Source organism: Peromyscus californicus, unplaced genomic scaffold (genome assembly GCF_007827085.1).
Source record: "Peromyscus californicus insignis strain IS unplaced genomic scaffold, ASM782708v3 Scaffold_7__1_contigs__length_154581171, whole genome shotgun sequence".
Taxonomy (NCBI): domain Eukaryota; kingdom Metazoa; phylum Chordata; class Mammalia; order Rodentia; family Cricetidae; genus Peromyscus; species Peromyscus californicus.
Window position 1 is genome coordinate 64,245,357 of NW_026294595.1, and position 144,179 is coordinate 64,389,535.

General features: G+C 36.4%; 11 protein-coding genes across 11 annotated transcripts; 4 read left to right on the forward strand and 7 right to left on the reverse strand.

Annotated features, from left to right (window-relative positions):
* Window positions 1-1,053: 1,053 nt before the first annotated feature.
* On the reverse strand, window positions 1,054-4,252 carry LOC128100914 (olfactory receptor 5D13-like). The gene is made up of 2 exons (XM_052723653.1): window positions 4,224-4,252; window positions 1,054-1,981 (listed from the first exon to the last, which is right to left on the reverse strand). Exons 1-2 carry the CDS (start codon window positions 4,250-4,252, stop codon window positions 1,054-1,056), a joined length of 957 nt encoding a protein of 318 aa, XP_052579613.1.
* Window positions 4,253-6,841: 2,589 nt separating this feature from the next.
* Window positions 6,842-7,801, reverse strand: LOC128100915 (olfactory receptor 5D13-like). The gene has a single exon (XM_052723654.1). The coding sequence runs from the start codon at window positions 7,799-7,801 to the stop codon at window positions 6,842-6,844; it is 960 nt and encodes a 319-aa protein (XP_052579614.1).
* A 16,521-nt stretch (window positions 7,802-24,322) lies between these two features.
* On the forward strand, window positions 24,323-25,303 carry LOC128102046 (olfactory receptor 1165-like). Its single transcript, XM_052725551.1, has one exon. It carries the CDS (start codon window positions 24,323-24,325, stop codon window positions 25,301-25,303), a length of 981 nt encoding a protein of 326 aa, XP_052581511.1.
* Window positions 25,304-32,163: 6,860 nt separating this feature from the next.
* Window positions 32,164-33,129, forward strand: LOC128102183 (olfactory receptor 1165-like). The gene has a single exon (XM_052725737.1). It carries the CDS (start codon window positions 32,185-32,187, stop codon window positions 33,127-33,129), a length of 945 nt encoding a protein of 314 aa, XP_052581697.1. The 5' UTR covers window positions 32,164-32,184.
* A 3,078-nt stretch (window positions 33,130-36,207) lies between these two features.
* LOC128100916 (olfactory receptor 5D13-like) lies at window positions 36,208-59,711 on the reverse strand. The gene is given in 3 exon segments (XM_052723655.1): window positions 36,208-37,067; window positions 37,070-37,113; window positions 59,644-59,711. Coding segments are annotated over 3 exon segments (972 nt in total).
* A 1,221-nt stretch (window positions 59,712-60,932) lies between these two features.
* On the forward strand, window positions 60,933-61,904 carry LOC128102067 (olfactory receptor 4P4-like). Its single transcript, XM_052725569.1, has one exon. It carries the CDS (start codon window positions 60,933-60,935, stop codon window positions 61,902-61,904), a length of 972 nt encoding a protein of 323 aa, XP_052581529.1.
* Window positions 61,905-64,737: 2,833 nt separating this feature from the next.
* Window positions 64,738-74,112, reverse strand: LOC128100917 (olfactory receptor 4P4-like). The gene is made up of 2 exons (XM_052723657.1): window positions 73,220-74,112; window positions 64,738-64,786 (listed from the first exon to the last, which is right to left on the reverse strand). The coding sequence occupies exons 1-2, from the start codon at window positions 74,110-74,112 to the stop codon at window positions 64,738-64,740; spliced, it is 942 nt and encodes a 313-aa protein (XP_052579617.1).
* Window positions 74,113-94,222: 20,110 nt separating this feature from the next.
* LOC128102204 (olfactory receptor 4P4-like) lies at window positions 94,223-95,172 on the reverse strand. The gene is given in 2 exon segments (XM_052725769.1): window positions 94,223-94,260; window positions 94,263-95,172. Coding segments are annotated over 2 exon segments (948 nt in total).
* Window positions 95,173-104,865: 9,693 nt separating this feature from the next.
* On the reverse strand, window positions 104,866-105,795 carry LOC128102244 (olfactory receptor 4P4-like). Its single transcript, XM_052725821.1, has one exon. The coding sequence runs from the start codon at window positions 105,793-105,795 to the stop codon at window positions 104,866-104,868; it is 930 nt and encodes a 309-aa protein (XP_052581781.1).
* Window positions 105,796-116,998: 11,203 nt separating this feature from the next.
* LOC128102129 (olfactory receptor 4P4-like) lies at window positions 116,999-117,907 on the reverse strand. Its single transcript, XM_052725668.1, has one exon. The coding sequence runs from the start codon at window positions 117,905-117,907 to the stop codon at window positions 116,999-117,001; it is 909 nt and encodes a 302-aa protein (XP_052581628.1).
* A 21,444-nt stretch (window positions 117,908-139,351) lies between these two features.
* Window positions 139,352-140,287, forward strand: LOC128102160 (olfactory receptor 4P4-like). Its single transcript, XM_052725711.1, has one exon. The coding sequence runs from the start codon at window positions 139,352-139,354 to the stop codon at window positions 140,285-140,287; it is 936 nt and encodes a 311-aa protein (XP_052581671.1).
* The last annotated feature ends 3,892 nt before the right edge of the window (window positions 140,288-144,179 follow it).

The window sequence follows — 144,179 nt, forward strand, 5'->3', positions numbered from 1 at the left end:
CACGACAATTAGGGTGTTTGGCCATCCCATCACCAGAGTAGGTCAGTTCGGGCTGTCTCTCAACCATTGCCATCAGTCTGTTGTGGGGGTATCTTTGTGGATTTCTGTGGGCCTCTCTAGCACTTTGCTTCTTCCTGTTCTCATGTGGTCTTAAAGGAAGAGGAGGAAGTGAGAAGAAATGGGGCTTGGAAATGAGTAAACAAGAAACAAATATACAGGTGTGAAAGATGGAGGAAGTCAGAGCCAGGATCATGCTGGCTGGCTTCAGATTGATATGGTAAAATGAACAGAAAGGGATGTGAAAACTGAAAAGGTTTTAAGAGAACATACATAATAGGAAATAGTCTCCAGGTCTGCAAAACTTCAGACAAGATGCAGACTCTGAACATGATTTTTAACTAATTTACTATCCATGGAAATGACTGAACTGAGATACTCTTCCCCAGAATCAGAATCAGGGCCACAGAACAGTGAATAGGACTTGTTTCAGAGAGCCCACCCACCAGGGACTCTCTTAACTGTAGTCCTTCACTATGTCAGCCAAATAAGATGACAGAGGAGAGGTTTGGGCAGGGACAAGTGTGGCTTTGAGACCCTTCCTCTCCTAAAGAAATGTCTTTTAACTTGGATTATTTCTATTATTACTTTGGATTATTTCTATGGGCTTACTAACGCTGTGTGTGTGTGCAACTATACAGAAGTAGGAATTTTTAATTAATCACAGAAAATTACTCACTGCTGTTATGAGCCTTGTTGTTAAATGATATTTATAAGCACTTATACATGTTTATGATTAAATTATCATGTAAAAACACCAAAAATACTAAAATAATACTGAGTACCTATATTTAAACAATCTCATGAAAATGAATCCATGACATTTTAATTTAAATAGTAAAAGTATCAATTTAAAATAATATTTACAGTTTACAATTTATGATACTAAATATGGGAGTGAGCTGTCATTGAATTGACTTATGAAAAGAAAATAAGAAATAAGTCTTTCTGTTGTTCAGAAAGAAAGCCTACTTGCTCAGGAACCACATTTTATGATTACAAATGAGAGCTCATTAGTTTCCTAACTGCATCCTTCACATCCTTGTTCCTCAGACTGTATATCAATGGGTTCAGCAAGGGGATGATGACTGTGTAGAATACTGAAGCCACCTTGACCAGAAGCCAGGAACTTTTGGTAGTGGGAACACAGTAGAGGCAGATAATAATGCTATGAAAAATGGTGATGGTAGTGAGGTGGGAGGCACAGGTGGAGAAGACTTTGTAGCGTCCCCCTGTTGCAGGCATTTTCATGACAGTGATAACAATGAAGACATAAGAGGTGAGAATTATCATCAGACTGCTTAGCTCATTGAAAGTCGCAAAGATGAAAATGACCTTCTGGCTAATGTAGGGGTCAGAGCAGGCTACAGCAACAATGGCATCATGCTCACACACAAAGTTATTTATGAACTTGGTCCCACAGAAGAATAAGGTCAACATAAAGTGTATGAATACAAAGGAACAGGTTATACCCCAGGAGTATGATGCAGCGACCAGTGAGCAACAGAGCTTTGGAGACATAGCCACTGTGTAGAGGAGGGGGTTGCACACTGCCACAAACCTGTCATAGGCCATCACTGCCAACATGAAGGTTTCTGTCACCACAAATATGCATGCAAAGAAGAATTGCATGACACAACCTGTGAAGGATATCCTTCTGTCTTCCACAATCAAGTTTTCTAAGAGTTTGGGAGTCACGACAGTAGAGTAACAGAAATCTACAAAGGACAGGTGACTAAGAAAAAAGTACATGGGGGTGTGGAGCTTGGGGTTGAGCCTGATGATGGCAATCATGCCCAGATTTCCCAGCACAGTGACTGTGTATATAGTCAGGAAGAGGAGGAACAGGGGGATCTGGAGGTCTGGGAATTCTGAGAAGCCCACGAGGATGAAGGTCACTACAGAAGTCTCATTTTTAAGAATACTATAGAAAAAAGAGGAAAGGTTCATCTGTCAATTTAAGAACTAGTATTTGTAATAGAGAAGAATAAGAAAAATTACAGAACAATTTTATGATTACTACATAATATGACTAAAAATACAACAGTTTTTAAATTTTTTTCAATATTTTACTTATACACCAAATGCAATGAACAATTTTTCAGTTTAGTGCATTGTAAAGATAATTAAGGCAGTAATAAATATTTCTAAATTTTCCAAGCTGTATTTTAATAAAAAAAATGCCACTTTTATTATAGACATCTGTATTCCTGAGAATGGCCCCTCTAACCACTATTATGAATTTGAAAGCAGAACACAATCCTTTGGTAGTAAATAGACATTACCATTGTCCACAGTTTACTTACTGTTGTACTACCCCCATTAATTCAAAGCTTAAAGTAAAAACATGAAAGTGGTTTTCTGGGAATTCAGTGCAAGAGCTTACAAAAGCCCCAGGATCATAAGTGGGTGTCTAGCCTGGGCTACATATGACCATATCTGAGAAAAGTAAAGAACACAGAAAAGTAAATGTTAACCTTTTTTCACGATATTCTAAATTTGTAATTGGAGTCTTTTTCTATATTTAGAATTTCAATCTATTTTGAATAATTTCAAGTAACATAATTTCAAAACATATAATTTTACTGTTCTCTGGCAATGTTTAATACAGTTCTATTCATGTTAAATTTATCTGAATATGAAAGGTTTATTCTTAGATTAATGTTATCCATTATAATGTGATCAAAGAAAATTGTATGCTGGGCATGTGGTGGGAAAATGATTAAAAGTAATAGTGAATGAACAGACTCATGGCTTCTCAAGATGCTAGAATAATGTACTGCTGAATGCTGAGTTTTAAACATTTTATTGAGGTAGCACATCCTGTGGGGATCAGAAAAGTTTTTGGAATAAGAAACAGAAAGACTGTAAGAGTTCAAAGACAGGTAAAAGGGGTGGGAATGCTATCTTCTGGGCATGACACTGCTGTGTCAAGCATAGCTAAAGTTATTTGTTCTGGCTCTGCACAAACTGAAGCTGTCAATAAGCCTGGGTCAGAGGAGAGTTCATACGGCTAAACTCCCTGCAAAATTATAAACAAATGTTGGATTCTGGGGTAGAAATAATCAGTTTGGTAACAAATAATGAGCCCATCAGACTCCAATGCATAGTTCCAAACTCATTGCTATACAAAATGTCTTAAAACCAGAGGGGCAGAAAACAAAATAAGTCAAAACATTAGAATGGGGACAAGAACTTGTACAAAGAGGGTAATAAGAGGGATGAAACTGATATCAGAAAGTCAGGGTTGTGGGAGTAAACAGAATGCACTACACATGTATGATATTGTCAAAGAACAACCTTAGCCATTCAAAATTGTTTATGTGACATTTTGAGAGTAACGTACATGATCATGCTGGCCTGACTGTCATTACTTTAAGGACTTCAAATGTTTTAGGAATGAGACATGAAATCTACATTGTTATGACTTCCTGAAACCACCAAACTCCACATATTGAATTATGTTACAACTGGCACAATCTTCTCAAACCTCGGAATATTTGACAACAAGTTATAATGTACATATTCATCTGAGGAAATTTAGATTTCTCTTCTGTTCTCAATATTCTCATGCATTATTTAATCACTCTCTGTGATAGGTATTATCCAGTGCATTCATCTCCTCCATACATAGTCAAGAAAAAGGTTGCTATTTTTCCATTATTAAAAATTATTGACTTTTGATTTCTTTTAGTTTTTCTTAGACCATATCTCATGTAGCTCTGTCTGGCCACAGCTGCTGCAACTTCCAGCATAGTTAAAGATGGCTTTGTAATCCTGATCTTCCAGCCTCCACCCTCTGAATGCTGAGAGTATCAGGCCCTGCTAACATAGAATCCTTGAAATCTTCTTTTAAAAGGGTAGGATGTGTATTGTTGCTCTTACTTGCCTCCAGAGAGTTATTATAAATTACATTTTATTTATTTTTACTAGTATGTTATAATTAGTATTTTATTTATGTTTTTACCAGTATGGTTTTTTTCCTTGACTGATGCACAGAAAATATCCACTAGAAAACCATGAAGGAATCAATCAAGAGTACTAAGGATTTTTTCTTAGGGAAGAAATTTGGATTTAAAGTTTTGAGATCCACAAATATGGATTTCCCTTGTAAAGATAACTAAGGTTCCTCATTCAAATAAAATAACAGAACTGAGTCAACTCACCTAAATACAGAGGGCCCCGAGTGATGCATTTATTTAAGAATTATTTGTTGCGATTAATGAGCTACAAAATTCTTCTTGAGTACTAGTTAATACATAGAAACCGTCCTGAAAGAATTTCTTTCAGCAGTATATTTTAGTGAGTGTTTTAAATGAAGTTTAGCCACTCTCTTAGACAAACTCAAATATACAAGACCAAACACTGTATCTAAAAATTAAATACTGGTTCCAAACTTTGGAACAAATATATGTCATCAAGACCTTGAGGATCAGGACACTAGGGAATTTCACTGAAAAATTGCCCAGGAGGCTACAGTTTGAACAATTAGATGTAACACTGTCCCATGTGATTGTGTGTTCATCTCCAAAGCCCTGGGGAATTTGTACTATCAACTGTACTTTGTAATTATAATGAATATGTATTGACTTTAATGGATATAAAATGCAGAAAAGCACAGGGAAGAAAAGCTAGTAACCACAGTCCAGCAAATCATTTATATATGTACACGTACATATATATAAGTATTATATACATTATATACACACATGTATGTAGTATATCATATATATAACAATACACGTGTATTATATATAATACACATAACATATAATATATAATGTCACTAATATATATAAAATTTTATATATAACTAAAATATTATATATAAGTAATATATGTCTACATGTAATATATAATAACACACATATATATATATATACACACACACAAACCCTATGACCCTTAGCTGTCTTGGACATGTGCTTTTTTGACTTCGGGGATTATTTTACCAAACTCTCTCACAAATACGTAGATAATATTAGGGCCCATCAAATGTCAAATTTTAAAGACATAATCTTGTTCCTTTTTAAAATTGTATTTATTTGTTTATTTTATGTGTATTAATGTTTTGTCTGCATGTTTGCCTGTGCACAGTATGTATAGCTGGTACCCAAGGAGGTCAAAGTAAAGCTTGATATACCTTGGCATAGGTTTGACAGGTGATTGTGAACTGTCATGTGGGCTCTGGGAATTTAACCTGGGTCCTCAGCAAGAGCAGTAGTGTTCTTAAACACTGAGCTATCTCTCAAACCTTCCCCCTACTCTTTTGTGTATGTATAAGTGTGTGTGAGAGCAAGGGAAGTTACATGCATATGAGTTCCAGTGCCCTCATAGATCAGGGTGTCTTATGCTAGAATTCTAGATACAGATAGACAATATTGGGTCTTTTGGAAGGGTAAGATGTGTGATTAACCAATGAGCCATCTTTCTTGCCACATAATCTGATTTTTACATCTCATCAAGTTATATTCTGATGGATATGTTTGATATATAAAGAAATATAGGTAATAAAGGCCATGAACAGATGGAGAAACCTATCAAAACACTTGTACTATAATGATCCAAATAATTCTATACATATTAAATGATATCATAAAGATTTGTACACATTGATGAATTTTAAATAATAAGGCAATTTTAAGTCCCTAACAGAAATATGTATCCCATTTTATAAAATGTTTGAATTTGATTTTTACTAGTATTTCTGCATTTATGTAGATAAAAACCACAGGCTATAATAACTGAAATGCAAAGAAAAATCATGTCTGGAATATTCCTATCTCAGATTCACATGTTTAAGGCTTTTAAACTTACTATCTTGAATATGTATGTCAATAAATGAGTAGATCAAAGCCATAATGACCTAACATCTCTCTACAGTAAATATGCACATAATAGACAAAAATATACCAAAGCTAAAGAAAATGTATAGATTTGTATAAGTACACAACTTTTGTGAAAGTATCAGCATTCTAAAGAAACAAAGTAGACTAGTGATAAATGCATATGCATCTATTGTATTCAAATAACAATTTCAAGAAATAACTACAGATATGCAACTACTTTACAATAAATGACATTATAGCTTTGTGAATATATTCAAAGATATTTTCGATATCTTTAAATGTAAAATGTGAGCAGAAGTGATTACTCAGTGGCTAAGACATAAACACACACACACACAGCACAGCACACATACATCTAATTAAAAATACAACAAAAATCCTTTTAAAAGAAACACAATGTATAATACCAAGTAAAATATAAATCTACTAATTCAAATATTGTAAGGATTATTTATGAGATTTATATTGTGCATTTGTGTTAAGCAAAATGTCTGGTATAAAAATATCCCTCGAAGAATAAATGTAAGCGTTTTCTTTATTTTCATCACTGTTTATTGAATAGCTCTAAATATTTGCATCCAAATTATCATACAAACTTCCTTGATGAGTGTTTCAGATCTTCTAAAAAGTCCTATGTTTGCAATATATAACTTGAGTTAAACATTTTCCTGGGCAGCATTATATTAAACTATACAAACATGGAAACATACAAGAAAGCATTGTTCTTAAAATACCTGAATAAAATATTTAGGGATAATAATCTAAGCTTCATTCTCTAATAATATTTACAGTTTGAAGGTTGTTGTAATGTATATTTTTATGAATTGAAATTGGAATGATTTATAGAAAGAAACTGAACGTGTAGATTCTTATTGATTTTTGTACCAGACCATAAGACTTTAACATTAAAAACCTCATCTTCCTAGAACCGTACTTTACAATGACAAATGAGAGCTAATAAGTTTCTTTACTGCTTCCTTCACATCCTTGTTCCTGAGACTGTATATCAGTGGGTTCAGCATGGGGATGATGACAGTGTAGAAGACCGAGGCCACCTTGACCAGAAGCCAGGAACTTTTGTTGGTAGGAACACAGTAGAGAAAAAGGATGGTACCATGAAAAATGCTGATGGCAATGAGATGGGAGGCACAGGTAGAGAAGACTTTGTAGCGTCCCCCTGTTGCAGGCATTTTCATGACAGTGATGACAATGAAAACATAAGAGGTGAGAATGATCATCAGGCTGCTTAGCTCATTGAAAGTGGCAAAGATGAAAATGATCTGCTGGCTAATGTAGGGGTCAGAACAGGATACAGCAACAATGGCAGCATGCTCACACACAAAGTTATTTATGAACTTGGTCCCACAGAAGAACAAGGACAGAAGAAAGTATATGAATATAAAAGAACAGAGTATAGCCCATGAGTATGATGCAGCGACCAGTGAGCAACAGAGTTTTGAAGACATAGCCACTGTGTAGAGGAGAGGGTTGCACACTGCCACAAACCTGTCATAGGCCATCACTGCCAACATGAAGGTTTCTGTCACCACAAATATGCATGCAAAGAAGAATTGCATGACACAGCCTGTAAAGGATATCCTTCTGTCTTCCACAATCAAGTTTTCTAAGAGTTTGGGAGTCACGACAGTAGAGTAACAGAAATCTACAAAGGACAGGTGACTAAGAAAAAAGTACATGGGGGTGTGGAGCTTGGGGCTGAGCCTGATGATGGCAATCATGCCCAGATTTCCCAGCACAGTGACTGTGTATATAGTCAGGAAGAGGAGGAACAGGGGGATCTGGAGGTCTGGGTATTCTGAGAAGCCCACGAGGATGAAGGTCACTGCAGAAGTCTCGTTTTCAGGAATACTATAGAAAAAAGAGGAAAGGTCCATCTGTCAAGTTAAGAACTATTATTTATAATAGAGAAGAAGAAGAAAACAATTACTGAACAGTTTGACAGGTACTATAGAAAATGGCTGAAAATACCAGTGCTTCATCTAATTTTAATACCCTGTTGCATAATTTATATTCCATAAACTGATACTATTTTCTGATTTAATTTATTGGAAAGAAAGTGTCTTGATGAAAGGAGATATTTGCTAACTATATTTATAGAAAGTGAGCCAGCACTATCACCTACAGTTAGCCTCCTGAAAAGGTTTATTCTAACCACTTCCATTAATTTAACCAAAAATGAGGTAGGACATGTACTGGAGGGAATATACATCATAAATTCCAAAACTTTTCATGTCTTTAATTACTACCATTATTTTAGTGTTATAGAAAATACTATATGCTATGATTTTTGGTAGTTGGGATTTAAGAAAAAAATGAGATACTTTTGAAGCTAGCTTATGGTATAAAGTCGACACTGTTTCAAAAAAACTAAGCAAAGAACTTTCTTATTATATGCTAACTTTAGTATAATATAAGTCTTTTTAAATTTGCTTTTCAATGTTATTTTTACTCTTTGAAACATTATTTAAGCATATTATGAATATATACTATGGCAATATATAAAATATTTAAATTCTTGTTGAATTTGAATTCATTGTGTTTTGTGTAGAGCCAAATACAGGCTTTGTCTATCATAACATAACAGTTAAAAAGAAAGAGTGAATATAATGCTGTTTTTTTTCTCAGTTTGGTATGTTTCTGAAGACAGGAAATTCAGAAACAATAACCACTGAGATACATTAGACATGCAAACATATTTTAAGACATTGAAGAAAATACATTCTTGAATTTTAAAGATTTATCAAAATAACTATTGAAACAGATCTAATATTCCTGGATGCTTTCAGTTGCATTCTCAACAGTAAGAGGAGGATGCTACTAATATGAAATGAGATTCATGATGACATACAGGTTATAAAATACACCATGATGGAGAGCAGATACACATCACTGAGTTTATCAAACTTTGAGTCATTTTTTTGTTGTTTTATTTTTAATGAATTACACAGTTCTCAGAATCAGGCCCACACATGGACAGCTGTCAGTAGTGGCCACCTTTGGGAATCGAATATACAAAAGCCTCTCTTCCTGAAACTGTGCACCTGATACTACAGAAGCTCATCTGGGAACCTAGTCAAGGAATTCATGTCTTCCTAGCCTCTTGTACTCTTGTTTGTCCTTTCTCTGGTTCCTCTAGGCTTCTACTTGTGGTAATAGTATCTGCCAAAAGAAAATACCAAACAATTCCTAGATAACACTCATCAGTATTAACTACAACATTTCTAGATTCTGGTCATATTTCTCACACATCTCTACGAGTGTGAGAACAGTCTATGCAACACTGTGAGGATAATTTACATCATCACTCCAACCTGATGGTGATGATTTTATGCATTTATCTGTTTTATTTTTGAAACTTAAAATCTACAATCTCCTGACTTTTCTAATACTATCCAGGTAAACAGTTTCAATCTCGGTATCATCAATACAGACTTCTATTACTCTTATGGATTTATCAACCTGATGTATTACACATATCCATATCAAATGTTAACTTTTCCATCACATTCTCAATACTATGATACATTACTGCACCATGATCCATGGCAAACTGCCTCTTCTCTGTATGTAGGCAAACAATAAGGTTTTTAGCTCTCAATTACACAACGTATGTTCTATTTCTTTTCTTTTTCACTTCTATTCTGATACAAGGTCTCATAAATTTCAGGCTGACCTTAAACTCTCTTCATAGTCAAAACTGACCTCACATTCACAATTTAGTTGAGGGAGGCCTTGAAATGTGGAAGGTGGCCTTGAAATTCTAATCCTCTCCTGTACCTTCTGCATCCTGGGATCAAAGACCTGAGGCACTATATATTACTCAATGACTCTTTTAGTATATGTGTTTTTAGACTAGACTGTTACTTTCCATTACCTCCTCAGAGATTGCAGTAATTTAAAGGTGCATTGAATAATTTACTGATATTTAAAATGTTGATTCCATTGATTAATACATAGCAGATATGAAAGCAGAAAACTAAGAAAGATCAGGATATAGTATAGCTTTTTGTTAGTGACAGTTTCCTTAGTTCATTTGAGGGTGTTAGGGTCTATTGTTTTTCCCTGAAAATGTAGCATTGGAATGAAACAGCAGAACAGAATCAACTCACCCAAACCTGTGGGCCTCTGAGTAATACATTTACTGAAGATGACTTTGCTAAGAGTTGTGAAAGCCTGAAATGTTCTAGCTTAGTAGTTAATATAAATAGCCAAGAAACAGTGGAATCCACTGGGTATATCAATGAGCATTTCACGTGACTTTGGCCTACAGTATCAGGAAAATTTAGAAATACCAGAGCAAACATTGCATCTATGAATTATATAGGAGTACCAAGTTGCATCACATATATATGTCATCAAGGCATCAGGGACCTGAAAACTAGGTAGTTTCAGAAAAATTGCCAGGCAGGGTGCAATTTGAGCAATTAGGAGCATTGTCCCATGTGATATCTTGATTGTATGTTACATTTCTAAATCCCTGTGCTATTTCTATAATCAACTTCACTAATTCATAATCATAGTAAATGCACATTGTCTCTCAAGGATGTGAAATGTAGAAATACTCGGGGAAAATGAGTTATTTAAAAATAGCTCAGAGAGATGTTATTAATTAAAACCTTAACAAATATATATCATTATATTCTAATTATCAATTTGCCCCAAATTTAAATTCAATTGTCATTTTCATTGTAATTTATAAATATGTGGCAAAATACATTTCCTATTCATGTAATTATTCATCTTATATATAATATATAATAGTTCATTATATATGAAAATAAATATAAAATCATATACATAAAGACTACCAATGTCTTAGCAATAAAATTTAAATTCTTGCCTCGGACTGGGTCTCAGTAGGGCCACCAGACGGAGGGAGAACAGGATGAAGGTGCTCAGGATAATTGGAATTTGGTGATGACAGACAGACACAGACACCAGAGTATGCTGTGAAACTGCTGCAATTTTACTGAACATCAGGTTGAGATTTTATACAATCTGAACAAGGAACTAAGCCCAGGAAAGTAATAGATGCAATCTTTTGTGGTCACACAATGTGGTTTTCAGAATGATTAATCCTTTCAGACAGAGACATGCTGTGGCCTGAACCCTAAGAGCCAGATTACGCATTCAATAACTGGTAATCCATTTCTAGTAATTTATTAAAGACAGTTACAAAGTCCTCGCCAAGAGCCTTAGCCCACCTCTTTAGCACAGGTGCTATACCCCTCAATATAGCTGACCTTGTCTGCCTATCATATGTACACCATACCTTTCTGCTTCTAACCAGCCTTTCCATAAAAGGCAACTGATTCCACAACATTCTTTTTCCCCCATGATTTACCCAACCGATTCCCTTCATAGTCATAAGCCCCTGTAAAAGGGGGTGGATCTAAGTAATTTCTACTTCTGGGATTCCAACGAGGGGGTGTCCACCATTTCCCATTAATACGGTATTGAATGTACTTTCCAACCATTCTTGTTTGAGTTGCCAGTTTCCTAAGTTCTCTTTCTTGTGAGTTTGCATGAGCTGAGTGAGGGTTACCTAACAATCTTTTTACTTTTACATTTTCTTCCTCAGAATCTGTGGGAACCTGAATCATTAGCTCTTTCTGTTCTAATCCATCCATGAGTGCCCCCACTGAAGTAGGGGTTTTTTGTGCTATCTGCCCAAGGGCTTGAATCACTGGGGGCGGTGCTGGTGTAACAGTTGAGGACCGCCGGCAGTCCAGGCACAGAGAGGTTGTTATTGTCAGGAAAGAAGAAAGAAGCAGGAATCCTGCCAACCATCCACGGAAGGCTGGTCTTTAGGGAACAATGTATCCAGGAACCATTGCTCGGGCTGATTGCCAGGGGACCGCGGGGGGGGGGGGGGGGGGGGGGGGGGTCTAGCCTGGAGAGACACGTGCCCTCCTTCCTCGTGAGACCACCAGATCGGCATTTGTCACACGGGCGACACCGTCGCGGGTGTGGCAAATTCTCATTAGTGTGTATTGCACAATGTGGGCAGCGATCATACCTGCACTGATAACAGGGGTCCAGTTTCTTTTTTACCTTCTTTTAATCATAATGCACTTGATTTCATGGTTTCTTTTTTTTTTTTCTTTGATTATTCAAGACAGATTTTCTCTGTGTATCTTTGACTGTCCTGAAACTCATTCTGTAGACGAGGCTGGCCTCAAACTCACAGAGATCTGACTGCCTCTGCCTCCTGAGTGTTGGGATTAAAGGTGTGCGCCTCCACTGCCCAACGATTTTATGGTTTCTTTGTCATGAATGTTTTAGAATACAGATGTACAACTGTAGTTTCTTTAGTGACAGCAAATGACCTTCCCAAAATAAATATATAATTTTACTTATTTCTTTAATTTTTAGAAGACTTTTATAAGAATTGTTAAGAATATTTAAATGTTTAGACCTATTTGAAGGGAGTCAAACTAGACTTTAAAAAAATTCTCTTATTTTTGAGATTATAATATGATTGCACCATTTCCCTTTTCCCTCTTCCCTCTCCTCACTTCAAACCCTCTCATATATACATCCTTACTCTCTTTCAAATTCATGGCCTCTTTTTTTCATTAATTGTTGTTTTATGCATATATGTGTATACAAATATATTTCTAAATATGACTGTCTCAGGCTATATAACCTTAGTCATATGTATGTTCCCAGGGCTTACCATTTGATATTAATAACCAACTGATGATTTCTGCTGACGTTAGTTTTTGTATTACCAGTATCTTCTATCTCTTTGTAACTTATTCATGAAAGTACAGTTTACAAACATTCATCTTTTTCTTATACTTTATAGAATTTGTTGGATTCTGTGAGTTTTCTGTGAGTCACTTCATGTTCTTTTTAATTTCTCTGGCATCAGATTATGTGACTACTCTTTTGTTTCTAATTTTTGAGTCTTCTCTATTTTTTCTTACTTTGTATATATCTTGACCAACTAATTTTGTTGTTTAAAAAATAACAGGAATTCAGAAAAATTTTACATTGTTTATCTCTTTATACCTTATTTATATAAGTTCAAATATTTTTCTTTCTTCAATATTTTTCTTAATTTTTATTTTTATTTTGCAATACAATTCAGTTCCACATATCAGCCATGGATTCCCTTGTTCTCTCCCCTATGGCCCCCCTCACCTTCCCCCCAGCCCACCCCCCATTCCTACCTCCTCCAGGGCAAAGCCTCCTCCTCGGACTGAGATCAACCTGGCAGACTCAGTCCAGGCAGGTCCAGTCCCCTCCTCCCAGACCAAGCCAAGCGATCCTGCATAGGCCCCAGGTTTCAAACAGCCAACTCATGCAATGAGCACAGGACCTGGTCCCACTGCCTGGATGCCTCCCAAACAGATCAAGCCAATCAACTGTCTCACCCATTCAGAGGGCCTGATCCAGTTGGTGACCCCTCAGCCATTGGTTCATAGTTCATGTGTTTCCATTTGTTTGGCTATTTGTCCCTGTGCTTTATCCAACCTTGGTCTCAACAATTCTCACTCATATCAACCCTCCTCATTCTCGCTAATTGGACTCCCAGAGCTCCACCGGGCCCTAGCCATGGGTCTCTGCATCCAAATCCCTCAGTAGTTGGATGGGGTTTCTAGCACGACAATTAGGGTGTTTGGCCATCCCATCACCAGAGTAGGTCAGTTCGGACTGTCTCTCAACCATTGCCAGCAGTCTGTTGTGGGGGTATCTTTGTGGATTTCTGTGGGCCTCTCTAGCACTTTGCTTCTTCCTATTCTCATGTGACTTATAAAGGCAAACCCATCAGAATAACACCCAATTTCTCTTTCTTCAATTTTAAATTTGTGCTTTATGTGTATCTTAGTCAGAGTTCTATTGCGTGAAGAGACATCATGACCATGGATGTATTTATAAAGGAAAACATTAATGGAGGCTGGTTTACAGTTTCAGAAATTCAGTCTATTGTCATCATATTGGGGAGCATGGTAACAATGGGTTACCCAGAGTCTGGGGAAGATACTATGTCCAGTGTGGGATATATGAGGGGAAAATATCTATGTATACTATACTCTTATGTCTGTTAATTTTATTCCTCTAAGACAAAATTCTATCTTTACAGCTACAGCTCCATCAGGCATTCAGGGTAGGAATAAATCCAGATACACCAAGCTCTTTATCCATCTACTATATTTCTCTGAGATGAAATCCTGTCTACATAGCTTTAGTTCCATCCTGACACTCAGTTCCTCTTTGTCCCCTCATTTACTGCCCTCTCATAGTCCTGCTAACAACTAAGCCCTTATGCTTTCAGCCTCATCTTTGTCCTCTGTTTCTTTGCCCTCCATTTCTACTTCTGGCTCTGATGAACTCTATAAGAGTTCTGCCTTACCATCTACAAAAGCTCTGTGTTCTTCCCTTCTCCCTGGTCATGCCATTCTGTCTGCCTCTACAGAAAACACCTGTTTCTTCTTCCCCTGGCCACATGGTTCTCTGCCTCCTCAGGAATGTTGCTCTACCTTCCACCTCAATATGTAAAAACCTCTTTTGTTCTCAGTCAGTTGTTCTGGAGAGCCACTAGTCCTCAAGGCAAGAGGATGGTCTGAGCTTCATTTCCACAAGAAACAAAGCTGTACATATACTGACTGATTGGCTTTGCCTACATGACCTTATCCAAGTACTGGCCTGAGCAGGAAGTTCACACACACACACACACACACACACACACACACACACACACACACACACACACACATTTTATGGGAATTGTGAGCACAAGAAATTCACAATAAGGCACAGCTGAATATTAAACTGTGTAACACCAAATAGTCCATGCTAGATGGCTTCTCACTTGACTGACCCTTGGCCTGGTCAAGGTATAGCTTTAATATACAGCTGAACTCCTTATAACATAGTCTTGTGGCTTACCACAGGCAACATGCAGGCAGACATGGTGTTTGAGAAGTAGCTGAGAATTCTACATCTGTATCAGCAAGCAGCAGGAAGAAAAAGACACTGAGCCTGGCTTAGGCCCTTGAAAACTTAAAGCCTGCTCCCAGTGATACACTTTCTTCAACAAGGCCATACTTCCTAATCCTTTCAGATAGTACCAGTCTCTAGTGACCAAGTATTCAAATCTATGAGCCTTTGCGAACCATTCTTACTCAAGCCATCATAACAGATAGTTGTACGGAAGGCTTTTATTTTTATTTTTGATTGGCTCATACCAGCTGTTCGTATTTAAATTTCACAATATGATATTTCAAAGCATGTGTATTGTTGTATGGACTTGTTCTGAAAAGACATGAACAAAGTATCTTCTCATTCAAGATAGGGTACCAAGAGCAGAAGCAATTTCAGTCAAGTATAGCTTGAACTACTGAGTTTAATCAGGGTTTCTTATAAGAGACAGAATAAGCTGTTCCTTACTAAAGCATGGGCATCTACACCAGTGAAGAAGAAAATCTCTCTCTAGCAATGTTTAACTGTACAGATTTGGGGTAGGGGACAGCCTCACTAGCCCCTTCCCACGGCAACAATCAATTCCTTTTAAATCTTAGGACTGCTATTGTAAGTTCTCTTCCCTATTAACCACTTTTTAGGTAATTTAAAAAGTATTTTTTTTTGTTTTCCAAGGAATTATAATTTTCTACAGTGACTATTGATCATACTCATTGATAACCATCTCCCTCCAAATTCTCCCAAGATCTCCCATCCCACTCCTTCCCAATTTTATTTTCTATCTCTCTTTTTATTTGACTTATTTGTTTACTTAATATGGCTTGCTATTTCCTCTGATCTCCAGGCAAACTTTATTAAAGCATAAATAAAATATTACCATATTTCCTCTTTTTTGTGTAATAAAAATAAAAAGTAAAAAAGTTAATTTATTATTTAATATAAGTAAAACTATATACAATAAGTACAATAACTATATACAGTATATACAAGCAATAAATATATCAACAATGCCTAACCATTTGCATTTGACAAATTCAGAGAAAATATTCCATTATCTATCCTATGGCCATGGCCATAGTTTAAAAATAATATAAGCCTGTGTGTGTTTATTTGGGTCCAAGTCGCTGCAGAACTGACAGGTGAGAGAGATTTGTCCTGACCTTGGGCAGTCTGGGACACTGGAAATCTTCCAACCACATGAGGTGAATGCTAAAAGATCAGAGAGACAAAGGAACAAGCCACTTCTTACCTCTAACACTCATCAGGCTAAAAAGCTTTCCCTAGCCAAGCAGAACCACAGGGCTCAGCTGGACCAGAGAAACCTTCCAGCTACAGGTCAGACCTAATAAAGAAAACAGGAAAGCTGAATCAGGAGTTCTTGCACAAGCTATGGTTCTTCCAAACAAATTTATTAAGAAGTATAGCATCTTATATATGGTTTTCAGAAGAAAATGGAACAGAGTCAGCAGAATGCTCGTATATAATGGGACTGAGTCAATAAGAAGCTAATCAAGCAAAGTTGCAAAAAGAAAACACAGAACATTTCAAGCACAACACAGACCTAGTTATCAGAGATCTTGCAACTGATAACCATATCCCTTTGGGGAGAAGAGTTTCATTCAACAGATCTGATATGAATGCTCTCCCCAGGTACTGGACCCAAGCCATTACTGGCTTTTCCAAGTAGAGTAGTTTGAAAGAAAATGGCTCTCAAAGAGAGCAGCAGTATTATGAGGTGTGGCTTTGTTGGGGTAGGTATGGCCTTGCTGGAGGAAGTGTGTCACTGTGGAGGTGAGTTTTGAGGTATGTTCAAGTCCAGTGTTTAGGCCACTTCTTGTTGTCTATGCAAGATGTACAACTCTCAGCTGCTCTTCTGGCACCATGCCTACACACTGCCATGTCCCACTAGGATGAAAATGGACTGAACCTCTGAACTGTAAAGTACCCAATTAAATGTTTTCCTTTATAAGAGTAGTCATGGTCATGGTGTCTCTTCATAGCAATAAAAACCCTATTTCACCTTTTCAGAAAGCTCCGTGCATCCCCCCTTGGGCCCTCCCTCTTACCTAGCCTCTTTGGATCTGTGGGTGGTAGCATGGTTACCCTTAACTTTATATTTAATATCTACCTATGAGTGAGTACATACCATGTTTGTCTTTCTGAATCTGGGTACTTCACTCGGAGATGACTGTAAAAATGGCAGCGGGATTAGGGGGGCATTTCAAGGTCAAGTAGAAACCTGGTATGAGAGAAACTCCCTGGAATCTACAAGGATGACCTCAGGGAAGACACCTGAACTGGCCATCTCCTGTGATCAGACTGGTGACTACCCAGTTGTCATCATAGAGCCTTAATCCAGTAACTGATGGAAACTGATGCAGAGACCCATAGCCAAACATTAGGCTGAGTTTGAGGAATCCTGTTGAAGAGAGGGGACAGGGATTGTAGGATCCAGAGGGGTTGAGGACAACACAAGAAAACCCACAGAAATAACTAACCTGAGTTTATAGGAATTCACAGAGTCTGAAACAACCAGGGAGCCTACACGGGGCTGACCTAGGTCCTCTACATATATGTGACAATTATGTAGCTTGGTCTACTTGTGGGACTCCTAACAGTGGCATCAGGAGCTGTCACTAACACTTTGGCTGGCTCTTGAGAACCTATTCCTTATACTGGATTGCCTTGCCCAACCTTAATACAAGGGAGGTGCTTAGTTTTACTGAAACATGATATGCCATGCTCTGTTGTAGATGCTTCATCTGGGTGGCACAGCACAGTGGTCCTCTGTAGGTAGAAATTTTTATCCCATAAGAGGCTCCCAATTAACTACACAGAGGCTCAATATCAATTGTAAATGATCAGCCAATAGCTCAGGCTTGTTATTAGCTAACTCTTACATTTAAATTAATCCATATCTTATCTATCCTTTGTCATGTGTCTTGGTACCTTGTCTCAGTACAGCATGTCCATCTTGCTTCTCTCTGCTTCTGCTTGAGACTCCTCAGACTCTCTCCTTCCTTCCCCCAGCATTCTCAGTTTGGTTCTCCCACCTAACCTTATCCTGTTCAGCTATTGGCTAGTCAGCTTCTTTATTAAGCCAATCATGGTGACATATATTCACATAGTATAAAGGAATATTCCACAGTCCTCCAGATCCCTCAGGCTGCTCTTTAAGTTGACATTCTGGTTTCTCAGAGTCAAGGTCAGTTTCCAAAGCCTGGAAGGTAAATTTTATTTTTGTGAGTCTAGTCTCAGACTCTCAGATCTAGGCTGACTCATGTTCTCTCCTCAGTCAGTTGGACCAGTACTTGGTCCAGTTCATCTCATTTCATCTGAGGCAGCTCCTTTTACTGGGCATGGATGTTTACCATGATCAGATTTTGAGATTTTGAGGTATCCTCTTATGTGGTCAACCCAGAGGCAATCTGGGCTTTAGACTTTACACTTCCTTCTCAGGATTCGTTTTCCTACTTGTGGGTTTCATTTAGGTCTCAAGCTACAGCCTCAAGATACTGGTGTCATCAATAACCTTTAGATGTCCATGGGTGTCACTCAACACAGTCTGGCACATTGCCAGTTCTATCTCATTCTTGACTCTAAAATCAGCAGCAGCAAGATGAGCATTATTCATCTACAGAATGATCTAGGCTTTGTCCACAGAATTTGCAAAGACCTGAGCCCTCAGCCCCTCCATGGTCTTGAAATAGTGCCCCATTCCCTTTTTCCCAGGACTCATTCCCCTCCAAATGTTCCTGGATTCTGCTCTGCAGCCTCTTTTGGTCATTTTCCAGGCTCTTCACTGGGTCCAGAGAATAGTCTAAGCCATCCCTTAGGTCTTGCAATGTCACCCTCATGGTCTTTATGTCACACATTCCCTCCATAAGCAGCCCCAGATGCTTATATCTCTAACATCTTCACTTCTCCAAGGCAATCCAGGCTTCAACTTCACAGTTTCATGCAACAACCACTCCAGGCCTCCATTCAGGGACACTTCTGACACATGCCTGACCCCAGTGGCTTCTTTAGTCACAGAGCAAATTCCCTAGCCCTTTTCTTGTATCCTTAAGTTCAGAACCACATGGCCCAAGTAGCCAATTTCTGGTTATTACTGGGGCTAGAATCTGACCTCATGTTCAATTACATCTTTAGCATCTTTCTATTTTTAATGATTACCTTTACTGCCTAAGCTTGGCTCTTCTGAAATTTGCTCTGTAGACAAGGCTGGCCTCAAACTCAGAAATCCACCAGTCTCTGCCTTTTGGGTGTTGTTATTAAAGGCTTTCACAACCACCCCCAACTCTAAGCTTTAGCTCCTTTTCACAAGTTGGGAAGTTAGCAAGGTAGGATGGAATTTGCCCTGAGGTTACTGAAAGACCTGCACCAAAGGCCCAGACACAGTTCCCCCAGAAACCCAAAAGAGCTGAGGGAAGAGATATCTTAAAAATAAACAGAACTGAGTCAGTTCCCCCTTCCTGGAGAGGGTGAAGTCAAGTGTTTTCAAAAGAACAAAGTCAGGATGTCTGGTGATGACCCATTAACCACGAGATGCCCCTCTCTGGAGGTAACATGAGCACACCCCGGAAATGGGTTGTAAAATTCCTGACAGGGCAAACAGATAAGCTAGAATAAGACAAAGTCCAGGACCGGGAAGAACTGGACCAATCAAGGATGGACCTGTACTAACCTCCTCCCCCCTATTTTGTGGTTTTTGCCTATAAAAACTGACTTCCCCAAGAAAGAGAAACTCTCCTCCCTGCCTCGCAGTGTCGGGCGTGGTGAACAAGGGTTCCCTGCTAGCACTGAATCAAATAAACCTTGCTATTGTATTCTGGACATCTTTGGTCTCCAATGGTCTCTTTGGGTGTTCTAATCTGGGCAGAACAGTTACCACTCCCTTTATTACATTTATCTCCTTGAACAAAGGCTTTTTGTGTATTCTACTTTCTGGTGCTTCTTTTCTCCATAAATACTTTTCCTTCCTCGGCTTGCTCCTTTTCATTATATATCTTCATTAGAGTTTTAACTAGTAACCACACAACAGAGTCTATACTAGGCTGTTTTCAAATTTCCTCTGCCAAAGGAATTAACCCAGAACTATTTACTTTAGTCTTAGGCAAACTTTTTGGACAAAGGCAAAAGGCAGCTAAATTCTTCACCAAAATATCACAAGAACAATTTCTAGGCAACATATTAAATTCTTTTCCTTTGAAACCTCTTGAGCCAGCCTCCTACACTTCAGATCATCCTCAACACCATTATCTGCCATGCTTCTATGACTATGTCCCATTAAACAATACTTAAAGCTTTCCATTTCTTTCCTAACCTGAAGTACCTAAGGCCAAATTCCTCCAAACAAAAGACATGGTTAGGTCTATCAGAAAAATATACTAGTCCCTGATACAAACTTCTGTTTCAGTTAGGGTTTCTATTGCTGTGAAGAGACACCATGACCAAGGCACTCTTACACAAGAAAACATATGACTGAGGTGGGAACTCACAGTTTCAGAGGTTTAGTCCATTATCATCATGGCAGGGAGCATGGTGGCTGGAGTATGGAGCTGTGCAGGCTGACATGGTGCTGGAGAATTTTATATTTTGGTCCTGAGGCAACAGGAAATGAACTATCTCACTGGGTATGGCTTGAGCATATATGAGATCTCAAAGCCCACCTCCATAGTGATAAACGTCCTCCAACAAGGCCACACCTACTCTAGCAAGGCCATACCTCCTAATGGTGCCCCTCCATTTGGGGGCCATTTTCTTTCAAACCATGACACCTCCTATTTCCATTTAAAAATAAAAGTAAAAATTTGAGATTTATTGGGAAATGGGCACTCAGTTTTGCAAAATAACTACCCATAAGTGAACATATACAAAAATGAAATAAGGCCACATATAAAGAGATAACAGCAATATATTGAATGCCTCTCATTTCAGTGAGTGAAAGAAAGCCAATTACATCACAAAAGCACAAACTGTAACTTTAACATCAATTTACTAAAACATTTCCCTAGTCAACTGTAAATGTTTCAAAATCTTTTCATTTGCTCCTAAATGGATTCAATTAAGAAACTTGAACTTGACTGAAACAGGCAAGCTCAGTGAAGAAAGACAACAGTGGTATTGCCTCTCTTGCTAAGGAAAATGAGTCAGTTTGTAGTACATGAGAAAGAGCAGTGGTTACCAAGGACAGGGAGTTCAAAATGGAGGATGGAAATCATTTTAAAAAGTCATGTCACTCCATAGATTTAAGTTGAGGATGAGAACATTATTTATAAAACCAAACCAAACAGATAAACTCCATTCCTATGTGTAAAAAGAGCACAATATTTGTTGAATTTATTCCAAAAGCTTTATGGTCTCATAATGAAAACAAGATGCTAATAATGCCTGGATGGTTTTTCTTGACAAAGTTTATTTTCCTAAGGCCAGATTATTAGTGGGTTGAATTTCCTCATATGACTTAATATCTTAAAAGTAATTATTGACTAAATTAGGATGAGGAGACTTGGTTTAATTCTCTTGTTTTCAGTTCATATGTACATCCCAAATACCCAGGGGTTTCATTCCCTCCTGACCATGCAGTTAGTTGTAAAACACACAACATAGCACTTAAATTTGTCCTCTGAGTCTGGCTTCCTTTCAAAGACACTCTGTGCAGCCCAAGGCTTTCTTTTATAATGGGAAGAAATCAAAATTCTTAGCTTTCTTAGAGCCTAGTAATTTGCAAAAAACTTTCACTGACAAGTTAAAAAGGACCAAACTGAAAAAAATTATATATCAAGAATAATTTAATAATTTACTTAATAGAATAAAAAAGCCATCAGTAAGTAAACCTGTGAGTTTGTTTAACTTTGGCTAGTTTCTGATGAATTATTAGTCAAAGATTATATATTATTTTATTTTTATTTTATGTGGAAGCTTTGAAAATATTGTATTTTTGTCATAGAAATATTGTTATGAGAGTACTATCTGCTGTATCCATCTCACCAAGTAGAAAATAAAGCAGGGTATTAAACTATTTCTTATAAGCTTAAAATATTTGAGTGAGTTTCTATTCTGATCCCATTTATTACTTTAATAGCATCTAATAATTATTTTAGAAAAGTTATTTTTTAATTCTGAATTTTTAAATATATTTAGGAAATATTTCATTAATGTCTAAAGCAATAAAAAATTTTAATGGACTTCATGGAATTGGATTTTTCTAACTTGTACTAGAAGCAGTTTATCATTGATGTCTGTATTAATCCCTGATGTTTACAAGAAGGTTGTTCTGGGGTTGGACAGAAAAGTGATAGTGTTCATATATGACAGAAAAATAAACACATAATTACAGGTGTGAGAAGCAGACAAACAGCAGAAAATGCTTGCTGCCTGGGAGACTGCTGTGTCACATGGAAGACAGACTGACAGTAAAGTGGATGCACAGACACAGTACCTAGAGTGGGTGGGCAGAAAGCCTTAAAGCACAGGAGTTTTGTTTAAAAAGTCATGGGAGGATATGAAGGGAGGAAGAGATAAATATTGTAATAAAATTATATTCTCAATAATTTTTAAAGTTATACTACAGTTGTGTGCATATTTGTACTGTACCAAGACAACTTTAAAGACAGTTGATGAATCTTAAGGAAATGCACAGACTATGTTGATATCTACTGTTTCCTGAATGAGAAGTGTTGTAAAGTAGAAAAAAAAGGCAGAGGTACATTTTGAAAATCTTTTATTTCACCCTAATCTGTGTTTCTTGGAGCCAGAATTGTGTGTGTGTGTGTTTGTGTGTGTGTGTGTGTGTGTGTGTGTGTGTGTGTGTGTACACAAATACATAAGCACAAGTTGTTCAGTCTATTTTTGTTCTGTATGTGTGTTTTCAGGGGTGACCATTCTGCATAGACAACCAATAATGAAATAATAGCCATAATGTCAACATGAACAAAATAAGGCACATAGAAGAAATCAAAACAAAACATAAATAAAATCAAGGGTCACTGTGCACCTGTTCACAGCTACTTCAACTGCTGGAGATGTGCTAAGTTCTACTATATCCTCAATTTTAGTATCTCATGATGAACTTCATCTGTTGTTCTGACAGATTGTTTTAGCTGTCTGTGTAGTAATAGTGCTTTATATATCATAACCTGTAACATTTTCCAGTTGAAGCAACTTAAATTCTGCCCTTTACAGAGGGCTCTTTAGTTCATCTCTGGTGTATGGCAGCAGATGTTTGCACATGAGCTCCAACCAATGACCTTGCTATTGGCCTGGAGTAATTTATCAGGAAGATCCTCTGAAATGTGCTTTCTTACATAACTGTTTTACCTATAAAGAGTTTATACAATGTTCAGTATTTCAGTTAATATTCAAAGCTGACTTGGATTTCAACTAAGCTTGCAAGTTAAAATTAAATGTGGTAGAAATATTAATATTTTGTGAGACCATACTAATTTCTGAAGCTTGGTAAGTCTTAGGTGTTATAATATAGTAATATAATATCCTTCAAGGACTATTACCAACATCATGATAAATGGTTGTCATTACAAATCTCTGTTTTCTTAATATTTGTATATTTTATGCTTCATAATTCCAGATGATTATAATTTTATTGTCCCTTATAAGATGCATTTTTTTTGATAGACAGGAAAGTAGTTAGCCACAGAGACAGATAGATGCAAAGACTTACATCCATGTGCTTCATCAACACAATCAAGATCATAAAACTAAAAACTCAGCAAAATGTCTGATACTCTTTGTTAGGAGCCATGATGTAGAGACTTCTGTATGCTTTCTGGATGGCATAATATTAAAAAAAAAGTTGAAAACTAAAGATCAATTTTATTAGAAAATATGAAGTTATGTGTGGGCTTGTCCATATGAAGAATTTTATGCAGTGTTGAGTACAGGAAGGATATTAGTAGAGTGCCTAATTATAGTAATTATGAGTATTTGGAATGACTTTTCAGTCAACACATAACAGAACTGTGCTGCAGCAATTGTTTTCTTATAGTATAAAAAATAAGAAATTCCTATGTGAGACACTCTCAGTGTTTTTAACTTCAGGCCCAATGGTATAATATATTCTGTTGCTGGGAATTCCAGTATCACCCCATTTTTATTTTATTTTTCCTATTCTTCTTCAACCTTATTTAAACTTTGTGTTACTTCAGAGAGATTTAAAGAGAGTCAAAAACAAGTTTATCATTTAGCTTTTACATACGTATATAATGCAAGTATATAATTTGCAAATTAAATAATTTCATTTCTTTTTCTATAGCTGAGGAAATGAATATCTAAAACATATGGGAGCATTACAGCAAGTGTGCAAAGATTTCAAGTCACACAAAGGAGACACCAAAGCTGAGAACAACAATACTCACTTGCTACTGCATATTGGATAGAGCAATCTTGGCAGCCTGCCTGTATCTGTTCATAGACACTCTCTTGACTCTATACAACTACTCAGGATGAATTCTCTGATTTCTTCCAACAGGAGCCTGATGCAAGATGAGAGAAACCACAGTGCCAGAGTGATTTTTATTTTGTTGGGCTTCCCCGAATATCCAAACCTTCAGATGCCTTTGTTTCTGGTGTTCTTGACCATCTACACCATTTCTGTGTTAGAAAATCTGGGTCTGATTTTAATCATCAGGATTAATCCCAAACTGCACAATCCCATGTACTTTTTTGTCAGCCACCTATCCTTTGTAGACTTTTGTTATACTTGTGTAAATACCCCAAAACTCCTAGAAATCATGCTTACAGAAGACAAGACGATCTCCAAGGAAGGATGCCTAACACAGTTTTTCTTTGGATGTACCTTTGTGGTAGCACAAACATTTATGTTGGCAGTGATGGCCTATGACAGGTTTGTGGCTGTCTGTAACCCTCTGCTCTACACAACATCCATGTCTCCTAAGCTCTGTGCTCTCCTGGTAGCTGGAAGTTACCTCTGGGGTGGACTTTGTTCCTCCACTCTCACGCATTTTCTTTCACAACACTCCTACTGTGGGCCTAACATTATAAATCACTTCTGCTGTGAGCACTCGGCCATTCTCTCCATATCCTGTTCTGATACTACAATTAGCCAGTTTGCATGCTTAATCATATGCACATTCAATGAGGCTTTCAGCCTCCTGATCATCATCGTCTCCTACGTTGTCATCTTTGTCACTGTCATCAAGATTCCTACCAAAGGAGCACTCCAAAAAGCCTTCTCCACCTGTGCCCCCCACCTGACGGCCATCTCCTTCTGTCACGGTGTCATTCTCCTTCTGTACTGTGTCCTCAAGTCTAAAAGCTCACTGCTCCTGGTTAAGACAGCCACTGTGTTTTACAGCATGGTCATCCCCATGCTGAACCCTCTTATTTACAGCCTAAGAAATAAGGATGTGAAGGACACCATCAAGAAATTGATTCAGATGAAACTGGTATCTCATTCAGTATAGACACACACATGCACACACACACACACACACACACACACACACACACACACACACAGCTTTCCTAATCATATTCATAAATATGTTTATTGCATTGAAACAGCAGCACAGATTTTTGATTTTCATTCTAAGTATCTTGTAAAATATTCAGAGAATTGAGAATTGTTTTGATAATGTTAATACATTCACATTGACTTAACTGCAATTTGCCTTAAAATTGTTTGGTGATGCATATGTGTATCCAGACATTCTTTGATGCACAGTGCTATGAATAATATTAATGTTTAACTGTACCATAAAAGATTGAAGTAATTGTTATTTTGAACATAAATTTAAAATCTGTTTGATAAATAAATGAATTAATTTTTTAGTTATTTTTTAATATATTTTAATTACATTTTCCCTCCCCAACTGCTCTCAGGTCCTTGCCACCTTGACCTATTCAGCTTCCATTTTACTATGGCTGTAGCTAAAGTAAAGTATCATGCATATTGTCTATCTAGGCTCATTTTGAGACAGTTTGTCAGTTTTCTCCAGCAATGTCATTCAATGTCATGTTGTTACTTAGGTGTTTTTTAAGCTCGTCTGGAGAACGTTTGACTACAATTTGTCTTTTTTAATCTAAGACATTGAGTGACTCTTCACAGATCATTTGACAGTTTGCTATTCTGTTTTGATTAGCACTGCTATAGAATATTTGCCCTTTTCTCTGTTGGATTTTACTTGGTATTATTCATTTTAGAATTTGCCTTTAATTATGGCAATAAGTTGTTTGTCTGATATGTGTTTTATAAGCATCTTTTCCTTTGGCATTGTTTGCTTTATACTTGATTGAACAATGTCTTTGATGAAAAGAAATTTAATATTAGCTATACAGATTATAATTAATTTAAATAATCTTTCAGAAAAAAAGGGAATTTCCACATACAAATTAGTAAGCGAGTACAGCAAGCCAATTGCTTTTTAGAGGTATTGTAGTGGTACAGACAAGCACAATGGTACTCTGCAGAGACATTGCCACTCCTTCTTCCTCTATTAGACTATTGAAGGAAAACACCACAAGGAATAGGAAGCTCCTCCAGGAGTCTCATGCTGGCAAAAGCTAACAGCTGACTCTTTGGCTAGCAGGGGATGGGGGAAAGTTTATCTTCTAGAAAGAGATAAAGCACTTATCAGACCTGCTCCCAGGAGATGCTGGAGACAAGGGAATGACAAGTCAATAATGGCTGGGACCACACCTTAAACAGGATGCTTAATTTGGCATACTATTGAAAGCTACACCTCATGCTAGTATTCTGAAGGTGGACTTGGGGCTGAGCCACTGGATCTCTTCTCACTCTTCCAATGTAACCCTGTTGAATAAATCTCCTTTGAATGGTCTCACTGCCATGTATTTCTTTCACTTTATGTGCTTGATGGACTCATTAGGGGAGGATGGTTGAAACTTGTTTATGGGGGCTGTCATGACGAAGGTCTGACCCTTAGGAACTCCAGTCACAGTGTTCACATTTACCTAAGGACTGTACGCATGTAACACTTTTTAAAAAATACTTTCAGATATGTTTTACACTTCCTCTCTGAATGTTTTGTACTTCCCCTTCCCCTCTCTCTCTGCTCTCCTCTCCTATCCTCCTTCTCCTTTGTCCCTTCTCTCTTTCTCCATTCTTCATTCTCCAAGGAAAAGCCTAAATATTACCATATTTTCAAAGTCCTCACTTGTACATCAACCCTTTTGGAAGGAATGTGTCTTCACATAATGAACTCCATGGCAAAAAAAAAAAAAAATCTCTCCATGGATAGAAGACACTGGACCTTAATGCTCAAGAAGCTAATGCAAGTCATAAGACTTCGGTATCCCACGTAGCAGGATACTCAGGAAGACAATGAAAATAAAGAGGTTCAGTCATCTTAAGAAGTTTGACAATCCCCTTTCCAAGGTTATGTAACTCATAGAAATTTCTGAAAAAGACAAAACTCTCCACGGGGAGCTGCCTGGCAGTTCATTAGGTAGCGCCAAGAAAGCAGGTTTTGTGAACCATAATCAGTTCTCAAGTGAGGCTTCTGGTTATGATTTCAAGCCACCCATTCCCCACAAACTTTCTTTTAAGTAAGGACTGTAAATTCATTGGCCCACCAACCTAGACATGAGTGGAATTTTTTTCTTTTTTTTTTTCTGTTGTCAGGGACAAATCTGGGCTGAATAGACACTATTGACCTCTTCCCAGGAAATTTTACTTAGCAGCTACATATTTAAAAATCCATGATGCCATAAATAATATCATATATTAAAAATAAATCCCAACACTAAAATCTGTACTAAGTATATGTCATAAAGACTTTAGGGACTTGAAAATTAAAGATGATTACTGAAATCTAATCTTGAAAGATATAGTTTAAACAATTAAATGTGAAACTATTGCACGTGATTTTTGGTTGTATATAATTATTAAAAAACCCTAAAACATTTTATTAGCATCTCTATTGAATCTTGATAATGAATATATCATATTTTAAGAATGTAGAATATATAGATATTCAATAAGAAAATCAAGTTTTAGAAAAGAAATAATTGTCCAATGGACCTCTAGTATAGTTAGATATGTAGAGTCTACCTGAACATCCTTCATTTCACTTTTCAGAATACAATAGATATTGTAGAGAGTGACCAAATAGGAAAAAAGAAAATGCAAAGAGTCAATTAAAATTGCTTTTGAATCGTAAACATGATTGACAAATCCTTAAAAAAAATAACTAAAAGAGACAACAATATTATTAAAGCTAGAGATGAAAAACGAAATATTGCAAAATATCTGAATGAAATCCAGAGACTTGTTAGGGAATAATTGGAAACCTATGTTTAAGTAAAATTAAAGTAACAGATACATTTCTCAGTGTTTATAATCTTCCAAATGTAAAACAAAATGAATTCAGCCTTGATATGAGGGTTTTTGCCTTGTCTTACTATGTCTTGTTTAGTCTTGTTTGGCTGTTGTTCTCTTGGAGGCCTGCTCTTTCCTGAAGAGGGAAGGAGGAGGAGTGGATCTAGGCGTAAGGGGAGACTCCACCAAAAATAGGAAAAGGGGAAGGCACTGGGAGGAGAGAGGAGGAAGGGGAAACTGTGGGCACAATGTAAAATAAAGAAGTAAATAATTAATAAATAAATAAATAAGAAAGAAAAAAAGACTCCACCAGAAATCTTACATAACTGAATGCCACATTAAATGGAGCAAAATAAATGAAAAAATATCCTTCAAGTATATGATAAATTGATGTACAATTTTCTTCATTTTGGCAAAATTAGTACATAGGTAATAGAAATCTTCCCTTCAGTCTGCTGAAATTTCTTAACTTCAAGTTGTAATTCTGGTAAAAGTGCAATACAGGACACAAAGTATGGTAATATTTTAATAAAATAAGATTTGGGATATTATGTCTAAAATATATTATAAATAACAACAAACTTTAAGTATATACACTTAAATTTTCTTCTAGTGTTTCTGTAATACCACTCAGCATAACCCCCAAATATTATTTTTTCAACACATCTAACAATTGACAAATAAATATGTATGTACATAATCAGCTTTCTTATAAGATGAACAATTAGCTTGAAATGACAATTTAAAAGACAATGCTACAGAAAGTTTGTCATTAACTTATTTAAAAAAATAAAGCAAGCTGATAAACAAGATGTAATTTTTTGGAGACGTCATATTTTTAACAATGAATTTATTTTGTTTTGAACTGCACATTGGTTGCTGTGAGTTGGTTGTATTTTTCTACTAAAGATTATCAACCTATTTAAGCGTCCCATATGAGTTGGTGATTTGCATTAATTATGCTCATAATTGGGAAGCTTTTTTCTTAGTCATCTTGTTTCTAGCTCGTGGTAAATATTTGCTCAAGATTTCTATGTTTTGGTTCCCTGGGGCCATGCTTTGAGACTTTAAACACATTCTGATCTCCCAATTTGGTTTCAGTCTTACTCACATTGTGAGAGATTTTATGCTCACAATTATTCTTTTAATAATGAATAAATATTTTTGCTCTTTTAGTGACATATTTTAAAAATGAAATGATTATGGCTTAATTCCAAATTAGATTCATGTAATTAGTCAAACTTTTTTATTTTTTATAATTTACTGAATTGATCAAAGAAACCTTTAATAAATGACCCTATAGAGGGTGCTGGGTTTTGGGTGGATGGTTAAATAATGCATCATATCATAATCCAGACATGAAAGAATGTAAGTTGCAAGTGTATTTTTATTAGGGAAGGAGATCTATGAACCTAGTGGCAGTGACAACATATGATTCACCCAAGATTCATAATACAAGGTACTGAACCACTTATTACATTAGTTGAAATCTTGACTTGGTTTTGTCTTTGAGGTTTACTAGTGTACCAAATGTATAATAAACCTGGTGGAATTAAAATAACATTAAGTATTTTCGATTTTAAAAATAATTTGGCTGCATATACATATAAAGGCTTCTCACTGAACCATTGTTAACTTGACAAGTTTGACAATTTGATAAGGCTGTGAAGCTAGAATCCACATATGAGGGCAAGCTGAGTAATTACTCTATTTCATCTTAACTGGAACAAAAAGAGAAGATGAAAACAATTTGTGCCAGTTTAAGATACTCCAGGAACCTGTAGCTGAAAGCTTAGGAGTAATCATAGCAAGATCAAGGAAGAGCATTGCTGCTAGTGTGTCTCTGCCAGTGTTTCCATTTATAGTTTATTTGCACCAATCATAATTATAAAATAATAACTGCTATTAATTCTATATTTGTTTCTCATGTATTATAAATTCTAAGTAAACTCAAGAAAACATGACAGAGAAAAAACAGCCTTAGTTTTGTGGGCATGCACTGAAATATGTAATACTGTATTTTTTGTTCTAAAATTAACTTATTTAAAACAGATGATAACATTATAACAGTGACACCAATACCATTGAATTAATAATTACTCATTATATTTTCATGCACAAGGAAATGGACAACAGACCTTAAACAACTTACTGGAGTCATGTATGAATAGTTTACTTAAGCAGAATTTCAACCTGTGCTGACTCAATCCAGTCGACAATCTTCCCGAAGTCCCATCTGTACTTTCAAAAAGACTCAGTAAGTGGACTATTATTAAGACTTGAGTAGTTTGCCATGTCCTGTACAGTACTGGGACATGGTTATTGGATGGGAGGATGTTAGGTCTAGAACAAGTCAATTAAATTGTCAAATTAGTGCAGAGAGAAAGGAGAGACAGTTAAGATGTTTGTAAAGACAAAAGTGTATTGCATCTGAAACAGGAATGAGGGTAAAGCACATATTGAAAAAGTATATTGTGTACTACTGAAAATGTAGGGTTTTTTTTTACCCAAGTTTCAGTTATCAGAAGTATAAAGAAAAGCTTATATATGGCAGAGAACAGAACACTACTGTGTCTTATACTTCTATAAGGAAATATACATTTACTTCTGAATGTCAAATTCCAAACAAAACACTGTAAACTTTTGAGATTTTAAAGCCAATCAAGTAGAGTCAGTAGCCTAATTTTAGAAATTTAGGCTTGCTAGGAAATGTTCAATAATCTAAGGATTCTCAGATTACCAATGACTGGACAATAAGAATTTGTGCTTGAAGATAAAACACTGTATGAGGTAGCACAGTCAGGGGTGAATCTTTGTTTCAGGAGTCTCAACAGAGAGAATCCAGACCAAGTAGAATCTTGCAGAAGGGAATTTAAACCTAAGATACGAGGAATGGAAAAACCACTGCAGATGGCTTGGTATAGAAAAGATAAAACAAGAACCTCTGGTTTTCATTATAAAAAAGGGTGGTTTATATTATACCTCTGTCTTACAAAACAGCAAGTTTTCCCTAAATACTATAAATTAAATTTCTATATTTAAAACCAATATTTTGTTCAAGGAGACAAGCAATGTAGAGACATGAAACATGGCTCTCGTGGCTCTCTATCCTTTGTATTCATGTGTTATGGGCAAGATGAGTGAGTTCTGGGAAAGGACTAACCTTACAACTTGTCTTACAGAAGATTCCATGGAGTGTTCACTACTATAGTGTAGGATAAATTGTTTCTATGTTTCATGTCTCAAGATGGTAAAATCATGTCTATGGTGGCAAGTTCACTTGAAAATTTCAGTACTTTTTACATTATGTTTATATCACGGTACCTTAAAAGAATTCAAGATTTTATAACATGTTCCTTTCCATGCGTATCCTTTTACCAACATGTACAAGGAACTATGTAATTCCTTTTCTTTTAGTAAGTACTTTAATGTTCATAACTACTAATAAATGCAACTTTTTTCTGTCTTAGAATACAGAGACAGGAAGACAGAAACATAGAAATAGACACTAAAACTCAATCACCATGCAATCTAATAAGAGAATGTTTTATTTTATTTTTGTGAAAATACCAAACATTCTTTAAGAAGAGTTATTTGACATTCTAACACTATTACACCTATCTGTACATTAACACACTTGTTTGAAGACCTATTCCAGTTCCAATATTATCAGAGAAGGTGGCCTGAAGACATAGATGGCAAAATGAGATTTCTGTCCAGTTTGGAATGTGGACTATCCCTTGAGTGATAACATTAAAATACACAAGATTGTTCATGACTTCACGGTGCATATTAAGTGAGGTAATGTTTCCCTGATCTTATCTAAGAAACATATGTGTAGAAACAATCTGTGATTCAAAGCCATGCTACTTTCTTTTGAAATACCTGTTATTTATGTCATATCGTAAATTAAGATATGTTCTTCTGTCTTCCTTCATACTATCCACATCTTCCACTGTATCCTGCTGCCTGGGATGGACTCTGATTCTCTCCAATAGAATCCAAATGCAGCATTCAAGGAATCAGAGTACTGGAATCTTATTTGTCTTCTTGGGATTCTCAGAGTATCCAAACTTGCAGGTGCCTTTGTTCCTGATGTTTTTGATCATATACACCATCACTGTTTTGGAAAATATAGGTATGATTTTGGTCATCAGGATTAATGCTAAACTTCACACTCCCATGTATTTTTTCCTCAGCCATTTATCCTTCATTGATCTTTGTTACACCACTGTGATTGCACCAAAACTGTTAGATCTTCTGATAACAGAGGACAAATCTATGTCCTTGAAAGGATGCATAATCCAGTTTTACTTTGGCTGCACTTGTGTGGTGGCCCAAACCTTCATGTTGGCAGTCATGGCCTATGATCGATTTGTAGCCATCTGTAACCCTCTGCTCTATACTGTGGCTATGTCTCGTCGGCTCTGTGCTCTTCTAGTAACTGGAACTTATCTATGGAGTGGGCTTTGTGCCACCACACTCACATATTTTCTTTTGGCACTATCTTACTGTAAATCTACCATCATTAATCACTTTTGCTGTGAGTACTCTGCCATTCTCTCTGCAGCTTGTTCTGATTCTTCCTTCAGCCAGCTGGCATGCTTGCTAGTTTGTATGTTCAATGAGATTTGCAGCCTTCTGATCATCATCGTCTCCTACGTTGTCATCTTTGTCACTGTCATCAAGATTCCTACCAAAGGAGCACTCCAAAAAGCCTTGTCCACCTGCGCCCCCCACCTGACGGCCATCTCCTTCTGCCATGGTATCATTCTCCTTCTGTACTGTGTGCTCAAGTCAAAGAGCTCACTGCTCCTGGTTAAGATAGTCACTGTGTTTTACAGCATGGTCATCCCCATGCTGAATCCTCTTATTTACAGCCTAAGAAATAAGGATGTAAAGGAGACTTTGAGAAAGTTAATCCATGTAAAAATCCTTTCTCACTCATAGCCACACACACACACACACACACACACACAGAGAGAGAGAGAGAGAGAGAGAGAGAGAGAGAGAGAGAGAGAGAGAGAGATACCTAAAGTATTTTTCTTTTATTCATTGAATTCCTAGTAGTCAAATATGAAACAAATATAAAATATTTTTGAGAAACTGTGGGGATAATGTGTTTGTGCATGTGTAACATTTACATTATTCACTGTAAATAACTTTATAGAGAATGGAAATTATGGTGTTTTTCTTAGACTAGAGAGAGCTAAATCATGGTTCTTTAATGATGTCCAAATATAAGTTTTATTATATTTTGTATTTCTCTTTTCTTTTCATTCTTCCTTTCCTTTTCTTTTTCTTGTTATCCACCTGTCCTTGTCCTTTTCTTTTTCTGTCCTTTATGTTCCTCCTCTTGTATGCATATTTGCATTTGTGTGTGAGAATCCTCACATTTATATGTGAGTACACATGAATGATAATTCCCACGGTTCATTTCTCCAGCAAACAATAAGTACGCATATTACATTATACACATTTTGCAAACTTCACATGAGCACTTTTTGAGTCAGTTTTCTTGCCTTCCCTCACTAAGAAAGAACTGCACTGTGGGAATTATAATGTTTATAACTTTCTTTCCAACCACAGTATCTAACTGCTGGTTCTGATATTGCAGACTTACTTCTACCTACACATTTAAAACTTATACATGTAAAATTTTAATAATTAGAACCTACAAAGGGTAGATAAAATGTTAAAGATTTTGTTCAGAGCAGTATTTATGTTATTAATTGAAACATTTACTTTTATATGGCCTTTAAGTGTCTGCTTATCTGTACTACAGCTGACTTCTTACACTATTTCCTTTTGGCAGTCCTGCAATGATATCCAAGTGCCTCTCTTGATTTCTTTGCTCTGCTGTTTTAATTCACAAACTGTGAGGAAACTGAATTTTAAGGACAGATCCATTCCATTCATAGGAAACTTCAGGCATTTCTTCTTTTTGTGCATCTTATCAAAGAACACTTTATCTTTAATTATTATGTGTATGTTGGCGTGTGGATTTATGCACTTAAGTACAGTGCCCATTAAAGTCAGAAGAGGATCTTGGATCCTTAGGAACTGGAGTAACAGTCAGTTATGGGCTGCTCAATATATATGTAAAATTTTATATACTTACAGGGGACATGAACTCACATTCTCTGTAAGAGCAGTATGTGTTCTTGACCACTGGGCCATTTTTCTAGACCTTGCTGCTAACTGCATCCATGTTGGCAGGAGTTGGACTATGGCTAATTTGTGGTGACCTATAATCATGTTTTCTAAAAGGCTGTGGTCTTCAAGAGGTTTCTTCCTTGTCGATGTCTATTTACACTCTTGATCCTCCATTGATTCTTTAATATTAGTGTGCTATTTGCTGACCTGATCCTCTCACAGGACTAAGTTCACAAACAACTACCTGTGAGCTTGTTCACACTGTTGCAACCTGCTATTCTGAGTAAGGCATCAGCCAGAAGACGATGCTTTCATTTTCATCACCATTGAGTGATTTCAGTGGTGGATGATACACAGCTGTCTGCATGTGTCTGCTATCTAACTGTCACTTAGAATTTCCTGGCACCTGTCTGATTTGTCCCATTTTTCCTCTAAAATATGAAGGCTTGTAGAAGGTGTCCTCTGTATGTGTTTGACAGATCATGACTGAACTATGGTCTAAGCAACAAAGATGTGATGGAGAGAGATAATAAATAAATGGTCTATTACAGCATATCCTTTTTAGAAATTTTATTTGGTTTTGAAACTGTGCTATTGCTCAATGTCAAATCAACTCATGAATGTAAGGTAACCCACTGATGAACATATCATTATCACATTATTTTTCATTACAGAAACTATCAGGACTAAAATCAAAGACAATTTAAAAATGTATCACTGAATTAGATATTCTAGCATGAAGATTTGAATATTAGTAAACTCTTCCATCTCTAGCCAGATTAACATTCATTTCACCTTATGTCTCATGAACTGCAATTATTTTGAGATATTCTCAAGTGCATGTAACTTTAGTGCTAAATACCCAACCACCACTTATTTCAGAAATTTGTGTAGCTGTAAGATGGCTTTCACTGAAGTTCGCTAGATAAACTTCACCAATTAAGACTGGTAGTGATGGATACAAACATGTATTTATAAACAGTGGTTTTATGCTAAGCATCAGAATTAATTCTCCCCCTAGGGCCAGTAACCTGCCCTGCCATAGGCTTTGGAATTAGTTTACATTACAAGGTACGAGTTCCTTCAATACACTTCATTTTATTGTTATTGCATTCCCCAATATGTTATTTTTTGTTGAAAATATTATTTTCTTTAAAGGTATACAGTACTTGAAAGAGCATTTGATTAAATGCATATCATATCTGATTTACAGATTACCAGATATTAAATAAATGAGGTATCCCTATAGCTAAAGTACATGACTTGTTGATATATTACTGTTTATGCTTAAGCACTTAGAAAGCTTTGGTTGCATAGACATATTATTAAAGGAAACCACAATATTTCTTTTAGCCATAAAAAAAAAAATTCAAAAGAAGAAAAGAGTATCTGAAGTTTGTAATTTATAGTCGAAGAGTTACTGCACTGCATTGAATTTTACCAAGATTTTGATATTCCAAAAGATATCGGTCATGATTAGCAAATGAGAGTAGCAAGGATATAATCATTTAATTAAGTTAATTAAGCAGCCTACTAATTACAAAAAAAATCCATCAATTTCATGTATCTAAATTTTCATTCTCCAATGACTGAAACAAGAAGAAATTATGTTTCATCATGATTGTGTGCTAACTTATAAATTGTGCACACAAAACTTCAAGTGTGAAATCTTCATTTAAATAGAAAAGTCATCGCTGCTTTGCTTGTTATTTTATAGCTGAATACTCAACCTCAATTTAAATAGATTTTGAATAATCTGCTAACTTAGAGTTAAACTTGCTGTCCTTTTGTTGTTTGATTTTAGTTTTGTCAATTATTGTAGAAATCTTGGGAAATTCTGTGCAACATTCCTGAAAATGAATGAATGTGGCACTATAGGTTTTTACTAATCAATTTCTTAACTGTCTCTTTGACATCTTTGTTCCTGAGACTGTAAATCAGGGGATTTAACATGGGGATGAAGACTGTATAGAATACTGAGGCCACCTTGACCATGAGCCATGAGCTCTTGGTGTTTGGTACACAGTAGAGAAAAAGAATTGTTCCATGGAAAATAGTAATGGCAGTCAGGTGGGAGGCACATGTAGAGAAGGCTTTACTACGGCCCCCAATGGAAGGCATCTTCATGACAGTGATGAAGATGAAAACATAGGAAGTGAGAATGATGACCAGGCTGCTTATTTCATTAAACGTAGCAGAGACAAATATAATCTCCTGGTTAATGTAAGGGTCAGAGCAGGATACAGCCACAATAGCAGCATGCTCACACACAAAGTTATTTATAACATTAACACCTTGAAAAGATAATCTCAGCAAAAAGTAAGTAAGTGTCAGGGAACAGATTAGACCCCAAGAGTATGATGCACCCACTAAAAAGGAACACAGCTTTGAGGACATGGCAACCATGTAGAGGAGAGGATTACACACTGCAACAAACCGGTCATAGGCCATCACTGCCAACATATAGGTTTCTGTCACCACAAATGTACATGCAAAAAAGAACTGCATGATGCAGCCTGAGAAGGAGATGGTCCTGTCTTCTAAGATCAAGTTTTCCAACAGTTTGGGCGTCACAACAGTGGAGTAACAGAAATCCACAAAGGACAGGTGACTAAGGAAATAGTACATGGGGGTACTGCGGAGCTTTGTGTTGACTCTGATGATGGCAATCATGCCCAGGTTTCCCAGCACAGTGACTGTGTATATGGTCAGGAACACAAGGAACAGGGGAAGCCCAAGAGGATGAAAGTCACTGAAGCAGTCTGGTTTTCTTGGTCCCTGAGATAAAATAGAAAAGTTGAAACACAGAAGTCATTAAATAAAACAGTGAAAAAAAAAGTTTGGAGGTTTAAGGATTACCCATGAAGAGCTACACAGAATTTGATTTCAGTAGTTACATTAATTGAAATTCAAAACACAAGTTAACATGTTATAATATATGTTTTTATCCCTTGCAGTTTACTATTGTGTAGTCTTTAATAAAATACAATTCCCAAGCTCAAAGATGGATCACTCAGACACAGGACAAAATCTCATCATAAAATTATAGAAGGTGCTGTTGTCTGCTGTAGCAGGCATAATGTGAATTCTAGATGTATCTAAACACATCTTAGTTATACAAAACAGCAGCTATAGTGAAACCACAGATCTTCTAATTTCCTAATTATTCAAAGCAATTAAAATTATGGAAAAAAAAACAGAAAGGGATTATTCCTATATGTGCTATGTTCCTCAAAAATGTCTCAACTACTCCTTTCTACAAATTAATTACATTTTTCTTAGAACTACATTATGAGCACTTACTGACCCTAACAGAACACGCAGCATAAAATATAAAACTGTTGCACATAAGAATGACCCATCTGTATGCCAAAATTAAAAGACCTATATATTTCACTATATCATGATTTTATTCTTTGAAAAATATTAGACTTGTGTCCTCCATATAAAAATATAATTGACATATACATGCAGGTTTTTCAACTATTATTTTGGATTTTATTAAGTATACAGCATTTAATATAACCTGAATACATTTACAAATCTCATAAAAAATTATATTGAGTCCAAATTCTATAACTAGATTTTTAAAAACTTTATGAAAATCTCTATTCTTTCTCTGATCCTACTTTAATAAAGTGTGAGTAACTTAGGGTTGAAATAATAATCTTTTCCAATGATAAAAAAATATGATTTCAACAAGTTCTGATACATTTTTTTCAATGTGTGTAGCTTTTGGGTCCACTTCTTATATTCTGTGTTTAGCTTGCTGCACTTGGTGCTCAATTTCAAAGTCACCCATTTTGCTCCAGGAAGTGCCAATTCAGTTGTTTGATGGCTCAGTGTGCTGTGCACACATTGTACATATGTGTCCTTAAAGAGCAAATTCCTTCCTTCCTTTCTGTGAGATCCATTTTGGGTTCACATTATATTTCTTTTATTACTGAATATAATATTGAGAGTTGTAGAAACTACAGAATTATCAAATACAATTCATATCCTCAGTTTTTCTTTTGAGAATTAATATGAATTGAGATATATAGTTACAAATAAGCATACCATGCATGCTTTATAATTGATTAAAACTAAAATGCTTGTATATATAAAGAAAAATTATATGCAAATATAATGAACAAGTAGAAATGGTTTAGAAATATTGGTAACATAATAGTAACACAAAAACACAACTTGATAAATTCATCTAGTTAGCAAAACTATGTGATTATTGTAGGAGGTAGATTTACACATGGATTTTAATGCCTGAGAAGATTAGGATTATACAGCACTTTGTTTTCAAATAAAATAAAATGAGAGTTGGATAAACTCACCACAAAGCAGAAGAATTTGATGTATGCATTTATTTAAGTCCCCTAACAAAAAATAGTAGGCTCCAGGGCTGCCTTGCTAAGAATCAATTTATTTTATTAATTTATTTATTTTAATTAATTTATTTTAAGGAATATAATACAAGCCATGAAAAATACAAGTTTTACTCTTTAGAAAAATGACTTCTATCACATAAACTTTACAAAAATATCTCATTGATAACTGAGAGTAACTGACAAGGAAAAAGCAGAAACCCAGCACCAAACTGTGTCCTACATATATGTCACAGAGACCTTGGGGATGTGAACCCTAGAGAATGCTACTGAAGAATTTCCCTAAAGGCACAAATCAAACTATTGGATGAAACAAAGCCCCATGTGATATTTTGTTTGTAATTTTATCTAAAATTAATAACATGTTCATAAACAGTTTTAATGATTTGAATATCTTACAAAACATTTTAATAGATGCAAATATTCTTTAAACTTAAAAAACCTATAAATAGCTATAAAACATCTATAAATTAATACAAAAATGGAGAACTAGCTTTCAGGGAATCAGCACCATGCAAGTTTCCAAAGGAGGGGAGAAACCAATAGTCGTATGTAGTGATATTTTATCTGTGTCCCCAAATAAAGTTTACCTGAGGATCAGAGGAAAAAGCCAGTCACTATATTAAATATAGAAATCAGGCAATGGTAACACATGCCTTTAATCCTATCACTCGGAAGGCAGGGATCAATCTGGATCTCTGTGAGTTCAAGGCCACACTGGGAACAGAGCCAGGCATGGTGGCACACACCTTAAATTCCAACACTAGTTAGCCATAATGGTCTGGAGTACTGTCCAGACAGACAGGAAGTGACAGAGCTGGGCAGGAAGAGGACATGATGTAGCTGGGCAGAGAGGAAATCAGATGGCAGAACAGAAAGGTGTATAGGCATGGGTATACAGGAAGTAGGTCTCTTTGGCAGAGGATCTCCAAGTGAGGAGAACATGGCTGGCTTCTTTCTGCTTTTTTGATCTCTCAGGTTTTAACCCCAATATCTGACTCTATTTTTTTCTTTTATTAATAAGATCATTTAGCAATTTGTCTACAGAATTGAACCTCAACAATAATCAACATATCATGAATATCCTCAGAGTAGAGTAACAGCATACATACATTGGTGATAATCAACAGCTCTCTAATTGTACTTAAGATCCACTCATCAAGAGGGAAGACATACCTAGAACTGGATGCCTAGATAATTACTCAATTCTAGTAGTCATAGATCTTGGAGTAGAACCTAACCACCACCACTTCACTAAACCAGCATAATCTGTAACTACATTCTCAATATTTGTCTTTATACACACAGATAAATATAGTCCTCATCCCTCATCAAAAGAACACTTTGCTGCAGTGAGAGATGACTACAGAAAATCACAACCAATTAATATACAGAGTTATGGATATATATATATATATATATATATACAGAGTTATGGATATGGATATATATATATACAGAGTTATGGATATATATATATATATATATATATATATATATATATATATATATATATATATATATATATATATATATATATATACACAACTCCCACAGCTAAAGCTCAGGGAATATATCAGAAGAGGGGTCAAAAATTTATTTAAAGCCACAGCATCATGAAATTTGTGTGAGATCATGTCTCCTAGTAATGTACACCCATAAAGTCTCACTAACAGGACTGCCTAAACATAAGCCTAACAAAGACAATAGTCATGGCAAAATGGACACTGAAAAGATCATGAGTCCTCAACCTTATACAAAGAACTACAAGCAACTAAAGAATTCTGAGAGTGGGAGAAATAGTGTTCCCCGGGGAAGAACACAATAATTGATTATTCACTAACAAATTGTCAGCCTTGAAAACATAATATGGGTAACATATATAGACTAAGCAAGATATATTTAGGAATATGTATGTGTGTATATGAATATATAATTGCATGGAAGAGAAATTAATGGGAAAAGGGTCGTGTATTTGAAAGAGAGTAAGGAGTGATATATGGGACAAGGGATAGAAAAGGAAGAAGGAAATGAGGTAATTATATTATAATAAAAAAAACGAAGAGAAACTTTTTAAAAGCCAGCCTGTAACTCCAGTTTCAGAAGATCCAAAGCCCTCTTCTGGCTTCCTTGACACTGCATGCATACATGCATACAAAATTGTCATTTGCTTAAAATAAAAATTTAAATCTCTTAGAAACATTTTCCATTTTAAATACAACATAGTATAGATTTACACATGGATTTACACATTGAGAGGATTAGGGTCATTCATTACTTTTCTTCTAAAATAGAGAAAAATATGATTTATTCATTTATAAAGATTCTTAGTGCTCTAGTGTTATTCTTGTTAGGAAGCCATAAAAATAATACAATTAAAGCCAACAAAGCACAACATATTGCACAGAACCACAGCAGTCACATCTCCAGAGTACAGCAGGTCAGCATCACTAATGATTAGGAAAAGGACAAAACCACAGCAAGAACAACTCACTCACTGATTTTAAGCAAGAAACAGATTTTTCCTTTCTTTCTTTCTTTCTTTCTTTCTTTCTTTCTTTCTTTCTGTCTGTCTGTCTGTCTGTCTGTCTGTCTGTCTTTCTTTCTTTCTCTCTTTCTTTCTTTCTTTCTTTCTTTCTTTCTTTCTTTCTTTCTTCCTTTCTCTCTTCCTTTCTGCCTTCCTTTCTTTATGTTTGTTCGTTTGTTTTGATTTGGGTTTTTGAGACAGGGTTTCTCTGTGTAGCCATGGCTGTCTGGAAACTCCTGTAGACCAGGCTGGTCTCGAATTCAGAGATCCTCCTGTCTTGGCTTCCTGAGTGCTGGATTAAATGTATGAGCTGTCACCACCCTTTTTAGCCAGGTGTGGTAGCATATGCCTTTAATAGCTGCACTTGAAAGTCAAAGCCAGACAGATCTTTGTGAGTTCAAAGGCAGCCTGGTCTACAAAGTGAGTTGTGGGACAACTAAGGCTATTACATGGAGAAGCCCTGTCTCCATTAAAAAAAATGATTTTTACATTCTATTGATGCTTTTCTAGTTTAACATAGAATGTGCTGAATATAGAATAAAGGGAGAGCTTGTATGTTTGTATCTTAGGACAATAATGCAACAAAATAAAGCAACCAACTACTTCCAAAAAATGATTAATGTATAATATACTACCACATTCTTATTAGGAGGGCTGGTACCAAATGAAGAAAATAAAAGGAAAATAAAGGAAAAGGATGGAAGGAGAGAGGGAAAGAGAGGAAGTGGGTAAAAAATAAAAAATACAGAGATCAGGGTGTCCTTTGAGTATTATTGAAGATGATGTAAAGCTGTGATATGCCTATGAAAACAAATTCCACATTATGCAGCAGTTCTACCTCTAGTTTGCAGATTAATTAATACCAGACTCACATATTTTTTTTCCAGATCATCTTTACTCACAAGAGACAAATGATAGAACCAAAACCAATAGCTATCAACAGGTATGCATCCTTCAATGTGGATAATTTATATAGACATTAAAATAAATTAAATCAGTAACACGGAGAACACATAGTGTATAATTCCAACCATGTGTGCTACTAATCAGGGTCAAGTTCATGAATGCAAACAGTATCCATACAGCTTACCAGGCACTGAATCTGGGGAGGAATCATTCAGTATGTACACAGCTCCAGTTCGGGATGGTGAAAATATTCTGGAGACAGTAGACACAGCAGCACAATACTGTGAATGCATTTGATGACACAAAATTGTCCACTCTCAAGTGTTCATGTGATAAATCTATGTCCAGGACATTTTAAATTAATATATTAAAAAGCAATAAAACACAATTATGGAGAAATTAAATGGCAAAATATGTGGGTAGCTAATAATGACTAAAATGTAATCACATTAGTGTCTGTGTGAGGATTTTAAATTATAGTCCTAATAATACAAACTTAAAGTATCCATTCATGAGCCTAATCTATCACACATGTTTATATTTTTGTTTGTGAGCTTAGCCTTGAATAGCTAAGCCATCTCTCCACCTCAACACAGGTTTATATAATTGTCTCAACTATTGGAAATTCTTGAAACTGTGTGCTAAATTAGTACATATTTTAATCTCAAGGCTTGAAACTCATAATGAGTTTAGTATTAAAGGTGTTAATTAGAAATCTTATATCATTTATTGGAAGGAGAGCTGATCGTCAAAGGCTCCTCCTTTTGTGTTGTCTTGAAATAAATGATATTGGAGTCATAGTATCTAAATCACAACTGATGACAGTCCTCATTTGCCTTTATGTTTCAAAAAGGTGCATTAAAATTAGCATTAACACATAACTTTTGATTGACAGATGGTGGTAGAAGACTTTATATGTGGATAAATATAGTCTAGGACTAAGAGATGTCTGTATGCTTTAACTGCATGTATATATTTAAACATATTTTTAAGTCTCATGCTTTTTGTGTTTACACTTACATCTCATGAAATTATATATTTATAAATCAATGAAAGCATAAATATTACCACAATGAGTGCCATTACTCTCTAACTGATGAATTTTTTTTTTTTTTTTCAGATGCTCTAATAATACTAAAAACCTCTTCAGAATAACTTTGAGATTTTGGTTTTGCTTACAAATAATCTCCACTAGGTGGCAGAAGTACACCATAATTCTAGTTAACAGGAAAAAGAATCTTGTTTTAAGGACAGAAACATTGAATATAGCATCATTCATATTTTTATTGGAGCCTGGCTATCCATTCCACTGCCTTCTCAATTAATTGGTGATAAACAAATCTTCAGAAGTAATAAAAGCCATGGTTGGATTCAGATGTTCATATGCATTTTCCCTCTACCTTTGTTAATTTTTATTAGAATTAATGCTTTGGCTCACTATTACTAATTTTTAAAAGATAGGGTATAGTTGCCTACAAAATAACAACTACTATATGACTAAAATCTTAATTTGAAGCTGTAATATTTATTAGATTTAATGTCAATGCTAAACACGTCTATGTAATATACAGGTGAGCACTTTCTCACCAACAGTAACAGCATTGTCTTCTAAATGTATTTTATTGCTACCATAAAAGTATTCTGAATTATGAGTCCTTTGAGATTTATGACTAAGATGAATGAAAGTGAAATCACTACATTTCTTTAAATAATTCTAATTATGAATGGCCTTTTAAAAATACAGAACACTATACAAACTTAAATGACATTTTTGTACAATGCCCATGATAATCCTTTCTTAATTGTTTCAGCTTTAGTACACTTGCTGCTGAAGTGAGCACTACAAATGGTCTTGACACTTCAATTTAAAAAAAAAAAACAGACTAATTTAATGCACTTAAAAAATAACAGCAACCAAAATACACCAGCTTAGTATCTGCTAAAAACTCAGTGGCAAAGACATAAGACTGAAAGTGAAAGTCTAGACTACAATAACCTAAGCAAGTGGCATGGGAAAGCAAGTGTAAGAAATTTTTAGACAAAAGTGGTCAGAAGAGATAATGAAAGCTACTAGATGCCAATGAAGGGAGTATCCCATCATATTGATATTATATTATAAATAATACTTAGATGAATGTTTGTCTACCCAATTTCAGAAATGATACCCAACTAGACACACAATGGATGACAGATCCAAATGCTATAACAATGTGTGTATCTTCTTGCTTCTACAACTAAATACCTGAGAAGTGAATAAAAGCATGAAAGTGTTATTTAACTCATAGCTCACGAAATACTATCTATCACAGTGGGAAAGACAAGGTAGTGACATCCTACCTACTCAGCAAATCAGGAAGGAGAGAACATGAAATTTTGGTGCTCACGGTGTATTTTCTCTATCTCTATCTCTATCTCTGTTTCTCTCTGTCTCTTTCTCTCTCCTATTCAATCTGATCCTGTAGACCATGAGATGATATTGACTACATCTAAAGTGCATCTTCCCCTCAGTTAATCTTCTCTGAAACATATTGGTTTCAAATATCATGGTTGTTGCTGAGTAGTAATCAATAGCACCCTTTATGAAGGGCTTGGCCAGTGTTTAGTAATATGATGTACAACACAAGTTGCTTCTCTTCTTTAGACAATGCCAAAGACTACACACATTGAGGAGAAAATCACATTTTACTATGTGTAGTGGTTTGAATAAGAATGGCTGACCAGGCAGTGGTACATATGCCTTTAATCCCAGCACTCAGGAGGCAGAGCCAGGCAGATTTCTGTGAGTTAGAGGCCAGCCTGGTCTGTAGAGCAAGATCCAGGACAGGAACCAAAACTACACAGAGAAACCCTATCCAAAAAAAAAAAAAAACAAAAAACAAAAACAAAAAAAAATGGCCCCCATAGGCTCATGTATTTGAATACTTGGTCCTTAAGGACTAGCATTCTTACGAGGTGTGTTCTTGTTGGGGTAGGTGTGGCTTTGTTGGACAAAGTTTGTTGCTGGTATGGGCTTTGAGATTTCAAGTGCTCAAGCTAGGTCCAGTGCCTGTTTTTCTCTTCCTGCTGCCTAATGATACAGATGCAGAACTCTCAGCTCTTTCTTCATCACCATGTCTGCCTGTACATTACCATGCTTCCCACCATAATGATAATGGATGCATGTTCTGAATTTGTAAGCCAGGTCCAATTAAATGTTGTCTTTTATAAGTGTTTCCATGGCCATGGTATCTATTCACAGAAATAAAAACCTTAACTAAGACACTATGTTTAAAAGAAAATGCTAAAAAGAAGTAAGGACTAGGTCCATGAGAATCAATGAAAGAAGAAAATATGGTGCTTACTTGCAATGGACTACTACTTAGATATTATAAGAAGTAATTAGTCATCCTTTGTTTTACATCTAGTATCAGCCTATGAGTGAGTACATACCATGTTTGTCTTTCTGAGTCTGGGTTACCTCACTCAGGATGATTTTTTTCTAGATTCATCCATTTACCTGCAAACCTCATGATGTCATTGTTTTTCTCTGCTGAGTAGTACTCCATTGTGTATGTGTACCACATTTTATTTATCCATTCTTCAGTTGAAGGATATCTAGGTTGTTTCCAGGTTCTGGCTATTACAAATAATGCTGATATGAACATAGCTGAGCATGTGCCCTTGTGGTATGATTGAGCACTCCTTGGGAATATGCCCAAGTGGTATAGCTGGGTCTTGGGGGAGATTGATTCCCAGTTTTCTAAGAAAGTGCCATATTGATTTCCAAAGTGGCTGTACAAGCTTGCATTCCCACAAAGGATGACTAGACTGCTACTCACAACTCCAGGGAGGCTACCTAGTAAAGAGGACCCTAAGAAAGACACAGGGATTGCCCAACAACAGAGAAATGGATGAGTTCCACATGAGCAAACTGGACGTGAGGTGGGGTGGTAATGATGGGCAAGGGTGGAGGGAAAGAGAGCTTAGGGGAGTGGGAGATCCCAGCTGGATCAAGAACAGAGAGGGAGAACAAGGAAAGTGAGACCATGATAAATAAAGACCACATGGAAATAGGAAGAAGCAAAGTGCTAGAGAGGTCCCCAGAAATCCACAAAGATACCTCCATAATAGACTACTGGCAATGGTCAAGAGAAAGCCCGAATTGACCTACTCTGGTGATCAGATGGCCAAACACCCTAACTGTCATGGTAGAACTCTCATCCAATGACTGAGGGAAGCAGATGCAAAGATCCATGGCCAGGACCCAGGTGGAGCTCAGGGAGTCCAATTGGCGAGAAAGAGGAGGGATTGTATGAGCGAGAGATGTTGAAACCATGATTGGAAAAAGCACAGGGTCAAATAGCCAAACTAGTGGAAACACATGAATTATGAACCAATAGCTGAGGAGCCCCCAACTGGATCAGGCCCTCTGGATAAGTAAGACAGTCGATTAGCTTGAACTGTTTGGGAGGCCCCCAGGCAGTGCAACCGGGACCTGTCCTTAGTGCATGAGCTGGCTTTTTGAGCCTGGGGCTTATGCAAGGACACTTGGCTCAGCCTGGGTGAAGGAAGTAGGGGACTGGACCTGCCTAGACTGAATCTACCAGGCTGAGCTTAATCCCCAGGGGAGTCCTTGCTCTGGAGGAGGTGGGAATGGGGGGTGGGTTGGGGGGAGGGTGGGGCGTGGGAGGTGGGAGGAGGGAGGACAGAGGATTCTGTGGCTGATATGTAAAATTAAATTAAATTATAAAATTAAAAAAAAGAAATAATTAAATCATTTTGTTTGCCAGAGGTTGGGTGGAAATAGCAATCATCCTGCTAAGTAAGCAAAACTCAAAAGAAATATTGCTTGTTTTATGTCTTATATAGGTACCATTAAGATTTCAATAACAGACATGAAAACACAAGGATCATATATCCAAAGCTAGAGAAAAGAAGGCGACAAAAGACTGGATTATAGAAGAGTAAATGACTTACAGGATTGTATGTTAATATAAAAATGTTAGGATGAAATTCAACCACTTAACTGCTATTATCTACTCATAAAATATATAAAGGAAATAATTGAAACATTGTATGACAAAAACAATAATTAATTATGAAACTTGATCATATTATGCTAAATATTATTGGAAACAAAAACACATAACACAATAAATATAAAGAGAAAGAGAACCGTTCTAACCTAAAACCAAAGTGAGACAGCAAACATTTAGCAATTTAGGACACAATTAATCAAACCGACTATAATTGCAAAACTGAAATACCTGTAGAAAACCTTATAACAAATACACCTTATATAATTAATGATGTATATTAATCAAAATATGATAAATAAAAAGATCACAATATCACCCATCTAAAAATCCTGTGACCTACAACAGTGGAATATTTATAAGACATTCTGATACAATAGTGACAATAATGTTATGAGAACAACTAACCAACTTCTGAATGTAGATAGGGTTCACCCCGTGAGACAGAACCCCTTACCTACACTGCTCTAGTGGCTGCAGTGCTGGGCTGAAGCTAAGAAGTGGTTGAAATTGCCTAAAACCTGGATTTTTCTCATCCTAAGAGCAGCAAGAGTTTGGCACCTCCCCAACCTTGCCCAGGCAAACCCCAGTAGTTAAACTTCCCTGAGTGCAGACTTGCTCCCATATACATAGCTTCTCACATCTCTAAGGAGGAATTGGTTGCTACTTATCTGACAGCTGAAACATCCCAAGCTGGACTTTCTATATGAGCTTATAAGATTCCTTCCCCTGTCCCCTGAGTATGCAAATGAAGAACGCCCTTGATGTTCTTGCCCCAGTCAATGACGTATCACTGCATGGACCCAATTGGCCATTCTTCCTAGGGATATATATATATCCCTTGCCCCTTCCAAATAAATGAGTTGTCTACTGACACAGCCTCCCAGATGTCTTTTTCCTGTCATTCTTGTGACCACTCAGGATTCAGATAAGGTCGCCAACCCTGCTTGGCCCATTTTCTATCCCTGGGTTGTGTTAGTGCTCAATAGAACATGCCAGGACAAAGTGGTGCTCAAGCCCAGCAAGTGGTCAAGAACCTGAAACTAGATAGTACACAGGGCTAGGGTACAACCTACTAGTATAATTCTGCTAACATAACATAACAAAGCCATAAAATGACTCTTAATGCCATATTGTAATAGCCATTGATTAGTGTCTTACTCAACACACATAAGAGAAGCTTCTACTTGCAGTAGATGACAATTAACCCAGAGACCTGCAAGTAGACAATGTACAAAGAGTAAGAGTACTCAGTTTTAAATTGGATGTCTTCATTAACCCCCTCCCCTCAAGGCTCGGGGATTAATGCAGAAGAGTTGATAGGAAGATTATAAGAGCCAGAGGTGATGGATGACTTCAAGAAAACAGTGTCTTCAAGACACAACTGGGCTGGTGCACATATTACTCACTATTACCATAGTATCATGCACAGGGCCTGAAAAAATTCAAACCAGCCATAGTTTAAGCACTGAGAGGGAGATGTGGAGTCCCAACCCTAAACAAGATGATATCTGCAGTTGATACCCACTGACAAAGTCGATGTCAGTTTTCTCCAGTGGAATGGGTATGTCAACAACACTTGAGGGCACAAAATTTTCTTTAATTTGGTTTAGCTTTTGGGATTTTTATCTTATTGGTCTTTTTTATTTGTTGTAATTTTCAATTTTGTGGCTTTTTGTTTGTTTGTCCCTCATTTCGTTTTAGAGGAGAGAGAGAGAGAGAAAGACAGAGAATACAGGTGGGTGGGAGGATCTGGGGAATTTTGTATAGAATAAAGATAATTAAAAAAGGAAAAGACTGAAATGTATATTTGTGATAAATCCTCTAAATTATAATGAATTTAGTTTTACTAATTACTAAGACACATTACATGGCATTGGGTTTCTGTGTCAATAAATCAAACATTCTATAGAAAAGCCTAGTATAAAATCTTTAAGTAAAGCAGCACTTATTAATGAGTGATGATATCTACTATACACAAAAATATTTAAACAAAAGAATGAAAAGAAGAAATACAGAAGGAAATAAAGATACGAAGAAAGAAAAAAGGAAGGAATATATATATATATATATATATATATATATATATATATATAAAGAGAGAGAGAGAGAGAACGCTATGCCTACTGAATCATATGAGACATTTGGCCCTATGAAAGTGTGAATTGCCCAGTATGTATTGCCCAAATATTCTTGCATGTTCTACCTGCTTTGGAGCATGGTTAAATCCTCAGCTAGGGGAGAGACTATATGCCTACAACCTGATTCTTCATGTCTACATCCCTGCACCTTGCTGGGATTTTTATTTTTCTGACTTGAGCTTCTGTTCTTTCACACTCTGTCACATCTGCTGTGAGGTCTGTGTCCAATTGCTCTGATGATTTCATTAAACACCTCACTACCTCTGCCTCTTATAAACTTTCTTCCCCTTGAACCTTGTGGGGAGGGAGGGGTTATAATGCTCCATTTCGGATTGAGCACCTCATAATCACTTATTCACTACACATTGACAAATTGTGACTCTCTGTTAATTGCCAAAAACAAGCTCCTCTGAAGTGGCTTAAGGAGTGCACTATTCTAAGAATAAACTAATAGATCATTATGAGTTATTTTAATATCATCTCCATTTAAGAGAACTGTAGTAGCAGCCTCTACTCTTGGTTCTATGTGATGGCTTGAATGAGAATAACCTCTATAGCCTCATATATTTGAATGCTTGTTTCCCAGTTGTTAGGCCTATTTGGGAAGGATGAAGAAGTGTATCACTGTAGATGGGCTTCAAAATTTCAAATGTCCATGCCATTTCAGTGTTTGTGCTTATGGAGTAGGATGTAGGATCTCATCTAACTCTCTAATGTTATACCTGCATACCTGCTTCCATGTTCCCTGCAATAATGGTCATGGACTGTAATTAACCAACTGAAACTGTAAGTCCCAATAAACTCTCATTTATAAGTTTTCTAGGGCATGGTTTCTCTTCACAGTGACATAAAAGTAACCAAAACAACCTATTGTATCTCTAGCCACAGGTTCTTGGTCATGGGATAATGGTGCCAATAGAAGTTCCATCTCATGAAATGGTCCTGAAATCACATCAGAGTGATTGTTTCATTCCATAAAATTCATGCCATCATCGTACTAATTGGCATGTCTCATCAGGTAATGAATTGTGGTTCTTAGGGCATATATCTGGATAACATGGATGATTACTTTCCATCTCCAGTGGTATACATAACACCTTCCATCCCTGTTAAAGATAACTAGTAAGGATTAGACTACATCAGAACTTGATTTCTCCATGTTTATGATTTGTGTAATGTGTATTCACTAACAGAGAGTTACTTTAAAGTTTTAGAGGGTAGCAAGGAGCAATGGCAATATCTGTGATGTCTGAGATTCTGTGGGATCCCTTGGCTAACAACTCAAGAAAGGGATAACCTATTCCTTTTATTGGGGTATTTATCTATTTATTTATTTGTTTGTTAATATATTTATTTGTTTTTTGTTTAATTTATGTGTGAATGTTTTGGCTGCATGCATGCATGTGCACTATGTGTGTCTGGCTCCCATGAAAACTAGAATGGAGTAATGGCTCCTCACTATTGAAATTATGAACAGATGTAGACTACCATGCAGTTATTGAGGGCTGAAGTCAGGTCCTTGGCAAAAAGAGCAGGTCTTCTTAACCACTAAATCATCTCTCTGGCCCTTAACATGTGTTTTTACTTGTTGTAATGTGATGTCTAGCTGGGGCATTGTCCCCATAAGTGTCCCCAATATGTACATATGCAAAAATACATATGCATACATATAAATAAACACATATGTGTACATACATGACCAAAACCTGCAGGAATAGGGGTCCTAAGTGGTGAGGTGTTTATTGGGATGACGGGGATTAAGGAATCAGGAAGACAAGAAATAAATAAGAGAAAAGCAATTGTTAGAACTTGGAAGTCTTACATAAGCTAAAGTAATATGCCAAGCAAATATATTATGAAGTACAGTATCCTATATACTATTAGCAGGGAAAAAATGGCCAAGGTCAGAAGAGTGGTAATGTTGGCAAAGAGAACACAGGATACTTCAGACACATATACCTTAGGACTGATAGTGACTGGCCATGGGGAAGTTCCAGTACACAGAAACTGAAATCTTGATTCTTTTGAGGCACTGGCTCTATTCCCAAACCAGCCTTGTAAGTCAACATCTGGCCAGTGACACAGAACTATGTTCCTTTTTCCTTTCATCAAGTACTCTGAGAAAGTCTTGGGTCAGTCTGACTCCCAACACATATATACCTATACATATATGTATATGTTTAAATGCAGTTAGAAGATTCATTTTGAATAAATAAATGGATCCTTCATATCTTTAGAATTGCAGAGTAATTTACAAAATGTGTTTAAAAAAGAAAGAAATTTGTGAGATTTGTAACATCCAAATTTTAAAAATTGTAGTATAAAGCTTACTGTTAAAACATAAAAGTTATCCTTCTGGTAGAGGAGAATCAAACAGAGAGGAGAGGAAGAGGAGAGGGAGGGAAGCAATACAGGGAGAGATAGCTAAAACTAAGGGCCATTTGAGAGGTCATATGGAAACCTAATATAGTATATGCTATCTGAAACTTATGCATATATGAAAGCAATCTAACTGAAATCACCAAATAACAGGGGATACAGAGCCCCAATTGAACATCCCTTCTCAGTTCCCCCCACTTCCAGATCTACTTCCTTTCTGTCTCTCAATAGAAAAGAACAGGTTTTATGAGATAACAACAAAACATACAAAAAACAAAATAAAATATAATAAGTTAAGACAAAAACCATCACATCAAGTTGGACAAGGCAAACCAACAGAAAGAAAAGAACCCATGAGAGGCCACAATAATTAGAGACCTGCTTGTTCACACACTCAGGAGTACCGTAAAAATACTAAATTGAAAGGTATAATATATGTATATGGAGGGTCCTGTGCTTGCTGCTTCACCCTCTTTAAGTTTCTATGAGATTTACAAAGTTAATTTAGGGGACCTTGTTCTCCAGGCGTCCTTCATCCTCTCTAGCTCTTACACTCTGCCCACCTCTTCTGTGGGTTTCCCTAAACACCGAGGAAAGGGGTTTAATGGAGACATCTTATTTAGCTCCAAGGTCTCTCTCTCTCTCTCTCTCTCTCTCTCTCTCTCTCTCTCTCTCTCTCTCTCTCTCTCTGAAATGTCTTCTTGTAGGTCTCTGTATTTTTTACCATCTTCTGTAGGAAGAGTGTAAATTGATGCTGCTTGTCCTGACTCCCTGTTCCCAATTATCCAGTAGCCACTTCCCAAATTACCACACAGAAGCGTATATGAATAATAAATGATTGGCCAATAGCTCAGGCTTATTATTAACTAGCTCTTACATTTTAAGTTAACCCATATTCCTTATTTACGCTCTGCCAAGTGGTAGTGCCTTTATTAGCATGGCATGTTCATCTCCTACTCCTTCTGCATCTGGCTGGTGACTCCTGACTTCATCCTTTCTCTTCCCATCATCATTAGTTTGATCACCCTGCCTACACTTCCTGTCTGACTACTGGCCAATCAGTGTTTTATTAAACCAATTCAATTGACAAATCTTTACAGTGTAAAAGAGGATTATTTCACAACAGAGGTGGCTTCTCTGATGATGACTGAATAAGGCACTGATCTATGAGTATAGCAGAGTATCATTAGGAGTCATTTTATTGTTACTTTCTTTTTTATTGACCAGTAGTATTTGATTTTACCCTAAGACTCTGGGATATCTAGTCTTTGGTTCTTGGAGACATAAGCACTTTTGAGTACGGGTTCCATTTTGCACAGTGGGCCTTAAGTCAAAACAGATGTCAGTTGGTTAGTCCCACAAGTTTTGTGCCACCATTGCTCTAGCACATTTTGTAGGCCAGAAAGCATTGTAGATCAAAGGTATTGTGGGTGGATTGGTATTTACATTTCTCTTTTGGTAGCCGGCAGAGACCCTTTCTATACCAAAGGCACTAGAACATAGGGGTGAAGGTTCAATGTATGCACCAGCTTGACCAGCTTGACCTTTCTATGTTCAATAAGCTGTGTGGGTGTTATCTTTAGCAATGGGGTATTGCTTTCCATTTGTGGAGAGCAACCTATTATCTTGGCAACAGCCTAGGTTGTTTGGGGGTTTCCATGGAACCCCTTTGGCCAGCCACCCAATTGGATGTAACCCAGTCCCAATACTAGAATTTTCTTTTAGTGACAAGATATGGTCAGTTGGAACTCTGTCTACCTCACTATTTAGAGACTTCATTAAGGTCGCCTTCATATCTTTTAGCACATTTCTACTGCACTAGGGTTTACATATCACCTCTTAAATTCTCTCTCTCCCCATATTTTCTAACTCAGCCCCATCTCCCCCCGTCCCCACCTGATCCTCCCTTTTCCTCATCCTACACCCCCAGTCTACAAAAAGTTGATTCTATTTCCCCCTTCCAGAGATAATCATGTGTTCCCCCAGTCCCTTCCTCTATACCTAATCTCTGCAGGTCTATGGATGTTAGCAACTATAACATTTATTTAATGGTTAATATTCACATATAAATGAATACATACCATATTTTTCCTTTTGGGTATCAGTTACCTCACTCGGGATGATTTTTTTTCTAGCTCCATCCATTTGCCTGCAAATTTCATGACTTCAATTTTTGAACAATTGTGTAAATGTACCACACTTTTCTTTATCCACTCTTCTGTTGAGGGACTTTTAGGCTGTTTACAGTTTCTAGCTATTATGAATAGAGCAGCAATGAATAAGACTGAGCAAGTATTCTTCTGGTAGGATGAAGCATCCTTTGTGTATATGCCCAAGAGTGATATAGCTGGATCTTGAGGTAGATTAATTTCTAACTTTCTGAGGAACAATCATACTGATTTCGATAATGGCTGTACAACTCTGCACTCCCATTAGCCATAAATGAGTGGTTTTTTTTATTCCACAGCCTTTCTTGTATGAGGTGTCACATGTATTATTGGTCTTATCTATTGTAACAGGTTTAAGATGTAATTTTTATTTGTCTGATGGCTAAAGATATTAAACACAAATATTAAACACAAAATTTCATAGCCATTTGTATTTCCTCTATAGAGAATTTTCTGTTTACATCTGTACTCAGTTTTTAACTTGGTTATTTGGTTTAGTGAAATCTAGTATCTTGATTTCTTTATATATTTTGGATATGAGTCCTCTGTCAGAGGTGAAGTTGGTAAAAATCTTTTCCCAAATCTGTAGGCTGCCACACTGTCCCAATGATGATATCCTTTGCAGTTTGCTGAAAGCCTATAGCCAGCATCACCTTAAATGGAAAGAAACACAAAACAATTCCACTAAATTCAGAAACAAGATAAGCTTGTCCTCTCCATACCTGTTCAATATGACTGGATTAACAACATAACTGACAGAGATAAAGGTCATACAAATGGGAAAAAAAGAAGTCAAAGTATCTTAATTAGCAGATGATACATTAGTATACATAAGACACCCTAACAATTTCACCAGGAAACTTCCACAGCCAAGAAACACTTTCAGCAAAGTATCTAGATACAATTAACTAACAAAAATCAGTACCCCTTGTATGTACACATGACAAATGGACTAAGAAAGAAACCAGGAAAAGAAAACCTTTCACAATAGTCTCAAATAATCTAAAATATCTTGGGGGCACTCTAACTGAGCAAGTAAAAGATTTGTATCATAAAATTTTAAGTCTTTGAATAAAGAAATTGAAGAGACATCAGAAGATGGAAAGATCTCCCACACTCATCGATCAGTAGGATTGGGGTAGTAAAAGTGGACACCATACTAAAATCAGTCTGCAGATTCAACGCAATCCCAATCAAAATTCCAACACAATTCTGCACAGATTTTGAAAGGAAAATTTTCAACTTTGTATGGAAAAACAACAACAACAAAAATCCCAGGATATCTGAATCAGTTCTGAACAATCAAAGAACTTCTAGAGCTCTCAGAATTCTTGATTTCAAGTTGTACTACATAGCCATAGTAATAAAAGCACCATGGTATTAGCATAAAAATATATATGATGTTCAATGGAATCAAATTGAAGGTCCTGACATAAATGCCAGAAATACACACTGGAAAAAATAAAAGACAGCATCTTCAACAGATGGTGCTGATCAAACTGGATATCTGCCTGTAGAAAAGTGAAAATATATTCATGCTCATCACCCTGCACAAAACTCAAGTTCAAATGGATTAAAGACCTCAACATAAAACTGCATGCAATAAACCTGATACATGATAAAGTGGAGAATATCCTTGAGCTCATTTATTGGCACAAAAGAAGACTTTTTGAAGAGAGAATGCTGTTAGCACAGGCATTAAGAACAACAATTAATAAACGGGACCTCACAAAACTGAAAAGCTTCTGTAAGGATCTCTGATATTTACCCAAGCTAAATCAATGATCTCCAGGTTCATTGAGAGAACCTCTCCCAAACAATGTGGATTGCACCTGAAGAAGACGAAGGAAGCTTTGATCTCTATACTCATGCAGATGCGTGAGATCTCCACAATGTGCATACACCTACATGAACATACACATACAAAGGAAGATGGGGATGGAGTGTGTGTGAAGACAGTCAATTGTGCTAACTTTTAAGAGGTTCCATTAGCTAATAATATATGCTTGCTAGTATATGTGGTAATCTTCAAAAACTGTAGATAGAGTTAGTACATATTTTTCATGAATTTGCCACATGGAGTTTCCAATATTATTATTATTATCATTATTATTATTATTATTATTATTATTATTATTATTGAATATATAAGAATTATAACTTTCCTTTACAAATAATCAGTTTCCCCATGACTACAACCTCACCACAATGACAGGTGATATTATTGTAGCTTTCTGGTATACACAAATCATGGCTTCATTGATGCAAGCCTTTTTTAGACTTTTGAACAAAGTTTTAAATATTAGTCCTGCTTCACTTTGGTCAACTGATTTAAATGAGCTACTCTAGATTCACTTGATACTGTGCTGCATTTCTGTAAGCACTGTATTTGCCAAGAAAACTAGTTTGTAAGTGAACAGACACCATGAAATATCTGTGTTTTCACTTCCCCCAGGGACTAAGGTAAATGTGATGTTGGAAGAGGGCTGTGAATATTTGCCAACACACACGATGGTGACATCAGCTTCCTTTCCACTTTATATTAACTAAAGCTAGAAAGAGTCAAGTTTGCTTTGGAAACAAACCACAAGCCCCTTCCTTCCTTCAAATCAAGTAAGTTTTACCTTCAGGTTATACAAAATTACTTGTAAGTTAGAACTTTTAACACATACCCATAAGTTAATCGGCTGATTCCAAATTAATAGTAGTTGTGGATCATGCTGTATAAAATGTATATCAAGTGGCTGTGGTAAATTAGACATTGAATTAGTTTCATATATCAGCTTTCAATAAAAATTGTGCATGGAATAATATGAATCATGCTTTTATAATATATTTTTAAAATATAAATGGAATGATTATTTGTAATTTTTCGACTATTTGTTTAAAATTTTAGGGGCAATTTGCATATAATGGAATAAAAGAAAAAAAATTATGTTAGTGCTTTGACAATTTCATATGTATAATTTTATTATGTTAGCTCTTTGACAATTTCATACATATTCTGTTTATTTTCCCATGCCACCTTCTCTTACCCTTTCTTTAATCCCTATCTGACCTCCTTCCCCTAACAGTCACTTTCCACAATTCAAGACTTCTGACTTTGTTTTGTTACCCCTTTAATTTAACCAGAGACATCTGTGTATTACATTGTAACTATCCACTAAGGCAAGTGAGGTCACCAGTAAGTAACTGATTGCATTTTAGTATTGCATCAAATTTAGGAAATCCTGCACAATTTGTTTACAATCTTGTTAACAAACAAAGCAGGTATCTATCTTACAAAATAGCAATCTTAGTCCACCCTCAGTGATTTGGGGATTTGGCAATCTTGCATAAAACCTACCACAGAGTAGGCAGCAGTTGAAAGATTAATTTTATGCAAATTGACAGGGTATAAATTTTATTTTCCTTTCATGATGGACAAAAGTATTAGATTCAGAAACCTTGCATAATTAATCCCAAAGCCAGGTAATCAAGATTTTCAAAATAAAGGTGATTCATTTAGTCTAATTTTGTTTTATTTCTTTCTGCTTTTAATTATGTTGAGGTAAAGGAAAATTAACATGATAGCTCTAATACTCATAAAGATAAAATTCCCTTAGAGAACCAAGCTATGGAATTTAACATTCAACAAATAAATAAGCAATATAAAGAAGTTAGTTATACCAGAGGACACAGTGATTCTGAGTATATTTAATATTGTGATAATTTAATTATGAAACATTTTGGAAATTATAGGAATTTTGATAAAATTTAAAACCTTTAGACAGAAAATGGCACAATGTCAAACTTCATCCCAGTACAGTTGCAAGAAAAAACAGTGAAGGCTGTGGAATTTAAACTATCTCTGACTATTTTTAACTCTGTGGCATGAACGCAGTGTATACGGAGTTGGAGTCAGCATGCTAGGACAGATGAAGGTAAGAGAGCCTTACCTTCTGGGAGAAAGGAAATGTCATAATTTTAGGATTAGAAAAGTTAGGCATCCTTGGTAAAGAGGAAAACTGGCAGAGAATGTCTTTATAAACTTACTCTGATCTGTTTACAGAAAGGCAACCAGCCATTAGTCCTAGCTTTGGATCCCTCTTTATAAATGTAAGAAATATGAGTTTAGAACTGATCTCTGAAAATCTAGATTTGCACCTGCATTGACTTACACCTAAGTAGAATTACATAAAAAGATATTGCCTATTTAAGTTCAATAAATTATGAAAAAATACAGGCAGATGAAAGAGACAAACTTCAGTATTATTGCCTGAGTAGTGATAAAATGGCTTACATATGTTATATAGCTATTAATAAGTTCATAAATACGTGCAAAATATTGTGATCATATTTACCTTCCTGTTACTCTCTTACCCCCACCACTCCTGCACAAGCCCTCCTTCTCAAACAATCTTCCTCTTTCTTTCATGTCTTCTTTGTGACTTGCTGAATTTACAAATTGGCACACATACATACACACACACACACACACACACACACACACACACACACACATTATTCTAAAAGATGAATACAATGGGGTGCAAAATAAATTCAAATAATTCAAGAGCTTTAGTATACTTTTTGATTTATCTGTTATTTGGGTTTGTATAAGGTGTAAAGTAAACTAAAAGATAAGTCCTTTAGCATGTATGATGTCTCAATAAATCCAAATGTATTCAAGTATACAATTATTATTTGAAATTAATGGTGTATCCAAAATATCCAGAACAATGATATTATAATCTTCATTTTAAAAGAATTAAGTTCTTCGGATTTTTCCTTGTTTTCCTGTTTATTTTCTATTATTGTTATGATAAGACATGCTTGAGATAATACACTGTGTTTTTAAATTCTGATTCAGTGTGATGTTTGAAGAATCTGAAAGAGCTGCAGGGGGTCAGAACAGGCAGAGGGTACCCTACACAAGAGGAGAAAATCCTGGAAGTGTCCTGATCCAACTCATGCAGAACATTAAGCATAGAGTAGAGTTCAGTCCTTCCATGTAGTGAGAAGAATCTGAGTTTTAAAAGAGGCTAATATAGAGCATTGCACTATTTTAAACCATTGGTAATAATGCAAAGCCTAAAGTTCAACTGTTAATTGAAATTAATATTTAATGTGACGACCAAGAGAGGTTTTTCCTCACTATCCAGGGTAGTGGACTCCAGGAAGGAGGTCTTGGCACTAAAATTAACTCTGTAACACCATGCAGAGATGGGCACATGTGTTTACTTTTTACACAAATTCAAATGGCAACTGAAGTCAAAGGACAATGAATTCTGCAGTTACTGGCACTGGTATTGTGTGCAACTAATATAAAATATTTTATAATGTTTTCCTTTGCATAAGAAATTAGTGAATTTCTTGTGTGAGCTAGCAGACTGGTCACAAGTTTGCTTCTAGATTATTCCTTATTAGGTTAACGACATTTTAAAGTCTACAAGTCAAAGGTGTTCATGCATCCTAAAGTGTGATTGTGTGGGTAGAATAGTTGCACAGCGTGTGTGAAGCCTGGGTTCTATCTTTAGCACCATCAAAAGAAGATAATCTAGCATATTTAACACAGAAATACTTATGATGTCTGAATTACATTATTTCAAGACAATGAAAAGTAGGAAGTGTAGGTCAAATAATTGGGAGAACCTGAGAAGTGAAGCTCAAGATCTTGAAACTGGTACTGTTGGAAACTGAGAGTTCTGTACACTTTCTAGTATGGTGTGATGGCTGATCTTCATTGTCAGACTGACACATCTGGGAAGTGGAAACCTGAGATGAGGAGTCACCTTCATATAACTGACCTACGAGCAGGTCCATGTGGCATTTTCTTGTTTGCTCCTTGATCCAGGAGGTCCCAGGTTAAGGTGGGCCATTCCATCCCTAGGAAGTTGGATCTGGGTAAGGAAGCTGGCTGGAAACAACATTCCTCTATGATCTGTTTCAGTTCCAGCCTCCAGTTTCAGGCCTTGGCTTGCCTTTCATCATGGACTGATGTCTGTAAGTCAAATAAACCCTTTCCTTTCCAAATTGGTTTTGGTCAGTGTTTTATCATAGCAACAAAAACCAAACTACAACAGATGGTCAATTACATTACTTGTATTTATTAATTAAAATATAGCTGACTTAAGTGTGTGATTAAGACATGGGCAAATGGCCAGGTGGTGGTGGTGCACACCTTTAATCCCAGCACTTGGCAGGCGGAGGCAGGTGGATCTCTGTGAGTTTGAAGCCAGCCTGGTCTACAGAGCAAGATCCAGGACAGGCACCAAAACTACACAGACAAACCCTGTCTTGAAAAAACAAATCAAAAAAAAAGACATGGGTAGATGCTAAAATACAACCCAAATGTAATATTACTGTCCTCAACTTGTAGAATATAGGTACATAGTTGAATCTTTTTAAATATAGAATGCTTTTTTCATTCATTGATATTTCTTCTGTGAGTTGAAAAATAATCTTTTATGTATACAGAGATACATTCCTAAATATAACCATTCAAATTGGTGAGACTAGAAACTGATTTTTCAATTATGTGGAAAAGAAACCCTGTAGAACTATGCAGTGATTCCAAATACACAAGCCCATTTTTCATGTATATTTGCACAGAGGATGTGTGGCTCAACATATCTTATATGTGACAGTACTCAAGTATTACATTTCATAGATTTATATGCAAATATGTTCATATTTAAACATTTCCTTCTGCATCTCTTCTCAAAAATAAACAGTAAAAAGTAAACTGGACTCTACTCCTGTAGAAGTATCTATTCTGTAGTTCTCTGGTGTTATCATATCCACTTCTGTTTGACAAAGCTTGATTATAGAATGGGTACACAAATATAAATTATTCTACAACATTAACATTCATCTCACAATGTAAGAATATTTAGCAGCAATTCATGTTTTCAAGATATTACAATAAAAATCTCTGTTGGAAATCTTTCTTAAGTAAAGATGAAATTTCAACATTCTTCAACCTCTGATCATTTTCAGTCTAATCTGCTCCCTAAAAGAGGAAAATATGTAGCATTGTGCTAAATGTATGTAACAATTGTTTTTATGTAATTTCAGATTAATAGAGACATTTGCTGACCATGGACTCTAGGACTAATATCACAGAATTTGTTCTACTAGGACTTTCTCAGACCAAAGAAATACAAATTATCTGCTTTGTGTTATTTTTACTTTGTTACATTGCAATTTTATTTGGGAACCTACTTATCATGATTTCTGTCACATGTAGTCACCTTATCAATCAGCCCATGTATTTCTTTCTGAGTTACCTCTCATTTTCAGACCTGTGCTATACCTCCACTGTGACCCCCAAGCTGATCATCAACTTAGCAGCAACAAAAAAGTCAATTTCCTACAATGGCTGCATGACTCAGCTCTTCACCATGCACTTCTTTGGGGGCATTGAGGTCTTTATTCTCACAGGAATGGCCTATGACCGATATGTGGCCATCTGCAAGCCCCTGCACTACACCATCATCATGAGCAGGCAGAAGTGTGACGCCATGATTGCTGCTTCCTGCGCTGGGGGATTTCTGCATTCCTTTGGTCAGTTTCTCCTGGCAGTATTCTTACCTTACTGTGGCCCCAATGAAATAGATCACTACTTCTGTGATGTGTACCCTCTGCTCAAACTGGCCTGTACTGACACCAGAAAGATTGGTTTCTTGGTTATTGCTAACTCTGGCCTGATGGGCTTAGTGATTTTTGTGGTCTTGTTGATATCATATGCTGTGATCATATATACTGTCAGGTCTTACTCTGCAGAGAATCGCCGCAAAGCTCTTTCCACTTGTAGTTCCCACGTCACTGTGGTAGTCCTTTTCTTTGCTCCTCTACTGTTTATTTACATTCGACCAGCAACTACGTTACCAGAAGACAAAGTATTTGCTCTTTTTTACACTATCATTGCCCCCATGCTTAACCCCCTGATTTACACACTCAGAAACAAGGAGATGAAGAATGCCATCAAGAGATTGTGTTACCGTATCACAGGGAAGGAAGGAAATAGGCTGAAAGGCATGACTGCTTTCCACCATCACACAGTTTCCTGAAAGTGTTTCTAACTGGAAGCATCAAAAGGCAAATAACCTTTCAATGTGTCTTCTACCTAGTGATATGTATAGGGCTGTCTGTACAAATATTTATTTTTCTCGATATTTACCCAGACATCCTAGCTGTAATCCTGGTGTTGTGATTTGCTGCCGTCACTGATGTTCACCTTGCCTGTACTGCATTGCTTGTTTGGTTCTACAACAAATTATGCTTGACAGGAGGTCATCCTTACCAATGTGGCACTCAAGTGAACACAGAGAACAAAGATAATTTATTGGACTATATGACTGTGTTTAGCAAACTAGATATCATTCAGCTTTCAAAAATATTAAAAATAACTTTTATCCATACCCACATCAGATAATATTGTAAAAGATCTACTTTATGGGTCACAAAATAGGTCTCAAAAGTTTTGCATTCTAGTTTAATTTTTAAAAAGCAAGGATTATTATTATTATATTACTGATATTATTATTAATTTAGCTTTTCACATTTCTAAAACTAATACATTTTTCCCAAGCTAACAATTATCTTTTCCAGAAGTCCTCCCCATCCTCTAGCTTTACAGAGGTTCCATCAGCCCCTCTTCCTCAGTGTGAGGCAGCACTGTGTTATAGATGTCTCATTTAGAGATGCACACTTCACACTTTTTCTTTGAGATTTGACCTGCCATGTGTTTCTGTGGTAATCATTTTTCATTCTAAAAGGGAAGCTTCTCTAATGAGGGTTGTAATAGTTGCATTGCTTATTTAATACTTTAAAAATCAAAGAAAAATTTAGTGATAATTGAATGCCACCCTTGAACAAATAAAATAATGAGAAATAAATGTGAACGGAGGACAAAAAAAACTGTCTAAGAGGCCAATGCCTACTTAATTCTGATTGGAAGGAACTCGAAGAACTTAGAAAAACTGCATTAAGATAAAATGGACTGCAAAATAGTTTATTTTCAGTCTAATTCAAGCAACACAACATAATACTTAATAAAGCAGGAATGTCTGAGAGCTGTCAGAATGATGGAGGCTGTAAAAAAATAACATGTCCAGCTCTCTGTAAACAGAAAAACATGGGATAGCCCTCCAATTCCATTTAAAGGACCCCATAATAACTGAAATGGAAACTTAATCCCCTCAAACATTTAATCTATTTTTCTTCTTCTAATTTTCACATTAATTCTGAGCAGGTATTAAACAGGAAGCATGTAAGAAAAAAACATAGTAGCACATGAAGAAATGGTCTATACACTAGGCAGAGGCTCAGTATGATGATTAGCAAATTCTTGAATTGGTTAAGTATCTTTCAGGAAAAAATATTATACAGAGAGAGAGAGAGAGAGAGAGAGAGAGAGAGAGAGAGAGAGAGAGAGAGAGAGAGAGAGAATCTTATAGAAAAATTCTATATTTAGTCCTTGAATATAATAAATATTACTTTAATGTAGAACATATGAAACAATATATATGCAGGAACTCTCAAAAGGAGAAACTCAAATGAATAAGCAGCACTTAAAGAAATATTCAAGATCTTTAAGTCATCAGGAAAAAGCAACCAAAATGACTCTGAGATTTTATCTTATACCAGTTAGAATGGTAGAATGGTCAAGTTCTTTTCATATATATTATGGCTTCTGTCTTTGTATTATGGTGTGTGTGTGTGTGTGTGTGTGTGTGTGTGTGTGTGTGTGTGTGTGTGTATGTGTGTCTCCAAGTATTTATGTGTTTCTTGAGCATTTTCTGTGACTCTTTTTCTTTTGTTTTTCCTATTCTGATTTGTTTGTTTTGTGCTTATTTAATTTTATTATTATTCTTTAGAAGTGTGTTTTCCAAGAAGAGACAAAAGGCTGTGGATTTGGATGGGAGGAGAGGTAAGGAGGATCTCAGATGAGCTGGGATAGGGGAACAATTATCAGAAGATATTATATAAAAATCTGTTTTCCATAAAAGAAAAAGAGAAAAAAATAAATACTTTAAGTATAAGAAAATAAAAAAGAGGACACTGTGACATTGCTGTGAACCAATAAAATATCAACAGAAATTTGCAATAGAATTAAGCAAATTTTTCACTTTCTAACAAATATTCACTCTTTTTCTTTTCTTCCTCCCTTTCTTCATTTCTGTGTCTTTGATCTGGGGATGTCTTTGGTCTGACAGCTTACCTATATACTCAATGGCCTGAGAAGCTTATAACCTCCAGTATCCCACAGTACCATGGCTCTCTTCAGTCATCTAATCCAAACTCATATTTTTGTTTCCTTGGCACTATCCTCCTTTATGCTTGTTTATTAATTTTGAAGGCCACAAGTCTTGTGCTCCTTGAGAATACCTCAGGTCCCACCCATTGCCTTTGGAGGGCAGTTAAAACCATGTATACTCAAGTTGTGGTGTTGTCTGTCTTTGCATTCATACTCAGTTTATGGGCCAGTGTATATTAGAAAGGTTAGGGACTCAGTGACTAGGAATGATTACCAGTATGTATTTTATTAAGGCAGTGGTTCTCAAGCTTCTTAGTGCTATAACCCTTTAATACAGCTCCTCATGTTGTGGAAATCCCCAACCACAAATTTGTTTTTGTTGCTACTCCATAAGGGCGATTTTCTACTATTATGAATCAAAATATAAATATCTGATATGTAGGATACCTGATATGTGACCCCTGTGGATGGATCATTTGATTCACAAAGAGTAGTGACTGATAGGCAGAGACCCAATATATTAAGATAGTGATGTTGAGGAGATGGTTTAGCAGGCAAGAACACTTGCTCTGCATAACCTGAGTTCTAATCCCCAGCATACATGTAAAAATCCCCAGCATACATGTAGACATAACTGCACATGCCTATAACCCCAGCCTATTTCCTTCCTTCCCTGTGATACGGTAACACAATGAGGGGAGGAGACAGATGAATCCTGAGAGATCACCGGCCATTCAGCCTAGCCAAAATGTTTTTGGTTCAATGAGAGATACTGTTTCAAGGGAATAAGGAAAGAAGGATTAAGGAAAGCACCCAATTTCCTTGTAATTTTTGAATCTTCTTAAAGGCCCCATCAATTCCAGCACAATCGTGTTCAGGCATTACAACACACACGCACACAAACAATCAATAAAAAAAAGTAATTAAGATCAAAACAAGTCATACAACTAATTTCTTCTGGAAAGGAACTGCTATAGGACTTGCTGTCTCATAAAAGGACTTCTCATATGATAACTTACTTTAAATTTAACCTTAGCATTAGAAGACTTGGCCAATAGCACTGCTGAATCTCTGAAGGGGTTAACAACCTCTGTGTTATGAAGCAAATATTGTCCAAGATAACCAGTTTTTCTTTGACTAAGCTTAACTTCAAGCTAAAGAGGAGTAAACATATTCCAAAAAAAAAAAAAAAAAAAAAAAAACTTTTACAGCTACATCATTTGTAACTCTGTTTGGTAGGAATCAGCATGTATGCATGTATATCTATATCTATCAATAGGTGATGGATAGATTTTATATAGCTATATATGTGTGTGTGTATATATATATATATATATATATATATATATATATATATATATGTAATCTCAATTAATGAATAGAAGAGGCCATGAATTTGAAAGAGAACAAGGAGGAGTAACTAGAAGGGTTTGGAGGGAATAAAAGGAAGAAAGAAATCTAATAATTACAGTATAGTCTCAAAATTTTAAAAAACAGTTAAAATTTCTATGAACAGATGTGTTACTTGCATGATGGAGGAACAATGGAGGAACAGGCTGACTTGAATGGCCAGCTGGCCACCTGAGTCCAGGGAAATGTCTAAGTTTGTGCTATGACCAAGGGTCAGGTTTTGATCTGGGACCCTGGAGCAACTGAGGGGGCCTGTGTTGATGTCTGTGGTTTCTGTTGTCTCTGGGGGCCCTGTAGGGACCTGTGGTCTGGGCCACCACCTGGAGCCACATTGGCGTCCAAGGGCTGTGCTGCCATGGGGGCCATGCCAATATAGGTGGACTACACAACCACCTGGGGCCATGGTGATAGCCTGGCCCAGTCTGCTGCTGAGGACCATATCTGGGTCTGTGGTCATGTTTAAACCAACATCTATATTGATGTCCTGCCCCATGCTGTTGCCAGAGGCTGCTGGGATGTCCAAGGTCTGGACTGCCACCTGTGACCACGTTGGTGTCTGAGGGCAGTGCTGCCGCTGGTACCAGACAAATTTGGGTGGCCATGGCTATCAACTGGGGTCATGATATCATTTGGACCAGGGCTACAGCCAAGGGCCATGACTGGGCCCATGTCCCTGCTGCATCCAGGGACTGTGTCGATGTCTGTGGCTTTTGAGACCATTGAAGACATGTCAATGCCAGGGGATGTAGGCTGCCACCTGGGGCCATGTTGGTGTCTGAAAGCTACTCTGCTATGGGGGCCATGCTGGTCTGGATGGCCTGCACTACTATCTGGGACCTTGGTGGCATTCAGTCCCAGGCTGCTGCCTAGGACCATGTCTGGTTCTGTGGTCCTACCATAGCCAGGGTATGTATTGATGTCTACGGTCCATGTTGTCACCAAAGGCCACATAGATGCCAAGGGTCTGGGCAACAACCTGTGGCCCTGAGGGCATCTGAGGAACATGCTGCTACCAAGGATATCCTGATCTGAGTGGCCTGTGTTGTCATTCAGGACCATGGTGTAGTCTGGGGCAGGGCTGCTGCAGAGGGCCATGTCTGGGTCTGCAAGCGTGAAGACCTAAGTTTGGATCCTCAGCACCCATGTAAAAAGTCCTGCCCAGCAGCTTTTCTCTGCAATTGTAACACTAGGAAGTCAGGACAGAATAATTCTGGAAGTTCACTGGTTATGAAGCCAATAGGCGAGCTCTCGGTTCAGTGGCAGACCTTGTGTCAAAAAGTAATATGAAGAGTGATAAAGACCCCCAAATTGATTTTTGTTCTCAGGCATGCCACACACACAGTCTCTCACACGCATGCCTACCCCCACACACAAATTAAATAAATAGGAAAGAATTAGGCTTATTTATATGAGCATTGAACCAACTAATGACCACAAATTATTAAATATCAAACTACAAGGGCTGGGTTTTAGTTAATGGTCAAGCACATATTTGGCAAGAATGAATACCCAGCTTTACTCTCCAACAAAACACACACACACACACACACACACACACACACACACACACACACACACACACACAAATAATAAATAAATCAAAAAATTATAAAATTTCAAACTGCAGCAACATATTTGATAGCTGTGTAATGCATGAGTGACTCATAAGCCCGGCAATTTCAGAGTCACACTTTATGTGTTTATGTCAGTGTCCATGTGTGTGTGCTTGTGTGTGTGCATGCACACATATGCACAAGTACATGGAAGCGAGAGGACAACCTCACATATTATTTCCCAGACACTGTACAGATTATTTTTTAAAATGGGGTCTCAAAATGACTCTGAGATACCATCTTAACACCTGTCAGGATGGCTATGATCAAAAACATTGATGACAGTTTATGTTGGAGAGGATGTGGAGCAAGGGGAATGTGTTGGTGGGAGTACAAACTTGTACCAGCCACTTTGGAAATCAGTATGGCAGTTTCACAGAAAATTGAGAATCGATCTGCCTCAAGAACCAATGATACCACTCTTGGGCATATACCCAAGGAATGTACATTCATACCACAAGGACACATCCTCAACTATGTTCATAGCAACACTATTCATAATAGCCAGAACCTGGAAACAACCTAGATGCTCCCCAACCAAAGAATGGATAAAGAAGATGTGGTACATTGTGGTGGTATTGTGTTCCCCAAAATATTGTGTACCTTAATAAACTTATCTAGGGTCAGAGAACAGACAGCCACTAGATACAGAGGCTAGAAAATGGTGGCACTCACGCCTTTAATCCTAGCATTCCAGAGACAGAAATCCCTCTGGATCTCTGTGAGTTCAAGGCCACATTGGAAACAGCCAGGCATGGTGACTCACGCCTTCAATCCCAGAAAGCAGCCTTTAATCCCAGGGAGTGGTGGTAGAAAGCAGAAAGGTTTATAAGGCGTGAGGACCAGAAACTAGAAGCATTTGCCTGGTTAAGCATTTGGCTGGTTAAGCATTTGACTGGTTAAGCGTTCAGGCTTCTAGCAGCAGTTCAGCTGAGACCCATTCTGGATGAGGACTCAGAGACCTCCAGTCTGAGGAAACAAGACCAGCTGAGGATCCAGCGAGGTGAGGTAGCTGTGGCTTGTTCTGTCTCTCTGATCTACCAGCATTGACCCCAATAACTGGCCTCGGGTTTGATTTTATTAATAAAACTCTTTAAGATTCCTGCTACAGTACATATACACAATGGAATACTACTCAGCAGAAAAAAAATCATGAAATTTGCAGGCAAATGGATGGAACTAGAAAATATCATCCTGAGTGAAGTTACCCAGACTCAGAAAGACAAACATGGTATGTACTCACTCATAAGTGGGTACTAGATATAAAGCAAAGGATAATCAGACTACAACCCACAACTCCAGAGAAGCTAGCTAACAAGGAGGAGCCCTTGGATTGCCCTGGAAAGAGGAAATAGATGAGATCTCTGGAGTAAACTTGAGGCAAGGGGGCAATAGAGGGTAGGGGGTTGGGGATGAGAACATAAGGGAACTGAATGGTCAAGCTGGAACAGAGATGGAGTGGGAGAGCAATGAAAGAGATATCTTGATAGAGGGAGACAACATGGGGATATGGATAAACCAGGTGCTAGGGAAGTTCCCAGGAATCCACAAGGATGACCCCAGCTTAGACTACTAGCAATAATGGAGAGGGTGCCTGAGCTGGCCTATCCAAATAATCAGATTGGTGAATACCCTGTCACCAAAGAGCCTTCATCCAGTAACTGATGGAAACAGATATAGAAATCCAAAGCCATGCACCAGGCTGAGCTCCAGGAATCCATTCAAAGAGAAGGAAGAGGGATTATATGAGCAAGGGGGGTCAAGATCATGATGGGGAAACCGACAGAGACAACTGAACCAAGCTAGTGGGAACTCATGAAGTTTAGACCAACATCTGTGGAGCCTCCATAGGACTGGACTAGACCCTCTGTATAAGTGAGACAGCTGTGTAGCTTGGTCTTTTTAAGGGGCCCCTGGCAGTGGGATCAGGATCTATTCCTGGTGCATGAGTTGGCTTTTTGGAGCCCATTGCCTATGGTGGGACACGTTGCACAGCCTTGATGCAGGGGGAGGGGCTTGGACCTGCCTCAACTGAAAGTACCAGGCTTTACTGACTCCCCATGGGAAGCCTTACTCTTTTGGAAGAGGGAATGGGAGGTGGGTTGGGGGAGAAGGCTGGTGGGGGGAGTTGGAGGAGGGATGAGAGGGGATCTGTGGTTGGTATATAAAATGAATAAAAACTTTTTTAATAAAGAAAACTAAAATAAAATAGGGTCTCCTCACTGTCCTAAAACTTGCCAAATAGGGCAGCTAGCCAGCCCCCCACCCCATGCCAAGTACCTGCTTGTCTCTATATCCTCAGCACCAGGATTACAAGCATGTTCCACCACTGTCCAGCTTTTTGGCACTGTCCTAATTTACTTACTATTGCTTTGATAAGGACCATGACCACAAATAAGTTGAGGAGGAAAGGTTTTTGTCCTGATCACCATAGTCCATTATTGAGGGAAGCCAAGCAAATAGGGCAGTAACCTGGAGGCAGAAATTGAAGCAGAAAGATGGAGACACACCACATAATGCCCTGCTTTATAACTTGTTCAGCATGCTTTCTTACACTATCCAGGACCACCTGCCTGGGAGTGGCACATCCACAATAGGTTGGGCCCTTTTACATCAACCATCAATCAAGAAAACGGACTGTCCACAATCTGATGGAGGCAATTCCTCAACTGAGGCTCTCTCTTCACAGATGACTCCGATTTGTATCAAGTTGTCAAAAATCATGGGAATGGGGGGTGGGCTGGGGGGAAGGCGGGTGGGAGGAGGCTGAAGGAGGGAGGGCAGGGGAATCCATGGCTGATATGTAAAATTAAACTAAATTATAAAATAAAATAAAAAAGAAAAAATCCAAAGATGCTGGGGCTAATTTCTGGGCCTCATACTTGTAAAAAAATAATATATCAGCTGAGTTATACTCTCTATAGGTAAAGGACACCTTTCACACATAGCTGATAACTTTAAACTTGACTAAAGGTGCTGGGAAGATGGCTCACGGGTTAAGGGTAATTGTTATTCTTATAGAGGACCTACATTTTCTTCCCAGCACCCACATCAGGCATCACACAACCCCTTGTAACTCCAGTTCCATGCGATCTGATGCTGTCTTCAACCGGTGTACATACATTTACGCAGGTACACACACACACACATAAACAGGAAATAAAATGTAGACACTCTAAAGTTGGAGCTTTAACGGGAATTGTCAATCTGTTTTCACCATTGAGTGATGGGAGCAGATGACAAATGAAATTACACAATCTTTAAGACCCAATCATTTAATAACAAAAAGCATTTGGTGGGAGGGCATATATACACACCCCGAGCAGAAAAGAATGAACTTAGCCAGCTAACAGACAACACAGACCATCCCAGGGGCTGAAGAAGAAGGCTGAAAGGCTAAAGCCGTGCCACAGAGCTGGAAGCTCTTATTTGCTCTCAATACTTCAATGTACTTTTCAAGTCTGCATTCAAAACTTATACAGGGACTGGGCAGTTGGAACAATGTGGGAGAGCACTTGCTACACAAGCATGGGGACCTAAGCTTACATCCTCAAGACCTATGTAGAAGCCAGGACCGCTCACCAGTACCTGCAGCTCCAGGAGTGGGCAGCAGAGGGTAGAAACACAGCTTCCCAGGGACTTGTTAGCAGTCAACCTAACTGGAAAATCATCAAGCTCCAGGTTCAGTGATAGTACCTAACTCAAGGAAAGGTATGACAGTGACAGAACACCAGACATCCTCCTCTGGCCATGTGTGTACATGTGTGCAAGCTTACACAAACTCACACACACACATTTTACTTTAATGTGTTGTGTTTTATTTAAAATAATATAATTCCAATTTATACTCATCATAAATTGAGAAAACACTAAAGGCGTGAAAATATGTCAGTGAAAGTGGAAAAATAAAAGTCACTAAGGTGTTTAGTGGGGGACAGTGTCTAAAAAAAGCTAGCAAGTGAATAGACCAAGTGTCTACCAAAATTAGGTGAGTGTAGTCCTGCTGTGTAAAAATCTGTCTGATTTATGTTTCTAAGAATGCAATGCCCAGTCCTCATTTTTCTGTTAAGCAGACCTACAGTTTGTAATAAATTGAAAGGAGAATTAAAAAAATAGATATTCTCTCTGAATATACAATAGTAATCAGAAAGAAAATATGATGCTGATTTCTTCTCAGAAACGCTTTAATATTTTAATGATAATGCATGTTTTGCTTCTGTGATGCATTTGTTTCAACAGGAAAGATTAATTTCATCGTCTCAAAAAAGTGAAATCACTTGATCTACGCCTTGAGACTTCCTCTTAGATTCTGTAATGTGGTCCTCCCTCTTAAATAATGAAATATAACTTGGTTATAGAATTGGTCATTTAAATTCATTACCTTCTAACATTTGGGTTAGGAAATACCTTGCAGTGCTTTTTCAAAAGAGATGTTTGTTTTATTAATTACTAATGTGTTGCTGATATTAATATTTCCTTTTAAGGATCTCTTTCATTCTTTTTTTATTATTTTTCATACCTCAAGATGAATATAACTCCTGAAGTTCATTTCCATATTATAAAATCCATGTGTATTTTAATTATCTTCCTTCCCATATAATCGTATTTCCCAGTCCTTTTTTAAAATTATATGTTATTTCCTTGGAATGAACTTTTAAATGAAGATGAGCAAACAACAGTGTTGCAAGAATACTAAATGGTCTTAAAATAAAAACCCAGAGCCAGATATTGGGGTAGATGCCGAAAGATCAGAAAAATAAAGGAACAAGCCACTAGAGAAACTTCTCACCACTGTGAATCCTCAGGCTAAATGGAAGGCGAGATCCTGTCTCCACAAATCCTCTGCCTGAAAACCTCTGAGTCCTCAGCTGAAAAGGAATAGTTCCTGTCTCCTCATGGCTTATATGCCTTTCTCTGCCCAGCCATTTCTCTTTTCCTAGTGCTGGGATTAATGGCATGTGTGCTTCCCAAATACTGCTAGCAAAAGCATGAGATCTCAAGTGCTGGGATTAAAGGCCTTTGACTCTCAAGTACTGGGATTAAAGGGGTGTGCCACCACTGCGTGGCTCTGTTTCTCTCTTAGACTGAATTAATCTCATGTAGTCCAGGGTGGCTTTGAACTCACAGAGATCCAGATGGATCTTTGCCTCCAGAATACTAGGATTAAAGGTGTGTGCCACCACTGCCTGACCTCTATGTTTAATCTAGTGACTTGTTCTGTTCTTTGATCTACAGGCAAGCTTTATTTCTTAGATTACAAATATCACCACACAACAGTCACTATATTTTGATAAAACTTTCTTCTGATTTCTCTATATGAGCCCTTGAAGGACTTTTCTGCCATAAGGAATTTAACTCATTAGTTTCATTGAGCATATCCTATCAAAACTCAAAAGGATAGCATTGAGCAATGAATTCCAATTTTTCTAACACCACAAAATGTGTAATTTTATAGAGGCCTTGTCTTAGGTAAAGTTTCTATTGCTATGAAGAGATACCATGACCACAGTAACTCTTACAAAGGAAAATATTTAATTGAAGTGCCTCACAGTTTCAGATGTTCAGTTCATTACCACCATGATGAGGAGCTTGGTGCTGGCTACATCTTTCAGGCAACAGGAAATCAACTGTGACGCTGGGAGTAGCTTGAGCATAGGAGAACTCACAGACCACTCCCACAGTGATACACTTCCTCCAACAAGGCCAGACCTTCTAATAGTGCCACTCCCTCTGGGGGCCATTTTCTTTCAAACCACCACAGGCTTCAAAGCCCAATAATTCTATGAAGTATTAAGTATATATTACTGATAAGCACAGCTTCATTTACTTGCTTTGGTTCATGTTTCAATGCATGGAACCCTGCTGACTCCAGTTCAGTAGTTCACAAAATTGATATTTTAATAGTCTTTGATTAGTTACTAATTTAAATGAGTTTTATTGTCCATAATCATTCTACTAAAGACAGTGGAATCTATAACATATATGGCATAGTTTCTAACTATTTAATTTACAACTACAATTTTATATTATAAAGCCACATACTTAATAAACACCCTCAAATTATTTGTATACTTCCATTAAAGTTAGAGATTGACACCAAACTTTTCTCATTGCATTTTTCATCTCTGCATTTCTCAGCGTGTAAATTAAGGGGTTGAACATAGGAGCAATGATGGTATAAAACAGTGCAAGTACTTTATCTTCAGGGAAAGTGGTAGGAGGTCTAAGATAGGAGAAGATTGCAGGCCCAAAGAATAAAACTATCACAGTGATATGAGACCCACATGTAGCCAGGGCTTTGCGTCTTCCTTCTGCTGAGTGAGTTCTTAAAGTAAGTAAAATAATGACATAAGAAACAAACAGAACCACAAAGGTCACCAAAGTGACTATACCTGAATTGGCCAGAACAAGGACACCAGTGATGTAGGTGTCAGTACAAGCAACTCTGAGCAGAGGAAAAATGTCACAGAAGTAGTGGTCAATTTGATTGGGGCCACAATAGGGCAGCAAGAGTACAATAGAAAACTGAGGAAATGAGTGGGCTGCTCCACCAGCCCAAGCTGCTAACATTAGAAGATGGCATTTTGTCCTGTTCATTATGACCATGTAGTGGAGAGGCCTGCAGATAGCCACATAGCGGTCAAAGGCCATGACTGTTAGGATTAAGACTTCAATCATTCCAAAGAAGTGCATTGCAAAGACTTGCAGCATGCAGTTCGCGTAAGAGATGGTTTTCCGAACTACTAGCAGATCACCAATGAATTTCGGGGTCACACAGGAGGTAAAACATATATCCATAAAAGACAGGTGGCTGAGGAAATAGTACATTGGCTGATGAAAAAGCGGGCTGCATTGAATCGAGATAAGGATCACAAAATTTCCTAGCAAAAGAGCCATGTAACAGACTAAGAAAAGAACAAAGCAAAATATCTGTATGTCGTGGTCAAAAGAAAGTCCAAGCAGAATGAATTCGGAGACATTCCTCTGATTCGCCATGTATTTCAATGTTGCATTATTTCATATTTGAGAAGCAGAAAAATTAAATATCTAAAAATGAAAAAAATCAAAATCTCCATAAAATGAGCAATGTTACAATTATGTAAAATTAACAAAAATGAATTGATGCAGTACAATAATAATTTTAATCATTTCATGCTGTGTGGTAATAAATGTTTAGTATGTATCTTATGTAGAATTGTGTGATGATCAGGAAATGAAAAAGCTTCATTTTTTCAACATTTTCAAACAGGAAGAATTATTTATACTATTTTAAAAATTACTCTGGTCACAGAAAATAAATGTAAATAACTACTACCAGAAATGTTTCATAACAGTTTTAATTTAGACAAAGCAAAATAATTTTACATATTATTAATAATTGTTTTTTTATCCACTGATTTAACTTTTCTTTATTTAGTATGATTGGGAGGAAATCCCCAAATTATATGTTTACTCACAGAAGTATATTTACTTAAAATTCCTCAACACAACTATTTAACATATGTGAAAAAAATGATCTCCATTTTCATGTGAACGTATATCATTAAGGGACATTAAAAACATTGTTGAAAACATCAAGAAACAAATAAATGTTCAAAATAATACTCCAAAATATGGAGTGAAAGTTGTAAAAGAATGAGTGCATTCATTCATTGTCATAGTCAAGTTTTACATGACAAAAATGGTCTTACGATTCATTTGAAACTTGCTATGGCAATAATAAAGAACATATAAAGCCATAGCAAGTTTCAATTAAAATATTCAAAGCCTGTGTCATTCACATTACTTTATATCATGAAGAGTAAGCTGGTATGGAAACTAAAAACATGTCCAGACATTAAGAAACCAATTCTATTCAAGTTTATCATTCAAATGTAAATTAATCACTGAGAAAAGAGAAAATATTGGGCTCCTACCTTGATCTTTATGTTTTTTATAAACTACTTAAGCTGTATTTATTTACTGGTGCTGTTTCAAGGCAAAATAACCACCACTCACAGTGTTCAAAAGTTTAACAGTGTGAAAACCAGAATTTAATGTTACTATTTTATTGACCAAATTTGTCCTTGTTTTAATAAAACCAAGGCTGACTCTGTTTTGGAGATGACCCTCTGCTCACTTATGGAGAAATGGCATACCTAAAATAATTTAAAAGTAAGTTAGTGAGACACAGTTCATGAAAATCACTCAGGATAGCTGAATCCCTGCTTTTTCAGAAATACAAATAGATCAAAAGCATGTAAGTAAAGTTCTCAGGCTCAGATGAATGACAGAGAATTTGGTACTCACCCTTTCTAGGAATACATCAGTGCTTTTAATCCCAGGCATATTGGGAATGAATCTTGAATAGTGTAAAGTGTTTTGAATCCTCATTTCTGTGGAAGAGACCATGCAAAGTAACAGCAGACTACCACGGGATGTTCTGAATATCCATGAGCTGTGTTTTGTAGTTGTATAAACATGTTGTTATGAAGAAATATATGAGTTTTATAAACATTACATTTGAAAACCTTTGAATTTGAAATAATGTTTCTTCAGGTTTAACAAAGTGTATGTTTCTTACGTCAGAATGCCCTAAATCAGGAATCTGCCCTTCTCTTTATAATAATAAATGCTTAGTTTCCAATAGCTCTTAAATCTATATTCTGTACTCTGAGAGAAACATGTCATGAATGCAATAAGAAAAGAAATAATAATATTGTTCAAACAGCAACACACATACACACACACACACACACACACACACACACACACACACACACACACACACTCACCTGCATGTTCCTAATATTTGTTCTTTGCAAGTAAGCAGACACGCTACATTTCTTTTTCTTCTATTTACCTATAATTGTTTAGAATTTCAAATATGAGCACTTTTTCTAATATGCTATACAAATTTACTACTTAAAGCCAAGTGTTGTGGCACACACCTTTAATCCCAGCACTTGGAAATCAAAGAACAGTAGATTTATGTGAGTTTGAGGCCAGTCTGGTCTACAAAGTAAGTTCCAGGCATGTACAACTGTGTAACTACATGGCGACTATACAGTTAGGCCCTGTTTCAAACAAATAAAATAAAGTCCATTATCTAGTATAAACATAAACAATATTTATATATTATTTTTCTAGTTAATAGGTGGGAAATCACTAAATACAGCTACCTTTATTTTATTGCACAGCTTGTGAACCTTAAGAAAATTGGTAATTTCTTTAAGCCTACTATTTCACATATCTAAACTATATAACCATTTTGCTGAAATCAGAAATAATACTAACTCAAAAAGAAATAAAACAAACTCTAATGCCATATATTGTTGATGAGCACGAATGCAATTTTCCTTTTAGCTTTATATTATTTGAGCAAACAATTTGTGTTATTTCCATATGTGGTTACACAGTCACATGTATGCTCAATGAAGACATTTTAAGTGGATGTGGTGAATTACACCTACATTCCAGCATTTTGGAAGTACATGTAGGGAATCAAGAGTTCAAGGAAGACCACAGATATATAGTGAACTGAAGGCTAGTCAGTGCTACATCCAAGCCTGTCTCACAAAAAGGGTAAAGTTTTAAAATAGGGGTGTCATGATATAGCTCTATGATTAAGCTTGTGTGTAACATGTGAAGACACGTGTTCCTTCTCAAACACCACAAAAAGACAAAAGGAAAGTATTCTCACATGATTCTAATGAGAATAATAAAAACAAAATCTATTACCAATCCATTAGTACAGGAAATGAAATAACCCAAGGACATTACCCTAAGATAAGCAAAGCTACCCCATCTACCCAGACCTTTTTAATGCCAAGGACTTGCCTGGGATTTCCTTGCACTCACCTGAGATGAATTAGATGGTTATCATCAACTTCTGCAGTTTTTTTCAAAATTCAGGAAATTAATCACCATAAGAGGCCACCAAGCACTCACCGGACAGTCTATTTAATCAGAACATGGAAGAAATGAGTGAGCCCCAAGTGGGGCTGAGTGACTACCACTTCAACTTGAAGCTTTCATTAAATCTATTATGCCTCATATTCTCAACTTGAATTCAACTGGTTGGCGGAGAGCATGTAGTTAAAAGTAGTTTTCCAGGATATATTATCAGTAACCATATTCTTTTATACTTAATAAAATTATAATCTTAGAAATAAAACTAAATTAAATGAAGTTAAATAGTATATAGCTAGTATAAAGCCTGGCTGGTGAGGCATGACATTTTCCCCAAACAGTGGTTTAAATGATTCAGACCACTATGTATGACAAAGTGTTCTTTTTGAGATATTTCTCTCTTAGCTCTTCCCATTATTTAAATCTGAAATAAAAATAAAAAACGTACAATATAATCCATAATTTAAACCCATGTAAGTAAATTCTACAAATGAATGGAGAATGTAAACTGTTTTAGCAGCTATGTCTTGAAGCTTCTTAAGTGTTTAAGGGAAGTAGAGCACAAATACCCATAATTCTTAAGCACACAGAAAGTGGACACTTGGGGGTCATGTTTTCTTGAAATTACTATGAAATCAAAAGGCAGTTTAAACCTTAAAAGTCATTTACTGCAAGCTGATGCTTAAATAAAATCTGTGTCAGAAAAAATAGAATATAAAGTCATGGGTCAACATGAGGACAAACAGGTCTTTTAAAGCTCTAAATTCCCAAAGGCCTTACCGGACAGTTCTCTGCCAGTGGCTATTATCCAACAATGCAAAGTTCCATTAGCAGGAACTATACTTAATTTATGTAGTACATTTTACTGTGGACTGGGATCTATATCTCTGGAGATTCCAAAATGTGCAAGTCAGTCACTGCAACTCAGGAAACACTGTTCTTACAACTACTGTAGCTTTTAAAAGAAACAAGAAAAATAATATATCATGGAACATTATTAGGTTAGCCTTCAGGACAAGCTAAGCTGAGGGAGGAGGAGAAGAAATGAAAGGGAAAAAGGCAGTTCAAGCCAAACAGATAATTGTGCAGAATAACATGAATCCTAGACTACACACACAAATAAAGTCATTGACCAGTGAGATGGAGATTGGGATGAGGATGACAACAGGGATGACTTTGATGGAATAAATATTTGGAAATGAAAGAAAGAATAAAAATGGATGAATAAATATTCTGGAACACATATTCATATTGTGTCATGTTTTCTGTATCATGGAGCCAAAAATGAAAATATCTGAAGACAGCGGTTCTCGAGGTCTAGCCTAACTTTCAGGATTCAGTCTGTGCCTCTGATGCCGTTGTAATCCTGCAGGTTCTAGATATTAGGGCCAAACCATGTATTGAAAAGTTTGGTAAAAAAAAAAATCATTTGTGTTATACACAGATTCAGACAGTAATAATTTTTATAGAGGGAAAACTTTAAGGAACATATTTTGTTTTATCCAATACAAAAATCTTACCTAATGTAAAATAATACTATTTATTGAGAGACACTGAGCATTTTAATTCAACTTAACATACTCTTTGCTATGATGAACACCTTGATGTCAGAACTTCCAGCCATGCTATGTGCATAGAAACACAAGAGTGCACAGTTTAAATAAGGGAGTCTAGCAGACCCTAGATGAGAAAAGTACAACTGGCTATTCTGTGAGTGAGTGAAAAAGCCATTTCTAAGTCCAGTACATGCATGAAAGTTGTATAAGTTAAGTACCATGAGGACTTTGCAGATTCCTTCTTCAAGCTGAGGGTCATAAGCATATTTCAATATGTAAACTGAATGCCTGGTCTTGACCAAACTTTACCCACGTTAGTTGTGTTGAAGGAGGGAAAAAACCACTCAAAATTCTTGCAATCAAACCTCCAACAATTCAAATGCACATACACCGGGCTCCCTTCTGAGTTAATTTGCTTCTCATAGACACTGGTAAATTATCAGTTTCATGATGGCATTGTCTTATTTCACCTAAGTAATATATTTGTCATTTATTCATGTTATCTGGCATGAAATGAGTGATCATTGAAGGACAGTGACAGCTTTTGCTATAATTTAGTATGCTCAGTTTTGATGTGTACCATATATACATTATATATTAATATATATTATAATAAATACAATATATACAACATATATATCCATATTTATGGCATATATAATGTGTGGAAAAATCTAGGATGGACAAACATATACTGTATTGTATATGAGCTCACCCAAGGCATATGGAGCTGATGTGGGACAGTTGGATTGAAATGGTTCTCTGCACATTACTTCTACACAAATAGCACACAGAACAGAACTGTGTAGAAGCATGGGCCATTGTCTATAGGATTACTGTTATGAAAATTCACATAATTCACTGAGTCATTGTTAGAAAAAGCTGGAGAGGTAGAAAGAAAATTATCTTCCTTAGGGGCATGACCTTGTTATGTGTTAATTTTATCTACATACAAATATAAAAATCCAAACTAAATTTGATGAGCCAAGTTACCTAATATACTAAAATTGTAAATTAACAGAAATTCCAAGTATGTGTAAACCTTTGTAGTCAATCACCAAAAAGCACTATTTCTGTCAAAATGTAGGCTGATGTTTTCTCCTACTGACTGTGTCCTTTGCCTTACATAATCTTTTCAGTTTCATAAGGTCCCATTTATTAATTGTTGTTCTTAGTGCCTGCTCTTTCAGTGGTCTGTTTAGGATGTCTCCTGTACAAATCTGTTCAAAGCTTTGACCCATTTTCTCTTCTTTTAAGTTCAGTGTATCTGGTTTTATGTTGAGGTCTTTGATCTACTTAGACTTGGGTTTTGTACAGGGTGGTAAATATGAATCTTTTTGTATTCTTCTACATGCAGGCATCCAATTTAACCAACACCATTTTTTGAAGATGCTTTCTTTTTTCCATTGTGTGTTTCTGTCTTCTTTATAAAAAATCAGATATCTGTTGGTATGTGGATTTATGTCTGAGTCTTTGATTTTCTTCCATTGGTCAACCTGTCTGTTTTTATGTCAAGACCATGCAGTTTTTATTAATATAGCTCTGTATTACAGCTTGAAATAAGGGGTGGTGATACCTCCTGGAGTTCTATTATTGTTCAGGATTATTTTAGCTATCTTGGATTTTTGTTTTTCCATATGAAGTTAAGTTTTGTCCTTTCAAAGTCTGTAAAGAATTGTGTTGGAATTTTGATGGGGATTGTACTGAATCTTTAGATTACTTTTTATAGGATGTGCCTGCTGGTGCCTATGGGGGTCAGAGGACATCTTATTCCATGGAACTGGAGTTATAGGCTACTTGAGCTCATGATGTGGGTGCTGGGAACTCACCCTGGGTTCTCTGCAAAGGCATCAAATGCTCTGAACCACTGAGCCATCTTTTTAATCCTAGAAGAACTATTTTATAAAGTCTGAGGGGACTTAAATCAGTTTAAATCTCACATGGGCACCAACAGGCACAAGTTACATATAAACTCATACAGGCACACACACATATTCATAAATATTAAATAAGTATTGCTAAAAAAGTTCTTTCACAGGGACTTACTTAGTCCTATAGGGGCCACCTTCAGGAGCCCCTACTCCTACCCTACTTCTATGTCCTTGGCAATCTGCTTCTTTATGTGCATGGAAGATCCACGTAGCTCCTTTCTAGTGACCCTATGAGCCTTTCCTTCTAGCTTATACCCATTCCTTTGAATGAGCTGCCACTTATCTACACTTTTGACTAGGGACCCCCCACTCCCCAGTGGCCACACTGGGCTGAGTTGCAGATAAGCAGTTTTCACTGTCCTTCCTATTCTCCATGTCAGTGTCTCCCCAGTGGTTCTCAACTTTCCTAATGCTGTGACTCTTTAATATGATTCCTCATGTTGTGGTGACCCCCAACCATACAATTATTTTTGTTGTGACTTCGTAGCTGTAATTTTGCTGCTGTTACGAATTGTACTATAAATATCTGTGTTTTCCAATGTTCTTAGGTAATCCCTTTGAAAAGGAGATTTGATTCCTGAAGGGGTGACAACCCATATGTTCAGAACCACTGCTCCAGAATTACTAATAATCTTGTAGTAGCCTGGCTGCAGGATCTCCTCCTACTAGTCTACCTCCACTCCATGGAGATTCTGCCTCATGGTGCAGACATCAGTCCCATAGCTCTTTCCCATCATCCCTGGTAACCTTTGTTCCTAGGCCATCTTCATTCCTGTATGTCACCTATTGACCTGCAGAAGCACTCTCTGCCAGGGACCAACACCATAATTGCCTAAGATCTAAAGTGGACAATAGCAAAAAAAAAGACTGGAACCCACATGACAAAGACAAGACCAGATACCTACACCAAGAAACACCTCAAATATGAAGCTCCAGATGCCTTGATTCCAGCAAAAACACAGACATGAATGGTCAAAACAATATGACTCTACCAGAAGACAATAACCCTATTGCAATAGGCCCTGACAAATGGAATTTTGCTAAAGCAGAAGACAGGGACTTCAAAATAGCAATTATGAATGTGTTCAAGGATCTTACAGAGGGTAAGAACAAATACCTTAATCAAGAAAGTGAATATACGCCGGGCGGTGGTGGCGCATGCCTTTAATCCCAGCACTCGGGAGGCAGAGCCAGGCGGATCTCTGTGAGTTCGAGGCCAGCCTGGACTACCAAGTGAGTTCCAGGAAAGGCACAAAGCTACACAGAGAAACCCTGTCTCGAAAAACCAAAAAAAAAAAAAAAGAAAAAGAAAGTGAATATACAAACAGTGGAATGACACAATGAAATTATAGACTTCCTAGAATTCAAGGAAAATGAATGTACAATGTACTCAGACTTATGGGACACAATGAAAACTGTGCTAAGAAGAAAATTCATAGCACTAAATGCTTTTATGAAGAATATGAACAGAGCTTATAATGGAAACTTAACAGCACACTCAAAAGCTATAGAACAAAAAGAAGCAAATATACCCCAGATTTCAGGAATTAATCAAACTGACAACTGGAATCAATAAAATAGAAACAAAAAAGAGGAATACAAGGAATCAATTAAACAAAATTGGTTCCTTGAGAAACTATCCAAACTTCTCCAAACTAACCAAAAGGCAGAGAGAGAATATCCAAAGTAACAAAATCAGAAATGAAAAGGGAGAAATAACAACAGATTCTGAGAAAGTCCAGAGAATTATTAGATCATACTTCAAAAACTTGTACTCCATAAAACTGGAAAATCTGAAAGAAATTGACAAATTTCTTGATAGATAACTCTCAACAAATTTAAATTAAGGTCAGATATACAATTTAAGTAGACCTTCTAAGGAAATAGAAGCAGTCTTTAAAAATCTCCCACAAAAAAAAGCCCAGGGATAGACATCTTTAATGCAGAGGTCTACCAGACTTTCAAAGAAGAGTTAATACTATTACTATTCAAATTATTCCACAAAATAGAAACCTAAGTAACATTGCCAAATTCTTTCTTTGAGGTCAAAGTTACCCTGATACCTGAACCCCACAAAGACTCAACAAAGAATTACAGACCAATTTCACTCATGAACATTGTTGTAAAAACATGCAATAAAATGTTGGAAAACTGAATCCAAGAACACATTAAAAAAATCATCCACCATGATCAAGTAGGCTTCAAGAGATTCAGGAATGATTCAACATGTGAGAAAATCTGCCAATGCAATCCATCATATAAACAAACTAAAAGAAAAAAAATCACACAATCATCTCATTAGATACTGAAAAAGCCTTTGACAAAATCCAACACCCATTCATGATAAAAATCTTGGAGCGATCAGGATATAATGGACATAGCTAAATATAATACAAGCAATGTAGAGCAAGTCAATTGCCAAAATCAAATTAAATGGAGAAAAACTCAAAGAAATTTCACTAAAATCAGGAACAGGACAAGGTTGTCCACTCTTTCTGTTCCTATTCACTGTAATACTTAAAGTTCTAGCTTGAGCAATAAGACAACTAAAGGAAACAAAGGGGATACAAATCAGAAAGGAAGAAGTGAAAGTTATTATTCACAGATGATATGATAATATACATAAGTTACCCAAAAATTCTACCAGGGAACTCCTACAGCTGATAAACACCTTCATGAAGTGTCTGAATATAAGAACAACTCAAAAAAATCAGTAGCCCTCCTACACGTGAATGATAAATAGCCTGAGAAAGAAATCAGAGAAATAACACCCTTTACAATATCCTCAAAAATATAAAATATAATGTTTTAACTCTAACCAAGCAAGCAAAAGATCTATATTACAAGAATTTCAAGTCTTTGAAGGAAGAAATTGAAGAAGATATCAAAAGATGGAAAGCTCTCTCATGCTCATAAATTGATAGGATTAACATAGTAAAAATGATCATCCTACCAAAAACAATTTACAGATTCAATTCAATCCCCATTAAAATCCCAACATAATCCTTTACAAACCTTTGTAGAACAATACTCAACTTCATATGAAAAAAAAAAAAACCCAGGATACCTAAATTAATCCTATATAATAAAATAAATTATGGAAATATCACTATCCCTGATCTCAGGCTCTACTACAGATCTACAGTAGTAAAAGCCACATGGTATTGGCATAAAAACAGACAGGTGGATCAATGAAATAAAATTGAAGATCCTGACATAAATCTACACACCTATGGGCACTTGATTTTTGACAAAGAAGCCAAAATTATAAAATGGAAAAAAGAAAGCATCTTTAACAAATGGTGCTGGTATAACTAACTGAATGTCGGCATGTAAAAAAAAATGAAGAATACAAATAGATTCATATCTATCATCATGCATAGAACTCAAGTCCAAGTAGATAAAAGACCTCAAAATAAATCCAGGTACACTGAATCTGATAGAAGAGAAAGTTGGAAACAGCCTTGAACGTGTTGTCACAGGAGACAACTTCTTGAACAGGACACCAATAGTGTAGACACTAAGATCAACACACAATGAATGGGACCTCATGAAACTGAAAAGTTTCTCTAAAGCAAAGTACACCATCAATAAGACAAAATGACAGCCCACAGAATGGGAAATATATATTCGCCAACCCCACATTTAACAGAGGTCTGATATACAAAATACATAAAGAACTCAAGAAACTATGTATCAAAATACCAAATAATCCAATTTAAAAATGGGTTACAGATCTGAACAGAATTTCCAACGGAGGAATCTCAAATGGCCTAGAAACACTTGAAGAAATGTTCAACATCCTTAGTCATCAGGAAAAAGCAAATAAAAATGACCAAGATTCCATCAAAATGACATATGCCAGAATGGCTAAGATCAAAAACACAAGTGACATCTCATGCTGGAGAGGATGTAGAGCAAGAAGAACACTATTCCATTGCTGTTGGGAGTGCAAACTTGTATATCCACTTTGGAAATCAATATGGTGGTTTCTCAGAAAACTGGAAATCAATCTACCACAAGTCCTAGCTATACCACTCTTGGGCACATACCTAAAGAATTCTCAATCATACCACAATGACACTTGTTCAATTATGTTCATAGCATCTTTTGTAATAGCCAGAACCTGGAAATGACCTAGCTGTCCCTCAGTCAAGGAATAGATAAAGAAAATGTGGTAAAATTAGACAATGGAGTATTACTCAGCTGTATATCTTGATATACTTCAAGATCAAACTGTAGCATATTGGGCATATGCCCATAGGATGCTGAATCCTTCTACAGACACAATTGTACAACCATGTTCTTTGCTGCTCTATCCATAATGTCCATAAGTTGGAAATAACCTAGATGTGCCTCAACAGATGAATTGATAAATACAAATGTGGTAAATTAACACAATGGAGTACTACTCAGCCATTAAAAACATGAGATTTGCAATTTGCAGGCAAATGGATAGAACAAGACAAAAACATCATTCTGAGTGAGGTATCCCAGAACTGGAAAGACAATCATGGTATGCATTTCCTTATATGTACATATTAGATGTTAAGTCAGTTGCAACCAAGCTACAATCCATAGAAGCACAGAGGGTAGGTACAGAGTAAGGGACTAGAGGGAACAGATAAATCTCATTAAAAAAGACAAATAGAACAGAGAGATACAGATGGAAAGAGTGCTGGAATGGCAGGATCATGTAAGGAAGGGGAGACGATTGTGGGATAGAATTTGGGAAAAGAAATAAAATTAAGGGACATTTGAGGGGTAGTATGAAAATCTTATACAGTAGAAACTACTGAAAATACATATATACATATATGAATACAAACTAAATGAAATTGCCAAATAATAGGGGAGACAGAGGCCCAATGGGCCATCTCTTGTCAACAAATGAAGCTTCTAGTATTGGGCTACATCTAATTGAGTTGATGTCCAAAGGAATGCCTAAACAACCCAGGCTGTTACCAAGTCTATAGGTTGCTCTCCACAAACTGACAGTCAAGTCCCATCACTGAAGACAACGCCTACAAAACTCATGAACACAGGTCTCAGTCTGGTGCCTACATAGAGCCTTCACCTCTACATTCCAGTGTTTTTGGTAAAGGAAGTTACTCAGCATGCTATCAAATTAGAAACCTAAACACCAAGCCAGCCACATACCCTTTATCTACAATGGGGTATTACCTGCAAGATATGCTAGGGCAATAATGACACAAAGTCTGTGAAAGTCACCAGCCAATAGTTGATTTGACTTAAGACCCAGTCCATGAAATTGAACCTATACTTAACATTGCTCAGGTGACCAAAAACATTAGACTAGATATCCCAAGAACCTAAGGTAAAACCAAATATGATTGGTCTAAAAAAGAGAGAAAAATTGTAGTAGTAAAATGGCTCTTAATGATATTCAGCAATACTCACAAATCAGTGCCTAGTTTAGAGAAGCTTCCTCCTACAGCAGGTGGGAACAAATATAGAGATGGACATCCAGACATTGAACAGAGAATGGGAGACCTTGGAACATTCAGCCATTAATAGAATGCTTCCATCAAATCTTTGCCTCAGAGCTCAGGGAAATCCATAGAAGAGAAAGTTGAAGGAGTGTAAGAGCAAGAGGGGATTAAAACCCATCAAGAAAACAAGCTCTCTAAATCAACATGAACAAAGCTCATATGAACTCATAAACACTGAAGAAGGATGTACAGGACCTTCATGGGTCTGCATCAGGTCCTCTGTGCATATATTATGTGTGTGAGTTAGTGTGTCTTGTCTAACCTTGATATAGTTTTATCTTACTATGTGTTATTTTATTATATTATTAAAAATGAATGAATAAATGAATGAATGAAAACCTAGTCACTAGGATAAATGTTAACATATGAGCTGTTATTTATACCCACTGGGAGAGGGAAAATCAATTTTCTACAATGGAGTGACTTTGTGTATGTCAAACACTCCAGAGCCAACTTTATGTTGAGAATTGACCAACATGTAACAGACTTCATAGTTTTGTTGTTGTTGTTTGTTTGTCTTATTTACTTTTATTTAGTAACAATTTGAAGAGTTTTTGTATTTTCTTTTTGGGTGTGGTTTAGTTTTTTTACTTGGTTTGGGGGTGATTGTTGTTGTATTGGTTTTTTGTTTGTTTTTTGTTTTGAGGAAGAACTTAAAATTGGGTGGGTGGCTGGGAGAAGATCTGGAATTACTTGTGAGAGGGGAAGAATATGATCAAAATACATTTGGATTTTAAAGATGTTTTAAATAACAACAATAGAAAAAGAAAAAAGAGAGAGAAAGAAAGAAAGGTAGGAAGGAAGGAAGGGAGGAAAGGAGGGAATGAGAGAGAGAGAGAGGACACAGACTAAAAGTTTGGGTTAGAAAATAGGATCTATCTTTCTGCTATATCAAAAAAAATACACCTCACTATCAATGATAAATATTACCTCAGGTTAAAAAAATGAAAAATTATTCCAAGCAAGTGAACCCAAGAAGCAAGTGGGGTCATCTACATATTTGACAAAGTAGATAAAAACTAATCAGAAAAGATTGCAAAGGACACTAGACACTTGCTGTGGGATGTTCTGTATGGCAAATATGTTGCTCTGATTGGTTAATAAATAAAACATTGATTGGCCAGTAGCCAGACAGGAAGTATAGATGGGACTAACAGAGAGGAGAATTGAGGGAACAGGAAGGGAGAGGGGAGACTGCAGCTGCTGCCAGGACAAGGAAGATGTAAGGTACCAGTAAGCCACGAGCCACGTGGCAAAGTATAGATTAATAAAAATGGTCTGAATATAAGAGTAAGAGCTAGACAATGATAGGCCTGAGCTAATGGTCAAACAGTTTAAATAATATAAGTGTCTGTATGTTTGTTTTATAAGTGGGCTAAGGGACTGCCAGGGTTTGGCAGGACCCGAAGAGAAAATTCTCCAGCTACAGACACTCATTAAAGGAAAACCTCCGCCAAGAGTGTATTGCAATTCTGAACATTTATGTATTAAATACAAGGACACCCAAGTTATCCATTGCTGGTGGGTGTACAAACTTCTATAGCCACTATGGAAATTAATGTGGCAGTTCTTCAGAATATTGAGAATAAATATACCACAAAATTCAGCTATCCCTTTTGTTAAAATATACCCTAAAGACTCTATATCCTACTACAGAGACACTTGCTTTTATATGTCATTGTTGCCTTATTCATAATAACCGTAAATTGGAAATAGCCTAGATATCTATCAAATGATGAATGGATAATAAAAATATTGTACATTAACACAATGGTACTATATTCAGTTGTTAAAAAATGAAACCATGATTTCACAGATAAATAAATGGAACTAGAGAAAAAGTCTGAATTAAGTTACCCAGAGGCAGAAAGAAAACTATTGTATTTTTTCTTTTATATGTTGCTGTTAAATTTTAAGTTTTCAATAGTTGTTCTAAAACAAATCTGAAAAAACACAGGAGCTAGGTACCTAGTCAGGAACTGGGGTGTGGATGAGGAGGATCCCGTAAGGGAGAGAAAATAGAATACAATGTTATGGAGAGAAAAGTGGGATACTGGATTAGGAGATTAAATGTGGGGGTGTAGAGCAGAAGGGGAAAGTAGGGAATATAAGATGAGACAACTCATTCTGAAAACCATTTGAAAAGCCATATTGAAACCCACTTCTATAAAAGCTTTCTAAATTAGACAAATATTTAAAAATAATATAAGTGGAATCGCTGTGTAATTGAGACAACTAAGCATCTTATACTATCAAGTAAAACCTCCAGTGCCAGTGGTGGATTTCATCTTAATGAATCGTTGGCCAAAGGGGTCCCATGTGACATCACAGTTTATTAGCAAGGCTCTTGGTTACTCTCCATATTCTGATGGTAAGGCCCTATATGTGAAGACGTTTACTTATGTCATCAAACACAGAGAAGTCCAGTGGGTGACAACTAAAAGCTTCACCCCTACTGACAGGTGTTCACGGTATAGAAGATGCTTTACATGCCATTGAAGGAGAAAAGAAATCATCAATGCCACCTGTGTGTATTTCTCCTGCTTTTGTGGGGAGGGGGCTCTTTTTCTGCTTGTTTTGTCCTATTCTGCTTTGTTTGTTTGTATTTGTCTTATTTATTTTTTTTTAAGTTTAGATACCTCTGTTTTCTAATGAGAAAAAGAAAATGTGAAGAGGGAGGTGGAGAGGATCTGGGATGGGTGGGGAGAATGGAAACCATAATAAGAATACATTTCATGAAAAAAATCAGTTAAACAAATCACCCAGATCCAAATGATGTAAGAAAGTAGCCAAGAACCTGACCCTGGATAGATCATGGCCCTATGGGAAAATCAATTACTATTATTTTACTAAAGGAGTATAGCAGTAAAATGACCCCTAAAGACACACTGCAACACCCATAGATCAGAGGACTGTTTGACCCCCATCAGAGACACTTCTTCTTCTTCTTCTTCTTCTTCTTCTTCTTCTTCTTCTTCTTCTTCTTCTTCTTTTTCTTCTTCTTCTTCTTTTTTCTTTTACATTTTTTTCCTTTTTTAATTAATTTATATTTTTAATTTTATATTTAATTTAATTTTACATATCTGCCACAGATTCCCTGGTCCTCCCTTCTTCCGCCTCCCCTCCCCCCAATCCACTCCCCATTCCCACCTCCTCCAAGGCAAGGACTCCCCTGGGGATTCAGCTCAGCCTGGTAGATTCAGTCCAGACAGGTCCAGTCCCCTCCTCCCTTCACCTAGGCTGAGTAAAGTGTCCCTGCATAGGCCCTAGGTTCTAAAAAGCCAGCTCATGCACTAAGGACAGGTCTGGGTCCTACTGACTGGGAGCCTCCTAAATAGTTCAAGCTAATCAACTGTCTCACTTATCCAGAGGGCCTGATGCAGTTCCATGGGGCTCCTCAGCTATTGGTTCATAGTTCATGTGTTTCCACTAGTTTGATTATTTGTCCCTGTGCTCTTTCCAATCATAGTCTCAATATCTCTTGCTCATGTAATCCCTCTTCTCTCTCGCCGAAGCTTCTTCTTGATGGAGACAGGAATTAATATAGAGATCCACAACTGGATCATGTGCATAGTGTGTGAGACTTTGGAACTCTATGTCTTAAATAGAATGTCTTCACCAAACTCTTCCCCTGAGGTTTCAAGGAGCTATGCAGAGGAGGTATAATGGTTCTCAGAGCCAGAGATGGTGAATGACTCCAAGGAAACTGTGTCCTTCAGACACAACAGGACAGAGGTACATGTGAACTCACAAAGACTGTGGCAGCCTCCACAGAGCCTACATAGATTCAAGGCAGATGGGTGTCCAGGAACTGAGAAGGGGAAGTGGACACAGAGTGTCATCCCTAACCAAGAAGCTATTTACAACTGATACTCATTGGCAAAGAAAAAATTAGTTTTCTCCAATGATGTCTCCTTGTCTATCTCAATCACACTCCAATGCAAGCCTCAATCCCAGAAGTAGTTGGCCAACACATAAGAAATTCAATGGTGTTATGGACATTTTGCTTCATTTTGGCAGGGTTTTTGTTGTTTTGTTGTAGTTGTTAGTGTTTTTGTTTTATTGATTTTTTACTTGTTTGCTTTGATTTTATTTTTGTGGTATTTTGGGTTTTGTTGATTTATACACACACACACACACACACACACACACACACACACACACACACAGAGTGAGAGCAGGGATGAGGAAGAATGTAAAGTTGGGTGAGAGGAATAAGGGAAGAGGAAAATATGATTAAAATATACTGCATGAAAATTTTTTCAATAATAAAAAGAAAGGGCCGGGCGGTGGTGGCGCACGCCTTTAATCCCAGCACTCGGGAGGCAGAGCCAGGCGGATCTCTGTGAGTTCGAGGCCAGCCTGGACTACCAAGTGAGTTCCAGGAAAGGCGCAAAGCTACACAGAGAAACCCTGTCTCGAAAAAAAAAACAACAAAAAAAAAATAATAAAAAGAAAGGAAGGAAGCAAAAATACACAGGTACAAATAAAACAAAAGAATAAATTTAGAAAAATTCCTCTGATCTTAATAACATTTTATGTGCTGAGGTGTTTCATGCAAACCAAGGGCTGACAGTCTCTCAGTACTAGGGAACCTCAAACTCTGTGCTCTCTAATTCTGAAGAGACACTAAAGCCTCCTTTGTGCCAAATAAAGATTAATCTAAGAAGCGCAAAAATGAGAATAAATATCGTGGGCCATGAGAGACCAGCTCCCACTATCAGCTCAGGGTAATAAAAGGAATGCCTCAGAGTAGGGAGGGATAAGAAACTTTTTTATCCGAGGGTAATTAGGAGCAAGTTTTTAATTTATCTATCACTGATAAGGAAACACACATGCTTTCTAAAGGTAACTTTCTCTTTTACTTCATCTTGAAAATAGTCTCTGACTTTTTCTGTCTCTGCATTGTTACATATCTCCACACTGCTACATTGTATACAAATGGCTACATATCTATCTGAACATACATATGGCCACACATCTCTATACGCAGTTACTTGTTTTCACATGTCTACACATCTTTCTTTTACATACATTTCTCTTCTCTATCTCCTTTCTACACAGCTTCATTTTCCTTGTCTCCACACAGTTACAAATCTCTTTGGCACAGTTACATCTACACATTTTTCTCTCTATTTTGTTACGTTCCTCCACATAGTATTACATCATTTATTCACTCTTTACTCACTCATTCTCTCATTCATCCATTCTCTCATCTTACTCTCACACTTCTTCTCTGCCCAACTTTGGACAATTATATGTTACATTCTCTCTCTGTCCATTCAGCTACATCCCTCACTTAGCATGCACACCTACATACACTCATACACTCACTTTTACCTAGCTGCCTCGCTCTTACACAAGTCCTTCACATCATTTGCCCTCATTCATTCTCTTAACTTCCCCAATGCTTATTCTTCTTCATCTCTCACTCAGCACACACACACACACACACACACACACACACACACACACACACACACACACACACACTTTACTCACATTCTGCAGCAGCTCTCACATAACTGTACACAGCTGTCTCTCTCCACCGCTGCTGCTCCCTCACAGCCTAACTCTGGAAAACTATAAGTTACATTTCCAGAACCCTACCCATTCTCAAAACACAAGATAAGTCACCTAGTTTCTCTTAGGCTCGTAATGTCATATTGACCCATCACATAGCCTCGGTTGGTAAAGGGTCCCAGACATTAAACAGTTGGCTGAACCTTGAGTGGTCAAGATGTGTGCAGAAAGGGAACTACTGCAAGGACTATGTCTTGATATAAACAGTCTGGTCTTGATTTAGCAATAGACAACACCTGGAAATTAGTCTTTATGTTACTCTGTTTTGTAGTTGTTCTAAGGTCTTTGCAACATATATAAAAGGCTGTCTTTGAGACTGAGAATACTGCTACTTTCCTGTGTCAGTAAAGAAGAATATTCTGGTAATATTTCTGTTCATCAGAATTATACAGCTTAAACAGAAGTCATAACCTGACCATCCACAACTGCAAGTATGCCCAAAGATGTAAAACACACTACCAAAGGGCTATGGAAAGTACCCCACAGATGTTCTTATTAGGGAGGCATAACATTGGCACACCTGAGAAAGTTACAGAGAACAATCGGTTTCGGCAGCCAGTGACCTCGAGGCTTCTCCATGTGGAGCTCCCCATCAGGGAGTTATACACCTGGTGGGTCAACTTGTCAAACACTAGTTGTCACCTGCTGTATACCGCCACCGCCCTCAGCAAAGAAAGTTGGTTTGCCACTAGGAAGGGTACTTGAATAGTAGATTGACTTTTTTTAATATAATTTTATTTTTTGAGATTATAATATAATTACATCATTTCTCCCTTTTTCCCCCTTCTTTCAAACCTTCTCATATACTCGTTCTTGATTGCTTTTAAATTCAGTGCCTTTATCTTTCATTAATTGAGGTTACATACATACACATACATTTACATACATATGTATTCCTAATTCATAAACAATGTGCAACTTCAAAGGGAAGTGGTCCCCATATCTCGATATAAGCCCTTTAAGTAGCAATACATTTTAATGGGTTTCAAGATCTGGCCTTGGTAACTCATTCCCAGAATGTGGTCACACTAGTGGAAGTGTATACTGATCTCATGTCTGATGGGGAAGGCCCCAAACTCCAGATCAGAAGGTACATGTGATGTAGGATGGGATGAAGGAAACAGGAATTTTTGCATTTTCAGACTCGATTCTTGAAGGCACCCATGCAAATAAAGGCTTAAAGATGTGGGCCAGCTGAGTAGAATATGTGGTCTAGAACCTTTGCTTTGGGAACCTGCTCCTATAGAGGACCATGACCTGCAAGGCCAGTCTGGGGATTATAGACTTGGATTTCAGCTGAAATTGGGGTCTATGAGTCTGCCGTGGGACTGTGGCCAGTTTACAGTTCATTTCTATTGGGTAAGGTTTAACTTGGGTGAACAGGACCTAACATGGTATATGGCAGGCAATAAGTGGCTCATTCTGGAGACCTTAACCTGGAGAGTTGGGTCTTGGTACTTGCAAAATGATGGGTTTTGTTTTTTCATTCATGGAGTTGGGGGACCAGAGAAGGTCAGGTCCACACCTCCTTGCCCTCCCATACAGAGCATCTCTCTGCTGCCTAGTTTGGGGTAAGTGCCTATGTTTACTTAGCAGGTCAAGGTCACCTGATATGGTTATGAGTAATGAAACCAGGCATGGACTGGAAGGGCCACAGCAGGATTATTTCAATTTTATTGAAACTAATCAGACTTTTTATAACTTTATCAGCAACAGAATATAATGGCAATTAACAGGATCAATACAGTTGTAGTTGCCAGGATACTGTAAAGTTTGCAAGCTATAGAGGGTACACAAGATTAATGTCTAAATCCCGTTGTCCTGTCAAGCCCTCATGCTTCCTTGACTACTAACAGAGCATTCATTCAGAGAAACACAAAGTGGCCTCAATGCTTCATTGCCTAAAAGAGTGCATTGGTCTCTTAGGGACTGAAAGTTACACTTTGCCCCATGAGCCATGGACTCTAACCTAAAAAACATATGACACATGCCTCTCAAGGAAGCTAGGCCAAGCCAATTCCATGCCTGGTTCCTTGCGGTTCAGGGAAAGGCTGAAGCAGGGATCTGAATTTGTCAAACCAACATCTAACCTCCTTCAGTGCAGTGCTTCTTTCTGTGTATTCTAGAGTGTGTGACGTGGTAGATATTCAATTCAATATCTAGGGGGTATAAATAACAAAAAGCCCTGATGTACTGTTCTTCTCATGATGTCTACCTCTGTTACATTATAAACACACACACACACACACACACACACACACACACACACGTGTTTGTGTATGTGTGTGTGTGTGTGTGTGTGTGTGTATATATATATATATATATACACACAACATGGTATATATACAATATGATATATACATGAAGACTCAGAAAATATGACACAGAAATTAGGACTATGACATGAAGTGTTGAATCTGATACTTTAAAACATTAATAACAGTCACAGGAATGTATATTATTATTAAATTTGATAGTAATTTTTAATCATTATCTTGTAAGCGATCTTTATAATTAGCAGATGAAAGTTACCATTTTTTACTATTATTGATCAAACATGGAATCTCATACCTTCAAATGCTTCAAGATTTAGAAAGACAAACATCATGTTTTAGCTTTCTCATGCTCTGATTTAGCAGTGAATGTCATGATTATCTTTCCAATACAAAGTAGTTTCTGACACCAAACTTTCCTGAGGGCATTCTTCATCTCCATGTTTCTCAGCGTGTAGATCAGAGGGTTGAACATGGGAGCTATGATGGTGTAGAAAAGAGCAAACACTTTATCTTCTGGATAAGAGACAGCTGGTCTAATGTATATGAAAAGCACAGGCACAAAGAACAAAATGACGACAGTGACATGGGAACTGCATGTAGAAAGAGCTTTGCTGCGGCTCTCTGCTGGGTAAGCCCTGAGGGTGTATAATATGAAAGAGTAAGACCATATCAGGACTACAAAGGTCACCAGTCCCATCATGCCTGAATTGGCAACCACCACAAGTCCGACTCTGTACGTCCTGATGCAGGCAAGTGACAGCAAAGGATAAATATCACAGAAATAGTGATCCATCTCATTGGGGCCACAGAAAGGAAGGCTGATAGCCAGGAGGCTCTGGAAGAAAGAATGTATAAAAGCACCAGCACAACAAGCCGCGACCATGGCATGGCATCTCGCCCTGCTCATGATGACGGTGTAGTGCAGGGGCTTGCAGATGGCCACATAGCGATCATAGGCCATCACTGTGAGGATGAGGATCTCAATTCCTCCAAAGAAGTGCATGGTAAAAAGTTGAGCCATGCAGCTGGTATAAGAAATCATGTTCCGTTCTATGAGAAGACCAGTGAGAAGCTTGGGAGTCACTGTGGAGGTATAGCACAGGTCTGACAAAGCAAGGTAATTAAGGAAGAAATACATTGGTTGTTCATTTAGCCGGCTGAGTGTGATAGAAATCATTATGAATATGTTTCCCCCCAAAATAGCTATGTAGCAAAACAAGAACAGCAGAAAACAAAGAATTTTAATTTTCTTGTTCTGGGAAAGTCCTAACAGTATAAATTCAGTGATGTTATTGGTGTTTTCCATATTCCAAAGAAACTAAGATTCAATGGAGTGATCTGAAAGAAAAGGACAGAGGATTAAAATGTTTATTAATTGTGGTATGAATCATAGCAAATAATATAAAAGTTATATTCATTTATGAAAACATCTATCTTGTTTCCTTCTGCATATGTGTGTATTTCTAATTCTCATATTCTATACAATTTTTTCATTTGAAAACCATCATCATTTCAAACATATTAATTATTTTAGTAAAAGTGTATAAAACTGAAAGTCAAACTAGTGGGAAGTATAAACAAAAGTGTGCTGTTACACTATATAAGATAGACAAAAATGAGTTTATGAGAGTGAGATCCTTATCACAGTGTAATTTGCCCATTTGGTAGCTTAGAATTGTGACACAAAGTGAAGGAAGCAATTAAAATAAGCATAGACTGTTGTTTTAGGATTAATATTTTGTTGTGATGTTTTTACTCATGATAGTAAAACATTTATTTTGTTTATTAAATTGTTTTCATGAACAGTATTATAGATGTAAAATCCAGTCCCTGACCATGGGCTCAAAAGTATCATGTACTTGTGAGTACTATAGGAAGCAAGACAGAGAACATCCTCTGATGTGAAGTTTAAGTAGTTCTACTATTTTTAATTTAATAGCTCAAAAATATTAATCATTAAACTATTTATGTGATAAATGAATGTTGTCACAAGAGGCAGGAATACCAGTGTCCAAAGGCATAACTAACTCAAACAAGAACCAAAAGTTTAATAATGTTTAAATAAATGAATGTTTAGAATTTAGAAAGTTCTGAATTTATACAAATGACTTCATAAAAATAAATATCACCCTGGATTTTGTTATGCTAGACATCATATAGGAGGTCTCTAGCCTCTGTGTCCATTTTGTTTAAACTCTAATACCCTAGTTCTTTTCATTGCACCCAACATCAAAAGTCATTTGCTCTTCCACCCTCAGGAAGCTTCCCTCCCCTATGTAATACTGCCAGTCTGTATATCCTCTAATCTCCCATAATTCTACCAATACTGTCATTAACATGTAAAGTTAGTGTTCATTCTTCTGTGATTCTGCAAGGCAGTTTTTCAGAGAAGCAATTACAGTATTTTACAATCTTGCTGCCTTTCATAGTTTGCTATTGTGGTCAATGTATCTCAGTGCACATTTGATATTCAGATGCAAGATCTGCCTATATTGTTCACCAACAAGAAGATCATTAATCTCTTTCATGCTCACCCACTCTTCTATAGTATGAGCATTTCCATTATCCATGACCACAGAGTTTACATTAACTAGTATTCAGTTGGTAACAAGAACTAGCAGTTATTTTTTTCTATTCAGATACAAATATATACTGGTTTCACACATACATTAAAAAACACTAACCAATGGTACATTGAAAAGTTCTTATGAAAATGAATGATATCATTATTTAGATAAAACATGTCCAAACATGCCAACAAGAGAAATGATAAATTACTGATATGTGGTTAGTTTTTACCTTTTTATCAGAATACAATCTCAAGTAATTTACACACAATGTATCATTCATATTACAAGAGCCTGAGACTTCTTTCTACTTTTCAAGAACAAAAACAATTATTATTGACAATGTAGGTACACACATAATGAAGATTATTTATAGAATATTCTTTAACATTTTTCTTGCTATCTGAATACTCAAAACCTATTTTACATATTTAAACTCGTAATGTTTATATTGTTTATTTTATTTATTATTTTTAATTGTTTATCACAACTCATAAACTCAAAGTCATTTATCTTGTGTTTATATCATAGCATCTCACAACCCTCATGAGAGAAGCTTTTCCTTACAGTAAATGGGAATTAATACAGAGACCTACAACTGATTATTGTTGAGATAACAAAAGACGGCAGAGTAGTTAGCCTTAAAGGAGATATTCATACTTCACCGTAATGCTCAGGGATCTTGGCCAATGTGGAACAGAAAAATTGCAAGAGCCAGAGATGATAGGTAATGTCAAAAAAAAGAGAGTGTTTTCCAGACATAACAAGACAGAGGCACATATGAATTCACAGTGACTATGACAGCATGCACAAGACTTGCACAAGTTCCAACTGGACAAAATCCCAGCACGGAGAGTGGACAGTGGGTGTAAAACCCAACCTCTAGCTGAGGAGTGAGATTAGCAATTGATGGCTTCTAGGAGAGGGAGAGTCAGATGTCTTAATGATGTTACCCCTTGTAGTCTGACCGTACTCTAGAGCAGGCTTCAATCTCAAGACTAATTGAGCAACACAGATTGAACTTGATGGGGAAAGAAAAAAAAAATAAAAAAATTAAGTAGTCATCTCAAAGTTGGGTGGAACCAGATGGGAGTATTAAAAAGGTGGGAAGTGGAGGAGTTGAGGGAGAAAATAAGTCCAAGAAACATAGCATGAAATTCTCAAATCATTAATAAAAATAATTTTGTAGTCAAGGTAAACATTTACTCCAAAGCTTTGGATCATTCTCCTGTAGACAATTCTGAGTCTCTATTAATCTTATTATATTTTAGTTTTTACTCTCTTTTCACTCTGTTATTACTTTATTTCCTTTCTTTTGAAACAGGGTTTCTCTGTGTAATCCTGGCTACCCTGGAATTCACTTTGTAGATCAAGCTGGCCTTAAATTCAGAGATTTGCCTGGCCTGCCTCTGCCGCCCAAGTGCTGGGATTAAAGGCATGCACCACCATCACCAGGCTTTACCATGCTATTCTATCGATCAGCCTTGTTCTTTATTGATTTTCACAACTGTCTGACTTTGTGAAATTCCAAATCATGATATTTTACAATTTACTTTCACCACTCTCTATGTATTTATAGCACAAGGAAGGCAAAAAAGAAAAAAAAATGAATTCCTGTTCTGACAGATTTCATTACTTTTTATTCATTTTTTCTTATCCCTTTTTTCTTCTGTATAAACTAACTGTTCATTAATCTATCAGTACCTTTTATCAAAGCCTTTATTTGAAGATTATTAGATAAAATGTTTTCAAAAATGTGAAAGTAAGAGGAAGATGAATTTATAACACACACACTTACATGATTTATACTGTACATGTGTAGGTCATTCAGTTACTTATTTTTGCTTTAGCTATTACTTACATCTGCAAGATTATAATGTTACTTACTAGGTAATCCATCAGCACATATGTGTTCTGGCTCTAGGACTTTCTGTTCCTCTTTGAAAGAAAATATCCTCTCCTGAAAAAAACATATCTTTGGAATTTTGGGGAAGAATTTTCCTGTTTCTGTCCTCAAGATGTATGTTCTTTGTGATTTTAGAGGGGTTAAATATAGTTAAAATTCTCTGGTCAAATTCCAAGATGTATAAAGTACATTACCTGGGAGACTAGATCTCAAGGCATCCTCTTACTTTTTCTAAGGCATGAGGCATATCCCAAAAGAACATTAGGGTAATGTGCTACTTTAAATGATTTAATTCCTCTCAGGTCTTCAAAAGTAGTTCTAGGTTAGTAATGAATTACACTCTGAAGTATCTGCGTATAATTTTAGGGCAGATCTGTACTCAATCCTAGTAAGCGTCAAACTCTGTAGACACAAATTCTGAAGAGATAATAAAGCCTGATGACTGCCAAATGACACGAACTAAAAAGTTGTGATGCAGGGAAATAAAAACAATGTCTGTGAGTTTGGTTTGCACAAAAACAAAACAAACAAAAAACCATTGTTCCAAGGGCAGGAACATTTTTCTCTTGTACTAACTTCAAATCTCGATGACCTCATGCCTCTATCAAAGTTGCCATGGCAACACATTTTAGCATGCTTAACAACCAGGGCCTTGGACTTTACTCCTGGAAGTGCATCAAGATCTAGATCTCGTGCAAACAAGCCCAAAAATTAGGTTTCAAAGGGGAGAACTTGAATCCTAAACTTCAGGAATCTGTGCCCTGTCACAGGGGCTAGCTAGGAACATGGGATAATAGGGGGATCTGCTCAGTATTAAAGATGGGTTTTTCACACAGGAGAGCTATAGGCCTGAAGACTGAGGCTTTATGGTTAAGGCCTCTTTGGTTAAGATCCTCTGGAGCCTTAGCTTAAGGGGCTAGCACGTCCCTGGGGAAAGCCTTAACACAGAATTGTAGGGGTTAGCCTGGGGTCTGAATATGTGTTTCAGCCTGAGTCTCTGGGGTAGAATGGTACATTGTTGGGCCTGGAGTACACTTTCCTCTCTTTCTATATAATTTCTTCTCTGCTTAGCTGCTGTGTGTGTGTGTGTGTGTGTGTGTGTGTGTGTGTGTGTGTGTGGAGAGTAACTTGAAATTCCTTCCTTTTCCTTTGCTGACATTAACCTTTTTTCTCTGTTGCACTCAGAAACTGTAGTATCTCCTCTGATATTCTTTTTTTCCAGTTTTTTTCATTAAATTTTTTTTATTCATTTTACACACCAATCAAAGATCCCCCTTGTCCCTCTTCCCACCTCCCTAGCCTTCCCCCCCAACTCACCCTTCCTCCTCCCCACAAGAAGGCAAGGCCTCCCATGAGGAGGCACATCTAGTAGAGACAAGTCCAAGCTCTTCCCCCTGCCACAAGGCTACATAGGTATTGGGCTCCAAAAAGCCCCACTCATGCACCAGAGATGGATTCTGATTCTACCGCCAGGGGTCCCCCACAAGCAAATCAAGCTACACAATTGTCTTGCCATACCGAGGACTTCTGTGGGATGGACTGTATGTCAAATTGCTCTGATTGGTCAATAAATAAAACACTGATTGGCCAGTGGCCAGGCAGGAAGTATAAGCAGGACTAACAGAGAAGAGAATTGAGAGAACAGGAAGGCAGAGGGAGACACTGCCAGCCACCGCCATGACAAGCAGCATGTGAAGATGCCTGTAAGCCACGAGCCACGTGGCAAGGTAGAGATTTATAGACATGGATTAATTTAAGGTATAAGAACAGTTAGCAAGAAGCCTGCCACGGCCATATAGTTTGTAAGCAATATAAGTCTCTGTGTTTACTTGGTTGGGTCTGAGCAGCTGTGGGACTGGTGGGTGACAGATTTGTCCTGACTGTGGGCCAGGCAGGAAAACTCTAGCTACAGAGGGCCACATAAGGGAATGGGATGGTCAAGTTTGAACAGGGGTGGAGTGGGAAAACAATGAGAGAGATATCATGAGGGAGGAAGATATCATGGGGGTAGAGAAAAATCCTCTGATATTCTTAAATGGCTGCACATGGGTGTATGCTCAAGTTGATGTCTCTGGGGGATACAAGTGCAAACCTGCTGGCAATGTCTTCTTGATATGATGGAGAAGCTATATCCAAGAAATCGTAACAATATGATGCCTAAATGAGAGCTGAATAATGATACTCACCACCAGTCACATATCATGTAGAAGAGGAAATTTTTACAAGTTATCACTTCTCTACATGAAGAGCCACAAGCCATCAGTGGCTGATGAAAGAAGGAAAAACCAATCTTTTCCAATGAACAAGCCCCCTCATAGGGTGTCCAATAGGGCCAAGTGGTCAGCCCTAAACACACATACATAGAGCAATACTAAATGGACTCTATGGGTTTTGTGAATGTGTTTGAATGTATAGGTGTAACAGTAATATTTATAGAAGAGGCCATGGGCTTGGGAGGGAGTATGGGGACAAAGATTGGAGGGGGAAGAGGGAGGATTCCAAATTATGAAAATACAGTTTTCATGTATGGAACTCTCAAAATATTTTTAAAGTTAAATAATAAATGACAAAACAATAAAAAGAGTCATGGGGAATGCGTACTTTACCATTATGTTCAATACTTAATCTTTACACCTTATCCTATAGAAGTTGACATTTACAATCTGTATATGAGAATTATCATTACTTTCTGTTATTGAAGAAACATGGGGCCAGGCAGTAGTGGTGCATGCCTTTAATCCCAGCACTTGGGAAGCAGAGGCAGGTGGATTTCTGTGAGTTTCAAGGCCAGCCTGGGCTACAAAGTGAGTTCCAGGGAAGGCACAAAGCTACACAGAGAAACCCTGTCCTGAAAAACCAAAAAAAAGAAAGAAAGAAAGAAAGAAAGAAAGAAAGAAAGAAAGAAAGAAAGAAAGAAAGGAAGAAACATGGAGATGTGTTTATTCTCCATTATATTATTTCTCAATCCCTGTGCCAATGTAAAACAATTTTACCTATTATACATACTATAGATAGTATACCCAAACACCAGTGTTCTACAAATGCCCCCAAAATGTCATCTCTCAGCCATTTTCCCATTCACAGGAGGTAGATTCACATTAGCTCAGAAGTTTAACAATATCCCATCCAAATGGTCAACTGTATTAACCATAGTCCAGATATCCAAATATTTATTCTTTCAGAGCCTGACTCCTTTATGTAGTTTGAGACACTATGTGTGTTACCATTGGGAAACAAACCTGGTGTCTGTGAAGCCCACAAGCCATCATTGCTTTCTGTGGCTCCCTGAACCTGAGTTGTCACACTTCGTTGCTAGGTGACATCACCTAGACCTGTGAGCTGCTACTCTTTTCCTCCAGTGTCCTGTTCTTCTGATGCTATCCTCTGTTTTTCCTGGTATTTCTGGTGTAGTAACTTGTGTGTAGTCTAATGCTATAAGGACATTTCCCTTCTCTGTAAACATTCAAGGAAGGTTCACTGAGTGTTACTGCTATTCCATTATTTTACCTGAACCAGTAGTCAAATTATTGAAAGTCTTCACAGTCAATTCCTCCTGTCTAATTTCTTCAGGAGAAAACTGCCTTAAACATCTTTTGATATTTCTCTTTTGTTACATAATAAACCCAGGGAATTTCATTGTAATTGGAATGGAATCTATAAATCAGTTGGAAAGGAACTATCTTCTATACAATAAACATTTTGCAGTCTACCAAGTTTCCTGTAATGTCTTGCAAAAAATGTACAGCTTTTGTATTATTAACTATCTTCATCTGAAATTTTATTTTCTGATGCTTGAGTTTGTTTCTGGTCATTTTTTTATATGACTAATAACTGGCATAAGCATTTTTCTGTCATTCTCAATTCCTAAGAATTTTGATACTTTAAAATGCAGAAATTTCTATATATTTCTTTGACTTATTTAATATTGACTCATTTAATAAACATTAGTAATTTTATTTAAAATTTTTGACACATATATAAATATTATTCTGTAATTTCAATTAGTATTTCATTTTAAAGATTTTTAAATACTTTCCATCACTTTTGTGTTTTTATAGATAACTCTGAACACTATTGACTAATTGTAATTGTAGTCTTAAATGTCTATCTATTCATATCTTTCACAAAACATTGTTTCAAAAGTTCTCATTAATTAATAACTTTACAAATTTAAAAGAACTCTAAAGTACACAAATAATATTATATCAAGTCTTTTAGCAGAATATTCTTGTAAAGGATTGTAGTGCATCAACGTAGCATGTCCAACATGTTGTAGTCTTTAGTGATAATACTGACACCTGTTGTTGCAGGCTGAGTATTCCAGAAATCATCCAGAATAGAAGGGGCAGAATTTGTTCTAAGAGAAACAGTCATTCTGAAAATTGTTGGTTTTCCTTCCAACAATACTTATATTAGCAGTACAATGCATGGATTTGAGGAATACCTATTCATTATCATGTTATCCCATGTAATACTGAGTTTGATTATTTCATCTCACAGTGAAGGTCACATGAAAAGTGGACACATATACCAATCATCCACACATACTACTATGTATACTACTGTAGACTAAACTGTGTTTACTCAAAACTCACATAGTGAATCTTTACCATCCACTATCTAAGAATATCTATTTAAAGATTGGACCTACAAAGAGATAATTAATTCAAAATGAGACTATGTAGGTTAAGCCCAATATGATACGATAGAGTATACTATCGTATACTCTACAAAACCCTGGGAATGTTTGCAGAAAAAAGATCATGTCGACACATAGTAAGAAGGTAGCCTGCTGTGGATATCATTCTGTATAAATAAAACACTGATTGGCCAGTGGCCAGGCAGGAAGTATAAGCAGGACAAGGAGAGAGGAGAACTCAGTGAAGTGGAAGGGTGAATGGAAGAGACACTGCCAGCCACCGCCATGACAAGCAGCATGTGAAGATGCCTGTAAGCCACGAGCCACGTGGCAAGGTAGAGATTTATAGACATGGATTAATTTAAGCTATAAGAACAGTTAGCAAGAAACCTGCCACGGCCATACAGTCTGTAAGCAATATAAGTCTCTGTGTTTACTTGGTTGGGTCTGAGCGGCTGTGGGACTGGCAGATGACAGATTTGTCCTGACTGTGGGCCAGGCAGGAAAACTCTAGCTACAGTAGCCCTCTGTAAGCCAAGGAGACTAGTTCTAGAGAAATCATACCAATTGGTGTCTTGATCTTGAACTTTCAGAAATGATAGGGAAAAGAAAAAGAAAGAAAAATGCCTTACTGCTTTTATTTAGGTCAGCCATTCCACAATAGTTTTCAAGTTTGTCCCCAGAAAACCACATGAACCGTGAGTTTGATTTGTTTCAACATGAAGCTATAATAGCTTAGTGAAAGTCAATATACAAAATTAGAGATGATACTCTGGAAGACTAAAGTTGTATAATTAGTGACATATTTACCAATATATTATGTTGTTTCTTTATTAGTTTATGTAGTTATAGAAATGAAAAGCTGTTACATCATTATCACATGAAAACGGATTTACAGAATCTTTGATTCCTGGCATGTAATTTCTAGTTCAGTGTCTTTATTTATAAAATGTATGCTTTCAAAAGGAAATAAAATATTTCTGTTATTGAATTAAAAGTTTCCTGGATATTCTGGGGCCCTGTGTCTCTATTAAAAAACAAATTAAGTAGTGATCATAGTGATTAGTGTTCAGGACTGTGATTATGAATACATAAGAGTGACAAAGATGATCAGTACATGTAGATGAATTTCTAAACGGTCTTATTAAATGATAAACACAGAGCCAAATAAAGAATTAAAGCCTAAGAGATCAGAGCAAGAGCCACAACTCCCTTTAGCTTACCACTCACTGTCATCCTCCCCCTGAGAGAGAGAGACCTTCTTCCTGTGTGTCTTGAGTTTTATTGCTTTGCTGTTCTGCCTTCTCATTGGCTCTAAGCCCAGCCACCTGACTTCCTTGTCACTGCATGTCTATACAGACTTCCTGGTCTCTATGGTTAGTACTGAGATTAAAGACTTGAAGGTCACCATGCTTGGCTATGTCCTTGACCACACAGAGATTCTGCCTGCCATGTGATCGGATTAAGGGCGTGGGCTACCACCACCTGACTTCTATTTCTGGCTCACTAATGACCTCTGATCTCCAGGCAAACTTGATTTAATAATATACAAATAAAATCACATTTCAGTATAATTAAAATATCACCACAAGCATACAGAACTAAAGAAACTATCTTTATTAAGTTGTTTAGAATGTGATAGTTGATAAGTAAATAAAACCACAGGAAAATGACTGGACATGGAGGAATCAAAATTTACAAAATCAACATTTGCTTTACACAAATATGAACCTCAATTCACTGAAAGTCACACTGAAAGCAAAAAGAAGAGAGAATAAAGAACACAACAAGCAATTATGAACTGTTATTAAAATATCATAAGCAAAGTCAGCAAAAAGACAGTTGTAGAATGGCTTGATATTCACATATACACATTTTTTAAGTCTGTCATGGAATGTGCTTCTTTAACAAAGGTATTTGATGATACCATACTCTCTTTATGGCATTCTTCATCTCAGTGTTTCTCAATGTGTAGACCAGAGGGTTGAACATGGGAGCAATGATAGTGTAGAAAAGAGCAAACACTTTGTCTTCTGGGAATGTTATATTTGGTCTCATGTAAACAAAGAGAACAGGCACAAAAAACAGGACCATAATGGTTATATGGGAACTACATGTGGAAAGAGCTTTGGAACGGCTCTCTGCAGGGTAAACTCTAATGGTGTGTAATATCAGCAAATAAGAGATCATCAAAATTACAAATGTTACCAAAGCAATTAGGCCAGAATCAACGATGACAAAGAGACCAATTCTATGTGTATCAGTGCAAGCCAATTTTAATAAAGGGTGCACATCACAGAAATAGTGATCTATCTCATTGTGGTCACAAAAGGACAAAAAGGAAATGAGAAGGGACTGACTGGATGAGTGCAGAAATCCTCCAGTGCAACAAACTGCAAGGATTTCATTGCATCTCTGTCTGCTCATAATGAGAGTGTAGTGCAGAGGCCTGCAGATGGCCACGTAGCGGTCATAGGCCATTGCCGTGAGAATGAAGATCTCTATGGCTCCAAGGAAATGAAGAACAAATAGCTGTGTCATGCAATTATTATAGGAAATAATCTTCCTCTCTGCCAGTAAATCAGTCAGGAGTTTGGGTGTCACTGTGGTTGTGTAGCAAAGATCAGAAAGTGATAAGTAATTGAGGAAGAAGTACATAGGTTGTTCCATGAGTTGAGTGAAAGTGATAGAAATAATTATGAGCACATTGCCCATCCAAATAGCAATGTAGCAAACTAGAAATAATACAAAGCAGAGGACTTCAATGTTTTGGTTTTCAGAAAGCCCCAAGAGAATAAATACAGTAGCATTTCCCATGGTTCAGTGCAATAGAAATACATGGCAGGGCCCTGAAAAGACAGATTGGATTGATGAATGCCAGCAATATAGAGATCATTGATGATTAACACTGATATGAACCTGTGTTTGAGGGACTACTTCACAGATTTTATGTTAGGTTTGACATGAATAAAGTTGAATTCAGTTAATCAAACAATTAAAGAGTGGTTTAAAATGAGGATTAGTTACTAAAAGTTTTCAACATACAACTAAGTCCTTGTAAAAGATGAGTTTGGGGTCCTTAAAGACTCAAATACTGTTAAAGATAAAAGTATATGACAAAACACAAGTAAGGTGTAAACTTAAACAATAGCTCTAATTTTGAATCATGGAATATATTTTACTTTGAATTTATTTAGACACTGAACATAATTTATTTGCATAGGGGTGTGTGTGTGTGTGTGTGTGTGTGTGTGTGTGTGTGTGAGAGAGAGAGAGAGAGAGAGAGAGAGAGAAACACTTCAAGTAACTGACCCATAAAGTTGATTTGGATAATTAGTCAGGGGTCTGTAGACTTGGTTAAGTGGTTAGACAGAGTATAGCTCTTGTAGAGGAGCTGAGTTCAGTTCTAAGTACACATATGGGGTGGCTCACAAGCACACCTGCGCCAAAAACCTTATACCCATGTAAAGACACAGAGACATATGCACAGTAGAAAATCACACTTTAAAAATATTAATAGTTTTCCTCTCTTTTTCTCTATTATTACATGTGATTTAGCACCATGCTGTTAATATTTTATAATCCAAGAACATTTATATCTGTGGGTATTTTATTAAAAATTAAATACTTAAATTAGCAATGCAACATGGAAGTTATTTAAACTGAAAAAAATTAGTGGAAAACAAATTCATTTGTATAATTTTGCTTTTTAAATTTTTATATCAAAATATAAATGTCATTTCCACCCTTTCCTGCTTTTCCTCCTGCACATGCGAAGTTCCACCCCTTGCTTCTCCCATAATACCCCAACAGTGTAGCTTCCTAAACATGATCTGAAAAGATACAGTAGACACGCTGATAGATAAGGGAGAAATCCCCCTCTCAAACACACACAAAGAACTACAGGCAACTAAGAAATACAAAGAGTGAAAGAAATAACCCCCCCATGGATGAGACCCCTAATTGGTTACCCAATACCAAGTGGTCAGCCCTGAAATCATATACATACAATTATACAAATAATGCAGGTTTTTTTATTGATTAATTGATTGATTGATTGATTGATTGATTTAATTATTTATAGTTTTTTCGAGACAGGGTTTCTCTGTGGTGTTTTGGTGCCTGTCCTGGATCTCGCTTTGTAGATCAGACTGGCCTCGAACTCACAGAGATCCACCTGGCTCTGCCTCCCGAGTGCTGGGATTAAAGGCGTGCGCCACTACCGCCTGGCATAGGTTTTATTTACATATTATATTTACATATTATAAATCTTAGTTAAATGATATGTAAATAAATATAAATATATTTCCTTTTATATGTATTAAGTGAAGCCTCCATTTCTAATTTGTATTTTATCCATCTTACAACAGTTGTCAAAACTTATAAAGTATCTTGATATTGCATATTTCAGAAAACAAGTTATATAAAATTGTCTTTATTGGCATATATCTGACCTCTAGGTTATATATTCAAATTATGTTACTGTATGTATATTTAGATAGCAATTTCTCTTTTTCTGTTAATCAAGCTTATCTCATCTATAAGATTTGGGAATCAGCCTAGAAATAGTGATTCAATAGGTGTGAATGAAAATTAATCTAATAAATGGTCAGTGACTTCTTAGCCAGAGATTAAGATCTGAACTTATAACTTAAACTCTGATGGTATAGAATCACTCAGTATTCTAGAAATTCAGTAAATCTGATTTTGAAGAAAATGGCAATTTCATGTCACAAGATAACTTAACCAAGATAGGAACAGACTCCCTAGTTAATTTTTTATATAAACGTATATAAACATATAAACAATATGATTATCTTTAAAGACCACAGAGAGAATCAGTAAAGCAATTTTAATTCATCTATCAATCATAAAATGACAATCAAACAGGATTTGATTTATAAAAATTGAGATAGTTAAGGATTTCTAATGTAGTACTGTTCTCAATACTGTTGGAAGAATAACAGAATAGTTAACCAATAATCCACTTACCTTTATAGTAAATTTGACTCCCAATCAGAGTAAAATTGTGATCTTTACTGAAAACATCTTTTGTATATTCTAATAAGTTTCAAATTATCATTTCTCATCTACTCATTTGTTGACATCCCTTCCAAACTCTTGGTTCTAAATTAAGTTGACATGTTAACTCCCACAGTAAAAATGAAAACATTGCCATTGTAGCTTCTGTTGAGAAAGAATTAATTTATTTCCACAATGTGATTTTAAGATTTATAATTGTCCTTTATCAAAACCAATGAATTCCATCATTATTAACACTGATTTTACTAAGACATAAGGAAATAATTGCTATCTCTTGAGCAATGTTCAAAATACTACTTTGGGCAGCTCATTTATTTTTGTTCATATGAGTCAAATAGCAGGATTAGTTTAGTCAGGTTCATAGAAATAAAATGCATTGCTTTATGCATTTTATATAAATAAAATTATATTATTAAACAAAATGAAAATAATAGTTCACATATAAATTGGATCTCTGAAAACTGTGTTATTAAACAATACTTGATCAAAATTAATGATCATTCTCTTTTCACGTATTAATAGAAAAATTTCCATTTTTTGGTTATTCTAATAAATATGGCCTAAAGTTATAATTCCAGTTTTAAAACAGATTTGAGCATCTAGATATCTTTTTTCTCATGGCCACAGCTGAAATTTTATTCTGCTTCTTGACAGGCTTTTCATCAATTTATTTGAACATTCATTGTTCACTATCTATAAACTGCCATCCAAAGTTTAGAATTTGAGACACTCAAAAATGTGCGAAATAATTTCTCCCCTTGTGTCTTAAATTCAAATGTATATTTCACCATGTCCAACTTACTTTGATGTAGATCTGAAAAATAGTTATAGAATTAGAAATATAAAAATTAATTGACTCTTTCATGATCAAGTATGCAGAGACCCACCGAAGGTTCATATAGCATATCACACTTTGAAATTAGAATTTTCTAGGCCTGGAGCCAAACTGCTTGCATACAGTGAACATAACCAAAGTCACAGAATGAATTTAACCCCAATCTCTTACATCTTTCAAAATTATCTTATTTTTTTTAACCTTCATACTTATAGTTTTCAGTGTTTTAAGGCAATCTCATATTACTGGTATGTGCATGAAAAAAAATGAGTTTAAAAAAGTACCTAAATAAAAAACAAAAATAATGTACCTAAATCAAAAAAATACAAAGATGAAATCTACAAGCTAGGTATGCTCCTCTGTCCTGCACATTCTATATATTTATGAACAAAAAACTATGGCTCTGTTTCCTGTGTAAACAAGTAATGGATCCTTCAGCCTCAGCCTCTACTGCCATTAGAGCAGCAGCAATGGCCACTCTGCAAGAATAACAGATTGGATACAAAAGACTGTGACATATTTTCTAATCTAGTTTTCCATTCTCTTAAGGGTTTGCTCTTAGCACAAACATGCACAACGGTGACAAAATTTTAGTAATGCATAACAATATTTTAGTTAAGATTTTATACTTACTCTCTCAATCATTGCCAAATGTAATATTTTAGCCAGTCTTTAAACATATGAAAGTAAAACAACTAGGGCTGATTATGGTCTTAGCATGATAAAATATCTGACTTTGTTAAGCTATTTTCATGAAGCATCCGTAGGTATAACTCTCACCTTGGTGTTAAAGCCTTCCCATGCTCCATGTTCCTAAGTCCCCTTAAGGAATTAATACTATAAATGCAATAGCACTAAGAAGTATTTGTAAGACTATTTTACCAAGTGCATACTAAGCCATGAATATCATAATGATTAACTTCTAGCCTTATATTTAAAAATAGTAGAGTTAAATCTAAAGCAATGCAACTAAAATTTCTAGATACCTACGGTATAATAAATCTATTACTACTACTACTTAAAGCAGAGATGTAATGCCCCAAACATTTCATTTTAAGTCCTTGCTAACTGGAAGCTCTATCTGTATTTGATTTTCATGAATTTAATCCTGCAAAGGAGAGGCATGACTTACAAGCTTCCAACAAACACTAAGAAAAATATACATATTTGTTTTGAATCCCAGCCTCTTCTCTGTGTGATTTTTGTCATGTAATAGTTTTCCTCCAGTCTTAGTAGTACTCGTAAGTACATTTATAATCATAATTTTTAGCACTAGGTAGTTTGAAATAATTAACTCTCAGTTATTAGATAAGTTCATGAGAGAGTAACTCAGTCCAGTAAAGATGCTTAAAATAATTCTGTCCAGTCTTCTTTTTTTAATATCCTTCCAGTATATGCTAAGTATTAATCCTTAAATGTTCATTAAATGATGAAAATAAAACACTTCAAATATTTAAATTAATATTTAAATAATTATTCAATAATCTCATGATCATCAACACAGCCTACATCAAACATGGCAAGCAAAAACAGTCAAGTTTAGAGTTGCTTCCATTTGACTAATTAGTGCTTTCTTAGGTTGACTACAGTTAATTCTCTTTTAATGTGTGTTTGAGTGTTTTGTTTGTTTTTCCCTTTGCTTGCCTCTGAGGATCAGGGAGAGAGCAAATGGTTCTTACCAGAATTAGTTTCATGTTTCAATTTTTGCTTCTGAATTTCTTGGTAGGCTGTGAATAACTTTATGTTTAATCAATATTCCATTATACTACTAAACCTTCTAGTGACTTTTCTTGATGTGAAATTTTCTACCTAAGTAGGTATCAAGTCTGTATCAAGTAGGCATCAAGGTGCATCAAGTAGGCACCTATCTCTGAAATGTCACATTATAATCTCTATGGGCAAAATTTTGAATTTATCTCAAAGTAAATTCTCTCTCCAAATCAAAGCAGATACTTCTATTTAACTTTTACTTATATTAAATTTTACACAGTGGAGCCAAAAAGTAGATAATGTATTCAGACAGAATGATGGGAAGGGAAAAATTATTTACACTAACTTATCTCATGTTTCTCCCTTTGTGAGTCCATTATTTCACTTCCTTTCTGACTTTTGCTTTCTGAGTTTTCACATTGATATTTTAATATTCTGCAACACACACACTTTTCAGTATTTTTTGATCTTCCTGTATTTATCTCCCTCTCTGTATAGTCTAGTTGCTGCCTATAGGAAAATATCTTGCCACATTTTAAGAGAACTGACACCTGTCACTCATGAAACGTTCACACAAAGTAGGAGCCATGTTTTCATAAGAAAAAACAATTTAAAGATAAGTGGAATAAGTTAAAAATACAAATTGGTCAAATTATAATATCTATTTCTATTACTAAAATTATTTTCAGAGAAAATGAGACTTACAAAATCACTGGAGACTTTATAAAATGATAAACAATCAACAACAGCATTAGTCTTTAGTTCCATGTATTGATTTTTCCTTTCATAAGTAACTTGGCTTTACCTGACAACATTATGAACTCACCAGATTAATTTTCTGTAGAGCCAAGTTATCAGAGAATCTGAAGGTAGCACTGGATGTGGTTTATAAATAGTCATCCAGCCATATATGACGTTGCTAGTGATCTGGAGATCCCAAACATTGTGAATCCCCTGGACATCAGTGACTGGCTTCTCTATCAACTTTATACAGATTGTGTGGTCAAAACAAATTCAAATTTAGATTTTTTTTGAAGGACAGATCAACTCCATAGACTCTACATTTTTCTAAGGGAAGATAATACCTTTGACTCCTATGTCAATGGGATTATTTTCCTTTTTGATAGTAGAATTTCAGTAGAAAAAAAGATCTAGTGTCTTTTATTATTGTTTTCAATGATTTTAGAAAACTTAGAGTTAATGAATTTTTGAAAATATGCATTCATTTTTTCATACATTTCTTTTCTTCACGCATTTCTCATTAATCACTAAGAAGCACAGTTAATGCATTATTTTCTTAAAAATAGGTATTTTAGTTAAAATGGAATTGTGTCACTTTCCACCCTCCCTTATTTCCCTCCAGTCTCTCCCAGGCAACCTCCATCACACCCCTTCTTGTTGCCCTCCTCTCAAGTTGATAGCCTCTTTTTCTTTATTATTGTCACAGATGCACACACACACACACACACACACACACACACACACACACACACACACACAAATGTACACATTTGTGTATGCACATACTTTTGTTTATTTACTCCTTCTAAAATCTCATTTACCACATACCATTAATCCTATGATTTGGATGAAAATTAGGATTAGTTTAAAGTATATAAGCATACCACTATACTTGATCTTGGTGGAACACATCTGTTGCATAGAAGGGTTGGGAGTTCAAGTCTAACCTTCATTACAGGTACATGTTTTAAAACAGAGGGAAGAAGGAACATTGATGTAGGAGCCCGGCAAATTCCAACATTGTAATTTACTATTTTTGGCATGTCAGGCATACAACTTCCACATACATACACTGACAATGGTTCAGAGAAGGGCTTTAAATGGAAAAAAAAAAGATTGAAAGTGATAAAATGAAGCCTTCTGATTTAAACTAAATCCATCCACATTTTTAAAGGCACAAGATACAAATAGTAAAACCCAAGACCTTCCTCCTCCAATTGTTATAATTGTTATAATTATTTTAAAAAGCTAAAATTCTCAGCTACTCAGCATTTACCACCATGGCTTTGTCTATCTCTTAATGTGAAATAAATCATGCAGACAAAAAATAAAGACCAAGTCACTCTCAAGAAAAGACACAGGATGGGAAAGGTATTTTCAATTTATTCTTTAAGTTCCAGAAACAGAACAATTAAAATTGAAGATTCTGATAAATCAGCAGAGGAATATTGAAAAGATGATAGAAGATATGAATTCTGGAAAGAACATATTTCTAAGAGGTTAAGGAGAGGCATTCTGTGCTATAGAGAGAGGGAATTAATATTTCATTCATCCAATTATAAATCAGGATATATTGTGTGAGAAAAGAATCTATTTTCAATAAAAAGGGGGAAAAGAAAGAATTAATGAGTTAATTTGTTGGCAGAAGTTTCTGTCCTGCCAACAGCTCCCAAATAAACACACTGAAACTTATATTAATTACAAATGTTTGGTTGATAGCTCAGACTTTTTACTAGCTAACTCTTACATTTTAAATTAACTCATTTTCTTTTTTGTTTAATTTTATTTCTTATTTAAAATTTTTTTATTCATTTTGCAAACCAACCACTGATCCCCCTCTCATCCTTCCTCCTACTCCTGCCCCCCCCCAGGCTTCTCCCCAACTCACCACCCATCCCCTCCTCCAAATGGGTAAGGCCACCCATGGGGAGTCAGCAAGGCCTGGTACATTCAGTTGAGACAGGACCAAGTCCCTCCCCCCTGCATCAAGGAAGGCTCAGCAAGGTATCTCATCATAGACAATGGGTTCCAAAATGCCAGCTCATGCACCAGGGATAGACCCTGATCCCACTGCTAGGGGCCCCTAAAACAGACCAAGCTCTACAACTGTCTCCCATATGCTGAGGACCAAGTTAGGTCCTATTCAGTCTCCACAGCTGTTGATAACCCATATTTCTTACCTAAGCTTTGCCATGTGACTCGGTACCCTTTCTCAGTACAACATGTCCATCTGGCTCCTCTCTGTGTTTCTCATGACTCCTCACTCCACCTTTGATTCTCCCTGCATTCTCAGTTTGGCTTTCCCACCTAACCTTATTCTGTCCAGCTATTGACCAGTCAGCTTTTTTATTAAACCAATCACAGCAATATATATTCACATAGTGTAAAGGAATATTCCACATTTCCTCCTCTTTGTCTAGTTAAAAGGTTTAATTTTAACATAGTGATATTGCATACAACAAAACAGTTATTAAGTAATAATTACAGTTACAATATCCAGTTCATTTGTATTTGGCAAATGTAGAGAAAATAGTCTAATATGTCTTATCTTTGTGACTCTAAGTTTTATACCTAATTTATCTTTTATCATAACCAAGGAAAAGTTTAACTTTGACTATTGTGGAAGTTTCTGTTCCACAAGCAAGTCCCAAATAAACACACCGAGGCTTACATTAATTACAAATGCTCGGCCAATAGCCCAGACTTGTTATTAGTTAACTCTTACATTTTAAATTAACATATATTTCTTATCTATATTTTGCTGTATAGTTCATGGCTTGTTACCTCATGTTTTATCCATCCTGCTTCCTCAGCATCTGGCTGCCATCTCCTCTGACTTAGCCCTTCTTCTTCCCAGCATTAACAGCTTGGCTCTCCAAACTAACCTTATTCTGTTCAGCTATTGGCCAGTCAGCCTCTTTATTAAACCAATCACAGTGACATATATTCACACAGTATATAGGAATATTCTGCAATAATTCAGTAAATAATATTTTTTAAATCTCAAGTAAGTGTAAGTTAAGAAACGTAATAGGTAAGGACTGAAGAAGATGAAATTTTGTTTATGCTCTTAATTTGCAGCAAACAAATTTATTTAAAGTAGGTATGTATATGTACCTGTTTATACATAAATAAAACTGAAATTCATTACATAAAATATAATTATATAATACAGTAATGATAACCACAGTCTTAATTCCTGTTCTAGTTTTGATTATTATACATACATCATAGCTGAAGTGGCATCTCCATTATATCTTACCTACAGAAACTTGCATTATACTTGTGGCTAAAGCAAATGGAAGGAAAGAATGGATGAGGGAGACACTGAGATATATAGGGAGAGAAAGTTCCCAATGTTACCTCCCCTCAGTCTAGTGTCTACACATCATTTTGTCAGGTAGCTCTGAGCAATATAAGGTACATCTCCAACATGTTCAAGAGCCTGACCATTCAGCTAAATAGTCCATGTACTGTTTCATGAGAAATGTGAATGGGATAAGCTGCCACCTTTGTGAGAATATGAATTGAAGTTGATAACAATGTGGATGTATATAGGCTAGGGATAGCTGACCTTAGGGTATGGTAACTTAGGCAATATTGATAAATTTAAGAGTTTCCATATAAGTAACTACATCACATCCTTGTGTTAGCTTCGCTAATGCAAACTAATTGTAATTAATGGAATCTGCCTGTTATATGATGAAGTGGGCTCAATTAGATCCTCAGAATACTCTGTAAATGGATGAAAAATACTATGAACCAAGAAATGTGTATTGCTTCATGTTGCCAGGCAAGTAAGTGGTTTCCACTAAAACTGAAGAAAAGAGGTTTTAGGGAAAAGGAAAAAGAGTGAGCCCAGGAAAGTGGAAAGACAAATATAAAGGAGAAGATAAGCTATAAAGGAGGGAATTTGGAACAAATGAGGGCAATGAAACAGACAGACACCTTGAAAGACAAGACCCAGTTACCACTATTATCATGCTAAGGTAACATAACAACAAAATAACTCCCATTGATAAATTGCTATATCAATAAATCAGTACATCATCCAACCAGTGCATCATCAGAGAAGACTCCTCTCATACTAGATGACAATTAAAACAGAGACTCACAACTGGACACTGTGCCAATAATGAGAGACTTTGGAACAGTCAAGCCTAAATGAGATGTATTTATCAAACCCCTCACCTCAAGGCTCAGGATCTGCATTTACTAGAGGTGTAAATGATGCTAAAAAGGAGCATCATTCAGATACACCAGGACTGATACACAACTCACAGAGACTATGACAGCAATTCAAGAACTATATAGGTTCACTCCAGATAAAATCCCATGATGGCAAGGGGGAAGTATATGCAAAATCTCCCCCAACAAAGAAGCTATTTCCAAATGATACCTGCTTGGAAAAGGAAAATCAGTTTTTCTTCCAATGCAGCGTCACCGAGTATATCAACCATACTCCAGGGTAGGCCCCATTTCTGAAAGTAGTTGGCCAACTAAAAATGGACTTCATGTTTCTTTATAAACTTTTTGTTTTGTTTTGGTATCTTTGTATTATTTTTGTTTACTTTGTCTTCACTTGAATTTTCATGCTGAGAGAGACAGAGAAAGAGAGGGAGGGGAGAGGGAGAGGAAGAACATGAAGTTGGTTGGGTAGAGGGGCTAGAAGTTCTGGGAAGAGTTGGAGATAGGAAAGAATATGATCAAAATACATTGTATGAAAAAAAAAGAACAACAACAAAAGGGTAGGAGGCAGCAAGAGAGCTGAGAGGGAGGGGAGGAACCAGGACACAATGCAATCCATTACATCATCTGTTAAAAAATAGATGAAATTAACTAAAAACAGAAAAAAGAAATCCCTTATCACTCTGTCATTTGATTAAGGTGATCTGAATCCTTTCTCATATAAGGGTATCAACAAAATCAGACAAGTGCTCTTCTTCCCAATGTGTAATCTTAGAGCAGCTAAACTAAGTTTCATTGTGAAGAAGAAAAAAGTTGTATTTCCTCCTTCAGTGTTCTCACAAGCTGAGGAGAGTTGAAGAGATCAGCTCATAAATTCACCCTAAGCCTGAAAATATCTATAAACCCACTGTGTGTGCCTATGGCTGTGACCATGCCTAAAGCTGTTTATGTGCCTATGACATTCATAAGGAGGTGGACAAGCTAGCAACCCTCAGATAATGCATGGGGAACCTTTTCTGTCATAATCACTCAAATTCTCTTTTGTTTCACTTTTTCATAGAATGATTTGTTTCAGAGGGTCACCCTATAAGGTTTATTTACAAATCCTGTCAGAATATAAAGTTCATCACTAAATCACCTTTTCTGGAGTCAATCTCAATCTACTTCTAAATTGTGCTGAAAAAACGATGCTTATCGTCATGTAATAAATCAAATCGAAAAACTAATAATATTTTAAATAAGCATGGAAATTGATTACATAATACAGCAATCGTTCTTTGACCTAGAATAATTTCAATGCACATTTTCTTACTAGGTTTCACAGTGAAATATTTGTTAGTAATTATTCTTCATATTCTCATCTTTCCCATTTATGAATGAGCTAAGCTTTGAACAGTTCAAATACTAATTGCTCTCCTTGATGATAAAGGCAATTAGTTGTGCAGTATTTTCTTTTAACATCATATGAATAAACAAATTAATGTGTTTCTCTTGTGAGACTGTCTATTGACACCAAACCTTCTTCATGGCCTTTTTCATCTCTGTATTTCTCAGAGTATAGATGAGGGGGTTGAACATAGGAGCAATGATGGTGTAAAACAGGGCAAAGATTTTGTCCTCAGGGAAAGTGGTAGGAGGTCTAAGGTAGGCAAAGATGGAAGGCCCAAAGAATAAAATTACCACAGTGATATGGGACCCGCAGGTAGAAAGAGCTTTGCGTCTTCCTTCTGCTGAGTGATTCCTTAGTGTGAACAGTATAACCACATATGAACCAAACAGGAGAACAAAGGTTACCAAAGCAATCAGTCCTGAATTGGCAACCACGAGGACACCAGTGATGTAAGTATCAGTACAGGCAAGTTTCAGCAGAGGGAAAATGTCACAGTAGTAGTGGTCAATTTCATTGGGACCACAGAAGGGCAAACATATTAGCATAAAAAGCTGGGAAAAGGAGTGGGCAGCTCCACCAACCCAGGAAGCCAAAATTAGGACATGGCACCTGGTTCTGCTCATGATTACCATGTAGTGGAGAGGTCTGCAGATGGCCACATATCGGTCAAAGGCCATGGCTGTCAGGATTAAGACTTCAATAAGTCCAAAGCAATGCATGGCAAAGACCTGCAGCATGCAGCTTTCATAGGAGATGCTTTTTCTTTGCACAAGCAGATCCCCAATCAGTTTGGGTGTCACACAGGAGGTATAGCAGATATCCATGGAAGATAGGTGGCTGAGGAAATAGTACATTGGTTGGTTGAACAGAGAACTGCCTTTAATTGAGATAAGGATCAGCAGATTCCCACACAAGATGGCAAGGTAACAGAATGTGAAGAACATGAAGCAGAACACTTGTATGTTCTGCTTAGAAGACAGACCCAGGAGAAAGATTTCTGATATGTTCCTCTGGCATTCCATTTATTATAGCCTGTGCAAGAATAATTAAGTATCTAAGGGAAAAGGAACCAGGTAAAAGATTTACAATGTGATGACAACTATGTCAGCATTATAAATAAGTATTAGATACTACTGTAAAAAACCACAGATGAAAATCTATAAATCAATTTAAATTGCCTTAGTATTTGGAAATTAAATTTGATATTTCAAACAGTACTTTATCAATTTTCCCTTACAGTCTGTAATATTACTAATATCAAGAAAAATCTTATCTGTTAAAATATAAATTAAAGTTATTATTTCACCCATAAAAACAAAATGCGCTATTGCTGTATGTGAAATTTTAAAGCAGGAAAATAATTTAATATATATTTAATAATATAGGGAATTCATCTTATTTTTGGTTTCAGTTGCATATTTTACTTGAAACAGAGATAAACGCTAGGAGTATTTTCTCTCTCCAACATGAAATAGAATAGATACCTGAATGTTTTTCTGTATGAATCTATTTATATTTATAAGTTTAAATTTTTTAAATGTGAATTATATGACTGATGGGAAATATTCCATGAAATATGATGGCAGGGAGGTAGAGAGATGGGTGTTACCTACTGGAATTAATAAAATATACTACGTGGGGAATATTCTAAATATAATTTTAAAAGTAAAATATAGTTACAATTTTATTATTGATATTTTGAAAAGAAAGAAAATTTACTGTGTTTCTCATATACACTTTAGTATAATATATTATTTTTAGGTAAACTCTAGAATCATAAACAGCAAGAACACAAGCACATTAGGAAGAAAGAATGAAATTGATGGATAATTTGAAATCTATAGAATGTATGCGTAGACAACAAATTGAAGAGAAGATAGTATATAATCTAAGTGCAACCTGTGTGGCAAAAATACTCTTAGCTTGTACTGTTTCAGGACCTATTTGCATATTCACATATATTATTCTCTATTTTCCAGCTGCAATTCATGTTAAAGTATTAGAAGGGCAGAAACTACACACTTCTCTGTCTGGCTCTGCTGGTAAAAGTTAAATAGCATCCAGAATTAATTTATAAGTGAAACCTAAATTGCTAATTTAGTAATCATGCAGGAGTGTTTATCACAAATCCTTCAGAGTTTTGGTCCACAGTTTCCATATTTTACAACTTCACTAATAATGACATTTGCAACTATTTGAGACTTAAAATAGAAAACTTTGAAAATCATTGTGTAGTACATTCACCTAAAATTTCAATTTCAGCTGTTTTTTTCTACATTAACAATAAAAGTCTGAAATTTGTCATGTTCTGAGAATATCTCTCTAACAATTCCTTGTCTCCCATTTAATCACAGCATTAGCAAAAAAAAAAAATGTACAAGCAATATCACCTCCATGGAACACATCAATGTCTTATGTCTTAAATGAGTTGGATCAAATTTATAGATACAATTTATGCTTCACTTGTGGAATAATGTGTTCCAAAAGAAAAGTAAATACAATGTCTAGCAATTAGAATAACTTACAAAAAAAGAACAGCCTCCAAGGTCATTGGTCTAATTCTTGATGATAACACCTTAACTAATAACTTAAAAGTAACAAAACAAATGTTTGGTACCTATAGTGGTAGCAGTATGAAAATTGCCTGCACATGAAATACAGATGCTCTCCGGGTTAGTTTTCTCTTACTCCTTATCACACATCTACCCTTCTCAATAGCTCATCTTGTTCACCTTGCTTGACGTAAACACTTGACATAAAAAGGAAGACTATATAACAGTCTCAAAATTTTAAATTCTCACAAAATAAAAATCTCAGGATTGCATTTATCTTTTCCACATGGAGAATTCCAGTACTGTATAAAAAGAGTAAGCTTTAAATAGCTGTGGATTTGCACTACTGTATTTCTTCAGTCTATAAAAAAAAATCCTACATTTTGAAAGCTGATAATTCTTTATACTTACCCTTACTGAAGATTAATGAGAACATTTTGAGAATACCATTCACAAATATATTCTAATCTATATATTCACAGATATATAGCTGGCTCTGTAAGCATACAAGAGTCAGGTGAAAACAAAATAAATCTTAACATCTTTAAATTTGAATGCAGAGCTACTTCTTCCCTCAGGAGGTTTCCTTAAATGTTGTTAATAGCACAGCACTCTGTTGTCCACCTTTGTACCCCTCTTCTTCAGGACTCTTAAGAATTTAGAGCTACAACTCACTTTCCTCTTTTGTAGTAGCAACTCTCTTAGCAATGTGTCTCTAGAGTCCAGGATTATTGTTGAGATCCACAGAGCCTCAAGGACTTTTCACTCGTTTGACTAATTTCATTCTCTGAAAAACAAGAGAATCACTGAAGGAACACTGAGTTTTCTTTGGAGTGGTTCTTGGTTCTGGAGAGGAGAAATAAAAGAGAAGTGTGAGTGTATGTGTCTACCTCTCTCTCTTTCTCTGTGTGTGTATGTGTGTGTGTGAGAGAGAGAGAGACAGAGACAGAGAGACAGACAGAGAAAGAGAAAGAGACAGAGACAGAGAGACAGAAAGACTTCAGAATGCTGTCAAGAAGTATCAGGGAAGGAAACATACATACTCAGACACATGACAGTCCCTTATGAGTTCTGTGATTTGGATCTGAATGTTTTTGACTAGCTATCACAGAACAGAATAGACTATTCATTCTTCTTTCACTGATTTTCTTGTTTGTTGAGATAACAAAAAATGCATGTTAAAATTAATACACACTGCCATTCCCACTGATAAATGAGACTATTGAAATATATCTTTGAAAAGTAGTAGATGATGAAAGGAGTCAAGAATTTGTGTGTATGTGTGTGTGTGTGTGTGTGTGAGTGTGTGAGTGTGTGAGTGTGTGTGTGTGTGTGTGGTTGTTACAGTTTTATATATTAAGTATCCACCATAGGCTTACTGTTGAAGGTGTGGCCCCAACCCAATGGCACTATTTTTTTTTTTCAATGGCACTATTTTTTTAAATTTTTTTATGGTCTTCTTGTTTTGCTTTGTCAAGTTTTGTCTTGTTGATTTTTTTTCTTGTATGCTCTGATTTATTTTCAAAAAGAGAAAACTAAAATTTGGGTGGGTTTGTAGGGAGTGAGGTTCTGAAAGGAGTTGAGGGAGGAAAAATTAAAATATATTCTATTAAAAATTAAGGCTATATATATGAACAACTTTGTGAGACAGTTAGAAACTATATTACTTTAGGAATATGGTAGTAGTAAGTTTTCCTCTAGCACTTTTCTTTCATTCATAGCTGAAAGTACACTCACAGGGGTTCACTCACACAATTTTAAACACGCGTACACATGTATACACAGTGTGCATATACAATGAGGATGAAAAACTAAGACTGTTGTAAGCACAGCAGTAGTAAAAGCAAACAATCCAGATGATTTATCTATAAGAGTTTGAAATCTTAAGAGCAGTGTTTCTATATTTACGGACCAATAACAACAGACTATTAATAGTAAGCAAATTGGTAGGTATAGGTCAAGGTTTCTGCACAGTCAACAGAAAAGGCACACACAACAGTGTCAGGTAAAACATTGGTATAAACCCTTTACTTAACCTAGTTGTCTCTTTAACTTTCAGCTGTAAGCAGTGCCTGCTCCAAAAGATCTCACAAGATTTTCTAAGAAGCAGCAAAGCCTGAGTCATGAGGCAAGCTTCAGTTGGTGTAAATGACTCTTTGAACAAAATGTAATTAAATAGAAAGGTTACAGTGAAACCTAGGAAATACTCAAATACCTAGAAATCATGTAGCACACTTCTTAATAATCCAAATAGTCAAAAATAGATCAATCTACAGACTCAGTGCAATTTCAATCAAAATTCCAACACAATTCTTAACAAACCTTGGAAGGATAATTCTCAATTTCATATGGAAAAGAAGATGCTAGCTAAAACAAAACTGAACAAGAAAAGAAATGTCAGAGGTCTGTTTCACCATTTGTGATTTTTAGTTATACTATAGGACTATAGTAATAAAAACCACATGGTATTGGCGTAAAAACAGCCATGATGATCAATGGAATTGAATTGACGAATAAGACATAAAACCACACACCTATGGACACCTGATTTTTTTTTATAAAGAATCCAGAAATACACAATGGAAAAAAAAAACAGCATCTTCAACAAATGGTCCTGCTCAACCTGGATGTCTGCATGTAGAAGAATGCAAGTAGATTTATAATTATCACCCTCCACAAAACTCAAGTTCAAGCAGATCAAAAACCTCAACATAACACCAGACACACTGAACCTGATAGGAGAGAAATTGGGGAATAGCCTTGAACTCATCGGCACAGGAGACAATCTCCTGATCAGAACACCTATAGCACAGACACTAAGAGCAACATTTATTATATGGGGCCTCATGAAACTGAAAATCTTCTGTAAGGTAAACAACACCATCGGACAAGGTGGCAGTTTACAGAGTAGGAAAGGATTTTAACAACTCCACATCTGATAGGGGACTAATATCTAAAATGTATAAGGAACTCAGGAAACTAGATAAATAAAAAACAAAATAAACCAATTTTTTTTTTTTTTTTGGTTTTTTCGAGACAGGGTTTCTCTGTGTAGCTTTGCGCCTTTTCCTGGAACTCACTTGGTAGCCCAGGCTGGCCTCGAACTCACAGAGATCCGCCTGGCTCTGCCTCCCGAGTGCTGGGATTAAAGGCGTGCGCCACCACCGCCCGACAAAATAAATCAATTTAAAATGGAGTACAGATCTAAGCAGAGAATTCTCTATAAATGGAACCCAAATGACTGAGAAAGCCTTAAAGAAATACTCAACATCCTCAGTCACCAGTGAAATGGAAATCAAAACTACTTTGAGATTCCATCTTACACCTGTCAGAATGGATCAGAACAATAACAAGAGAGACCAATCATGCTGGTGAGGATATGGACCAATAGAAACACTCCTCCATTGCTGGTAAGAATGGAAACTTGTACACCCACTATGGAAATCAGTATGTGGTTCCTTGGAAAGTTGGGAATCTATCTACCTCAGGATTTACGTACATCACTCTTGGTAATATACCCAAGTGAAGCTACATCTTACCAGAAGGACACTTCCTTAACCATGTTTATTGCTGCTCTATTCATAATAGCCAGATATTGGAAACAACCCAGACATACCTCAAGAGAAGGATAGATAAATATGGTATATTCGCACAATGGAATATTACTCAACTGTTAAGAAAACAAAACAAATCAAAACAAACAACAAATAACTAATCATGAAATTTGCAGACAAATGGATCCAACTAGAAAATATCATCCTGAGTGAGGGAACCTAGACCCAGAAAAATAAATATGTATTCACTAATATGTGTATATTAGCCATTAAATAAATTATAACTGGACAACAATCTATAGAACCAGAGAGGTTAGGTATAGAGAAAGTGTGTGTGTGTGTGTGTGTGTGTGTGTGTGTGTGTGTGTGTGTGTGTGTGTGTGTGTGTGACTGTCTCTCTATTGGGGTAGAGGGCAGATGGATCTCTCTGGAAGGGGGAAATAGAATAGATAATATAGATCAACTAGGGACTGGTTGGAATGAAAATTGGGACAGGAAGGGGAAATAGGTCTGAGGAAGTGAATACAGGAGGAGATAGCTAGAATTGAGGTCTATTTGAGGGATGGCATGGAAACCCAATGCAGTGAAAACTCCCTAAAATATATGAAGGCTATCATAATGGGGTCTCCTCTTATTTTGGGTGACAGAGTCTCAATTGACTTTTCCTGGTCATAAAACAATTCTTCCCGTAGCAGGATAAGGTTACATTCAATTGTGTTTTTAATTAAGGGGGTTCCACAGAAGTCTTATCCTGCAAAACAAACAAACAAAAACAAAACGAAAAAAAAAAAAAACTGGGCTATTGCTATCACAATGTGTTACTCTCAGAAAACTGACTACGGGGCCACATGGCTGAAGACAAGACCCTTACAACTCATTGAACATGGGGAAGTCAAGCTGGAGACTGCAAGGAATCTTCACCCCTATGTTCTAGTGTCTTTGGTACAGGAAGATACTCTACAGGCTACCAAAGTAAAACATAAACACCAATCCAGCCACAAAATCCTCTAACCTACAATATGTCCTGCCTGCAAGATATGATAGAGTGCCAATATTTTTCTTTTGTCTGTCTATTTTTATTATTTAAATATGTTTTTACAATATATTTTCAACGTTTACTCCTCACCCAACTCCTCCCACATCCCTACCCACCCAATTTCATATTCTCTCTTTCCTCTTTCTCCCACTCTCAAAAGAAAAACAAATGCCCCCAAGACCCCAAAACTAAAATTAAAACAAACTAATATATTAAAAAAGTAGACAAAACATCCCAACACAAAAGAAATTTGCACTAAAAATGGGGTGAAATGGTCATGTTTTCATTTCATGTAAATTAAAATTAAATTAAACTGCTGATTCACTAACCAAATTGACAAAAGCCAATAATAATTAAATTACCAATATCAAGAGTAAGATGTGATGGACTTGTTCTTTCTGTTTATAGTTCTTACGTAAGTACAGTTGTGAGGAGTGCAGGTCAGCTCAGACTGGAGTCTGTAACCTCCAGCATGTAGGTGTAAACTTCACCCAGAACTTGAGATCTTGCTGTATCCAAGGAGGAACTTTCTATCTGCTATTACTCATCATGCATAGATTTCTGTTGGAATTTTCCTGTTGTCTTCTTGAAGTACATGCTGATAACATCCATCTTTCTAGGGTGTTCCTTACAGACATCTTAGTGGTGCCTCTTTTGGAAAGAATCCAGCAAGGTTTGAGAAGTACCTCAACTAATTTTTTTCTTTTATTTTATTTTCTATTTATTTAAATTTACTCATTATTCTTACCTTTCTTTCTCTGATTTAATACACATTTTGATAATCTTACTGTGGCATCTGATAACTTAAACCCCATTCTTTTTCTTTTCTTTTTCTAATAAGAATTTTTTTTAAATTTTACATAACAACCCACCCCCAGTATTCCCCCTCATCCCAACCTGCATTCCCTCCTCCATAAAAGGTAAGGCCTCCCATGGGGAGTCAACAAAGCCTGGTACGTTCAGTTGAGGCAGGTCTAAGCACCCCCCCCCCCCCGCATCAAGGCTGTGCAATGTGCCCCACCATAGGTAATGGGCCCCCATCTTAGATTACTAGCAATAGTGGAGAGGTGGAGAGGGTGCCTGAACTGACTTACCCTGGTACTCAGATTGGTGAATACTCTAACTGTCATCATACAGCCTTCATCTAGTAACTGATGAAAGCAGATGCAGAGATCCACAGCCAAGCACCAGGCTGAGCTCCAGGAGTCCAGGGAAGATGGATTCTATGAGCAAGGGATTCTATGAGTCAAGATTATGATGGAGAAAGCTACAGAGACAATCAAATCACACTAGTGGGAACTCATGAACTTTAGACCAACAGCTGTGGAGCCTCCATAGGACTGGGCTAGGCCCTCTGCATAAGCGAGATAGTTGTGTAGCTTGATCTGCTTAAGGGGCCCCCTGGCAGAAGGATTAGGATCCATCCCTAGTGTACTAGCTGGCTTTTTGGAGCCCATTCTTCTTTTTCAATGTAAATGCTTATATTCCTACATCTTTTAAAAAAGTACTGAGTTAGCACCATCTTATTATTATATTGTGTTAATTTTAACTCACATGAAAATAAAAATTTTCTGTTTGATTTTTTTTCTTGAAAAACTAGATTACTTAGGAATTTATTATATAATTTCTCAAATTTGAAAATTTACTATAATTTATTTTATTATTTATATTTTGAAGATTGAAGCTTGTCTGTGAGTCTGAAATATGTTATTTTTTGGCAGTATTCTGAGTACATTTGAGGCATGTATTGTTCAATAGTTACATGTACAACATTAAGATCATAAATAAAGTCAGTTGGTGTTTCATTAAGGCTAAACTATGTTAAATTATATATGTAAATTGGTCTACTTTTTCACATTATTTATAATTTGACATTATACATCATTTTCCTCCTACACTCCTTCCCCTCAAATTTTTCCACCACTCTCTCTCAACTTTATGCCAGTTTCTTCTTCAATTATTATTATTAACACACACACACACACAAATGCACATATATAAAGCCTGCTGAGTCCATTTATTGTTGCTCATATGTATATGCTTTTAAGGTTGACCTCCTGGTATTAGATAAACAATTAGGGACTCATTACTGGGGAAGACTGATTCTCTCTCTTATAGCAGCCACTTATTTCCTGTAAACCTTCATCTAAAGATTTTTGAAAATATGACAAGGTGTTGACTGTAGGATATCAAGTGGTGTTATCATTGTACAGGTTTTGTTTAGGAAATCACATTTTTGAGATTTCATGGGTACAGCTTCCCTGTCGTATTTAGAAGATGTTAGCTTATGGTAGGTGCCCTGACCCTCTTCCACTTAGAATATTTCTGACTCCTCTTCTGTGATGTTCTTGATCCTTAAGAGTGTAAATTTTATTGTAGATATATCATCTGGTAATGGGCCGTCTAAGGCCAACTGTTCTCTTTGATTAGTTGTGGTTTACTCCGTCGGTCTTCATTAGATGAAAAAAAAAGGCTTCTTTGAGGAGTAGTAAGAGCTTCACTTATTTTTGAATACAAGGATTGGTTTTAGAGTTACTTGAACCATTGTTGTTAGGGTCACACACATTTAGACATATGTACCTATTCTTGATTATTTAATTGCTTTACTGGACTATTGGAAATGTAATATTTTTTGTTCAAACTCCCCTTGCATATTCATAAAGACTTTTCCCTAATTTATCAATACCCATAGTCTAAATTCTTCTTGATCCTTTTGTCTTATATGCAGTTGGTTTATTTCATTTTATTTTAAAGATAGTGTCTTATTAAGGCCAAGCTTGTATTGAACTCTTTAAATATATATATATATATATATATATATATATATATATATATATATATATATCCAAGGATAATGCTGAAGTTCTTCTGGGCTTCTGGCCTCCACCTCCCAAGCGTGTAGAGTTCAGGTATGATTCACTGTATACATGGATTATAAAGTATATTTCTATAGCCAGAATAACTTTAAATTTTGTTTGCAGCTTTTTTTTTTTTCGGTTTTTTGAGACAGGGTTTCTCTGTGTACCTTTGCGCCTTTCCTGGAGCTCACTTGGTAGTCCAGGCTGGCCTCGAACTCACAGAGATCCGCCTGGCTCTGCCTCCCAAGTGCTGGGATTAAAGGCGTGCGCCACCACCGCCCGGCACAGCTTTTTTTTTCTTATTTGACAACTTTTACCTTTTAATCTAAAAGATTAATGCATCAGAATACTTGCTTTTTCTTAAGAGTGTGGTTTTGAAATGACTAATGTAACACCATGTTGTCCAAAGTTTATTTTGTGTCTGCCTAGACACTTCTCAAACTTCTATACCACCCCCAACATCCATATCCTTCTTGGCACAGCTTTTGGGTCTGACCATGACCTTGACAACAATCTAGATATATTAAATATTGTCTGAAAGATACTACTAAGCTTTGCAGGAAAAGAAGAAGATGTTACTAGGCTATCCTAAAATTCTCACTAATGTAAACACCACTCAAGCACTACTGTAATGTGGGTTTTGTCTTTAATGATGCTGTACCCCTGCACTTGGACACCAAAAGACTTTTCATAGGCACAAGCTTGCTCTTGGTCTGACATTAATAAAAAGACTCATAACTTATAATCATCTTAATCATCATGGTTGTCAGTAACTATCTCACATGAATTTCAGCTTAGTTTATAGTCTTGAAATTTCTTTTCTACCTATACTTATTCATATATTTTACTCTTTGTCTTATTAGATTTCTACTAGCTGTGTTTTCCATGGCTACTTAATGTTTATAGTTTACATTCCACAATATCAGCTTTTGCATCTACATTCACACTGTGTTATGGGTAATGTGTGGGGCGTTTACCCAAGCACCCCCACAGTTCCCCAGAGTTTTGAGTGTGAGCAGCAGGAAATATTAGATAGAAGGATTTATTGCGGAGAATATCGAGGAGATAAACAGATAGAAAATAAAGGATAGCCTCGAGAGGGCCTGGAACCTATTCCAACGGGCCCCGACTGTCTCTGCCCCAGGGTTTTTATAGAGACGCCAAGGGGTGGAGCAAAAGACCTCCTCCCCCAGCACAGCCAAGTGCAGACCATCTCAGACACCTGCACTCAGGCCCGTGGTCTAATCATCCTCTATGCGTACCTGCTGGATAAAGCCACGAGGAACCAGAGAACGGGCTCCCACAGGTCCCCCTTTCTTAATATATAAAAAACAACTATTAATGGCTTACAGCAATCTCCATAGCTTTACACCTCCCAATATGGGAGTAGAGGATGATAAAGATGGCATTTCTCTTTTGAATTAGGTCCAAGGTGACTACAGCAGTCTTAGCTGCCTCAAGCCCTTTCTAAACCAAAAACTTACTGCAATTGCAAACTTAATCCCTTAGCTTCATCATTACCATTAACAGGTTAACATAAATATTGCTATACATAGTCACAATTCTCCCGATCTTACAACTCAAAGCAAACTCTTAACAGAACCATTTGAATTAGCATATATGGTGCTATATATGGTTAACAATTTTCTCCGTCTTACAACTTTAACTCAATCATTTGAATATTCTTGCTAACAGAACATAGGAAAAATTTCAATGTATTCACATCAAACTTAAATATTTCCTTAACTCCACAAAACCAGGGTGCATTAATATCAATAGGTTTCTGCAAACATAATTCAATCTCATAACTCCTCCTTTTCTTTATAATTTTTTAAACAAAATCCCAAACCTAGTTAGAGGAACCCAAACTCATACAATTCCTACAAACCCATATTGAAAAGCAATCTTCTCAATCTAACCATTAACACTTTGAAAACTTAGCAAAACATCCAAAAGCAGTTTCTTAATAAAAGTCTTTACACTTTAAAAGTAGTCTCTTAATATACCCCATTTGCATTTCTTACTAACAAAAACATGACATTAATCCACTCAAACAACTTTTGAAATTAGACTAAGGAATATTAACTCTCCCCCTTTTCTTTATAATTTAAGCAAAATCTCAAGCCTAGTTAGAAAACCCAAACTTTTCCATTTAGACAGTTCCATTTATAACACAAAACCAGTTCTGTAAGTAATTTCATTTTTACATAAACAGTTCCACAAAACAATTCATGAATCACCAATTAATAAAGCATATATGCATACACAAAACTGCATCTTGATTCTAGGTAGAAATAATAAATTTCTTCATTTAAACAGTTCCATTTTTAACCCAATTCCAGAAAACAGTTCCTAGGTCATTACTATGAATAAACTCAAAATTGTCCCATTGCAATGAAATTTCTACTGTTCATTTCATTTCTTAAGTCCCAAAATTCAAATGATAAATTCTGGTACTAGCCTTCCAAATATGAAGAAATCCATAACCAAATTCTTTTTGTAATTTTATCTCATTTTAAGTTCAAAAAGTTCAAACAAGAAATAAATTCTAGTATCAGGCTTTCACTTCCAAATACGAAGAGACGTTTTTCAACCAAAACTTTTTGCACTTAACAATTTTTGTTCAAACAAGCGTCTCTGAACTTTTATTCTCAAGCCAGAGACCTTTTTAGGTACAGTAGTATTCTAAACCGCACCGTTTTTGATGTTAGCTCAGGTTTTTCTGTGTTGCTTTGATTTTCCATGGATCTCAGCTGCGGATGCCTTGTGCTGGTTCTGGCGTCCGCCATTCTTAGCTTCTTAGCGGCTTCTGGAACTTTCAAAACCATTCAGACTGCCTACTTTGCAGTCTGCTGGGACACTAACCTTCTGTGTCTCGGTCTTTCACCATATACATTAGGAATAGATTCATATTTAACATTTACACTTTTTTACAAATTCACATATAACATTAACATCTACTTGTTTATACTCTTTAAGGGAACTATAGAACTACTTTAGCAAATATATTTCTTATTACTTATATACTTATCTTATTTCTTATTTAAACTTACATTTATAACTAGTATCTTTACTTCTTACAAGATTACTACATGTCTTAAGACTACCTTAGATATTTCTGGCAAGCTTATATTCTTAAAGGAACTCTATAGATCTATTTTACAAACTTATATAGGGCTACCATTAGCATATATCTAATTTAGCAAACATCTAAAGATTTCTTAACACAGATCTAACAAGAGAATTTTTACAAACTCACATATCTTATTTTCATCTTTTTCTATTTCTTACTCTTAATTATTATCACTATATCTATTAAAAAGATTCTCTTAACTAGACAGGAATTACGTACATCATTTCTAAATTTTAGAGTTTATAGTCAGCGTTGTCATAAAGCACTGGGATTTAGTGAGTGTTGTTATAGAATTGTGATAGTTGTTGCTAGGGGACTGTAACCTTCCCAGGATGATGCCACACTCCAAAGTTGCCAGTTCTCTCATCTGTTCCGGACCGGCAGAGATGCACTGTCAGCGGTAGATGGTTTTTAACTAGAGGCTGTTCCTTCACCCAAATTCATTAATAGTTCCCCTAAGTGCTTCAATTCAGACAAACATTTCTATTACAGCAGTACTTTTGGTTTGTTCTACCTAAAAACTTCACTTCACGCTGAGGGTGAAATTACTGTATTTATCTGCTGTAAAGCTCTTCGCCAAAATACTGCACAGCTATTAGGTGATATAAAGTATTTTTCTAAAGGAGCTAGTAAAGCCACGAGTGGCACAGCTCCAAACTGTATTTAGCATTTTCACTTCATTAGCTTTAACTCCTGATGTTATTAGCAGCTGTAATATTTAGCATTGATTTTTTATAAGGAACTTTCAGGTGAAGCAACTCTTTTGTAAGACAGCTAGATTTTCTGAAGTTTGTTTTCCATATCTATAAAGCAGTCATTTCTTTTTAAATGCCTGTTTCTTATCCCCTTAATTAGATTTGCAAAGGAATCATTCCTTGCAGGCTGTTTGTTCAAGAGGTAAATAATTTTTAATTTCACATAAGTTTCTTCAGATCTTAGACAACGTTCAGTGTATAAATTGCTCTCTCTTGCTTTCTTAAGGATTTTAAAGTGACTTGTTTGCTCTTATAGGTAGCTTTTTGTCATCCAACTATCGTTAAAGACTTTGCACAGCTATTAGGGTAAATAAGGCATTTTACCAATGGAGCCCCAAACCGCGAAGCACCTAGTTCAATATCCTTTCAATTTTTCCAATGGAACTGACACTTAAACTCTTAGATGATTTTCCTCCTTATTCTTTTAAAGGCTGTATTTTAAGTTTACCATGAACGTATTTTCGAGCTGACAAATGTGTTTCAGGGCAATGTCGCCATCTTTAGCGGAAAAACTACCTTTCCCAGAATGCATTTCCCTTATATCAGCCCATAATAATATCATTTCCCTTATATCAGTCATTTCCCATACTTCTTTTCGGGTCTGAGAGTCAACTGGTTCTTTTACCAGACTTGCTTACAAATTCTTGCCCAGGAGGTTTGAACAAAGTTTTTTGCTTTTGCAACGGGAGATTTGAACAAGCATTTTACATTTTCAATTATGGGACATTGGGAGGTTTCTGGTCTCTCCTCAGCTGGCTTTAACAGGTGTCTCTCCTTCATTTGACACTGGCCCCAAATCAGAACTGCACCTGCCTCGTTAGCGCGCATTGAGGTGGGCAATTTCTGATAGCAACTTTCCTAGGGGCTTGTGTTTGTCTTAGCCAGTCAGTGAAAAACAAAATCATTTACAACAGCTTTTCCATAGCTCTTTCAGAAAGATTTTCTCCCACTGACTTTATTCTCATTTTGCTTGTTCCTTCCCCCCCAGATGCAGAGCTTCAGGTATCTATCTGCAGCTCTGTACTTCTGCTAGCTGCCTTTGGAGGTAGGGGCTTTTTTTTCTCCCCCCGAATCTGCCTCAAATTCTAGCAGCTTTTTCAGGTCATGTATTTTCTGGGGAGGATTATGTCCCATCTCTTTCTTCAGAGTCTTTCTCCCAGACAGTTCCCAGTTTGGTCTCAGTTTATTCCCTCTACCCCAGAAACAGTTTCTGACACTACAGTGACAGCTTTTTTGCTTCTGAAGGTAGGGGCTTTTTGTCCGTTTCTGTTTTCGGGGTCTGTGTGGTTTGCATACAGAATGAAAATCTAACAAGGGAGGTTTTTGCCATCTCTAAACTCCCATTAGGACAGGTGTTTGCTTCATCAGGCCTTCACCCTGCCCAGTCCCCCAGTGGGTTGCATTTGCTTGTCTGGGTGTTCAAGGACAGAGCTTATGCCAGAGGCAATCACCCCTCAGGGCTACACTCCCTCATTTCACCAGGAGTTAGTTGAAACAAAGCTTTTCTCAAAGAGATGCTTTCTCTGACAGAAAAGAAAGCTTTACTCCTGGATAGTTCTGTTTTGCCCTGGCTGGGCTCTTTCCCCAGACAGTGTTCTGACTCAGCAGCATGACTGCTTCAGACACAGTTCAGCTTTACTGTTTTCCCAGAAAGGTCCTTTCTCTGATAGGAAAGCTTTTTTCAGATTTTTTTCAGCTGTGGACCTATCAACCCAGGACTTGTAGGAAAGCGGGCAACTGTGCAGTTCCCACTGGCTTTAGTTTTGTTTGTTCATTGGCAATCTTCCCCTGGGTCCTGCACCTTCCTGCCTCAGCTCTGTGCTCCAGGAAGTTTGCAACTGCAGGAACCCTAGTATCCCCGAAATGCACCCCAACTCAGAGATGCTGGCCAGTCACCTCTGGGTTTTTGGTCAGAAGCGAGGATACAATGCTAACAGTTTGCATGCTTCAGGGGATCTTTGATTTAGGAATATTAGGAGCACCTTTTTAAAGATGCTCACTCAGAAACAAAACCCTTGATGCCTCAGCTGGGCTGTAACTGAAAAGCTTGGCTTTTTTGCTTTTCTCAGGTAAAGTTTCCTGCCCTTTTGGGCTCTCCATAGCTCTTTACCCACACTCTCCCAAGCATTTCCCTCAGGGTACTCTGACCCACTGTCTTTTACTGGCTTGAAGAGACAGAGCTTAGAAGAGAGGTTTTTAGGAACTTGTCCCTGCCTCCTGCATTGCAGGGAGGATTTTTAAAGCTTGAAAGAACTTAGAGAGGTTTTGCTGTCTTAAGAGGTTTGTTGTTTTCCCTTTGAGCTAATCACAGGTGGTCCCCATACTAATATCTTCAGGTGATTCTAATTTTTGTCCTGAGAAAGTTAAAGGCTTTAGTTTTTAAGTTTAAGAGCTTTTGAGAAAGATGAAGGCTTTTTAGAGAGATTTTTTTCCCAAAAAATTTTCCAAGAAAAGCTTTTAGTTAAGAGAAAGATTTTTTCCCCCAGGAGAAAGACCAACTTTTCCCAAAACTTCCCAACTTTAAACTCTGACTTCTTACACCCCCATTATTGCCTCAGGGAGAAAACACTTTCTCCTGCTTGGACTTAGCATTTCAGCTGTCCCCAGGTCAAAAGCTTCCATAGGAAACTTTTTCTTCCCCATAAGCTCAAAGAAGAGCTTTTTTACTACCCGAAAAGCCCAAAGAAATTTTTCCCCTCAGTTTGCATTCATAGCCCCCAAAGTTAGAAAATTGAAGAGTTTTTCTGTCTAGTTGCCTTACTTATCTTTTTCCTACACAATCTTACACTTCTAAGTTTTTCCTACGCTATTTTACTACCCTATGCCTTATACTTATTTTTCACAGATGGAAATTGAGAAAGGGATAGAAGATAGAAAATTTTGCCAGAATAGAATTTCGCTGCAGCATCGGACATCCTTCCAGTCCGCTTTCCTTTTCTCTCGAGGATAAAAACCCTGCCTCAATATAAATAAAAAAAATATATATTTTCCATAACACCGGCATGCCTTATCCGCTGGCAGGGCTGAACCTTCAGCACTTTCGCCAAAAACTCTGTAATAAAACTATTATTTCCCTTTATCTTTAGTCCCTATTACTTTATCTTTAGTCCCTGTTCATTTGTCTTTAGTCCCCCCTTTTTTTTAGTCCCCCTTTTTTTCTTTAGTCCCCCTTTTTTTTCTTTAGTCCCTGTTCATGGCGCCATTCTGTGAGGCATTTACCCACCACCCCCACAGTTCCCCAGAGTTTTCTTGAGTGTGAGCAGCAGGAAATATTAGATAGAAGGATTTATTGCGGAGAATATCGCGGAGATAAACAGATAGAAAATAAAGGATAGCCTCGAGAGGGCCTGGAACCTATTCCAACGGGCCCCGACTGTCTCTGCCCCAGGGTTTTTATAGAGACGCCAAGGGGTGGAGCAAAAGACCTCCTCCCCCAGCACAGCCAAGTGCAGACCATCTCAGACACCTGCACTCAGGCCCGTGGTCTAATCATCCTCTATGCGTACCTGCTGGATAAAGCCATGAGGAACCCGAGAACGGGCTCCCACAGTAATGTACCAGTATTATGGGACTATAATCACAATGCCAATACTTTAAATTTGTAGCAATCCTATTATACATATGATTTCTTGTGTGTATCTATATTTGCCAGAAATTTTTGCAAAAATACTCAACGTGAACCACTTAATTGTTGTACACAACATTTCTTAGGTAGATGTGAACAAATGTCTACTAACCCCAAATAAGGCATCAATGACAGACTAAAGTATAATGGCACTAAAGTCCATCATGGTGAATCAATGAGCTTTATTGAGCTTACTCACAGGAATAAAGATGAGGGATTACTGACAGGAGCAGAAATGACTCAAAGACAAGTGCATCAGTGAAGCCCACTCCAGCACCGGTGGTAGCTCATGACAGCTAGAAATGAGCACACTGCACAATCTGCTGGCAGCTCAAGAGATTAGAGAGTATGTCTTCCAGGCAGCTCATTCAGTTGTTCTGTGCCTCTTCCAGGTGCCTGGTCCTCAGCTTCTTCTGGACAGTTCAGCTTGCCTGAGAATATCTCACAGTAGTTTTGTAGATTATATGTTATAAATTACATATACTTGGGAAGGGAGTGTCTTAGTGAATTTGGTCAGTATCAGGGATTTCAAAAGATATGAATTGCTCCTGAAGATACTGTTGGTGAGCTATTTCCCTTCCCTTTGACATCCTGCACCTTGACAAGCTTAGGTTATACTGTTGCTTCAGTTGTGGTCTCCACTTTAGCATTCTGCCTTAAAATATCCTGTTGTTCCACTTCCCCTTAACATCCCGTGCCTTAACAGGTTTTCCTCAAAAATGAAACTTTTTAATCTGGAAAATAAAAGTTGTGTGACGTAAGAATATCGAGAAAGTTCGTCATGAAAACCCATTAGTTTTATGGAAGTTACTTACAGAAATATGGTTGAGGCATTATTTATAGAAACAAAAATGACTCAAAGACAGCTGTATTACCAAACGCGTAACCCACCAGGGCTGAGGGCACATGGAAGCTGGAAATTTGAATCTTACTGTGCAGCTTGCTGGTAGATTCACAGGTTGTATAATGTCTTCTCCCGGTTTCTCAATTAGACTGAGGCTTTTCCAGGAAATTCACTAGGTCTCCGACCCTTCAAGGTAGCTCTGATGATCTGTCCTCTTGAGAAGTTTGGCTGATCTCCATCTTCCAGGCAGGCCAGCTAGCCTGAGCCTCTTCTGTGCTGAGTCTGACTCTCCACAATTACTTTTTCTTACACAAGTCTGAGGAGGGCTGGGCCTAATGAATCTAATGATCACATTCAGGAACTTCCTGAAGCTATTGATTTTTTTACTTCCTGAATTTTAAGGAACTTAATCGGGACACAATGTTTCTCTCCCTTTACAACATTAGATTCTCACAAGAAGTAATGTTTTACCTCTGAGGCAATTGCTACCCAATATTGAGGGGTTATGTTTGGCCCAGCGTTTCAGAGATGTCAGCCCATAATCTTTGGTTCTATGGAGTCTTAGTTAATAGTGAGTTAGAACATCATGTTGTTGAGGAAACTTTGTATTGAAATCATTACAATACTATATACATTCATATATTTTCATAGATTTATATTGATATATGGATAAACATTATACAAACACATATATGTATATAGGTATGCAAGTATATATGCTATTACCTTTGAATTTAATATATAGTATGTTTATATATAGACAGATTAATTTAGGTTCTTGATTTTGTTCATGCTTTTCAATGACAAAATTTTAGTCTCATTTGTCAATGAGAGCAGCAAAGTATTTTTTTAATGTATATTTCTTCTTATCTCTGTTCCTTTGTGACTCACATCAAAAATCATTCAGTGAAGGAAGAACAAACAGTCCATTTATTGTTTTGAGTCAACTGGTAAAAAATAGTCAGATGCAAATCATGATGCTGATCATGGGACTGTGTTTCTTTCCCTGATGTTCCCTGTTGACATTCTGGAGATACCTCTCCTCACCCCTACCCTTCTTCCTCACCCTCCTCCTCTCCTTCCTCTCTCTTTCCTTCCTCTTCCTCCCTCTCTCTCCTTTATCCCTATTGCATGCACAGATGCACACACACACACACACACACACACACACACACACACACACACACACAGAGGAATCATTTATTTTTTCCCCTGCAAAAATTGAGAACGCCAACAAAGAAAACCCAATGTCCTTTCTGGTCTACCCATGGTTTCTTCTGTTTTTTGAGGAGGAAATTAACCAGAACAAGAAGAATTTCTTAAGCCTCTCTAGATCTAAATAAGAGTACTCATCTCTAGAGACACAGTACTCAGAGAGTGGCTACTACAAGAGAAAGTAAATTTAAGCCATAAAATTATCAAGAGGATTATGGAATATAAACATTTCTCATTGCTATTATATTGTGATCATCATTTTAACAGGCTCTTGAGGGAACAGTTTCTCCTTGCATTAATACTTAAATGAAGATATCATGAACTCTTTTGTTTATATTTGGTTCATTATAAGGATCCTAACACTTAGTATGCATGTGTGTATGGTGTTTTAATGTAATTTTTAATCTTGAGTAAGAGTAAGTATAAAGAAGTATCAGCAATTAAATGCACACGAATTTTCTAGATTGAATAAGTGTTGAAATGTAAATCCAGATGCATAAAAAAAACTTCACTGTCCTTACAAGATAGTGAAACTTTTATTTTGTACAGGAAGACAGAAACCCTGAAATTTTGGGAAATTAAATCTGTTAGGTCTAGTTTTTAATATTATTTCATGTATATATATATATATGAAGGCAAGGTCAGCTAACTAAGTAACTAAATAAGGTAAGTATGAAGAAAAATAACAGAAAACTGAGTTGAAGAACATCCATAATCCACATAGAGGTAAACCTTGTAACTTTTATTGTAAAATCAATATAAGTGTTTGACAATTGCTTTTGTTATTTTTAAGGTTATTTGTTCAGATATTGTCAATAGAATTTGAGCAAGAATACTCTGGTTTCGATATTTGGTTTAATATGTAATAAAACAGAACTTTAAATATAGATTAAGACAACAGTGTTCATATTTTTCATGTATCTACAAAAATCAAACTATGGGAAAAAGGCCACTTTTCCAAAAGACCACTTCAAAACTATGAAATATTAAAATTAAATTTTTACTTAGTTTTGATAATATACAATTTAACTGTTTAAGATAAACATAAACAGCATTCTAATTAAATAATACCATCAGAGCACATTTATGTTGCCACTAGAACTGTCTATATTCATACATGTTCAGATTTCTGCCTAAAGATGAATGTTATTGCTTCTTTTCAATTATTTCAGCACGTGTGAATGGGATTTTATGTCTGCTTTTAGGACATTTCAACAATGATTAATCTGTTCATAGAAAGGGGATATAACATGAGATCAATTATTTATGGGTCTGCACTTCTTTTACTGTCTGGAGTTTGTACATGCAAGCTTCATGAATACCTTAATATCCCCATGTATAAGATATTTATTTTCATCTCCTAATTGATGAAGAAATTCAAACATGGAGAAGTTGAGGATCTTGTGTCACTTAGAACAACTCTGGTGAGTGCAGAAACTCAAAATAATAATATATATGCATTCAAAATAAATTATGAATACTAATATAATATGAACTGTATAAAACAGTTGATATATATAAGGTGAACATATTATTCAAGTCCACAATAAATGACTATTCTCTCTTAGAAATCTAAAAATACTTTCACCTATAGTGACAAGTTTACATAAAATATAAACATTAGAGATTGAAAAATATGGAGTCAAAATTCGAGTTCCATTATTTCCCTGTGAATACAACTCTAGAGGTATTGGATGATGCAGGTGAATAGTACTCAGAAGCATCAGGAATTAGTTGATACACAATATTCACTGGCAGAAAGGGACCATTAGTGCAGTTAAACATTTAGAAAAATGTGAATGATGATACTCTAAGCACATTTTTTTCATTATAAAGCACTGTTTTGTTAATAAGGTAGAGTGTCCTTCTTATGATCCTCACTTCCTCTCAGATCAGATCTGAGAGGACGCACCACGTATAGTGCACTTGTCCACTGCTTTAGTTAGACTCCTAACTTGATCTTAGTGAATAATATGTGCAGCTTCATAACTCAGGCTATGGTAATATTTGAGAGTTTCTCAACCACAAAATTTGAAATCAGATTATATATATATATATATATATATATATATATATATATATATATATATTTTATTTAGTTATTCCTTATTTAATCTGGCACACCACATTTTTGGCAGAATTAAGTTACTGTCTTTTCTTCATGTTTGTCCAATCATTAATGATAGTAGAGTTTGCACATCCCTATCACTTTTTACTAAAATTTAAATATTATTCTAATTATTTTCAAAGTATTAGTAATTAAATTGTCACTGTATTTTCATAAATTTAAATGTTTTGTTGCATAGACAACATGGCATATTTTCATTAACTATAAATCAATGTATCTTGCCAAATTACTGTCACCATGTCAGTGAAATATTTTAATGATAATATAACTTAAAATTTTAATAACATAAATTTGAAAGTAATGTGTCACTAAGATTATCTATAGAAACTTAAAATATTATTATATGCTGTGAGATGGATGTAATCTAAACAGTAATATTGTGGTATGTATAAACTATATAACTGAAATCATAAGTGAAATAATTTTTCTACTTAGTATTGTGTTTTTATCTGTTTCATATCATTATAATTAATAATACAACTTTAAACTCCTTTCCAAAATTTAACTTATCTTTTAAAACCTAATAAAATGTTCTCTTAATATTATCAATGTAGTAAAATATTTGAAAATATTAATAAAAACTATTGAAAAAACAAATGTAATTTATAAGAAACTACAATTAATTTATTGAATTGATTAGCTTCTGTGACTCATTGAGAAAGTATGTATGACTTATCAGTCATGTTTACATGGTTGTGATTCAATTACAATTGTTGCTTCTGAAATTCTCATTTCCAGATAAGTATTCTTGCACAGACTATAATAAATGGAATGCCAGAGGAACATATCAGAATTCTTTCTCCTGGGTCTGTCTTCTAAGCAGAGCATACAAGTGTTCTGCTTCATGTTCTTCGCATTCTGTTATCTTGCCATCTTGTGTGGGAATCTGCTGATCCTTATCTCAATTAGAGGCAGTTCTCTGTTCAACCAACCAATGTACTATTTCCTCAGCCACCTATCTTCCATGGACATCTGCTATACCTCCTGTGTGACACCCAAACTGATTGGGGATCTGCTTGTGCAAAGAAAAGGCATCTCCTATGAAAGCTGCATGCTGCAGGTCTTTGCTATGCACTTCTTTGGCATTATTGAAGTCTTAATTCTAACAGCCATGGCCTTTGACCGCTGTGTGGCCATCTGCAGACCTCTCCACTACATGGTAATCATGAGCAGAACCAGGTGCCATGTCCTAATCTGGGCTTCTTGGGCTGGTGGGGCTGCCCACTCCTTTTCCCAGTTTTCTTTGCTAATCTGCTTACCCTTCTGTGGCCCCAATGAAATTGACCACTACTACTGTGACATTTTCCCTCTGCTGAAACTTGCCTGTACTGATACTTACATCACTGGTGTCCTCGTGGTTGCCAATTCAGGACTGATTGCTTTGGTAACCTTTGTTCTCCTGTTTGGTTCATATGTGGTTATACTGCTCACATTAAGGAATCACTCAGCAGAAGGAAGACGCAAAGCTCTTTCTACCTGCGGGTCCCATATCACTGTGGTAATTTTATTCTTTGGGCCTTCCATCTTTGCCTACCTTAGACCTCCTACCACTTTCCCTGAGGACAAAATCTTTGCCCTGTTTTACACCATCATTGCTCCTATGTTCAACCCCCTCATCTATACTCTGAGAAATACAGAGATGAAAAAGGCCATGAAGAAGGTTTGGTGTCAAAAGATATTTTCAGAAGAGAAACATAACTGACTCATAATATGTTAAACAATTTCATGTAGCAATGAGATTGCCCTTAATCCATAGGAGCATTACAAGGTTTTAAAGTACTGAGTGTCAATTGCTCACGCATAAAGGGAAGACTAGACAGATTAAGGAATTACTGATATGAAAATGTACAGTACAACTGAGAATGAAAACTAACATGTATATTAAAATGTTTAGGCTGACTGAACGGTGCCTACAAAGTGTAATAAATTCCCGCACTAGTGCAGCACCTTACATGTTCCTTTATTTGGATTTTTGCATGATAGTAGAAAAAATTTCAGCATGATTTGTAAACTAAATAGATGCACATTGTTTTCAGAGAAATACTTTTATCAATTGTGTTATATATTTTAATAAGATGTTTAAATAAGTCTTGTACTGTGACAATCTTCACTAAATTATATCATGTTTATCTAACCAAACATTCTCAAACTGTAGAAAAATGGGATGGATGACTATAGATTTTATGCCTTTCCAGTAAAGTTTCAAAACTCTAAGACCACAAATTTGAGCAAATCATTTCATAATAGATAGTCTTGAGATATAGACCTTAAAAAATGAATCCATTCACCTTCTGATGCCACAGTGCTAAGAAACTCATTTCTTCTTAAAAATTTTAAGCTTATTATTGTTTTTGATCTTACTTACTGTATTGAAAGCTTTCTTTGTGATGTTTTCAAACATGGATGCTTGCAGGCTTTGTTCTTCCTTCGCTCCTAGCTGCTTCCTCCTCTCTCTCCTCTCTCACACCTCTCAATGTTCCATTCCTGTATTCAAATGTCTTTCCTGGTGTAGTCAGGTCAGATATATTCCATCACCCTCTGTTCCAGAGATACACTCTTTACCTATTTACCTCTGCATTGTGGTCCACTTCTTAATTTATGTCACAAATATATGGGTAAATATGTCCATTATATTGATGTAAGCATAAGCCTAGACACTGCAAATAAAAAATAAGTAATATTTTTCTTTCTGAGTTTGGATTACTTTAATATAATGACCTCCAGTTGTATATTTTTTCTGTAAATCACAATGATTTGATTATTCTTTTTTTTTTTTTTTTTTTTTTTTTTTTGGTTTTTCGAGACAGGGTTTCTCTGTGTAGCTTTGCGCCTTTCCTGGAACTCACTTGGTAGCCCAGGCTGGCCTCGAACTCACAGAGATCTGCCTGGCTCTGCCTCCCGAGTGCTGGGATTAAAGGCGTGCGCCACTACTGCCCGGGGATTTGATTATTCTTAATAGCTGAATAAAATGCCATTCTTTTTATGTATTATATTCCCTGTATAGATCCAGCCAATAAATGGATTGATGAATTCAGTAGAATGTTCTAAAAGGAAGAAATACAAGTGATTAATACAATTCTTGAGTAAATAGTAAACACGCATAGGTACAAAGAATTGTAAATTAAAGCTATATTGTGATTTAACTTCAACTCAATCATAATTATTGTCAAGACAATAAATTACAACAACTGCTGGCAAGGATATGTGGAAATAGGAGAACAATATTGTGCTATTGACAGTCAAAGAAACTGTTTAAGACACTATAAAAAAATACGGAGGTTTCCCAAAAACATCTAAAAATAGATCTACCACATGGCACAGTTATATCACTTTTGTTTTCTCACTGAGGACTGGCTTCCTTGGTTCCAGAAGGCACTTTGCAAACATATGAAGAAGGGAAGCAACCAATAGTCTTACCTAGCTATAATGCTTATGAACCACATCAGTGACTGGCATGACTCAATAGTGCTAAGGTTACAGTAGTGGCATGCATACCTTGGCAATAAGCAACAGCTTTCTAACTGGAATTAAGGCCCATTCATTCCACAAAAGGAAACCATTCTTAATATTGGAAAGGTAGCTAAATACTCAGGGCTAGTGAAGTCATGGATATTGAGAAGAATCTACATTGCTTCTTTGTATTGTTCTCTTTGTTTCTACTTTTATTGATTTCAGCTCAGAGTTTAATTATTTCCTATCATCTGCTCCTCCTGGATTTGCTTCTTTTTGTTCTAGAGCTTTTAGTTGTGCTGTTCTAAAGCTTTTAGTGAGCTTTCTTCAAATTCTTTATGCAGGCACTTAGTGCTATGTCTCTCCTCTTAGCACTGCTTTCATAGTGTCCCATAAGTTTAGGTGTGTTGTGGAATCATTTTCATTGAATTGTAGGAAGTCTTTAATTTCTTTCTTTATTTCTTCCTTGAACCAGTGGTAATTCAGCTGAGGGTTCAGTTTTCCTGAGTTTGTAGGCTTTCTGTAGTTTGTGTTGTTGTTGAACTCTAACTTTAACCCAGGGTGATCAGATAAGATACAGGGGTTTATTACACTTTTTTTTTACATCTGTTAAGATTTGCTTTATGATGGAGTATGTGGTCAATTTTAGAGAAAGTTCCATGAGGTGCTGAAAAGACGGTATATTCTTTTGTGTTAGGGTGGAATGTTCTGTAGATGTCCATTAAGTCCATTGGAGACATAACATCTGTTAGTTCCTTTATTTCTCTGTTAAGTTTCTGTCTGGCAGACCTGTTCATTGGTGAGATTGGGGTGTTGAAGTCTCCCACTATTGGTGTGTGGGGCTTGATGTGCAATTTAAACTTTAGTAATGTTTCTTTTACAAATGTGTGTGTCCTTGTATTTGGGGCATAGATGTTCAGAATTGAGACTTCATCTCGATGGATTTTTCCTTTGGTGAATATGAAATGTCCTTCTCTACCTCTTTTAATTAATTTTAGAAGTCTATTTTGTTAGATAGTATGATAGCTACACTGACTTTTTTCTTAGGTCTTTTTGATTAGAAGATCTTTTCCCTATCCTTTATTCTGAGGTAATATCAGTCTTTGAAGTTGAGATGTGTTTCTTGTATGCAGCAGAAGGATGGATCCTGTTTTCATATCCATCCTGTTAGCCTGTGTCATTTTGTTGGCAAATTGAGTACATTGATATTAAGAGACGTTAATGATGCTATTTTTTGGTTTTGGTTGTGGTGGTTGTAATGTGTGTGTTTCCCTTCTTTGGGTTTTCTTGGTGTGTGACATTATCTATTGCTTATGTTTTTGTGGATTTAGTTAACTTCCTTGGATTGGAGTTTTCCTTCTAGTACTTTCTATAGGGCTGGATTTGTGGATAGGTATTGTTTAAATCTGGTTTTGTCATGAAATACCTTGGTTTTTCTGTCTATGGTGATTGAAAGTTTTGCTGGGTATAGAAGTCTGAGCTAGAATCTGTGGTCCCTTAGTGTTTGTAAAACATCTGTCCAGGACCTTCTGACATTTGTAGTCTCCATTGAGAAGTTCAGTGTAATTTTTATAGGTCTGCCTTTATAATTTAGTTGGCCTTTTTCCTTTAGGATTCTTCTTCTTCTTTTATCCCTATTATTCTTGGGTTTGATCTTTTCATGGTGTCACAGATTTCCTGGATGTTTTATGATAGGAATTTATTTTGGATTCAACATTTTCTTTGACTGATGAATATATTTTCTCTATTGAATCTTCAGTGCCTGAGATTGTCTCTTCCATCTCTTGCATTCTGTTGGTGATGCTTGCATCTGTAGTTACTGTTCACTTCCCCAGATTTTCCATTTCCAGAATTCCCTCAGTTTGTGTTTTCTTTATTGTTGCTATTTCAATTTTCAAGTCTTGAACTGTTTCTGTCACCTGTTTGATTATTTTTTCTTGGCTTTCTTTAAGGGATTTATTGATTTCTTCCAATTTTTTGTTTGTCTTTTCATCAATTTCTTTAAGTAATATCGCCCTCTGGGGGAGGGCAGCCTCCAGGCAGCTCAGGGCTCAAAGGGAAATTCACAGCATCTCATGTACTAGACTTTTTTATGTGAGGGGTTTAGGGAAAATGACACTCACATGCTCTCTTAATGGTTTCCT

Bases quoted from the DNA above. Each gene is read 5' to 3' on its own strand.
- LOC128100914 (XM_052723653.1), bottom strand. From the start codon at position 4,252: ATGCATCACTCGGGGCCCTCTGTATTTAG. The intron at 1,982-4,223 runs GTGAGTTGACTC...TTTTTTCTATAG, and splicing joins TCGGGGCCCTCTGTATTTAG to TATTCTTAAAAATGAGACTT.
- LOC128100915 (XM_052723654.1), bottom strand. From the start codon at position 7,801: ATGGACCTTTCCTCTTTTTTCTATAGTATTCCTGAAAACGAGACTTCT.
- LOC128102046 (XM_052725551.1), top strand. From the start codon at position 24,323: ATGAATTCTCTGATTTCTTCCAACAGGAGCCTGATGCAAGATGAGAGA.
- LOC128102183 (XM_052725737.1), top strand. From the start codon at position 32,185: ATGCAGCATTCAAGGAATCAGAGTACTGGAATCTTATTTGTCTTCTTG.
- LOC128102067 (XM_052725569.1), top strand. From the start codon at position 60,933: ATGGACTCTAGGACTAATATCACAGAATTTGTTCTACTAGGACTTTCT.
- LOC128100917 (XM_052723657.1), bottom strand. From the start codon at position 74,112: ATGGCGAATCAGAGGAATGTCTCCGAATTCATTCTGCTTGGACTTTCT. The intron at 64,787-73,219 runs AGTTTGGTGTCA...TCTCCTCCCCTC, and splicing joins ATGAAAAATGCAATGAGAAA to ATTGTGTTACCGTATCACAG.
- LOC128102244 (XM_052725821.1), bottom strand. From the start codon at position 105,795: ATGGGAAATGCTACTGTATTTATTCTCTTGGGGCTTTCTGAAAACCAA.
- LOC128102129 (XM_052725668.1), bottom strand. From the start codon at position 117,907: ATGGAATGCCAGAGGAACATATCAGAAATCTTTCTCCTGGGTCTGTCT.
- LOC128102160 (XM_052725711.1), top strand. From the start codon at position 139,352: ATGGAATGCCAGAGGAACATATCAGAATTCTTTCTCCTGGGTCTGTCT.